This window comes from Emys orbicularis, chromosome 19 (assembly GCF_028017835.1).
Source record: "Emys orbicularis isolate rEmyOrb1 chromosome 19, rEmyOrb1.hap1, whole genome shotgun sequence".
In the NCBI taxonomy this organism is placed as follows: Eukaryota; Metazoa; Chordata; order Testudines; family Emydidae; genus Emys; species Emys orbicularis.
The window spans coordinates 23,877,480-24,000,475 of NC_088701.1; the positions used below are offsets into that span (position 1 = coordinate 23,877,480).

General features: G+C 64.4%; 4 protein-coding genes across 4 annotated transcripts; 2 read left to right on the forward strand and 2 right to left on the reverse strand.

Moving 5' to 3' along the window:
* The first annotated feature begins 6,706 nt into the window (after positions 1-6,706).
* On the forward strand, positions 6,707-20,137 carry NCKAP5L (NCK associated protein 5 like). The gene is made up of 11 exons (XM_065419758.1): positions 6,707-6,811; positions 7,557-7,625; positions 7,778-7,816; positions 8,808-8,927; positions 9,545-9,658; positions 11,009-13,620; positions 14,361-14,520; positions 14,619-14,697; positions 15,427-15,738; positions 16,182-16,324; positions 19,898-20,137. The coding sequence occupies exons 1-11, from the start codon at positions 6,707-6,709 to the stop codon at positions 20,135-20,137; spliced, it is 3,993 nt and encodes a 1,330-aa protein (XP_065275830.1).
* Positions 20,138-24,890: 4,753 nt separating this feature from the next.
* On the reverse strand, positions 24,891-34,602 carry TMBIM6 (transmembrane BAX inhibitor motif containing 6). Its single transcript, XM_065419793.1, has 10 exons — positions 34,531-34,602; positions 29,152-29,257; positions 28,712-28,820; positions 28,167-28,287; positions 27,792-27,840; positions 27,612-27,709; positions 27,447-27,526; positions 26,744-26,844; positions 26,483-26,555; positions 24,891-26,124 (listed from the first exon to the last, which is right to left on the reverse strand). The coding sequence occupies exons 2-10, from the start codon at positions 29,205-29,207 to the stop codon at positions 26,101-26,103; spliced, it is 711 nt and encodes a 236-aa protein (XP_065275865.1). The 5' UTR covers positions 29,208-29,257; positions 34,531-34,602; the 3' UTR covers positions 24,891-26,100.
* A 2,602-nt stretch (positions 34,603-37,204) lies between these two features.
* On the forward strand, positions 37,205-82,386 carry FMNL3 (formin like 3). Its single transcript, XM_065419270.1, has 26 exons — positions 37,205-37,348; positions 56,634-56,717; positions 57,052-57,132; positions 58,764-58,840; positions 63,597-63,680; positions 64,816-64,968; positions 67,809-67,917; positions 68,472-68,548; positions 69,081-69,174; positions 69,514-69,588; positions 70,617-70,727; positions 71,203-71,352; positions 71,864-71,965; positions 72,355-72,607; positions 72,690-72,758; positions 73,520-73,644; positions 74,291-74,493; positions 74,813-75,047; positions 77,846-77,914; positions 78,484-78,564; positions 78,818-78,947; positions 79,351-79,511; positions 80,560-80,661; positions 81,027-81,116; positions 81,878-82,001; positions 82,295-82,386. Exons 1-26 carry the CDS (start codon positions 37,205-37,207, stop codon positions 82,384-82,386), a joined length of 3,075 nt encoding a protein of 1,024 aa, XP_065275342.1.
* A 5,655-nt stretch (positions 82,387-88,041) lies between these two features.
* Positions 88,042-110,202, reverse strand: PRPF40B (pre-mRNA processing factor 40 homolog B). The gene is made up of 26 exons (XM_065419215.1): positions 110,185-110,202; positions 109,231-109,374; positions 108,456-108,524; positions 107,988-108,015; positions 107,647-107,672; positions 107,209-107,286; positions 106,380-106,490; positions 105,968-106,088; positions 105,091-105,115; positions 104,460-104,624; positions 103,250-103,367; positions 103,005-103,069; positions 102,510-102,674; positions 101,519-101,627; positions 97,179-97,329; positions 96,153-96,286; positions 93,665-93,803; positions 91,820-91,911; positions 91,193-91,309; positions 90,973-91,110; positions 89,865-89,960; positions 89,443-89,523; positions 89,050-89,152; positions 88,875-88,936; positions 88,635-88,754; positions 88,042-88,315 (listed from the first exon to the last, which is right to left on the reverse strand). Exons 1-26 carry the CDS (start codon positions 110,200-110,202, stop codon positions 88,223-88,225), a joined length of 2,568 nt encoding a protein of 855 aa, XP_065275287.1. The 3' UTR covers positions 88,042-88,222.
* Between the last annotated feature and the right edge of the window lie 12,794 nt (positions 110,203-122,996).

Genomic DNA, 122,996 nt, shown 5'->3' on the forward strand with positions numbered 1-122,996 from the left:
AGCGCTGGGGCAGCTCCCGCCCAGCCTGCCTCTGGCCTCCACTCCCGGCACCTGCCGCGGGAGCTGCAGATTTTCAAAGGTGCTCGGCTCCCCTTCAGGTACCCAACTGAGGGGGCACGTGCTTTTCCAGCGGGTAAACGGCACGGGAGGGGCCTGGTCTCCTGCCCCCTGCCCAGCCATGCACAGTGCAGTGCAAGGTGCAACATGCTGGCAAACTGGACCATGTCTGTTTTCATGGGACTCCTGGAGACTGCTCCGTTCAAGGGATGCCTCTGTTGGGCCTGGAGCGTTACCAGGGAAGGGGGAAATCCAGTTTTCTTGTCCCCGTCTCTGCGCTCTGTTCGCGTTCTGCATGTCACCCAGCCTGGCGCCGGTTTCGCTCGGCCTTGGAGTCCATTTCACTCCTGCACTTTGGGGGGAAGTTACCGGCTGTAGAAATGATCCCTTCTCGGCTTTCCCAAAACCTCCTTGCTAAGCAACGTTAAATCCAGGAAAAACAACAAGGAGTCCGGTGGCACCTTAAAGACAGATTTATTTGGGCATAAGCTTTCGTGAGTAAAAACCTCACTTCTTCGGATGCGCTCCCGCTCGTCCCCCGCTGAGCCGCCCCGTGACCTCGGGATGGGCACACGCAGGTGGGCGGGTTTCATGTTCCAAGAGACAAGGGAATAGGCTGGTGAGTCGAAGCCGGCGTCTTTCGCTCCTGCCTGGGTCCGAGCCGCGCAGGCCGGGGCTGGGGTGGGCACGAGAGAAGATGCTGAAGCGTTTCTGGTGGACAAGCCTAACACTGCAAGTCGTCCTGAAATCTGGTGTCTGAGTCAGATTCTGTCCTCGCTGGAACGCTTCTCTCCTTGCCCTTCGGCGGCGCGACCGAGCCTTTCCCATCCACCCTCTTGTCTCTTGGGAGTCGACTCCTGCCTTCGTTCCTCTGAGCAGCACCGCCAGGCCCTCCCACCTTGGCCTCCCTCCGGCTCAGGCCTGGAAGCTGCCATCTGCTGCTGGCTGGCCAGGGAGTGAGTCGCACGGTGGTGGCTGACATGGGACATCTCCAGCAACGGGAGCCAGTGTCTATAGGCAGGGCTGTAACAGACCCACAGCGCCTGTGGACGGGGGGCACGTGATGCCTGCTGCCCCGGGGGTTACCGGTACCATGAGCTGGGCACGCCCCTAGTTCACGGCCCAGTGCCAATTCCCTTCATGCAGACGGGCCCGAGAATGTAAATTCCTGGGGGCAGGGCCTGTCACTCACCCCGTGGCTGTGGAGCGCCCACCTGGCTCTAGGCACTACGGTGGGGGAGCTCCGGGTTTCTCCCCTGCGGCAGGGGGGTGGAGCTAGGGGGGAGGTGCCTGCCGGGGCTCAGAGCTTCAGTAGGAGTGGGGCTGACGTCCCGAGTCCCGGCAGGTGCGCCCAGCTCTCCAACGTCTGAAGATGATCTCACGCGGCTGGCTGGGAGGGTCAGTATGTTGGGTCACCCTGGCACTGTGGGATGCTACCAGTCCTGCTGCATGGGGCACTGGGGTGACCAGTGGCCTGACGTGTCCGGACCTACATCCAAGTTCTGTCCTGAGGCAGAAGCGGGAGTGGGGCACCCGTGCCGTCTCCGGGGACGTGCAGCAGTGCAAACCTGTCCTAACGCAAAACCAGCCTGATGAACTGAATCCAAAGCCCCTGCCCCAGGACACGGTCTCCTGCGCTCGGCTACGGGGCAGGCCGGAGCTGCGGGAGTCCCAGACACACACACAGGACCCAGGGCGCGATGCCAGGGAGGCAGATTCTGTTGCAGTCTTGTCTCTGGAGCCACTTGGCCAGCCAAGCCGAGAGCATCCCAGCCCTGGGCTGGCGCCCTGAGGTGGCATCTGCTCTGCCCTGCGGCTGTTATCACGGCGGCTGCTCTTCCTCTCCGTGCTGAAAAGGGACTGTCCCGTAAAACCCGGGCTGGGCATCAGGCCTACCCGCGGGGCCCTTTGTCCCCACGCTGGGCACGGCCAGGGCACTTCGGCCAGCCAGGGAGGGCACGCCGCTGGCTGAGGAAGCCGTGGGGGAACCGTGTTGGTCTGGTGCAGAGATCTGCTCCCTCCTCCCCCAGCCCCGTGGTGGCACCGCACAAAGCTGCTGTCTCTGGCTCCTCGGCCGGGCCAGGGCCTGGCAGGTTTCCATTGTCCCATCAGCCGGTGCTGGGCCGGGGGGGGGGGGCTCTGCTGGCTCGGCCCAGCCCCTGTGCAGGGGCCTGGGGCTCGGAAGGGGGGGTCTCAGCCCTGGCAGGACATCAGGCCCCTCTGAGGGGTCACAAGCTGGGCACCTGCAGTCACTCGGCCTGGTGGGAAAGATCGTCCTCCTTTGGGGCCGCACGGTCCCTGGGGAGATGGGGGGCTCTGGAGTGTGCTCCGGCCAGGGGCAGCTCCCATCCTCCGCCTCCCCATCTGAGCACTTGGCCCTAGGGGGCAGTTTGTGAGGGTCCCCCTCTCACTGATGATCCAAGAGGGGGCCCCTCCCTGCCATGGTCCAAGGGAGTTGGGCTGGGGGGGCAGTTTGGGAGGCTCTTCCCCCCCCCCCATGCTCCTAGTTCGGAGGGGTCCCCTTCCCCCCAGGCTTGGGGGTCCCAGGGGGGATCCCCCATCCCCAGGCTCCTGGGGGGCAGTCCCAGTTTGGGGGTTCCCAGGCCGGGTCCCCTTCCCCAGGCTGGGGGGTCCCAGTTTGGGGGGTCCCCCGTCCCCAGGCTCCTGGGGGGCAGTCCCAGTTTGCGGGTTCCCGGGCCGGGTCCCCTTCCCCAGGCTGGGGGTCCCAGTTTGGGGGGTCCCCCATCCCCAGGCTCCTGGGGGGCAGTCCCAGTTTGGGGGTTCCCAGGCCGGGTCCCCTTCCCCAGGCTTGGGGGTCCCAGGGGGGGTCCCCCATCCCCAGGCTCCTGGGGGGCAGTCCCAGTTTGGGGGGTCCCGGGCCGGGTCCCCTTCCCCAGGCTGGGGGGTCCCAGTTTGGGGGGTCCCCCGTCCCCAGGCTCCTGGGGGGCGGTCCCAGTTTGCGGGTTCCCGGGCCGGGTCCCCTTCCCCAGGCTGGGGGTCCCAGTTTGGGGGGTCCCCCATCCCCAGGCTCCTGGGGGGCAGTCCCAGTTTGGGGGTTCCCAGGCCGGGTCCCCTTCCCCAGGCTTGGGGGTCCCAGGGGGGGTCCCCCATCCCCAGGCTCCTGGGGGGCAGTCCCAGTTTGGGGGGTCCCGGGCCGGGTCCCCTTCCCCAGGCTGGGGGGTCCCAGTTTGGGGGGTCCCCCGTCCCCAGGCTCCTGGGGGGCGGTCCCAGTTTGCGGGTTCCCGGGCCGGGTCCCCTTCCCCAGGCTGGGGGGTCCCAGTTTGGGGGGTCCCCGTCCCCAGGCTCGTGGGGGGCGGTCCCGGTTTGGGGGGTCCCGGGCCGGGTCCCCTTCCCCAGGCTGGGGGGTCCCAGTTTGGGGGGTCCCCCGTCCCCAGGCTCCTGGGGGGCGGTCCCAGTTTGCGGGTTCCCGGGCCGGGTCCCCTTCCCCAGGCTGGGGGTCCCAGTTTGGGGGGTCCCCCATCCCCAGGCTCCTGGGGGGCAGTCCCAGTTTGGGGGTTCCCAGGCCGGGTCCCCTTCCCCAGGCTTGGGGGTCCCAGGGGGGGTCCCCCATCCCCAGGCTCCTGGGGGGCAGTCCCAGTTTGGGGGGTCCCGGGCCGGGTCCCCTTCCCCAGGCTGGGGGGTCCCAGTTTGGGGGGTCCCCCGTCCCCAGGCTCCTGGGGGGCGGTCCCAGTTTGCGGGTTCCCGGGCCGGGTCCCCTTCCCCAGGCTGGGGGGTCCCAGTTTGGGGGGTCCCCGTCCCCAGGCTCGTGGGGGGCGGTCCCGGTTTGGGGAATCCCGGGCTGGGTCCCCTTCCCCAGGCTCGGGGCGGGCGGGGGCCGGGCTCCTCCCCGGTAGCGGCGGGGAAGGCGGAGCCGCAGGCCCGGGGGAGCCGCCGAGGCTGGAGCAGCAGCAGCGCCGCCTCTTCCCCAACAATAGCGGGGCCGGCCCGGGAGCCGCCGCAGCGGGAGCAGCCGGGGCCGCGGCCGGGGCCGGGGGAGGATGCTGGGGAGCCGGCCCCGCAGCGCTGGGGGGCCCCGCACGGAGCAGCGGCCGCCGGGGGCCGCCCCACAGCCCGGCCCGGCCTGGGTGCGTGGGGGGGCGGCGGGGCCGGGGGATCGGGGGGGGCTGCCGGGGTGTGGGTTGGGGGGAGATATGGGGTGTCTGGGGGGCTGCTGTGGTGTGTGGGTTGGGGGAGATATGGGGTGTCTGGGGGGGTGCTGTGGTGTATGTGTTGGGGAGAGGTTTGGGGGAGATATGGTGTGTTTGGGGGGCTGATGTGGTGTGTGTGTTGGGGGGAGGTTTGGGGGAGATGTGGGGCTGCCAGGGTGTGAGTGTTGGGGTGAGGTGTGGGGGTGTCTGGCTTGTGGTGCCCACTGTTGTAAGCTCCCTGGGTGGGGGAACCTCGTGTTTACATGTGCCCAGACAAGGCCGGCTGTGGGGGTGACGGGGTTGGGGGCTGCTGGCTCTGGGGGGTTTGCTGGGGTCCCTGAGAGGAGGGTGCCGTGCCATGGGTGGGCCGGGGGTCTAGGTGGAAGGGACGTTGCGGCTGTGTCTAGGTGCGGGGGAATGTCACCCCCCCAGGGGAACATCTTTGCTGACGCCTGAAGCCAGCGATTCTGCCTCGCCCGGGGCCCCTCGCACGGGGCCACACCGCGGGGGGTGGGGGGTGGGATTCGTTGCAGGATCGAATCCCTGTTCCAGGCCCCTGCTCCTTTGCTCTCACCCCCACGATGCTGCTGTGAGGCCGGAGCCATCGGCGCTACCTGGCCATTCCCCTGCCCAGGCCCAGGCAGCCCTCGCCCCCGGGCGTCTCTATCGGCTGGGCCCAGCGCCCGCTGGGCGACTGGCACCGGTGCCGAGATGCGACGGTGCCGCTCTGGGCACAGGCCTGTCCGCAGCCCCCGGTGCTGGGAGCGGTGACGGGCCGTGTGTGTGCGAGACGGGCCAGCCGATGAAACTGGCGCAACTCCAGGGGCCTTTAGGAGAGGGTGGGGCAGGGGAGCTCTGGTGCCTTTCCTCTGAGCTCCTCCAGTCCCGGAGCCAGGCCTCACAACCTCCTGGGAACGAGGCTGCAGTGGGGGATAGGCAGCTGTTATTAGACGCACTGTACGCATGGGGAAACTGAGGCACGGTGATGCGACTGACACGGGAGAGTCTGGCAGTGATGGGAATGGAACCCAGGTGTCCTGGCTCCTGTTCCCCCCATGGCTCGATGGCCCTACCTCTGTGGCTAGCATGGAAGGCTCTCTGAGGAGGGTTCGCTCCCAGGCCTGTGTGGGCAAGGACCCTTCAGGTACCTCGGGGAGGCGATGCCCCTGGTCGGGTGCAGAGGACGGGGTTGGACGGCAAGGGGGAAGGGTAAATGCTACTCAAGTGCCTTCTGCTGGCTGCGCTTGGAGGAGCATTGGGCGCCAGGCTCTGTGCGGTGTCTGGTCCTGGGGCTGGAGAGAGGCCCAGGGAAGGAGGATGCAGACGGTGGGTTTGGTCCCTGGGTCAGGGGGCTGTTCTCAGGCTGGCCAAGGGGAAAGGCTGTTTGATTGGGGTGAAGGTGTGAACGCTTCCCCACGGTGGTGGGGTCTCCCCCAGCACCTCGCTTTCCCCCGAGTGATGGTTTCCTGGGGTTCTGTCCAGCTACGTTTCCCGTGGGGAGGCGATAGGTGGAGCCAGCTGCGGGAGGCGACTGGAGCTCCGGCGCCCGTCAGCTCGAGCACGCTGGGACTGGAGCACCCAGGATATGAGCTGCTGCCTGTGCCGGGGTGGAGAGAGCATCGGCTCCAGAGGCCTTCAAGGTCCAATTGGATCTGCAAGGACGTTCCTTTGTCAGAGTCTCTTCCCGGCAGCCTGCCCGGGGCTGGTGTTCTCGACCACGTGGGGATTTGGGGAGCCCCCCACCCCGGCGTTCCAGGCTCTTCGGTCTGGCCCCGTCACCCGTCTCTGTGTGGGGTCCTGGAGAGGCAGAGCTGGGGGCCAGTCTCATTGCTGGCTTTTATCCCCTTGCAGGTGAGCGGGCAGAGGTGACCAGGGAAGGCTGGAAGGTGCTGCTGGGTCTGGGCTCGGCCCCTGGAACGAGGTAAGGAGAGAGAGAACTCCCCCCTCCTTCGCACGTGCAGATGTACACACCCTCCTTTGCATGTGCACACCTGTGCACTCCCTCCTTTGCATGTGTGTGTGTACACACCCTCCTTTGCACGTGCGGGTGTACACACCCTCCTTTGCATGTGCATACCTGTGCACTCCCTCCTTCGCACGTGTGTGTACACACCCTCCTTCGCACGTGCAGGTGTACACACCCTCCTTTGCATGTGCACACCTGTGCACTCCCTCCTTTGCACGTGTGTGTGTACACACCCTCCTTCGCCTGCCTGTGTCCTGGAGTGACTCCCCCAGGCTCCTGCCTTCCCGCAGCGCAGACTCCCTTCTGGCCTGGACCAGACGCTCATCAGGGGAATCTGCTGGGGGCTGGGGTTGGTCCCAGAGGCGAGCCTGGTGCAGGGGCCTGGGGGAGGCTGCCCCAAGCGGGCCCATCCTGGGTGCTGGGAGAAGGAGCGGGCAGTGAGGGGGCTGCCCTGCAGCTCCCCCAAAGGGGCCGCACCACTGGGGGGTGCCTGGCCCCACACTCACTGGCTTCCCACTTTGTGCTGCAGGGCTCAATGTCGGAAGCTGTGGCTGAGGGCCGGGGAGACATGAAGCCAGAAGAGGGCGGCAGCGAGCCGGGAACGAGCCAGGAGCTGCTGCAGAGACTGCGGGAGCTGGAGGTGTGGAGCCCCCCAGGGCCGGCGCAACCCATTAGGCGACCGGGGCGCTACAATTTGGGGGGAGGTGACCGCGGCGGCATTTCGGGGCGGGACCTTCCGCCGCCTTGGGCATCAGAAAAGCTGGCGGCGCTCCTGGGGCCCCCACTTGGCTGTGTCCCTGGGGCCAGAGGGAGGGTCGCTGCCCCCCAGGAGCCCTGCATGGTGTCCGGGGAGGCCCAGCCCAGCAGCGCTCTCTCCCCAGCAGTGGGCGCTCTGTGCACATAGGACTCGCACGGGAAGGGGCGGCCCGGCTGTGAAGGCTGGGTCAGTGCTGGTGAGCTCTGAGCCGAGTGGCTTCCTCCTGTGGGGTTTGTTCCAAGGACAGCGCCTCCCTTCCCCTCGCAGCCGCGGTACAAGGCAACTTCCCAGAGCCCCGCAGCGGGGTGGCCTGGGGCAGAGAGGGGCCAGGGACTTGCCCAAAGTCATACAGTGAATCTGTGGCAGAGGAAATGACCCAGGAGTCCTGGCTCCCAGCCCTTCCCCCCCCTGCTCTAACCACTAGCCCTCACTCCCCTCCCAGAGCGGGGCACAGAACCCAGGAGTCCTGGCTCCCAGCCCCCCCTGCTCTAATCACCAGCCCCCACTCCCTTCCCAGAGCCGGGGAGAGAACCCAGGAGTCCGGCGCCCAGCTCTGGGGCGGGGTTTCCCCCATGGGTGGGCAGAGGAGCTGGGCCCTGACCTGTTGCTCTTTCCTTTTTTGGCCCAGGCAGAGAACTCGGCGCTGGCTCAGGCCAACGAGAACCAGAGGGAGACGTACGAGCGCTGCCTGGACGAGGTAACCTGCCCCTGGGGCCGCTAGCCCGGCCTGGCCTGGGCCCCCCCCGCGCTGGGCTGCTCCTGTGACCCGGTGCCCTGTCCGAGGGTGGGGGGGATCGTTTGCTGCTCCTACCCCCCCACCCGCTGTCACGTGACTGCTTTGTTTTCCAGGTTGCCAACCACGTGGTGCAGGCTCTGCTCAACCAGAAGGTGAGTGAGTGAGTACCAGCCCCCCCCCACCCCGGCCTCCCTCCTGGGGGAGCACAGCCCCCCCCCCCCCCGGGGCCTCCCTCCTGGGGGAGCACAGCCCCCCTCCCCCCAGCCTCCCTCCTGGGGATCACAGCCCCCTCCCCCCGGGGCCTCCCTCCTGGGGGAGCACAGCCCTCCCTCCCCCCAGCCTCCCTCCTGGGGATCACAGCCCTCCCCCCCCCCCCCCGGGATCACAGCCCCCCCCCGGGCCTCCCTCCTGGGGATCACAGCCCCCCCGCCCCGGCCTCCCTCCTGGGGGAGCACAGCCAACCTTCGCCCCCCAAGGGTGGACGTGAGCAGGGGTGGGGGATGGGCGTGGTGCCCGCGCTCTGCCCGCTGCGTGGCCGGGTGTCTTCCCTAGCCCAGCTGCACAGAACCCCGGAGTCCTGCCCCCCCCCCAACCACTGCACAGCACAGCACAGGCCCCCCCCTCCAGAGCTGGGACTGGAACCCAGGAGTCCTGCCCCCCCACCCCACTCAGCCCTCCCCTCCAGAGCTGGGAAAGAACCCCGGAGTCCTGCCCACCCCCCCACACAGCCCCCCCCTCCCCCCCGAGCTGGGACTGGAACCCCGGCGTCCACCCTTCACGTGCAGGGTGTAGCCCAGTTGTCGCTGGAGGCCTCGGTGCCTGGCTGTTGCTCTGTGGCGTGTGGGGGACACGGGGCCGCGTCTCAGCTCAGCCAGGCCCCGCGGGTGGGGCTTGGTGACTGGGGATCCTTGAGCCAGCCCCGCCTGGCCCGTGGCTGAGCCTTGGGGTGGGGTTGTGAGCCCAGCCCCTTTCCCGGGGCGGAGGAGAGGGCTAGAGGGGGACCCTGGCAGCCCCCTGCCTGGCTGTGTGGGTGGGGGCTGCACCCTATGGGGAGGGGGCCCAGCGCCTGGCTCTGAGTGCAGGGCCAAGCCCCACCCCCTGGGGGCGCTGGCACAGACTCTCTGCTTTGCCCCCGGCCGGCAGGACCTGCGCCAGGAGTGCCTCAAGCTGAAGAAGAGGGTCTTCGACCTGGAGCGGCAGAACCAGACCCTGAGCGACCTCTTCCAGCAGAAGGTGCAACTGACGACCGGCTCGCTGCCCCAGGTCCGGCCTCAGCCACCCCATCCCTCCCTCCCTCCCCGCCGCCCGGTCCAGCCTTGTCCGCCCCTCTCCCTCCCCGTCGCCCGGTCCAGCCTCGTCCGCCCACCCCCCCCCTCCCGTCACCCGGTCCAGCCTCGTCCGCCCCACTCCCTCCCCGTCGCCCGGTCCAGCCTCGTCCGCCCCCCTCCTTCCCCATTGTCCGGTCCAGCCTCGTCCGCCCCTCTCCCTCCCCGTCGCCCGGTCCAGCCTCAGCCACCCCCCTCTCCCTGGCCACCCCATTTGTTCCCCCACCCCCAGCCCCCTGTCCGCTGCTGAACTCTGCAGGCACCAAGAGATGAGCCCTTATGCACAGCAATAGCCGGGGTCATTACGAGAGACACTGAAACGCCCCGGGGCTCCCCCCCCCTGCCCCCCAGCGATGGCTCTTTGCCCCCTCTCAGCCGCAGCTGGGCCCCCCCTTGACTCCTCCTCGTCGCCTGATCTCCCCACGCCTCGGCCGGCTCCCCATGCGTTCCACAATCCCACTGCAATCTCCCGCCCGCGAGCCTTCTCCTCCGCAGCTCCCTCCTCTTCTGCTCCTGCGGCATCTCCGCCCCTCACTGCTCTGCTTTCGTCCCCAGCTGGCCCTGCACCCGGTGCCCGTGGTGTGCAGCCCCCCGGCCGGTCTCCAGTTGGGCTCGGTGGAGAAGCTGGCCCCCCCGCTGCCCCTGGGACGCTGCGCCCTGCCGAGGGAGGTATGTCCCATGCCCCCTTGGCTCCCCACCCAGCCAGGCTCCCCGCTGCTCTCGGCCCATAGACCAGGAGAGGGGTGTTGGGGGGCAGCTGCTGTCCTCGCCGGGCCTGAGCCCCCCGGGCAGAGACGTGGGTTCTGTTGCAGGACACTGAGATCAGTGGGGAGCTGCAGGGAGGGCTGGCAGGGGAATGGGGCTTGGGGTAGTGGCAGGACGGGCGCTGCCTGGGCAGGGCGAGTGGGGCCCTTGCAGGCATGTGGCTGCCCCAGACCTAGAGGCCCCTGCAGGAGCAGCCAAACCCTCCCCCCCTTTTGTTTCCCTGGAGCTGGGCCCAAGTGCAGCAGGGCCCTGGGAGCCAGGACTCCTGGGTTCTGTGCCGGGGGACCTCAGGCAGGTCGCATCCCCCTCAGTGCCTCGGTTTCCCCACCTGTGCACTGTGGGGGCAGGTGATCCTGGCTGGGCTGCTGAGTTGGGGCCGGGCTGGGGGGGCCCCATCGGATCGGGGGCTGCTCAGCCAGGCCCCTTGTGCCCTGGGGGGGGGTCTCCTGCCCACCCATGGCCTTGGGAAGGTGCAGAGACCTCGGCTTCCCAGGGCAGCGCTTTGGGCTGATGCTCAGTGGTGGCTCCTCCGGATCGGGGACAGGGGTCTGTCTTTGGGTCCCCAATGCCCCCCCCCAGGTTCAGGCTCCCCCCTGCTGCCCCCCACCCCCCGGGAGCAGAACCGAGGCTGGGCGCCCCCCACTGCACCTGGCCTGACAGAGCAACTCTGGTTCCCTCAGGGGAGGGTCTTGGCGCGGGGGCTGCTGAGGATGTGGGGAGGGGTGATCCCGTTAACAGGGGAGGGAGCAGGGCACATCCCCCCCCCCCCCCCCCCCAGCAGCATTGCCATGGTACGTGCCATGCTCCCATCCCAGCAGTGCCCAGGCTGCCCACTGCCAAGTGGGGAGGGGGGCTGGCGTATGTGGGTCACTCCTGTGAGGATCAAGCTCCCTCCATGGCTGGCCGTCCCCTTCCCCCCCGTCCCAGCCTGCAGCAGGGTGAGCCAGCCCTCTGCCCTTCCACAGCTCCCAGAGCAAAGGGGCTTCCCATCCCCCAACAACCTGGGCTCCCACTAGCCACCCCATCCCCACTGTCTGTCTGAGCCTTGGGACCGAGGGGGGCCCCAGAACCCTGTGTTCTAGGCCTGGGCCTACCCCTGTTGTCTGCCCCGGGAAGCAGCAAACGGCCACGGTGCGGCGTGCTCTGGCCGTGCCGCTGTCCGGGCTGGGGTCTGGATTATCGGGGGGCCTTGGCGTAGCTGGAAGCCGGGCCCGGGCCCGGGCATCTGACGGCCTCTCCTGCCCCTCTCCCCAGGTGGGGTACGGAGGGCTGCGGGCAGGCGGCCCCAGCTCTCAGTCCATGGAGGCGTTGTCTCCGTTCTTCAAGAAGAAAGCACAGATCCTGGAGGTGCTGCGGAAGCTGGAGGAGACGGACCCCCTGCTGTGCCCCCCACCCTGCCAGCTGTCTCCCTGGAGGGACCCCAGCCACTCCCCTGCTGAGCTTGGCTCCCACAAATCCCTAGCGGCCAGCCGGAGCCAGCCGGAGTCGCCGGTGAATGGGGAGGGGCCCCTGGCTGCCACCCATGAGCTGTGGCCGTCCTGCCTGCTGCGAGCACAGAATGGCCTGGAGGAGGTGCTGAAGTGGAAGGGTGAGGAGGGGGGGCCCCTGGAGGCCGAGGGGGGGCGCCCCCAGCTGCTCCCCCCACTGTGCTGCCAGCAGAAGAGCGAGGGCAGCTCCTCGTCCTCCTCCGACGAGACGGGGGAGCTGGGGGAGCTGGGACCTGTGGAGAAGGGCCCCCCGGGTGAGGCCCTGCTGAGCACCCTGGCTGAGAAGAAGCTGGACCTGGGCCTGCTGCTGGAGGAGACCGAGTGCTACCTGCAGCACTTCCTGAAGCAGGGCTGCCCGCTCAACGGGGAGCCAGCCGCTGCCTACCGGCTGGAGGGGCCCCCGGGGGCGCTGGGCCCCAAGCCAGGGGTGCTGGGCAAGGCCCTGAGCCGGGACATGCTCACCGGCCTCTCGGTCATGGGCAAGTACCAGCCCACGAAGCCAGCGTCAGGCCCAGCCCAGGGCAGCGCAGACAAGCCAGCTTTTGGCACAGCCGCCGGCGGCCAGGACCTGGGGCCCTCCCTGGAGCCGGCCCTGGAGCGCCAGGCCTACATCAGCGTCTGCCTCTCCGGAGACGAGCCCCCCGAGAAGAGTGCCAAGGGCTTCGGCCAGACCTTGGCTCAGGGCAAGCCCAAGCTGCAGCCGGGCCCCCCGTCCCCGGGCGGTGGGGCACTTCCCCTGCCCTCCCCCTCCAAGATGGTCAAGTTCCTGAAGATGCCCACGCCCGGGGAGAAGCCCCAGGGCCCCAACCCTCTGCGCCTGAGCCCCCAGCTCACCCGCAGCTCCAAGATCCCCTGCCGTAGCAACAGCTACGAGCCGTGCCCCTCGCCCGTGCTCAGCCGCAGGGCCTCCCCCGAGGGGCCCGCGGTGCCTGCCTGCCCCCTGCCCCCTGGGGCCGGCGGCCAGGCCTCCCCCAAGGCTGGCAGGCACCTGGCCCCCGGGCCGGCCGAGGCCGCTGTGCATGGCCCCCCAAAGCCCCACGACTACGAGAACGTCTCGGAGCTGTCGGTGGGCGGCCTGGCCTCCCCGCTGGAGCGGCCCAAGGGCTCCCGCTCCACCCCGTCGCGAGGCACCAGGCCAGACGCCCCCCACTGCCCGCCGGAGCTGTGCCCCTACGCCCCTGCCAAGGAGGGCCGGGAGCGGGGCGCTGAGTCCCCGCCGGCCGCCCGCAGGAGTGCTGGGGGCTCCGCCGGGCCCAGGAGGCCTGGGAACAGCGCTGGGAAGAAGCAGCTGGAGCCGGGACACCTGCCGTTTAAGGAGCGTCTCTCGGCGCTGGGGAAGCTGAAGGGGGCCGAGACCGGGGAGCGGAAGGAAGCGCCGGGCCCGGAGAAAAACGCCTGCCCTGGGAAGGCCAGGGCACCAGGCCGGCCCTGCGAGGAGGCGCTGGAGGCCAGGGCACAGCCTCGGCCGGGCGCGGGCGGCAGCCTCAAACACCAGGAGCAGTGCCACGGCGGGGAGCCGGCCGGGCGGTGCTACTCCTCTGGCTCGGTGGGCTCCCGGCTGGAGGCTGAGACCTGCTCCTCGAAGCACTATGCCGCCAAAGCCCGCCAGCCGGGGGCGCTGGGCGCAGTGGGGACCCCCCTGGGCCCCAGGAACCCCCCCAAAGCCCCTCCGGTGCTCCCGGCCAAGGGCGCCAAGAGCCCCCATGGGAGCCCCACCAAGCTGCCCTCCAAATCGCCCACCAAGGCGCCGGCCAAGGCTGGGGCTCCCCGCCCACCAGCAGAGGAGGCAAGGCCCGGTGGCCCCAAGCCGCCCCCCACACCGCCGCCTGGCGCGGGCCGCAAGCCCCCTGACTGTGCCAGGGCCCCGCCCCTGCCTGGCCAAGCTCTGCCCGCGGTCGGCCCCGCGCTGCACTCGGCCATCGAGGAGAAGGTGATGAAGGGCATCGAGGAGAACGTGCTGCGCCGCCAGGGCCAGGACAAGGGGCTGGCGGGCGAGGGGAAGCCGAAGAACTCCAGCGGCATCGCCAGCTGGTTCGGGCTGCGCCGGAGCAAGCTGCCCGCCCTGAGCCGGCGGCCCGAGGGGCTCCAGGCCAAGGAGGAGCGGAAGCAGTGGGGCGGGGCCGCCTCGCCGCTGCGCCGGGAGGGGAAGGTGGCGGCCTGCAAGCTGGAGGCAGAGAGCCTCAACATCTCCAAGCTGATGGAGAAGGCGGAGGACCTGCGCAAGGCGCTGGAGGCGGAGAAGGCCTACATCAACGGGCTGGCGCTGGAGAAGGGCCGGCCCCACGCCTGCGGCATCCTCATGGAGCAGACGCAGAACGAGCTCCAGGTCATGTACCAGGAGGTGACGGCCGAAAACTTCATGCAGCAGCTGCTGAACAGGTACTGGGCGGGGGGGAGGGTCTGCGGGGCGGGGGGGAGCGGCAGGGGGAGAGGACGCCAGCAGGGGTGGAAACAGAAGTGCATGTGCCTAGGCAGCGTTCTGCGGGCCAGGACTCCTGGGTTCTGTCCCTGGCTCTGGGAGGGGAGGGGGGTCCAGTGGTTAGAGCAGGGGAGAGTGGGGGCCAGGACTCCTGGGTCCTATTCCTGTCTCTGGGAGGGGAGTGGGGTCTAGTGGTTAGAGCAGAGGGGCTGGGATCCAGGACTCCTGGGTTCTCTTCCCAGCTCTGGGAGGGGAGTGGGGGCGAGTGGTAAGAGCAGGGGGCTGGGAGCCAGGACTCCTGGGTTCTCTTCCCAGCTCTGGGAGGGGAGTGGGGTCCAGTGGTTAGAGCAGGGGAGAGTGGGGGCTAGGACTCCTGGGTCCTATTCCTGTCTCTGGGAGGGGAGTGGGGTCTCATGGGATAGGGCAGGAAGAGGGGGGTCAGGGCTCCTGGCTCCAATTCCCAGCCTTGGCAGAGACTCCCTGAGCCCTCTCTGTGACTCAGTTTCTCCCTCTGTGAATGGGGATCACGCACCAAGCTCAGACGTGCTGAGTGTGAGGGAGGGGAGGGGTTTTCATTCAGGGCCAGTCCTGAGCCCAGACCAGGGAGAGCTGTGTACAGCCTGTAGGGAGGGGCTCTGGGGGTCCAGCCGTCTGTCCTGTCGGCCCCCCGGCGGCTGGACCCCCATCCTCATCTCTGCAGGGTGGACGGGAAGGAAGCCTATGAGAGCCGGCTGGAGCAGAAGAGGGAGCTCCGGGATTTCCAGAGGGTCTCGCATGACGCCAAAGACCCCAGGCTCTTCCGGCCCCCACGGAACGGCATCGTCGGCCACCTGCGGAGCTGTGAGGAGACCCCCGAGAAGGTGGGGAGCGCCCCATGGCTGGGCTCTGTGCCAGGCGGAGGGGAAGGGAACCCCGGGCGCCGTGTTTATCCGTCTCTCTCGTCTCCTTTCCTTTGAAGAGCCCAGACCCGAAACTCCGGGAGGAAATCCCATCGGACGACAGCCTGGCTGAGTCAGTGAACTCCCAGCACTTCACAGGTGAGCCCACAGGAGCCTGCCCAATGCCGCGAGCGGTCGCGGTTCCGATCTGTACCGAGCCCTGGAGCCTCCCAGCTCAGTGGCACAAACTCTGGGCTGGGCCAGGCTAGTTATCGGTGCAGACTGTGGCCGAGTGGGTGGTTTGGGAGGCAGGGGGTCTGGTGATCGGGAGTTTGGGGGTCTGGACTCCTGGGTTCCGTTCCCAACCCTGGGTGGGGGTGTGGCCTGCCAGTGGTGGGCGGGGCTTGGAGTCAGGAGGGGGCGTGGCAGTGGAGAGTTTGGGCTAGAGGGAGAACTCAGCCAGGGCCCCCCCCGACCTTGGGTAACTTGCCATGTGTTCGGGGGGGGGGGGGGGGGGTTGGCCAGCCGATGGTGGGTGGGTCTTGGAGTCAGGAGGGGGCGTGATGTGGTGGAGGTCTGGGGGGCAGGAGGGGGTGCGGGGCTAGGGGCCGGATTCAGCCAGGGACACCTGGTGACCTTGGGTAACTTGGCATGTGTTCTGTGGGATGTGTGGCCTGCTGGTGGTGGGCGGAGCTTGGAGTCAGGAGGAGGCGTGGCAGATGAGAGTGGGCGTGGCTAGAGACAGGACTCAGCGCAGGGCGGGGGTGACCTTGGCCATGTGTTCTGTGTGGGGTGAAGTGCTCTGAGATGGGCTGTGGGGAGGGACTCCAGGAGGCCCGTCTGGGCTCGCCCGGCCTGCTGACTCCACCCTGGCCTTGTTGCTCACAGCGTGTGGCTCCCTGACACGGACCCTGGACAGCGGCATCGGCACCTTCCCTCCCCCCGACTACTGCAGTGGGGCTCCCAGTAAAAACCTCCCCAAGCTGAAACCCAGCCTGGACCCGCTGCCCAGCCTCGCCCCGGGGCGGCCCCCCGGCGGCCCCAGAGTCCCCCGCAAGGCCCGCACACTGGAGAGGGAGGTGCCCAGCGCGGAGGACGTTCTGGCACCCGGCAAGCACCAAAGCATGCCCACGTTCCACGGAGTGCTGGCCAGCGTGGAGCCGCCCCCGAGCCTCCGCGGCCACGGAGTCTGCCCCGAAGGTCTGGACCCAGGCGAGCCGTGGGGTGGGGAGGGGGCTTACGCGGGGCCCAGCGAGCTGGGGGCGTGGGGGGGGACACACTCGCACCAGTAATGCTAATGGGGACCCACACTGGTTCCAGACACCCTGCTGGGACCTCCGGCCCCGCTGTTCACTCCTGGCTGCTCCAGGAAATGCCCTCGCCAGGCGACTCGCTCCCACCGATCTCCCTGCCCATGTGTCCCCCGCCCATTTCCCCTCTACCGGGGGGTTTAACCCCCCACCCCGCCCTGCGCTGAGCTGCCCACCAGGGGCCGGGGGTGCTAGGACAGGCCTGGAGCGACCCCAACCCTCCCCCAGTCCCCCTGCCCACGTTTGCAGCCATTGAGCCCTTCGCTTGGGGCTGGGTGAGGGATGGGGGGGTCGTCCTCTGCTAACTCCCCACTGCCTCCCTCCTGGCGCCAGACCCCCACCTGGAACCCGGCCGAGCGCGGCGAGTGCAGCAGAGCAAGAACTGGACCTTCCCCAACTCCAAGGCCTGCGGCGGCTCCGCGGACCCCTTCCTGTGCACGGCCCGGGACCTGGAGGGGCTGCACGGGCTGGCCGGGGTAAGGACCCCCCCGGGGCGGGGCGCTGGGAGCGGTAGTCCGAGGGTTGGTCGGCGCGGGCAGCCCTGGGCAGGCTGCTGGGAGCTGCGGGCACGGAGGGCCGGGCGGAGGGGCTGGCTGCTGGGGGCCGGGGTGGTGGAGGCACTTAACCTGGGCTGGGCTGCCAGGAGGAGCCGCGGATGTTCCCAGTGCCCTCACCCCCCCACGCCAGGCCCTAGGCCAGCCCCCGGGGCACTGGCACCCAGCCGAGCCCTGTTCCCCTCCCCCCTTCCCCACCCCCCAATGCCCGTCGGACGGGGCGGGGTCCGGGTCCATTCCCAGCCCCATTGCTGCCTGGTCCCGGGTTTCATAGATTCATAGATTCTAGGACTGGAAGGGACCTCGAGAGGTCATCGAGTCCAGTCCCCTGCCCGCATGGCAGGACCAAATACTATCTAGACCATCCCTGATAGACATTTATCTAACCTACTCTTAAATATCTCCAGAGATGGAGATTCCACAACCTCCCTAGGCAATTTATTCCAGTGTTTAACCACCCTGACAGTTAGGAACTTTTTCCTAATGTCCAACCTAGACCTCCCTTGCTGCAGTTTAAACCCATTGCTTCTTGTTCTATCCTCAGAGGCTAAGGTGAACAAGTTTTCTCCCTCCTCCTTATGACACCCTTTTAAATACCTGAAAACTGCTATCATGTCCCCTCTCAGTCTTCTCTTTTCCAAACTAAACAAACCCAATTCTTTCAGCCTTCCTTCATAGGTCATGTTCTCAAGACCTTTAATCATTCTTGTTGCTCTTCTCTGGACCCTCTCCAATTTCTCCACATCTTTCTTGAAATGCGGTGCCCAGAACTGGACACAATACTCCAGCTGAGGCCTAACCAGAGCAGAGTAGAGCGGAAGAATGACTTCTCGTGTCTTGCTCACAACACACCTGTTAATACATCCCAGAATCATGTTTGCTTTTTTTGCAACAGCATCACACTGTTGACTCATATTTAGCTTGTGGTCCACTATAACCCCTAGATCCCTTTCTGCCGTACTCCTTCCTAGACAGTCTCTTCCCATTCTGTATGTGTGAAACTGATTTTTTCTTCCTAAGTGGAGCACTTTGCATTTGTCTTTTTAAACTTCATCCTGTTTAACTCAGACCATTTCTCCAATTTGTCCAGATCATTTTGAATTATGACCCTCTCCTCCAAAGCAGTTGCAATCCCTCCCAGTTTGGTATCATCCGCACACTTAATAAGCGTACTTTCTATGCCAATATCTAAGTCGTTGATGAAGATATTGAACAGAGCCGGTCCCAAAACAGACCCCTGCGGTACCCCACTCGTTATGCCTTTCCAGCAGGATTGGGAACCATTAATAACAACTCTCTGAGTACGGTTATCCAGCCAGTTATGCACCCACCTTATAGTAGCCCCATCTAAATTGTATTTGCCTAGTTTATCGATAAGAATATCATGCGAGACCGTATCAAATGCCTTACTAAAGTCTAGGTATACCACATCCACAGCTTCTCCCTTATTCACAAGACTCGTTATCCTATCAAAAAAAGCTATCAGATTGGTTTGACATGATTTGTTCTTTACAAATCCATGCTGGCTGTTCCCTATCACCTTACCACCTTCCAAGTGTTTGCAGATGATTTCCTTAATTACTTGCTCCATTATCTTCCCTGGCACAGAAGTTAAACTAACTGGTCTGTAGTTTCCTGGGTTGTTTTTATTTCCCTTTTTATAGATGGGCACTATATTTGCCCTTTTCCAGTCTTCTGGAATCTCTCCCGTCTCCCATGATTTTCCAAAGATAATAGCTAGAGGCTCAGATACCTCCTCTATTAGCTCCTTGAGTATTCTAGGATGCATTTCATCAGGTCCTGGTGACTTGCAGGCATCTAACTTTTCTAAGTGATTTTTAACTTGTTCTTTTTTTATTTTATCTGCTAAACCTACCCCCTTCCCATTAGCATTCACTATGTTAGGCATTCCTTCAGACTTCTCGGTGAAGACCGAAACAAAGAAGTCATTAAGCATCTCTGCCATTTCCAAGTTTCCCGTTACTATTTCTCCCTCTTCACTAAGCAGTGGGCCTACCCTGTCTTTGGTCTTCCTCTTGCTTCTAATGTATTGATAAAAAGTTTGTGAGACCCAGTGTGGAAACCTCCCTGCCGCAGGGCAGAGCGGGCTGGGCTGCCATGGGGGGCGGGCTGGGCTGGGCTGCAATGGGGCGGGGGGGGCTGGACTGCGATGGGGGGTGGGGAATGGGGGGGCTGGGCTGCCATGGAGGGGGCATTGGGCTGCCATAGAGGGCGGGGGGGGGGGGCTGGGCTGCCATGGGAGGGGAGTAGGGGGGCTGGACTGCGATGGGGGCGAGAAGGGGGGCTAGGCTGCCATGGGGGGGAGAGGTGGGGGTCTGGGCTGCGATGGGAGGTGGGGAGAGGGGCTGGGCTGCCATGGGGGGGAGGAGTGGGGGCTGGGCTGCGATGGGAGGTGGGGAGAGGGGCTGGGCTGCCATGGGGGGCTGGCTGGGTGTGTTCATTGAGCTGCGCAGGGCTGGACGTAGCCAGGGCGCCCTGTGACCTCGTGCAGTGGCGCTGAGCGGTGCAGGGGGCGCCCAGCCACAGGCAGTATTTGGCCTCGATCCCGTCGGCGCCGGCGCCATGGGGGACGGAATTTCACTCCTGCTCCTCTCCTGAGAAAGGATCCAAAAGAAACTCACTGTGGGAGGCCCCTTGGCCCCACTGAGATGCAGCCACTTCTGGGGTGGAGGCGGCAGCAGCTGGCAGGGACGAGGGCTGGGGATTGGGCTCTTGGGCACGCTGCCCTGGGAGCAGCAGGGTCTGTGCGGAGCAGATGGCAGCTTGGCACACGTGCAGGGAGCTGCAGGGCCGTTTGGCGGCCAGCCAGGATTAACCAACGTGCACTCAGGGCCCTTGCACGGGGCCCCCAACGAGTGGGGGGGAACCCCAGACTCAGCGGCTCTGCGGCGCAACCCGCCCCCCCCCAGCCCCCATCATGCCAGGGGGCGGCTGCACCGTGTGAGTGCCGAGCATGCGGAGTGGGGCTGGGGCCAGGAGGAGCTGACCTAGCCCAGGGTGAGGGGTGAGAGGGGGACGGAGGGGCTGAGATGGGGGGCTGCAGTGAGCGGGAGGGATGTCGGGGCTGCTGGGATGTGTGGGTTGGTGGTTGGGGACTATGTGGGGTAGGGGGCATTCGGGGGTCTGTCTGGGTATTGGTCAGGGCGGGAGGGGACATTTGGGGGGCTGTGTGCAGGGTGGGATGGGAGGCGCACTGGGGCTGTGGGGTAGAAGGGTCATCCTGGGGTGTGTGTGGGGTGGGGGTACTTTGCTGTCCAGTTTACAGAAGGGGGGAACCCCAATTTCCGTACTGCCCGGGCCCCACAATTCTTCGATCCAGGCCTGTCTGCAGGCAGGGCCGTGCCGACGTGTAGGGACCCCCCAGCCGGCCGGGTTGTTCTGCTCCCGGTCCCTGAGCGGCGTCTGCCGGGGGGGGCTGAGCAGGACGCTGACCCCTGTCGCACGGATCTCTCACGCCCGTGTCTGTCCCTGCAGAGCTCCGCACGCAGCACCGCCGAGAGGAAAAGAGCCTCCTCAGATGGGCCCCGCCTGCCGCCCCCCTCCCCACCGGCATTCAGCGCCAGCCGGACGCCCAGTGCCTCTGACGTGGGCGAGGAAGGCAGCATGGAGCTGAAGTCCAGGGACACGGGGCAGGGCCAGCCGGGCCTGGAGAACTCGGAATCGCTCAGTGACTCGCTGTACGACAGTCTCTCCTCCTGCGGGAGCCAAGGTTAAAGGGTGCCCCTGGAGCCCCCCTTCGCGGGAGGAGGGATCAGCTGGTGCTGGAGGAGGAAGGCGCTGCCTGGGGCCCCCCTGTGCTTCCCCCGACCCCTCAGGAGCCCGGGGCGCTTGGCACTGGGGCTGTTCAGAGCCCATTGCTGGCACCGGGGGCCGCAGAATCCTGCCAAGGTGTCTCAAACCAAGCCTCCCCCCCCCCCCCCCCCAAACAGAGGAGCCACAGCTGGGGGCCACCACCACATCTTCCACCCCGGACTCCTTTCCAAGCGGGCCGGAGCAGCCGCCTCGCCCTGGACGCAGCCCCCAGTCATTGGGCAGGGCCTGGTGTCTCCTGCTGCCTGCCCCAGGCTCATCCCCAGAGGCTGCTGCAGCGTCGCAGGGCCTGTCTGCGCCGTCGTCTCAGCTCCGGGGACATCCGCATGGAGCCCTCCCCACGCGGGTCAGGAGTGGGTCACATGGGGATCGCCTGCCTGGATTGGACCAGGGGCCCCTCTAGTGCAGTCTCCAGCAGGGCCCGGACCCAGCGGCTGCCGAGGAAGGGGCAAGATGCCCTGCGGGGGGGAGGGGTCTCTCCTGCTGGCTAGGGCCTGGCCAGTCTGTACGGCAGGGGCCGCTTTGCCCTTCTCAGGTAACTGGATGGTCTCTTGTTCTTTCTGCATTGAATGTCCAGTCCCTTTTAACGCCTACACCTCAGTCTCTTGTGGCAGTGAGTTCCACAGGCTCGTTATGGGGAAGGGGGAGATTTCCTTCCTCTGATGCACCAGCTATGGGCCTGCGCTGGTGGGTGCAGCTGAGTGGAGTGAGTCGCTGCTGTAGAAACCAGGAGTGCTAAGGCCCCAGGTGTGAGTGGCTGGAGCGCAGGGGTTTCTAGCCAGCCCGAGTTACTGGAGTCACGTTCCCCTCTCAGCAGCACCCCTGGCTGTGCCCCCCGACTCCCCTGGCCCCTCAGTGCCAGGTTGGGGTCCCCCCACTCACTAGCCCAGCCCTGCCTGCTTCCCGGCGGGGCCGTTCCTCTCCACTGGTGCTGGGGGGCAGACCCCATGAGCTGACCCCAGCTGGGTCCCGGAGCTGCTCCCGCCCCTTGTCTTTTGTGTTTGGGTCGGGGTTGCCCTTGGCTCCCGGTCCCACTGCCTCCCCTGGCCGCGTGCCCCTCGCCTGGCTCTCTCCAATGGTGCTATGGCCGTGTACAGCCCCACTCCCCTTTCTCGCCTTCCGGTTGGGTTTTTTATTCAATGACGCCGCCCTCCCACTTTGTTTTATTTATATAAGTTATTGTGAATCCAGCTGTTTATTGTCTGCCTTGGTCTCCCTTCAAACTGCCAATAAAAGGTTAAGAGCGGGGCTGGATTCATGCGTGGTTCCCATCCCCTCCCTGCCCACCCACCAGCTGCTGGGGGTCAGGAACGGAGCCCTGCAGCTCCTGCCAGGGGGGGCAGGAGTCACTCCCCAGGGCGCGGTGCCAGCTGGGCTGGGTGCCGTTGCAGACGCCCGTGGAAGGGGCTGAGAGCAGCATACTCCTATGTGCCCTCCCGGGTTTCACAAGCCCCTGAGCAGCCCAGGGACGGGGGGGGGTTCAGTCCCACTGGCCCCCAGGCCTGCGTTCAAACCGGCACCCCGAAGGAGCCTGCTGGGGCCGCGTTTGTCGCCAGTGCATGGGGGGCCATGATGGACTCAGTGTGAATCTAACGGATCCCCTCTGCCCGCTCCAGACCTGGCGCCCACGGGGCATGTTGGGAGTCGGGCTGCCCCCCTTCGCCCCTGGGGGCTGGGCCCTTCCTCTTCAGAGCTGTGGGCGGGTGCCACGGATGCTGACTGGCCCCGGGGCTGCCCCCCACGTGCAGGGCAGGCGAGAAAGGGGGCATTGGGCCCAGTCTCGCCATGCAGACGTCGAAGGGCTGCTGCGGTGTCAGCGATTCCAGCCGTGGTACCGGAGTACGGGAGAGAGACGCCCCGAAGGGAGAGGATCTGGCACCAGCCCAGCGAACTGATAGACGGCTGTCCGGGGGCACTGCTCGCCCAGCACTGAAAGGCAGCCACCTCTGAGCGGGGTGCAGCGGCTGTTGGGCAGTGGAGCCGGGTCAGACGCCAGGCAGGCGGCGAAAGGGGAGAGCAGGTGCCAGTGGACACGGCTCAGTGGGTGAAGGCTGGAGCCGGTGTCAGCGGGGGTGCGGGTCAGGGGCATGACATGGGCTGGTCGCCGTGGGAGGGCAAATCACTGGGCCTCCGAGGGGCACAATTATAATCAACCACTGGTTGCCATGGTGGCCCTGCCTCGGCCGGGCCAGCCCCCTTTCTGCTTGGCCCCCTGGCAGCCTCGGGGGGGCTGACCCGGCCCATGCAGCCGTCCACAGGCAGCTCTCGGGGTGTCGGGAGGAGCTGAGGCCGCTGCCTCACAAGATCAGGCCCCACTTGTGAAGTCCCAGTCTGAGCAGGCCAGCTCCCGGCTTTTGCAGGGTGCAGGCTGGGTTTGGGGTTTGCCACAGGAGCAGGTACGCCTGGGGGGTGGGGGCCAGGCAGGGGGTGCGGGATCTGGGCTGTGGCTTGAGACTCCAGGCCCCGGTGCCCAGAGCCATTATCCTGGGCCGTGCTTGTGGGGCTCGGTTCCCCTCGGCGGCAGAGCAGGCGTGGGGTTGGATGGGGGGCGGGGGAGAAGGGCTCCCCGGTCAGGCTCTATTCGCATAGCCCGGGCCCCACTGCACTGGGCCCCGAGCACCCTGCGTCTCCCCTCTGCCCCACAGCGGTGCAGCCCCCCCCCAGGGGGTCACTGGCGTCCCAAGTGAAGAGTGGGACCGAGGGTGGAGGGCCCCGCACGGCCCAGGGAGCTGCTGGCTCAGGGGTCTGGACAGACGGATGAACAGCAGCGCCCCCCCCCCCCCTCCGCACTAGGGCTGTGGACGCAGGGTGAGGAGGGGGGCTGAGGGTGCCAGGGCCACCCCCCGTAGCTCCAGGCACAAACCTGCGGCACCCCCTTGTGCCAGCCTCACTGGTTGCAGGGCAGTTGCATCACTCGCCTCCCAGGGCCCCTCCCAGCCCGGGGAGGTGGTGGTGGGGGGGAATTTCTGATGTTCCTGATAAGCCCTTGGGGCCCCTCCCCCCAGTCAACCAGAGATGCCCCAGTTCCCCTCTGGAGTCTGGGGGGGGTCTCCCCAGAGGTGGCACAGCAGGATGGGGGCACGGGGTTGGGGCCAGCATTCGGGGCTGGCTCCCCTCCGGCACCAGGCCGGGCTATGGGCCGTGATGGGGGAAGGACATGCTGCCCCATCCCCACCAGCCCCCAGCCTGTGGGGAGGGGACAGGGTGCTCACTAGGCAGGGTTAGCAGCGAGGGCAGCATTTTCTGGCCCCTGTTCTTCCTGGGGGGACTGTGTACTAAGTGCCCCCCCCCCCCATGGCCCCAGCAGGGTTCCCTCCCAACTGCGATGCTACCAGCACAAGGCGGACGATGGGTCCCAGCACGGCCTGCGCGACGGGTGCGACAGGTGATGAGGTGCAGGCACCGTACGGTACGTGCGGGGAGCCTCCCTGCCCCTGGCCAGCCCCTTGGGGCGCAGCGGGGGAGCCTGGTGCCGAATGCGGAGCCCTGCCAGGGTGAGGGAGAAGGGAAGCCTGGAGCGCTGGGGCTTGGGCCTGGCTGAGCCAGACCCCAATGCCGTTTCCCCTCCCCACTCCAAGTCCTGGCCCTACTGCTCCCTCCCCTGGCCCCCTCCCCTCCTCTGGGCCTGGCTGGGAGCTGCCCAGAGGGTTAATTACTTGTCTAACGTGCTTTGTTGGGCAAAGGGCTCTTGGGGGGTGTAAAAAGCAAGCGCCAGGCTCCGCTTTAACTGTCCCTATCTGTAAACACCCTGAAATGCAGCTGCTTCTGGGGTGGTGGGAGTCACAGCAGCACGGTGTGGGCATGAAGACTAGGAGTTTAAGTCCAACAGGACAGGGAATTTTAGGGGAGAACAGGGCCAGAGCCCCCTCCTGGGTGAGGAGGGCCATGGGTTGTAGGTAGTGGCTAGGCCAGGATGGCTGCTCAATGCTGTCTCCCTCGCCGCTCTCACCCCCATGTGCTCCTCCGGGTACCAGTCCGTCTGCCCCAGCCTAAGAGTGCCCATGCTCCGGACCACCCCCCCCGGCCAGCTCCTGCCGGTGCTGGGGGGCCAGCCCGGCCCAGTCCCGTGGTGGGTGAGAATGCAGAGCAGGTTTGCTTGCCCAGTGGGAAGGGGAAAGAGGCTGACAGACCTCCAGCCAACTGTCTGCCTTGGGATCATCCTCAGGCCTGACCCGCAGCTGGGGCAGGCTGAGGGCTGGCTGTAGAGATCAGCTCCAGAGAACATAGAGATGGGGAGGGATTGGAGCTGGCCCTGGGTTCCCCGTCCCTTGTCTCAGCGGGGCACGCAGCGAGTGCAGCCCCCTACACTTCCTAGCCACGTCCCTGGTTATTCCCGAGACTCAACTGCCCCGTGCAGAGACCCCGCGGGGGGAGCTCTCCACAGCACGGGGGCGTTTCTAGGGCCGTCACTTCCGCATCTTTCCCTGCCCAACCTTAAGGCACGTTAGGCTGCCCTAAATATTCCCCTGGCTACTCAGAGGCAGGCTGGCCTTGTGCTCCGGCCACCGTGCTGGGATGTGACGGGTCCAGTTCCCAGCACGTGCGGCCGACCAGCTCTGTCTTAGACCCTTAGATCTTTGGGGCCTGGGGCGGCCTAGAGCCACTACCACCCAAGGCAGGCGTGTGACGACCCCCAAGAAGGAGCAGACAGCTTGGCTGTAAAGGTTAAAGTTTGAGGATTTTTATTTATTTTTTTGTACAAAGTAAGACTATGGAGATTTCATATTTCTGAATCAAAACACCTTTGTCTTCACAGTATGAGTTATATAACGCAGCCAGGGCTGTCAACTGATGAAACAGAAGATAATTACACTTGTTACAGTATTAAAACCTGTTAGACGTCTCTTTAAAAGTAGATTATTTCTTACATTGTGATTCTTGGCACTGGTTCTAGAGCGCGCGAGAGCGCGCGACTCCTTTATCCCGAGCAAGCAGAGGTGGAGTTTGGCCTCAGGGGAGAGGAAAAGGGCCCGTCAGCCAAGGAGAAACATGGAGCTTCAGAAAAACATCTGGGGTTCCCAGCTGGGGGATGAATCAGTAGCCTCGTGAGGGGGAGAGGGGAGACCGTCCATTGCAGAGCGAGGCGCTGGAGGCCAGGGGATGTTACATGAGAGCCCCGCAGACGGGCCATGTTACAGATGGAGCCTAGCCGGGAAGCTCCTCGGCCTGCTGCCTGGCTGGTCCCATGTGGGGGAGGTGAGCAATCTCTCTGCTGGGGCAGGGACAGCCGGGGGGGACTCGTTATGCAAACGGAAGGGTAGGCCCCTGGCAGGGCCAGCCAAAGCCCCCCATCCCCCGGAGCTGGAACCAAAGCGGATCCAGACATTGCCGGGCATGCAGCTCCCGGGAACAGGGGCCCCACTGCGGGCTAGAACCAGAGCGAACCCGGCCAGACACTCTGGCCCTGGCTGAATGAAAGGCCGGGGTGGGCAGCAGGGCTGCTGCAAGATGGAGGTGTCTGGGCTCTTAGGATCTGGGGGTGGCAGCTCTGTGCAGCCAGGCCCCTGGCCCTGCTCTCACTACTAGGGGTGAGATGCCTTGGAGGGGTGAGATGCCTTGGAAGGCCCCAAGCCCTGGAAAGGTTCGGCCAGTGGAGCTGGGGGGCGGGGGGGTGCCTGCGTGTGGCTGGCCCAGGCCTCCCCAGGAGCAAGCTGGGGGGCAGGAAGAGGAAACCAAACTCCAGGAGGAGGAGGAGCTGCTAATCAGCTGGTTTCTAATTAAAAAAAAAAGCTCAAACAAGAGAAAACAACCCACAAAATAGGAAAGCGAGTGGCTGCCTGTGGCTGGCAGAGCGCAGCCCCTTTAATGTGTCAGGGGCAGGAGATGAGGGGGATGGGGGCTCCACCCAACCGGCACCTGGCGTCGCTTCACTTCTCCTTCTTCTTCTTGTTCTGCAAGAGGAGAGGACGAGTCAGTGCCCCGGCCCGGCGCTCAGCCCGGCCTGCGGGTGGCTCGGATGCTCGGCAGCCCCTTCCAGGCGGGCAAAGTGGCCTCGGCTCCAGGGGAACCTGCCCGCCTGTGCCCTCACCAAGCCCTGCGCGACTCCACCCTAGCTCGTCTCCAGCGGGCTCCTGGAGGGATGGGGCCAGACGCTTGGCCCTGCGCAGCAGGCCTGGTGGGTGCTGGCTACTGCCCACCGCAGAGCCCCTGGCCCAGTCAATTCCTGGCCCATGTGCCTGCTGGGCTGAACTTGGCCAGTGTCCAGGGGGCCTCGCCGCAGGGCCCGGCCTGAGCCAGGCAGGGACTCACCTCGTTCATCCCCAGCAGCATCATGAGCTCCCGAAAGATGTTGATGAAATCCAGGAAGAGATCCACACAGTGCCTGGGGGGGGCAGAGACAGTCAGGGGGGCTCGGCCTGGCACAGGGCTCTCTGCCGCACTGCACCCCACATCCCCACTCACCAGCTGTAATCCCTGCCCCCACTCTGCCCCCCCACTCACCAGCTGTAATCCCTGCCCCCCCACTCACCAGCTGTAATCCCTGCCCCGCACTCTGCCCCCCCCACTCACCAGATGTAATCCTTGTCCCCGCTCTCCGCCTTCTCAATGATGAGCTGCGTGTCGAAGAGGACGAACCCACACATGACCATCAGCCCGAGGTACAGGTTAGCCTGGTGGGGAGGAGGGAGAGTCAGGGACGAGCCCCCGAGATGCCCCCCCCGTGTCTGTTCAGTGCAGTTCCCCCATGAGCAGCAGGGGCTGCCGTTCCTGCCCCCGTTACTCTCCTTCTGCGCCCCCCCTCCAGCTCAGAGACTTGGGCTATGGGTGAACCTGAGCCCGGCCCCTGCCAGCGCCCGGCCGCCCTGCGTCTGGCTGGGAGGGCCCAGGTCTCGCTTGCCCCGGGGATAAAGCAGACGCAGGAGGCGACGTTGCTGCCCCACAGCTGGCACGAGTTACCCGAACCAGCTCCAGCCTTGGGATGGGTGCCAGGCAAAGCAGGCTGGAAACATGACCCAGCAGTGGGAGTGATGAAGGCCTGATCCTGCAAGGGGCCCACCCACCTTTCCCAGGATCGGACCCTGTCTGCCCACACATGGCTCCGGACAGGTTCCGTCACCACGTGGCCCAGGCGGGATCAGGCCTGCCTCCGGGACCCGCTCCAGCTGCCGCTCCCACGACACCCGCCTGGCCCCCGTGTTGCTGGCTGCCGTTGCTGATTGTGGGGCGAGGGGAGGGGGGCGGCAGGACCCCAATGCAGGGGGGCGGGACTCACTGTGAACAGCCAAGTGGACCCCACGAAGACGTTGATCAAGGAGAAGAGCAGCATCAGGAAGAGGCCAGAGAGCAGGAAGCCTGCGAGAGAGACAGAGGCGTGAGCCCCCCTGGCTGGGTGGGGGACGCTGGGGTGGCCGGGGGGGGGGGCGGGGCCAGTTCTTACCTCCCAGGTACAGGAAGCTGCGGCGCCTGGCGTAGAGGGCGCTCAGTGAGAAGCAGCTGAAGATCACAGCGGTGCCCAGAAAGGCGGTGGGGATGATGCTGCAAGAAAGGAGAAGAGGTGAGAAGCGCCAGGACAGACATGGGCGCCCGGCCCGGCCACGCCACGCCGCACGCTGCCTACCTGGGGTTGATGGCGATGCACATTTCCAGGAGAGGACATAGGTTGGCTCCTGAAAGGACAAGGTGACACCCATCAGTGACAGCAGCCCTGCCCCCCCATCATCGGCAGCCAGAGGCCACCTCGGGCTCAGAGCTTCTTCCCTCAGGCAGGTGAGAAGGGCCCAGTGCTTAGTGCAGGGAACCCCACGGCCGGACGCCTGGGTCCGCCATGTGCCCAGCACTGGAGGAAGAGGCCCTCCGCCCCAGGGCGAGGGGCAGTTCAGCGACGGACAGGATGGTAAGTGCTGTGGGCCCAGGCTCCCCAGGGGAGGGGCCAGCAAGGGGAGAAGGGCCCCTTTGCCCAGGAGGTTTAGGGGCAAGCACCCCCCACACGTACCGGTCAGGAAGGCAAAGCCAGCCAGAATCCCCAGCCTCTTCTGCTCCGTCTCCCTGCTGTGGGGCGTGGCCATCAGCCAGATCAGCAGTGCCAGGGAGCCCAGGCCCGAGAGCAGGCTGAACTGTTGGACAGACAGACCCCGAGAAGTTGAGCCTGGTGCGGGGGCTGGGGGCAGATGCAGCACCAGCCAGGCCCATCGCAGGGAGCGCGTGGAAAGGGAGGGGGCTGCAGACATGGGACACCCCCATTCTTATCCCAGCCCGGGGCTGCTCTACCCACTGAATGCGATGGAGGGCAGCACCGACACGCCCGCCTGGGTGGGGAGAAGATGCAGGGGCTGGCAGGGCTCTGCCCTCAAGTGCTGGGCACTAGACAGGCATCTGCAGCACTCCCTGGTCAATGGCTGCAGCGAAGGCATTAGGACTGGGCACGGGTACCCACAGTGCCCGTTCGCCAGCACTCAGTCCGGGGGAAGGAGGTGCCCCCCGTAAGCCCATCCAGTGACAGCGCGGGGGATCGACGTGGCCACCGAGCATAGCCCTTACCCGGAGCAGATGGGTCACCACATTGATGTAGGCTCCGGTCGCTGCCACAAACATGCAGAGAGCAAAGCTGGCATAGACCCTCTTCAGGTGCTGCTGGGTGGAGGCAGAGCTGTGGGGCAGAAAGGAACGAGTCAGCGACCACCAGGTCTCAGAGCTGCCCCCCCGGCCCGGCCCACAGCTCCCCACATGGGTGCACTCAACTGATGGCCGAGCCAGAGAGAGAACCGCCCCTGGCACCGGATGGAGCAGAAACGCTGAGCTGGTGCCGCAGCGGAGGATCCCGAAGTGCTGCGCCCACGCCCCGGGATGGGGAATCTGAGGCAGAGCCAGGACCAGAACCCAGGAATCCCGGCTCCCAGGCCCCAGCCACAGACCCCACTCCGGCCCATTACTCTTTGCCCACGGGGATCAGGGCCCGGTGGAGCGAACCCCACACTCACATGTGGGAAAACTTGAAGAGCGCGTTGAAGTCAATGTTCCGATTGAACACGTCCATGGCGCTGGCAGGTGGGTGGGACGCACCCTTCACTTCGGGGACTGCACCAGCTGGAAGAGACAGGGCAGGGGGCGCACGTCAGTGGGGACCATGGCTGGACTCCGCTGCCAGAACCAGGTCCTCATGCCCGGCTCCCCCAGCTCATTCCAGAGACCTGCCTGGAGATCCCCACAGCTTGGGGGTCTGAGCATCCCGCTCTGTCCCAGCTGGCAGGGGGTGCCCACCCCATCCAACCCACTGGGAGGAAGTGACCTGGGAGTGAAGAAAGAAGGAAAAGAACCGTTCTTGGGAAGGGACCGTGCCCCCCCCCCCCCCCCCCCCCGAGCTGGCACCGCTGTGCTAAGACTGAGTGCCGGTGGCGTGCCCAGCACGGTCCAGGGGGACCAGCCCGTGCCACGTCTGCAGCCATCTGTCATCGCAGACCAGGACAGAGTGAGTGACACGACCTGGCTCTGAGCCCCTTCTCCTGGAGGGGTCAGGTCCTTTCACCGCCCCAGCCCCACGCCAGCTGGGACGAGATTTCTGACTCACCAGGGAGCTGCCTGGCAAGGGATCTCCTCCCCCAGCCACAGAGAAACGCGGCTTCGCTTCACCCCAGGCTAGCTCTCCTCTCGCCCACCCAGCTCTCTCGGCGTGGCTCCGGAGCTCTGCAGCTGTTGTGCAAACCTCTCTGAAGCTTCTGGCGTCTCATCCCCCCACCCGGGGCTCTGGGCCCAGCGTCTAGATGGTGCAATTATTGCAGGCTGTTGCAGGGCTAGTCACAGGCTCCCAGCGAGCCCGGCTCCCCGCGGATTTCCACTTGGCAGGCGAGAGCGGCTTGTTCAAGGCTTCCATTAGCGCCCCTAATGACGTCCCCAGGCGGGGCTGGCACCGGCGCTGGGTTCAGCCACCCGGGCAGGGAGCCTCCTTGCTCCCTGGCCCTACCTGGCTCCCTCCCACATTTGCCTGGTGCTGGGGGCTGCCACAAGGGAGTCAAATCCCAGCGAGAGCAGGTCTTTCTGGCGGGGGTTACTGCAGGAGCCCACTGTCCAGCGGGGGTGAAAGGGGCTGGGGGTGGGGGGGGGGAGCCGCGGGACTGGCTTGCAGCACGTTTAACGAGGCGAAAGCCCAGAGTGACGTGTGGAGCAGGAGCCAGCGTCCCAAGGACACGGAGCTCGGTCTGGCCACCCCTCTCCCGAGAGGGACCAGAGGATGCCTGATCCCTTTGCTGGGGCTGGTCCCCAGGACTGTCGCTGCCGGCAGGGCCTGATGCACAGCTGCTCTCCTGCCCAGGAAGTTGGCGGGTCCGTGGGACCCTCAGCCCGAGCCACCACCCGTTGTGGTCGCAGTGCAGCCAGAGGGGCGCAGGGCTGGAGAACATCGACTGCCTTGCGCTGTCGGGGGTCCCCCTCGGGGTGTCCACGTGCAGCTCGGCAGCACTGCTGGCCGGCCCAGAATGCCCAGGCCGGACGGGCGCGGGCGCCAAGGCAGAGGTCCCGATTTGGCAGCGTGTGCATGGAGAGCAGGAGCTCGGGAGCAGCCCCGGGGGGGGGGGTACCCAGCTCTCCTGCCACCAGGGCAAGGGCTGTCCTACAGCCGGGCTGGGGACTTCGGGCCATTTCAAGACATGGTGAAGGAGGAATCATCAGCCTGGAACAGAGCCAGCTCCTGCCACGGGCAAGAGCTACCAGCGCCTGCTTCCGAGAAAGCGGGGTGATCCCCTCAGCCCCCCACTTTCCAGCAGGGTAACCTCACTGAAACCCATCGGCCCTATGTGCATGCATGCATGCAGCCAGAGGAATCGCTTCTCCCGTGGCCTAGAACGCAGCCACCTCTGGGGTCTCGCAGCACCAGCCCCGGCAGGGAAGGAGGAACATGAATGGCCAGGACTCGGCTCCCAAGCGAGAGTTAGGGTAGGACACAGCGTTGACGCCCCAGCTGCAGTGAGTCAGTGCAAGGTTCCAAACGAGGTCGGCACCTGCAGGCGGGACTCACCCGCCCACTACTCCCGATGGGCATGGGCAGTAGGTGGCCGCACTGGCCCGCTCGGCTGGGGGTTTGTCAGCCTGAGCCCCCTGACCCCATTGGGGCAGAGGGACCTGGGACTGCAGATCCCCAGAGCCAGCGAGGGCAGCCGGGAGCCCTGCCTTTGGGCTCAGGACCTGGGAAAGTGAAAGAGAAAGAAGAAGAACCAGGAAACTCCCCACCCAGAGCACAGGAACAGTGCGTGAGCCTGCCGTGCTGAGTTCAGCTGCTCCCCCATGCGGAGCGACAGCCCAGCCCCGCGAAGCGCTGGATTGCAATGGCGAGACCCGAATTCACGCGGGTGTAACCGGGCTCCGGCTCCAGGCGCCGTTCTGAAAGCAGCGGGACACGCTGTCCAATCGCTAGTGGGGACCCCCCAGGGCGAGTCAGTAACCAGCCTGCCCAGGAGGAAGCCAAACCCAGGCTCATCAATAAATAACCAACCTGGCCGCCCCTGCAACCTTTACCCACCGAGCCCTGGCCTTGCGGTGCCTGCTCCGAGGAGAGCCTAAACCCCGGCTCGGAGAGCCGCCTGTGCTGCCCCCACGCGGGGGGGGGAGGGGAACACCTGCGCTAGGCAAGTCAGACACCCTCACGCTGGGACGGCAGGGAAGAACTGCTGGCACAGCCTCCCCTGTGACATCGCAGCCTCCCCTGTGACATCGCAGCCCTGTTTGGTCAGACCATTCCCATTCCCCAGGCACTTTATTCTGCCTCCTGCGGTAGCTGGCCTGCCCGAACAAGCTAGCCAGGCCCTGCCCGAAATCCTGCAGGGGGCCGGTGAGCCAAGGCCCCATTACTCCCTGGCAGTCACAGCTCTGGTGCTCCACACAGCCACAAAGGGGGCTGGCCCACGTCTTTTCCTTTTACACAGCCCTCCCCATCTCTCCCTGTCGGACTCCTCTGCTTCCTTCCCCCAGCTGTTCTCTGAATCGGAGCTGGGGAAAGTGGGTGCAGGGCTAGTCATGAGATGAACTGCCCCGCCCTAATCGCCAGAATCCAGCCCGCCCAACTGCATCCAGCCGGGTAGCATCAACTTTCCAGGGGCCTGGGCACCTAGACCCAGCTCTGCTATTGGCTCAGTCCCAGGTGCTCCTGAGAGCCCCTTTCAGACAGTCCTGCTTTGGGAGCGGGGTTAAATACCCTTTCAGAGGGGGGATCTGCTCCCCATTGGTTTGCATCTCCCTTGTTAACTGACCAAACAGGAGCCGGAGTTGAGGTGAACATGAGAGCTGCCAGACTGGGTCAGACCAATGGTCCATCTAGCCCACTCCCCTGTCGCCAGAGCTTCATGGGGAGAGAACAGAACGGCAATCGTGGAGTGAGTATTCCACAGCCGACTTCTAGTCGTCTGCGGTTCAGGGCTGCCCCAAGCATGGGGTTGCGTCCCTGACCAGCTTGGCTAATGGCCATTGATGGATCCATCCTCCATGAATTTACACCGTTTCTTTGAACTCAGTTATACTTCTGGCCATTGCAACATCCCCTGGCAATGAGTTCCGCAGGTTAGTTGTGCTTCCTCTTCTTTGTATTAAGCCTGCTGCCTATTAATTTAACCGGGTCACCCCTGACTTTTGTATCGTGGGAAGGGTAAATAACACTTTCTCCACACCACTGATTTTATAGATCACATGCCCCCCTGTGGTCTCTTTTTTAAGCTGAACAGCTCTAATCTTTTTAGTCTCCCCTTGGATGGAAGCCGTTCCATACCCTGGATCATCTTCGCTGCCCTCCTCTGAGCCTGTTCCAGTTCCAGTAGAGACCGTCTGAGATGGGACGACCAGAACTGGACCGTGTTCAAGGCATGGGTGCACCATGGATTTATACAGTGGAATATGATATTTGTCTGGTTTCTTCGCTCTCTTGCCTAACAGTTGCTAACATACTATTACCCTTTTTACTTGAGCTGCAGTTTATGGAGAATTATCCACAGTGACTCCAAGATCTCGTTCGTGGGTGGTAACAGCTCATTTAGACCCCATCATTGTATATGTATCTATGGGATTATTTTTTCCAATGTGCATTACTTTGCACTTATCAATGTTGAATTTCATCTGCTATTTTGTTGCCCCGTTACCCACTTTTGTGAGATCCCTCTAACTCCTCACAGTCTACTTTGGACTTGACTATCTTGAATAACTTTGGATTGTTCACAAACTTTGCCACTTCACTGATCACCCCCTTTTCCAGATCATTAATGAATATGTTGAACAGCACAGGTCCCAAGGCAGATCCTTGGGGGGGCTCTGCTGTTCACATCTCTCCAGTGTGAAAACTGACCATTTATTCCTATTGTTCGTTTCTTATCTTTCAAGCAGTTACTGACCCATGAGAGGACCTTCCCTCGTATCCCATGGCTACTTACATCCCTTAAGAGTCTATGGGCAAGAGGCCTTCTCAGGGTCCGTCTGAAACTCCAAATACGCTATTTTGACTGGATCACCCTTACCCACATGCTTGTCAACTCCCTCAAGGAACCCTAGTAGATTGGCGAGGCGCGATTTCCCGTTACAAAAGCCGTGGTCACTCTTTCCCCGGACAAACTGCCTGTCTGACAAAATTCTGTTCTTTACTCTGGTTTCTACCCAACGGGCTGGTACGGAAGTTGGGCTTCCTGGCCTGCAATCCCAGGATCCCCTCAAGGGCCCTGTGAAAACAGGGAGGCTACGGTAGCGCCCTGCCAGTCACCTGGCCCAGGGGGGTTACACCCCCCGCCCCCCCAGCAGTCCTGCCATGTCCTCTCCCGGGTGAGGCCCAGCTGCTCCTGACCCCTCCAGCGCCCCCGGTCCCTGCCCCACCCCGGCCGGGAGGCGAGTCTCTCCCAGCCCCGTGCGAACCCCTCGCGCCGCCCGCTCTGTCCGGGGCCCCGCCGCTTCCCGGTCTCCAGCAAGGGGCTGCCCGGGCCTTACAGCTTGTAACGCCCGCGCGGCGCCGAGCCCGCGAGCCGTGTCCCGTGCCGCTGGGCTGGGGAGGGTCAGAGAAGGGGGCGGGGCCAGGACGCCTGGATTCTCCGGGGGGGGGGGGGAGAACAGGCCTCGAGACCGGAAACAGGGCGGGAGGGGGCCGCCCCCCCTCGTTCCGTAGAGCCCGGGGGGGGGGGCGGGATGGGGGAGGGGCCGAGCCAGGCCGCCCCGTTCCGCAGAGCGCGGGGGGGGGGGGCTCGAGGGGGGGGCGGGATGGGGGAGGGGCCGAGACAGGCGGGGGGATCCACGACCCCCCCGTTCCGCAGAGCGATGGGGGGGCCGGTGGGGGGAGCTGGGCCTGACGGGAAGAGGGGGGGGACCAGGCCCGATGGGGGGGGGGGCTGGGCCGCTCTCACCTGTCGTCTCCGTCACCGCCGCGCTCTGGTCCGTACGTGTCTCCGGCCTCGATCTCCTGCCACCAGGCCACGCCCCCCGCCTCCGATTGGCTCGTCCAGCTAGGAGTCCCGCCTTCCTCCGCCGTTCATTGGGTGCCCTGGCCCCTCCCGGAACTCGCCGCCTCCCATTGGGTAGCGCTGGGAGGTTCAGTCGCCGCCGCTTCCCATAGGCTGGCGGCCGCGCCCCAGGCGCCGCCATTGGCCCCTCGAGAACCAAAACAGGCGTCATTGGCGCGCGTCCATTAGTGAGGCTCCTTCTCCGTGACCAATCATCGCCGTCCAATCAGCGGCTGCCCCACCCCCGCTGCCCTATTGGCCAGCGCCTCAGGGGCCCCCCAGAGGCCGGAGCGGGCGCTGCAGGCTCCGGCTGGGGAGCCCCCTGGCGGGGGTGGGGCGCAGGATGGGGGGAGGCAGCGCCCCCCCTCGGGGGAATGGTGCACCCGGTGCATTTCCGGCCCCCCCCCCAGTGTAGCTGGTCCATTGCCGGTTGCTGCCCCCCCCGGTCCGGAGTGGGGCCGGCTGCCCCCAGGTCTGGCCCACGCTGCATGGCCCCTGCACCCCCCTGCAGCGGGGCCAGGTGCCCGGGGCGGCGGGGCAGATTTCCCGTGTGGGGTATTGGCCGGGCTGGGGGCACAGGAGGCTGCGCTTGCAGCACAGCCCGAATGGGGGCGGGGGGCCGCTGGTGTGATCCCATTTTACAGCTGGGGGAGCTGAGGCCCAGAGGGGTTAATGGCCTGGAAAATTCCCCCTGGAAGGACAGGCCCAGGGTCTGTGACTGGAATACAGAGCTCCTGAGTCCCAGCCCAGTGCTTCCGCGCTCCATGGAGCCGGGCCCATGCTCGGAAGGGCCCCGGCTTGCACTGCGCCCCGAGACCCCGCCGGCTCCCCCCGCCCACCACTTGCTTCTCTCCGCCCGCCCACCGGCTGGGCAAGGGCTCCTCTGCGCTCCCTGGCCCCACCCCTTGCTCCTCTCAGCCCCCTGGCTGGACCCCAGGGCACCTCCGGCTACGGGCAGTCTCTGCTTCCCACCACCTGTGGGGCCTCACCTGTCTCCCCGGAGCTGAGCCGCCTGGGACTGGTGCAGAAGCCTGGCCAGTCTCAGCCGTGTGTGTGTGGGGGGGAACAGTGCGGAGGGCTTGGCGGGGCCCCTCCAGGCAAGTGCGTCTTGAGGACCCCGGCCAGGGCAGGCCCTGGCCTGGCTGATCGCGCCACTCCCGAGGGGCCGGGGTGATTCCCGGCCCTGGCCCTGGCTGCGCTGCCGGGCTGATGAGTAGGGCTGGGAGGCAGGGCTTGGGGGAGTGGGTCTGTGGGGAATCTGGGGGGGGTGCTGGTCTGTGAAGGGACAGGGAAGATCTGTGTGTGTTGGGGACTAGGGAGTGGGGGTTCTGTGGGGGTGCTGGGTAGTTGTGGTGGGGCTGTGGGCAGGGGGGCGCTGTGCATTTGTGGGTGGGTCGGAGGGGCTGGGCATAGTGGATCTGGGGGGCCTTTGGCCATAGGGAGTTGGGGGGGTGTTGGGCGGGGGGGGTGTTGGGCGGGGGGGGGGGCTGTGTGGCGCAGCACTGGCCCACCCCTGAGGGGAAGGGACACGCTGGCAGCATAGGGCCGGGCAGGCCACTGTGCGTCTGGCAACTGCCGGTTTGTAAACAGTGCCCTCGCGCTGGGCGGAGTGGGGCCGCCCCTGCCCTGCCCCCTTGCCTCTGGCTGGCCCCTCGCTCCGGGGAACCACCCCGCCGCGCCAGGCTCCATTGCCTCCATGTTTGCTGCCGGGCCCACAAAAGGTTAATCCGGCCCTGGCCCCTGCCCACGGTGCTCTGCAGCCCCCCCAGGTTATGGGGACCGCCTGGCTCCTGCTATGTCCGGAGAACTCTGTGCCCGGGTGGGAGTGTCTGTCCCTGCATGCCCCAGCAGGGGGCGGCCTCTCCCTTCCGAGCAGCCCCGGGGAGCGCGAGGGACCTCCCGGGTCTGGCAGCGGCTGGGTGAAAGGGGCCGGACGCCTGGGTTCGCGTCCCAGCTCGGGGGGGCGGGCGGTCTAGCAATAGTTGCGGGGAGGGGGCGGACTGGGAGTCAGGACTCCTGGGTTCTATGCCTGGCTCTCCCCCGGAGGTGCTGTGTGCCTTGGGACAAGCCCCGTTTCCCAGGCTGATGTTTGCTTGTAGCGCGCTTTGAGATCCCTGGCTGGGGGAGGGGGTAGCCCCATCTGGGCACAGAGTGAGATTAAGGGGCCATGGGGCCAGAGTGCCAGCACAGCGGTGGGGCGGTGAGGGCAGCACGTCTGGATAGGTGGTTATAGGAGGCGACACATCTGGGAAGGGGCAGGGCTAAGCGGTGGAGACATTTGTGTTGCGGGTTATGGGGGCAGCACATCTGGGCAATAGGGGGCTCTATAGGGCCACATCTGGGTGCTGGGGGGACAGCTGGGAGGAGGAGGTGGGGCAATAGGGGATAGTACATCTGGCCAGAGGTGGGGGCAGCACATCTGGGCGATGCGGGGCACATCTGCCCGGGGCGGTGCCGGGCGCTGAGTGGCTGCTGGGGCGCGGGGCGGTGCTGGGGGGCGGTGACGGGGAGGCAGCCGCGGCAGCCGGACGCGAAGGGCTGAGGCTCCCCCGCCGCCCCCCCGGTGCCTGGGCCGGGGATGGGGAACGTGGAGAGCGCGGACGGGGAGCTACTGCCCCGGAGCCCGGGCGGAGCCCCCCTGGGGGGGTCCGGGCTGCTGCCCGCGGGGAAGATGCCGATGCCGGAGCCCTGCGAGTTGGAGGAGAGGTTCGCCCTGGTGCTGGTAAGAGCGGGCTCCTGGACCCGCCCCCCCGGACCCCCCAGACTCCCATTTCTGTCCCCGGATCCCCCAAACCTACCCCAGATCCCCTCCCCCCAGACCGACTGCCCCCAAGCTCCTCCCCCGATCCTGGACCCTCCGTCCTCGGAGCGCCCCCCCCCGTTCTCCTCCCAAATGTCCCTAACTCTTCCCTCCCTTCTCCCTCCCCCCCTCAGCTGGATCCCAGCGTCCTGCCCCACCGGGTCCCCCCCCGTCTCTAGCTCCCACCCCCCTGGACAGCCCCATCCCCCCGTCCGGTCCCTGCGTCCCTATCTAGCCCCCCCCACCCCCGGACAGAGCCACCCCCCCTCCCTCATTTCTCCCACACCCCGCCGGGTTCCCCCACGTGTCCCGGGACCCTCCGCTGACGGGTTGCGCCTCTGCTGGGTTTTGTTTGCAGCGGTTTTGTGGGAGAGGCAGGAAAGGGGGCAGCCCCCAGGCTGGCTGCGCAGGGGGAGGGGGGAGCTCCTCTCCCCCCCCCGCCCTTTAGACAGGGGAGGTCACCAAGTAACAGCTTTGGGGGGGCACAGAACCCCCCCCCGGTTATTTGTGGGGTGTGTGTGGAGCATTTGGGGAAACTGATCTCAGCTTTGCAGTTCGGGGGGGGGCATCCCCCGGCTCCTTGGGGCAGGCGGGGGCGCTTCTGGCCTCAGGGTGGGGGGCTGGGGGCAGCAGGCCAAGCTGAGCAGGGTTTGCAGTTAGTAAGGTGGGAAAACAGCACGGGGTGGGGCATTGGCGACGAGCCCTGCGGTGGGGGGGGATCAGTGTGTTGGTGGCGGGGCTCGGTTTGTTGGTGGGGGGCAGGGCCCTGCGGTGGGCGGCTCGGTGCGTTGTTTAGGGGTAGGGCCCTGCCGTGGGGGCACTCGGTGCATTGTCGGGGGGCAGGGCCCTGCCGTGGGGGGGCTCGGTGCGTTGTTGGGGGAGGGATGTCCAGGATTCCCCCCCCCAAATGTTGGTGCCCCCACGTTACTCCCCTAGCTTGTCTTTTAAACGTGCTGGAGGAGGTATTTGGGGCCCTGGGTCGTGAAACGTGCTGGGGTCGTTCTCCCGGTGCTGGGTCCCCTGCCCTTGGGGTTCACCTCAGGGGAGTTCAGTGCAGGCACCCCATGGGGTTGGCCCTCCCAGGGCACCTCTGGCTCCAGCGGCCCCCAGGGGGGACTGGCTTTGGCTGTGGGGTGTGCGGAAGGAGGGAGGCGTCTTTGTTCTGAACACCTTGGCCCAGGCCTGTTGCTGCTGGAGGAGAATGGGGCCCCTGGCTCTCTCCTGGGTGCTTTGCCATCTGCCAGGGGCACAGAAGGTGGGTGCAGGCAGTGGGTGACGCCCATGGGGGTGCAGAAGCGGGCAGTGGCTGTCGCAGGCTGATGGCCAGGAGGAAACGCCTCTCTCCGAACCTGTGGGCGCTGGGCTCTGTCCGGAGCGTGGTAAACCCAGGGCGAGGTGTGTGTCCCCGTCTGGGTGTGCGGTGCAGGCCCCGAGCACCTGGCCCTGTGCCCCTGGGAGTCCGTCTGCTCCCGTGGAATGAAGGGCCAGGTCCTGCTCTAGGTGACGCTGGCGTAAGGGCAGAGTCACCCCCACTCCACAAGCTGGGGCCGAGTGGGAGCTGGAGCTGCTGTTCGCATTTCTGGTTTCTGTTCTGGGTAGCCAGGGGCTTTTCCCTCTGGGAGATCCCCTCTCCCCTCCCCTCGCAGTCTGCGCGCCCCTGGGGCAGAGCCTGGCGCTCGAGGAGCTCCCTGCGCACTGGCTCCTGACCCCGGTTTGCTGCACGGAGTTTTGGGCTGGGGCTTTTCGACCAGGGAAACTACCATGTCAAAAACTCCGCTGGCTGGGCGCCCGCTGTGAGCCACAGGAAGCCGGGACAGCGGCTGTGTGTGACAGTTCCCTGCGGCAAGGCAGCACTGCCCCTGGGGCCCAGCTCCCCCTGGCCCCGGGGGCCTCCCAAGGGACTTGGGTGCCCAGAGCCCATTCAACCGGCTCTTCCGACGCCGCTGGTGCCCACCTGGCTGTGGGCAGCTGGCAGTTCCCAGGCAAGCCACATGGTTTGCTGGGCAGTGTTGAGTGGGAACCGCCCGCTCACAGCTCAGTGCTGCCAGGACAGGGCAGTGCCCCGAGACCAGTCCCAATTGGCCGGGCGAGTAACAAAGACGTGGAGAGGGCTGTCGTTGGGAAGGGCTTCCTCCGGACTACTGGGCCCGGACAGGCCTTGGCTTTCCAATCTGTCCATGGCAAGCCACAAGCTGGGTGCAGCTTGGGCAGGCGTCCCCCCTGCGTGCATCCCCCGGGGGTCTGGCTGCCTCGGGACAGGCCTGCCAGTCCACCCTCTGGACAGGGCCAGCCCCATTGTTGGGAAGTGATGCCACGTCTATCTCCTGGTGCCCCCTGCCATTTGGGGCCAGTTCTCTGTGGGTGGAAATTCTCGTCGTCCAATGACTTCAGTCTATCTGGGGCCCTTTTCTGCCCTCATGGCTGCAATATCTGGGACCTTACAACCCTTGATGGGCATCTCCTCCCAGCCCCTGGAGGCAGGGCAGGGGGGCTGTTGTTCTGGTTTGTAGTGGGGAGACTGAGGCCAGGAGAGGCGAAGTGATGGACCCAAGGTCACCCGGAGAGCCAGTGGCAGAGCAGGGAGTTGGACTGGCTCTGCGGAGTCCCAGGCTTGTGCCCCCCCCCCCCCCCGGCAGGGTTTGACCCCGGACTGGTTTCCAGGGGGCGAGAGATTCCTGTTGTTTGCAGTGCGGGGGCGTGTGTGTGTGTGTCTCCATTGTTCTCAGCGGGAGCTGAGCAAGCGCCCATAGTGTGCAGGCGTGTGGATCCCAAAGCTTGGGAAACCTCCCTGAGAGGGTGCGTCCTGGGGGCTCTCACGGGTTCTCTATGGGTGTGGGGCACAGGCTGGGGGACTGGGGAAGCTGCCGTTCCTTGTTCCCTACCGCTCTTTGCCTGCTCGAGGTCCCAGCGCCTCCATGTGCCAGCAGCGCGCCCCCAAGGGGGAGACAGCTGGCCCGGAGGGGCTGGGCTCGTCACACGCCTCTGAGTCACCGCTCAGATCCCAGCCCTCCCCAGCACCTCCTGGGAAGCTGCCTTGGAACTGAGATGAGGCAGCAAATGTCACACCTTGCGTGGGGCATTGGGTTTGGTGCTCAGCCCTGAATGTGGGTATCCGGGCAGGGAACCACTGGGGTGCTGCTCACGTGCTTTGGGGCTTTGCCTGGCGCTCTGCGTCCTGGGGGGTGGAGCCCCTAGGGGGCTGGGTGCCTTTGGCCCGGTCAGTAGTGACCCTGACTTGGCGTAGCTGTACTGAACTAGTCCCATGGTGCAAAATAGCTCCTTCCCCTTCCCGTCGTCTTCACCGTGGTGTAACTGCCTCTGTGCTGGGGAGTTCCAGCCATCGCCTCTATTCCGGGACACACCTTGTGCAGAGCTGAGCTGGGGGGCTGTTTTGTGCGTCTGGGGCTGGTTGTGCAGTTCCTGGGACAGGCTGTGCCCTCCGCACCTGCCCCAGACCCCACGGGTGTTGGTGGGAGCCGGTCTGTAGGTGTCAGTGGACCGGGAAGAAGGGCAGTGGCAAACTGCAGCGGCTGGTGGACCTGCCAGTCGTCACTGGAAACGGAGGGATTTTTTAGTTTAAGGTGGGTGCTGGTAAAAAGCCTGTTTTACAAACAACCCCTTTCCCCTGGGGCTTTAATAATTACAACTCGCAGAACAGAAATCTCATTGATTTTTGTCACTTTTTTTCTGTTTTAAAACTTTTTAAAATTTTTTTTACTTTTAACTCCGCTCCACTGGTGTGAATAGATCCGTGCGTCGGTTCCCATCCGTGTCACGTTCATTCGCGCTCTCTCCGTCTCATGCACGAACATGACCGGTAGCGTGGGGCGGAGGGGCACCGCACGGGGGCTCAGGTTGCAATTTCCCGCTCAGACCCAGACTCCTTCGCTTCAGCTCCCTGGTTCTCAATCCTCAACTCCTCATCTGTAAAATGGGGTGAACCCCGTTACCAGCTGCGAGCTGGTCAGACACTATGTGAGAGAGGGAACTGCGGTAGAGTTTGGGGTGCAAAGGCCGTGGGGGGGGGGGGGTGGCATGTTTTGATCTAAGCAAAGGGCCAGACTCCCATGTGTTGTAAATCCAGGAGCGGTGCCAATTTACATATGATTGCAATTAACCCCAAATACCCCAAGACGGCGTCTGTTAATGGGAGGACACGGTTCCTTCAATAAATCCTGCAGTTTGGGCCCAGACTCGCTGACATTTCTGCCTCTTGCTTTGAAAGCGAATCTGATCCGCTGGGTCCAGCTGCTGCCCCATCTCTTGTTTTAGAATTGGGGCTTGGAGCAGCCAGGACGTCCGGCTGGAGATTCCAGCTTTCCCCGGCCTGGCCTTTGGCAGGCGGGCGCGTTTCCCACACAGCAGAGACACAATCGCTACGAGATGACGCAGCCTGTCTGTCCCCAATCCCTGGGGCACGTTGCACGCCGTACGTGGGGCAGGAAAAGGGAATGTGTCTCCCCACAGCGGCTGGCTCTGCCCTATGCTTGCCAGGTGGGAGAGGCCTTTGTGAAGATCAACGCTTGGAAAGGGCCCGTCTGGGAGAAACTTTATTTTGGCAGTGAGACTTTAATTCTTCCCATCTCTCCGAACCGGAAGCTGACGTTGAGAGGAAATGACCGCCCAAGCCTCCCGGCAAAGCCAGGAGCAGCAGGGATAGGCAGGGAGCTCTGCTCCCCCCTGCCCCTGTCCCCCGATGGGAATGTCAGGTTTTCACGGATGGAGAGACAAATGGTGTCACCTCTGTGGGCTCCGACGGGAGCTCTGTTGGCCCAGGGCTGGTGTTTCAGGAACGTTGCATCAGCGTTTGGTTACGGAGAAGCCTCGTCCAGGGAAAATACTTTGTTTGGGAAACATATTTCACGGAACCCGGGGGATCTCGCTGCGTCCGGGCTGCGGAGGGGAGAGGCTCTTTTTGCACATTTCTCATCCCAACGCTTGCGATGGGAGAAAGGGGCTTGGAGCCTGGACTCCTGGGTCCTTAAGGGGACTGGGACTAGAGTGGGAAAATGGGAGTTAGGACTCCTGGTCCTATTCCTGGCTGTGATACAGACGCACCCCTTCTGTGTGCCAAGCGGCTAGAGCGGGAGGGGACTGGGAGTCAGGCCTGTTCCAGCTCTGGGACGGGAGTGGAGTCTAGTGGTTGGAGTAGAGGGGGCTGGGAGCCCAGACTCCTGGGTTCCACTCTGAGCTCTGCCACGGATTGGCTGTGACTTTGGGCAAATCCCTGTCTCTCTCACGCTCTCTGCCTCAGTTTCCCTATCAGTACTATGAGGAGGATGAACATGGACATGAATGTTGAGACCTCTGGGTGAAACGGGCCCCAGAGACATATAAGATACGTTGCGTCCGAGTGGCCAGTTGCTGAGTTGAATGCGGCGTGGCACTGCTTAGCACCCAGGGTTAGCAGGGTGGGTGTTGAGGGAGAGGAACTTAAACGTCCTCCTGGCTGGAGATCGACTCACCCCCTGCTCACACTGAGGCCTGGCTAGAAGGGAGAAATGGGAACAGGCTTCTGGCTCTTGCCAGCGCAGGCTTGACCTTGATAATGCAGCTCTTGGGTGCCCCCAGCCTAGGACCTGCAGAAGCATGTCAGTATTATTAAGCGCATTACGGTAGTGCCCAGGGGTACCCATTGTACTGGGCACTGTCCATTGTTTATTAGGTGTATTACGGAAGCAGCCAGGCCCAGGTTGTCCCTTTGTGCCAGGTGCTGGACAGACTTAGAACAGGATCCTCCCCCCCACCTCCCGCACCCAAGAGCTGAAATCTGAGAACAAGGCACGAGACAGCAGGTGGATCCAGACGGACGAGGGACAGGGGAACATGAGGAAGCAGTGAGACACCCCTCAGTTAGCTGCGTTCCCCTAGCCAGGAGGTGTGGGGGAGAACCCGGGAAGGGAGCAGATTATGAGCAGAATGGGATGGCAGAGTCAAGAGCTGCTTGTTTTCTTGGGCGAGCCAGTTTGTGCCTCGGTTTCCCCATAAGGACGGTCCCCACTGCACAGCAGGGCTTGGGGGTGCCTAAGGGAGACCCATTTGAGAAGGCGCTAGCAGGGTGTTGGATGATCTCCTCCAAACCCAGTATCAGACTCTGCCTCAGTTTCCCCAGTGATGCAGGCTGGCAAGCCAGCTCCCCAGCCAGGGCAACCGTGCCGCTCCCACCAGGTGTCCATCCCTCCCCCCAGGGGTGCATTAATTCTTCCAACATAGTTCAGTGTTGACCAAGACAGGTAAAACAGGCCCTGCTGCCTGGCCTCTCCAGCCATTTCCCAGCAGCACAGCAGGTAGCCTGGCCAGGTCTCTCCCCCTCCAGGAGCTCCTTTGATGTCACCAGCTGGGAGGCCATTGATTAGTCATGGGGGTGGCGGGCTGAGCCCAGCTCCCCGGAAAGGGCCAGCCCCACCTGTGGCAGAGAGGGCAAAGTATCACTAAGCCGGGGCTGCTCTGAAGAGGCAAAACACCTCAGTTGTGTGTCCCGAGGGGTAAGTTCCCCGCACAGGTGACAGAGTCTGTCCCACAGCTGCAGATCCTGCAGTGCAGCGAGGGGTGAACTGGGGTCGTAGCCGTGCATGGCCATCCGCTGGAGCCCAAAGCTTGCTGCTGGAAATGCCATGAACTGGGTTGAGCGTGGACCCCGGAGCTCGCCGCGTGCACCAGCAAAGCAGCCTCGCTGCTCGGATCAGCTGCAGCAGCAGGTTATTACCTGGTCCGTCTTCTCTTCCTGGCTGGGCTCTTTGCGCCGTTTGGTCTCCTCTCCGCACGCTCGCCGCTCAGGGGGTAAATCCAGAGGGACTCCTCTGACTTCAGTGGAGTTGGGGCCAGTTTCTGATCTCAGGGTGACTGGTGGAAATCCAGTGTGACTGTTCACGCCAGTGGAGGTGCTCCGGGTTTACAATGGTGTAAGCGGAAACCAGAATTTGGCATAGCGGGGGCGGAGGGGTCAGGCGGACAAAGGGAGCACTAACCCCTGTGTGTCAGCGCCACCTGCTGTTTGCCCCACTCTAGCAATCCCCCGTCACACCAGGTCAAGCTCCGATGGGCACCGAGTGCTCGGTGCCGCCTGCTGGGTTAGAGGATTCTTGGATCCTCCCAACGATTATACACCGTTAGGCCAGAAGGGAGCGCTGTGATTGTCTAGTCTGGCCGCCTGTGTGGACGGGCCAGAGCACGGCCCTGGATTAATTCCCAGGGCAGATCGTCTAGAGAAGCAGCCAGGCTGGATTTAAAAGTTGCCAGAGATGGAGAATCCACCCCCACCCTCGGTAAATTGTTCCAGTGGTTAATTACCCTCCCTGTTCACAATTAGCGCCTTATTGCCGTCCAGCTTCAACGTCCGGCCCCAGGATCTTGTCCCTTTGTCTGCTGGACTGACCAGCCTTTACTGTCGCATTTCTTTTCCCCTCCTCGCTCCTCACAGACTGCGCCCAGTCACCCCGCAGCCTTCTCTTGGGTCCAAGGGACAGACCAAGCTCCTCGCGTTTCTCCGCATGTTTTCTAGCCCTTTCCTCCTTCTCATGGCTCCGATTTATTGACATCCTCCTTGAATTGTGGGCACCACGTTCTGTGAGCGGTCGCACCAAGGCCCGATACAGAGGCAACAGAACCTGCCTGACACCTGCTCCAGATTCCCCTGTTGATATGTCCCAGGATCACATTGGCTCTTTTGGCCCCAGCGATGCCCTGGGAGCTCCCAGAATCAGAGAAAATTCAGGTTGGAAGAGGCCCGAGAGGTCATCGAGTCCAACCCCTGCTCAAAGCAGGACCAACCCCTCATGTTCAGCTGATTATCCCCCTGACTTCCTAGGCATTTTCAGAGTCGCTGCTTGCCAGGGTAGAGTCCCCCGTCCTGTACGTTCGGCTGGTGTTCTGTGTTCCTGGGTGGATGACTTGAAGTTTGGCCATATTGGAATACACGTTGTTTGCTTGTGCCCAGTTTACCAAGCAAACCAGGCGGCTCTGTCTCGGTGACCCGTCCTCTTCATTATTCACCACCCGTCCCATCTTTGTGCCATCCGCAAATCTGATCAGTGAGGATTTTATGGTTTCTTCGAGCTCATTGATAAAAATGTTAACTAGCGGAGGGCCAAAAGCCGATCCAAGCAGAACTCTCTAGAGACTCAGCCCCTTGGGGATGGCTCCCCTTTGACAATTGCATTTTGAGATAGATCAGTTAGCCGGCTTTTAATCCATGTAATGTGTGCCGGGTTGGGTTTGTTCTGTTCTAGATTTCTAATAAAAAAGGTTATGTGATGCCAAGTCAAATGTCTTCCAGAAATCAAAGTCTAGTAAAGCAACACCATTGCATTTATCAGCCAAACTTGTAGCCTCATTTAAAAAATCAGGTCTGTTTTCCATAAACCCATGTTGACTGGCGTTAATGACATGACCGTGCTTTAATTGTTTATTAACTGAGTCCAATATCAGCCGCTCCATTATTTTGCCTGGCATTGATGTCAGGCAGACAGGTTTATAATTACCCAAGTCATCCTATTTTCCCTTGTTAAAATAAAGCTTTCTTCCAGTTTTCTGGGACTTCCCCAGTGTTCCAGGAGTTATTGAAAATGAACATTAATGATCCAGAGAGCTTTTGGCCAGCTCTTTTAAAATTCTTGGATGCAAGTTTTTTTGGCTCTACTGCTTTGAAAATGTTTAGCTTTAGTAGCTGCTGTTTAACGTAATCCTGAGTTACTGTGGGAATGGAAAGAGTGTCGGCGGCGGCGGCAGCATCATCATTGGATATGACAACGTCATCTGGCTTTTTCCCCAAACAGAGAAGAATGAGATTTGGAGAACTCGTCTGCCTTTTCTGCATGATTAGTGACCGTTCTGTCATTGCCATCCAGTCATGAACCAGTACCATTGTTAGGATTTCTTTTGTTCCTAATATACTCCTTATCTCCTTAACTCTGCTGTTCACAGAGTTCTCCATGTGTCCTTTTGTTTCCCTTGTCAATTTTCTATCATTCCTAGCTTCTAATTTATATTCATTGCTATCAGCTCCTCCTTTTTCCATGTGTTACCTATTGTGTCTATTCTGTTTATAGCTTCTTTCACTTCCCCTCTAAGGCAGGCTGGTTTTGTAACCAATGTAGCCTTCTTTCTTGCTTTGTGTTTTTCTGGGCGTCTAGCGAAATGTTCTTAAACAGTTCCCGGTTATCATTCACCTATACAGTCCTTCACCTGCCATAAACTGTCTTGTAAATCACTTTGCACTAAAACTGCCACTGGACTGGTGGTTAGAACACAAGACTGGGAGTCAGGATTCCCGGGTTCTGAACCTTAATGTGTGACCTTGGGTGAGTCCTTTCCTGTCTCTGTGCCTCAGTTTCCCCACCTGCGTAATGGGGAATAATGGTACTCACCTTTGTAAAGCGCTTTGAGTTCATTTGATGAAAAGGAAAGGGCAGCCTAGGAGCAGAATTGTTACGGATCTAATGATAATCCATCTGTTACCAATGGCAGAACTTCCCTCTGAAACGTGCTAAACCTCGGGTTCTTAGCCCCTGCGCGCCAGAGCCAGTGGCCTTTGTGAGTTATGAGATTGGGAGCAGTAGCTGAAATGTCTCCGAGTCACTTCGTGGTAAACTCGTCAGTCCCTGCGAGGGACGAAGTGCCTGGCTTTACCCAGCCCTGAAATGCAGCCACCTCTGGACGTGTTTCTCAGCACACAGCAACGCTGCACAACCGATTAGGGACAGACAGCGTCTAAGGGCCACTTTCAAGCTCCCATCCAAGTCCTTTGTCTGCTCTGCTCCGGCTTAGCTGGAGCTTGGCAGGATCCCATCGTGCGCTGCAGGACGCCTGCTGGCCCCCCAGCCCCTCCCCCTCAATCTGGCATATAAACCACCAGGCGTCCTGTCATGAATGTCCTGGATCTGCCACCCGCTTCCCTGGGCTTGTGGGGGAATGGGTGTAATTAGCGAGGGAATGTAGCAATCGAGGAGCCGCTGCAGAGTAATTATAGATCAGTGGGAATCCGTTCCAGGAGGCTGCAGGCTTGGAGTTGGCTTCGCTTGGCTCTGATGCTGATGAGTTTAGTCCCAGGCGGCCTGGTTAACTTTGATCCTGTTTACAGCTCAGCCTGGTGGGGAACAAAGCTGGCGTGAAAGGGACGGGCTTCGTTTGTACCTGGCATACAATTAAGCTCCTATTTTGAGGCCCAGGGTGCTGCCCTGTCCCTCCTGGCTCTAGGCATAGGAGAGCCTCAATGCAGAAGTGAGCGCTAGACTGGGTCCACCTCTCTGCCCGTTCCCCTCCCCGGCTCGGTGCAAATCACAGAGCGAGACTGTGAACTCGCACCGTGTGCAGACCTCTCCAAAGCGGGTATACATCGCTGCTGGGGCCCTGTCTGCATTAGGGACTGTCACGGAGTCCCCGGGCGATGCTCTGGAACTGCTCCCCACAAAGCCAGTCAGGACTTTGGGGAGCCTCCTCTCCCTCGGAGCAGACCGTCTTCAGGGCAAGAAGCTCACACGGCTTCACCTCCTGGGTCTCTCCTGGGAGCATTCAGCATATGCCCCTCCGTGCGCTTCCCACAGCAAGACCGCCCGGGCGGGGTCCTGGGGAAGCCAGAGGGTCCTGCACACACCCCCACTTCGCAGTCAGACGTGACTCTCAGCCAGCCAGTAAGACAGAGGTTTATTAGATGACAGGAACATGGTCTAAAACAGAGCTTGTAGGTACAGAGAACCGGATCCCTCGGCCGGTCCATCCTGGGTTCCCGCGAGCCAGACACCCCTGTCTGCCCTCACTCCCCGTCCCCAGCCAGCTCCAAACTGAAACCCGCTCCAGCCCCTCCTTCTCTGGGCTTTGTCTCTTTCCCGGGCCAGGAGGTCACCTGACCTCTTTGTTCTCCCACACCTTTAGCATCCCCTTGCAGGGGGGAAGGGCCTGGCCATTAGTTGCCAGGCGACAGAGGGTCGGTCAGAAACTGAGGCACCCACCCAGTATTCAGAGGAAACATTAAGAACAGTCCCACTTCGTCACAGGTTCACGTGCACCCAACAAGCGGCAGCAGCAAAACGCAGTAACACAGACGCGTTGCAACGGTCACCAGAGCTGGCCTTGCAGCATCTGCACCGGCTGCGTCACTGCCCCAGTCCCTGATGCCGCCGGGCCCTGACTGAGAACACAAGGGGCCGGCCACTGGAGACTCAGACTCGTCGTGTTATCCCTGGCCCCTCCGGGCTAGGCTTGGGGTGCCCGGACAAGGGCGGGTGCGGGGGACGCTCGTCCCCCCGACTGGATTTGCACACCGGAGGTTTAAGAAGCAAAACCTTGGTGCTGACTTGGAGCCCTTTAAAGCCCAGAGCAGAGCTTTGAGAAAGGACCTAGGAGTTTGGAGGCTCTGATCCGAAATAACCTGGAACCGCGGCGGGAGAGCTCAGTATGGAGCCGCCCGGCTGGCTTCTCGCCTGGGCCAAAAGCCTCCTGCCGGCAGTGCTGGGCCCTGGGGCTGATTCTGCTCTTGCGGATGTGGGGTCACTCAATGGAGCTTGGGGTGCCAGACCGGGGGCAGAATCCAGCCCTGTGTCTCTGGTTGCGCTTTCTAAGCGCGTCTTCCACGCGTGGGGAAAAACTGAACCCAACTGCTTTTTGATGGTTGGTTTTTTCAGAGGCGGGGGGACCGTAAAGAAACTGCACGATGCCCCGTGGGAGCGGCTCTGCCCTGGGAGCACAAGGGCAGGGGATCCCACGTTTCACACCGCTCAGCATTCGGGTATTGGGCTTTTCTTCCCCCCCGGCTGCTCTGCCTCTCCAAGTGCCTCACCCCCCCATGCGGCACCGCAGGGGCTAAGGCAGGCGCTTTCCAGACGCTGGGCTCTGCAGGGGAGGTGACTGGAGCTCTGTTAGGTGCCTAAACCAAGGGCCTGGTTTTCCGAGGGGCCGTGCCCCCTGCAGCGCCTGGGATGCTAGTGATAAGTAGCTAGTAGCTACTGACTTGGGGCTGGGATTTTCACATGTGCCTAATGGCCGGGTTGTTACAAGTATTTAGGCCCCTAGAACGGCCCTAAGAGACGGCATCAATCCCACAGCAAGTCCAGTGGTTTCTCTGCCCAGGAGTCCCTTGAGAACCGCCCGGGTGCCTAGCCTGGCTCTTGGGACAGGCGGTGAGTGGTGGGGATCCCTGCCTCTCATGGGGCGCTTGTCATCTGCTCGTCCCCCTTCGCCGACTCGTTAGCCGCGTTTTACACTCGAGGCACCTCAGACTGGAGAGTCCCGGGATCGGTCCCAGCTGGGAGCAAACTGCCGGGTCCCTGCCTCCCTGATCCAAACGGAGCCCCCGATTCCCCGCTCGAGCGAGCGGTCGGGGCTGGCCCTGGTGCCTGGCCTCTGCAGGCCGGAGCCGCCGGCCTGGATGGTGTTAAGGTGAAATCCCCCGGGAAGCGGCCATTGCCAAAGGGGAAAGAATAGAGAGGCGCCGCTGTCTGCTCTGGGGCTTTGAAGCTTGCTGCGGAGAAGTCTGCTGCCTCTTTCCTGTGCTCCCCTGAGAAGTAAACAGCCCCCGAGCAGGACGCAGGCAGGTTTGGCTTCTCGATGTGACTTAGGGAAGAAGAGCAAAGGGGCTGGGGGATGGATTTAACTCCTGGTCCTGACAGCCAGCTAAGCCCAGCTCCTGGCGTCAGCCGAGCTCAGGGGACGGAGCAGGGCTGGTTGGCGGGTGGAAAACACTCTCCTGCCTCCTTAGTTGTAGGTTTGCAGAACACGGACGCTGTAATTTGCGGTCGGGCTTGTTATAAAAATAAGAGTTGACCTGGAACTAGGGAGGGCGTGAGCCGAGTGCCTGAGCTGGGCCCAGCCAGGCTGGTTCTTTGCACGGTTTCGTTGCAGTGCTGTGGGTTGAATGCGTGCTCTTGGGCCAGCAGCTCTTTGGGCGTGTGGTGGAGAGGTCCGACAGGAGGGCGTGGGATGGTGACAAAGCGTTTCCAGGATTGTCCAGACCCGAGGAAGGACTTCGGCCCTTGCCTGTGCTGTGGGGGTTTGCACTAGTGTGGCGTGCAAACAAAGCTGTGGCTAGGGCACAAGAGTGAGCCAGGACGCCTGGGTTCCGTCCCGAGCTCTGCAGCAGACTCTCAGTATGAATCTGGAGCCAACATGAGAGAGGCCCATAAAACACTACAGGCTGCTGTTGTCGGCCCTATTTACCCCATCCCAGCAAGCGTCCTTGGACGGCGGCACATGCATACAGGACAGAAGGGACAGCTTTTCAATGCAAAGGGTAACTAACCTGTGGAACTCCCTGCTGAAGGATACCCCGCCTTCACGCTAACTGCTAGAACTCCACGTGTTCTTCTTATCGAGGCATCCGTCTGGTCCTCCTTGAACTCTCGGCCTCGGTGACACCCTGTGTCAGGGAGTTCCGCAGTCTAGCTCTGTGCTGTGGGAAGATGTTTCCTCGGTCCTGAATTTGCTGCCTTTTGGTGGCGTTGCTGGATGGTGGCTCTGTCTGCGGCACGGCCGGGCAGCAGCCCTGAAAGCATCTCCCAGGCCATGTGCTCAAGGGAAGCAAAAGTTCTGATTTCGTATAAGGAACCGCAGGTCATTTGGGATCCTCGGACAAGGCCCTCAGCTCCTTAGTGTCTGAACTCAGCGGCACTGATCCCCCTGTTTCTCCCAGTCCAGACCCCGTCAGTCCACGCTAAGTAACCCCCCTCCATCCTAGGTGCGCACACTTGTCTAATGTTTGCAGAGAGTTATTGTCATGGAAAACCCCAGCCCCCGGACCACGCAGCCTGGACATGTTTAGCTGTCTCGTCCTGCACTTACAAGTCATCGTTGTTTTTGCTAGTCTTTGTGCTCCCTCCAGCCCTCAAGTATCTTCCTGGCACTGGCTGTGCCTGGAAACCAGTGAGATCCTTCTGCTGCGCCTCTCCTCCAACACTGTATGCATTTAGCCTGTGGAACTCAGCTCCACAAGACGCGGTTGGAGGCCAAGATCTTAGCAGGGTTTATACAAAGGGATTCGACGTTTCTCCGGCTAACGAGACTAGCCAGGGTGATTAAAAATCAGCAAGAGTTGGAAGGGATGTGAACTGTTGTGCTTCAGCATCTAAGCCAGGCTCGAGCAGCGGGTGTCAGCAGGGGCGGTCCTGGGGCCGTCCGCCCCCAGCTGCCTCCTGCGGTGTTTCTTGCACTGTCCGAAACAGCTGATGCTGGCCACTGCTGGAGATGGGACGCTGGGCTGGCCAGACCAGGTCCTCTCCCAGCCCCCGGAGGTGGGAGTGATCAGCTAGCGGGGCCTGGGGCAGCGAGACCCGTGTTTGATCCGACCTCCCTGCGGTTTCCTGTCCAGGCCCAGGGCAAAGCCACGCTCCTAGGGGCACGAGCCACCACGCCGCCATCCCAGGCCGCTCTGCTCCGGCTGCCAGGCCCAAGCCCGAGGGGCGGGGAGGCCCGAGGAGCCTGGAAATGGCGGCTGGGCGTCACTGCCCCGGCGGGAGTGGCTGGGCAGTGAGATAAGATGCTTTCTCCTTCCTGCTGGGGGGCGAGGCGGGGGGGAGGGGGGGGCTGGAAGCCTGGATTGGCCGAAGGGGTCTCCTGAACTCTGGCTGGGATTGGTGGAGGCTTTGGAGCAGACTCACGAGGGAGACAAGCCAGGGCTGGACTTGGGCTGGCAGCAGCCGGGGCAGGCTGGGCCCAGCAGAGGAACCGCCCTGGGCTAAGCGCTGGCCAGCAGCCTCCTGCTACGGCCTGGGAGCTGCTGCCAGGCTGGGGCGGTGGAGTGGGGCTCTGGCACCGGAGCCCAGCGGCAGGGGTGATACGGGAGGCGCTGGGCAGGTGCCTGGGGCGGCCAATGAAGAGGGGGGCGGCACGTCCAGCCGTTCGGCGGCGGGGCCGTCACTCCCTCTCGGAGCGAAGGACCTGCCGCCGAATTGCCGCCTTGAGCTGGGCTTAAAAACCAGGCCGTTGTAAAGCCGCCAGCGAACGTCCAGTTGGGTGGGACCATTAGGGGCCTCGGGTGCCCGCCGTTCTCCGCACCCAGGAGGGACCAGCCCCAGGCCTGGCTGCCCAGGGAAGTGACACCGGTTTAACTGCAGTTGGTTTCTAAACGCTCGGGGAGCTGCGGAAAGCAGCCTCTCAAAGCAATATCGGAGCCAAACCACTGGTTTAAATTCACAGCGTGGGTTCAGTGGGCCTGACTCCTGACTCCATCACCTGACTCCTGGAGCTGGGGCTTTCAGGAACACCCCACACAGCCCAGGACTCATGGGGCCATCGCGAGAGTCGGGCCCCATTGGGCACATGTCCAGCTGAGCTTTGCCCCCCTCCGCTGGTCTGCCACATGCTCTGACCAGCGCCCTAGTGAGAATCTGTGGGGGTGGAGGGCTGGGCTTAGTGGGGTCATGCTGCCCCCACCTCCCTGCTCCCAATCATCCGCTCCTGTCACTTGGCTGTGACCCTGAACGCCGCTCAGCATCTCATGGGGCGAGGTTTGGGGCCGGGCAGGATCGGGCCCAGAGACAACAGCATGCTGCTGTGGGGGTGGGGGGGCTCTCTCCCGGGACCCCCTGAAAACAGCCAGTTCTGGCTGCTTCGCGAGGGAGCTGGGGGGAGCTGATCGAGCCACAGCAATATCCCGTTTCATCTGGCCATATGTCCAGCTTCCCCCAGCTCCTCCTCTGGGCTGAGCAAGGCTGTGGGCAGGGGCACGGATTGGAGGGGGGTGGGGGGAACGTGCCTTTGTGTTAAGGGGACGACCCATGAGTCAGTGGGAAAACCACCTTTCATCCTCTGGGTTAGAAATAAAGCCAGCCCCTTCCCCTCCCCTCCCCCCCCCCCCCTCCCCAGGACCCGGATCCAGGCCGGGGGAAAGTCAGCTGATGTTTTTAAAGTTTCCTTTTCTCCTCTCAGGCAGCCCAGTTTTGCACAATGCGGTTTCTGTCTCCGCTGACGGCACTCTGTCTCTCTGCAGCTGAACACAAGCCAAGATGAGCTCTATTATTTTTCGGTTTGGTTTTTGCTTTCCCTCCGCCCCGCGCTGCCTCTTGTTTCTGTGACGAGGCGATGCAGGGGGGCGGTGTGGAAAACTCCCCCGGTGCAGCCGCTGGCTGTTGTTCGAAAGGACAGAAGCCCTGGAGGGGGCCGGAGGAAGGAGCCTGCCTCACTCTCCTTCTCCCTTTCATGTTTCTCTGTCAATGGGGCACTCGGGGTGTGATCTTGCTGCTCCCCTGGCCTGGGTCCAAGCCCGCGTCCCCAGCTGTGCGGACGGGGTGGGAGGGAACGTGGCCCAGTGGTTAAAATGGTGGATTGGGAGCTGGGAGGCCTGGGTCTGCCACAGACTCCCTGGGTGATCTTGGTCCTGTCCCTCTGTGCTGGTCACGCGCTGGGCGGGGACGGAACAGGCTAGGCAGGGGGGCTCTGGATCCGGCCTGCTCCAGGTTCCTGGCTGGGATGGTCGCCAGCACCAGCCACCTCAGCGGCAGGTGCAGGAAACCGCAGACGGGGCGACCGGCAGCTCTTCCCAGCCTGGCTGGCTCATGCTGGGAAGCAGGAGGGTTCATAGCTCCTGGCTCGGCCTTGGCGTGGGTACGGCCCGGAGCCGCTGGGGACGGCCAGCGCTCGCAGTGGAGGAGGGAGCCCTGACAGGAACGGCCTGAGGCTGTCCCACGCGGCTTTTCTGGCAGAGATGGGGGCTGCCTGATAAACAATTCCCGTCAAACCTCCGGAGTGAGAGAAACTGACCCAGTCAGCGGGGGGAAATAGAGTCACGCCTGCCGCTCAAAGGAGAGATCCGGACACAGTCTCAGGGACCGTCACAGACGGGCTTTGCGGCCAAGATGGGGCATGACGTTCTGGTCTGTGCTGTTCTGGTTCTCATCCCCCTGCCCCTGGGTCGGTGGGCATCCCTGAGCGTGTCTGGGAAGATGTCCTGATCTGAACCCTACGGGCACCAGCTCCTCAGTGGCCTGAACTGACCCCGCAGTGTCTTGCGCCAGCCGGGGAGGTTTACGTAGTGCTGTGGCCGTTCAGCGCAGTTCCTAGAGAGACGGCGCCCAATTCCCAGGTGTCTGGCGGAGGACGGGAGAGAGAATCCGGCCCCTGGGCCCCCTGCGTGCGCGCTAAGGGCACTGCAAAGAGCTCTGCGCTCCAGGGAGCGGAGGGAGGACGAAGCAGAGGGGAGGCAGAATTTTCTTTCCCCAGCTGAGCGCCCTCCCCTCGGGCCGGGGCAGCCTCGAACAAGGGGCGCCAGCAACTGGCTTCTAGGACTAGGACTGGCCCACTGCCTGGGGGAGGATGTGGCCCCAAAGGCCTCGTGATGACACTCCGTATCCCAGCACCTTGGGCTGGCGTTTCCTGCAGGCTTGGATCAAGGGGGGGCCAAACCGGGACCTAGTTCAGGGGATGAAACCTCCCAGTCCGCTCTGCTGAGCGAGCGGGCGTGGAGCAGCCCAATACCGCCGGCCGACAGTCCTCGCTGGCGCTGGGAAGTGGTGGCAGCCCCTGGCTCCCCTCCTGTGCCCGCCCAGCGCAGCTCATCGCAGGAAGTGGCGGAGCGCGGCGCTTCGGCGGGAACCAGGCTGCGGTTAGCGCAGAGAGGAAGCTGGTGTAGACGGGAAGCGATGGGTCTGCGATACGGCGAGATTTCGTGCGACGGCAGTCACAGGAAGGAGGCCCAACGAGCCGCGCTGTGCAGTGAGCGTGGAACGCATCTCCCAGGCAAAGCCGCTCCAGTGCCAGGCCTGTGCCCAGCGAGTGGGGGGGCTAATCACTGCATGTAAACACCCCGGCAGTAAATGCAGGTGCCCTGCTTGCATGAGTGCTCGCAGCCGTGTCAGTGAACAACGCGTGAAGACACCACTGAAGATTCGGGTGTCAATGTACCTCGACTCCCGCTGATGCCTAGCCCTGGTGCTAGCCCCACCTCCGGGGCGTGGTGCAGGGGCTGAGCTGGGAGGAGAGTGTCGCTCATATTGAAACGAACAGTTCCAGCAGGGCTGAGGTGCCCAGCTGAGATCAGGGCCTGGAGCCAGTCTCTGCCCCGGGCCGCCTACAATCTAAGCAGGCAAGGCCGACGCAGGACGGGAGAGGCCCGAGGTCACAGCCAGGAGTAAACCTGTCTGGTGCCCAGGAGGCCAGGCGCCGCTGAGGGTGCAGCCAGCGGAGGGCAGTCGGGCATGGCCCAGGAATGCCGTGGGCCTCGTGGCCTCGCCAGCGCCGTGGCTGGGCGACCCCGAGACCAGAACAAAAGGACCATTGTGCGGCTGCCGCCGCCTTGAATTTCCAAGGAGGCCGGGATGCAGCCAGAGGCCCTGGGCCGCGGGATCTGGCAGGTCGTCTGCCCTCTGTTTGCCGATGGTGCAGCTCCGTGTGCAGGGGGGGCAGGACGCTGCCTGTCTCCGAACCCCTGCGGCAGGCGGGGCTGGCACAAGGGGCAGCGTGGGGGTCCTGGTGGGCTCATTCTCGTCTCGCCTGTGCTGAGGCGCTGCGTGTGCTAAAGCCATTAGGCGATGAAGTCATGTCTTAGTTCTGCGGTGCAATCCGAGCTCTGTCTCCCCCTCCCCCTCGGTGGTAACTAGCTTAAACCCCTCGCCCACCGCTAGCAACCAGGCCCTGACCTGCTTCCCCTCTGCTCCCTGACCCCAATGAGCAGGCCACGCTAGGGGGCAGGGCTCTCGCCCCAGCTCTGCCCCGGAGATGTGGGGTGCATGACAGGAGGCGAAGGGCGCTGGGCCAGACCCACAGGCGTCTCAGGGGCGTGGAGCTGATTTGCACCAGCTGAGGGTGTGGCCCCGCTTCAGGGTACCGGGGTAGCCGGAGCAGGACCCGGATATCTGTGCTGGCAGCACAAATTAGCAACATGGGACCTTCAGTGACCCCCGGTGATCAAGGCCTCCAGCCGTATGGATCAGCAGTGGCACGGCGCCCCCCATCTCCAGGTGGGCATGCTGCTGAGCCCCAGGGTAGGAACCCCCGCGTGCGCCGCCGGCCCGGCTTCATTTCAGTGCCTTCCAGATGTGCTTTGTCGGAGCTGGGCCGGGGTGGGCAGGGGCCTGGAGCTGGGCCGGGGGCTCGGGGGGGGAGGGGGGGTATTGGCTCCGCTCCCAGTCGGCAGTGTGTCTGCCTCGGTTCCCGCTCAGGCCTGCGGGAGTGAACAGGCCAGCCCTAGCCGGCAGCACCAGGGCCGGGGCATGTGACCCGAGGGGGAGGGGTCCAGCCGCCCGCAGCCCCCCCTCATGTCGCCTGTCATCTCTCCTCTTTGCAGAGCTCCATGAACCTCCCCCCCGACAAAGCCCGGCTCCTGCGCCAGTACGACAATGAGAAAAAATGGGACCTGATCTGCGACCAGGTACCGGGGCTGTAACGCCAGCCACGGCTCGGGGTCGGAGTGGGCAGAAGGCTGGGGGCGGGGGGCTTACCTGGGACAGCAGCGGGGGGCACTGGGGCTCCCTGGCCGGGGGCAGGGGAAAGGCCGGGTCCGCGCAGACACCACTCTGTGCTCAGGGCTGGCCACGGGAGCCGTCGGGGTGATCCAGGGCTGCGGCTAATGGGAGCAGCGAGTCAGAGCCGTGTGCGCCCCTTGCAGCTTTGGCTCCGTCCCAGCAGCTGATGCCCACGCCTCCTCCTCCAGGCCGCGACTTCTCCTCCTGACACCCGCAGTCATGCCCTTTCCTCCCCTCCAGGAGCGGTTCCAGGTGAAGAACCCTCCCCATACCTACATCCAGAAGCTGCAGACCTTCCTGGACCCCGGCGTGACTCGGAAGGTAAGGGGCTTGCATGGCAGCCGTGAGCTGGGGGGGGCTCACATGGCGGCCGTGAGCTGTGGCCATGGAGACCCTCCTCTTACAAATCCAAACCCGGGGGGCTTCGAGGGCGATGAAGCATTTGTGCCAGAGACGCCCGCGCTGGGGTCCTGGCTCCCAGCTCTGGCCCAGCAGCCGTGCGAGGCGTTTCTCAGAGCTCGAGGGTTTCCCAGCAGCGCAGGCTGAGAGCGGTGGCATCACGGGCACGTCGCACCGACGCTGAGCTCTGACCGCAGCTGTGCTCGTTGGACTCGCCCTGGGCGCCTGGTGAGCGCGGAGCGACCCTCTCCCTGGGCAGCGCCTCCTCCAGAACAAACCGTCTGTGGTTACAGAAATAACCCAGCCAAACCTTGCGATTACATCGAGAGCTGGCCCGCTCCAGGGGTCCTGAATTAGATCTTAGGACACAGGGTGGCATGAGCCAGAATTTCCAAGGAGCTCAGCTTCCAGTGAGAGTGTTGCTGGCTCTCCTGGATTTCCCAAAGCCCCAGCTCCTGGAGTCCTGTGAGGTTGGGGGAATCTCAGCTTTCATTTAAAACACAGGAAGTTTCTAGCTACTGGGGTTGCAGAGAGAAGCTCAGACATACGAACCAAAAGGCAAATCACAGAAAAACTCTGAGGTTTATTTAAAAAAAAAAAACTTTAACATTGATAAGCCAGTCTCTTGATTATTGGGGCGGGCTCGTGACCCTCGGACACCTGGGGTTGGTGATACGGCATTTAGGAATCAAAATAGGGGGACAGCTTTTCAAACCTTGGGCACCGAGTGCTTTGGAAAACCTCGTAGACTCTAAGGCCAGAAGGGAGCATCGTGATTAGCTAGTCTGAGCTCCTGCGTGTCGCAGGCCAAAGCACCTCCCCCCCCCACCCCCCCCGTAATAGACCCAGAACCTCTGGCTGAGTTACTGACGTCTTCACATCGCGGTTTAGAGACTTCGTGTTACAGAGAACCCACCATTTACACTAGTCTAAACCTGCAAGTGCCCCGTGCTACAGAGGAAGGCGAAAAACCCCCAGGGTCTCTGCCAATCTGACCCAGGGGAAAATTCCCTCCTGACCCCAAATATAGTGATCAGTTCGACCCTGAGCATGTGGGTGAGACCCACCAGCCAGACCCCTGGGAAAGAATTCTCTGTAGAACTCAGAGCCCTCCCCATCTAGTGTCCCATCACCGGCCATTGGAGATATTTGCTGCTAGCCGTCGCAGATCGGCTACGTGCCGTTGTAGGCAGCCCCATCATCCCGCCCCCTCCATCAGTGCCGCAGTGGGAGCTGCTGGGTGGGGTGGGGATCCGACCCCGTCCGTGGGTGGTAAGTCCCTGCAAACCCGGCCCGGAGAGCTCTGGAGAATCTGTCCCCACGTGACTAACTGGGTCCCCCTGTAAAACGGAGCTGTTTGATCTCTAGCTATTCGTCCTAGGCTGTATGGCAAACGCAGAACAGACGGTCCCAGCCCCAGAGAGCGCACGGGGCTGGCTCTGTTGCTGATGGGGCTGGTCTGGGCGGGGAGGTGGTTTCTGCCAGGGGTGGAGGGAGCTGGGCTCGGGTCCCGGGGCTGGTTGCTGTTCCTAACGGGGGGACTCTGTTGGCAGAAGTTCAGACGGAGGGTGCAGGAATCGACCAAAGTGCTGCGGGAGCTGGAGATCTCCCTGAGGACCAACCACATTGGGTAGGTGCCACTATCGCGAGGAGCAGCCGGGCTCGGTCTGGAGCTGGAGCCAGCAGAGCGGTGGGCTCGGCTCTGCTCAGTGCTCCGGATTCAGGCTCTGCATGGCCGGCTCCCCCCCTCGCTACAGCTCAAGCATTGTTCCATAGCGGCCAAGGCCCTTTTTGTCATGGCCCCCCCCGCTCCTCGAGCCAGGATGCCCCGGGCTGCCTGCTGGGGAATTCTCGCTGTGCCGTGTGGGATGGCAGCACCGCTCAGGTTTGGCCAACCCGCCCCTCCATCGCGAGGGACATGCCAGGCTGCTGCGCCACTCGGTTTGGGGGCCCTCTCAAATCGGGGGCCTGGGGCCAACCGCCCCTTTTGTCTCCCCCAGGTGGGCCTGATTGGGCCCAAGCCCCGTCTGCGGTGAGACTTCTTGGCTTTAGCAATCTGTGCTTGGAAGCTCGAGTGTTGTTCCCAACCCAGGGGGTATCCGCAAGGCCTTGCGTCTCGTGTAGACAAGGCCTGGCTCGAGAACCCACTGCTTCCTACGCAGCGCTGTGGCAAACCACTCCGCAAATCAATAAGCGTTTCCCCTGGTGCTGTCGATTTCCCTCGGAGGGAGGGAGGGCAACCGGTTGCTGCCTCATTGGCTGAAGCAGGACTAGCGGCAGCCTGGCGCGGGGGGTAGAGCACAGGGCTGGGAGCCAGGGGACCTGGGTCGGTTGCTGTGTCTGCCACTGGCTCGCTAGGGTAGGGTCTGGGTAATGGTTAGGGATAGGTCACTGCCCCACTCTGTGCCTCAGTTTCCCCCTCTCTAAAATGGGCAGAATTCTACTTCTCCTTCCTGTGCAAAGGGCTCCGAGCTCCCAGGTGAAAAGCACTCGCTGGGGGTGATTACAGGGGGCGGAGGAGGGCGCTGTGGAGCCTGGTGGGTTAAGTAGGTTATATTGGTGGGAAGGGAAGGGACTGGGGGGGGCGACCAGAGGCTGAAGCGATGAACAGGAATAAAAATGGAGCCCGGCTGCCCAAGCCAGACGCTCCCCAGCCCCGGTGTGCCAAGGGCGAGGGGGTTCGCTGGCTCGTGCCAGGGCTGGGGGTGAGCACAGGGAACGCTGGGACAGGTCCGGGCACATCATGTCTGTCGGACCAGAACCGGCTCCCACAGAGCAGTGGGGTGGGTGGGGTTAGAGGTCAGGGTCCCATGATGTATGCGCAGCGCTGGACACTGAGCAAGAGACGGACCCTGCTCCCAAAAGCTTTCAGTGTCAGGCTGGATGGGGAAACTGAGGCTCAGGGAAGGGACTAGACTGGCCCAAGGTCCCTCAGCTGGCCCGTGGCAGAGTGGGGATTCAAACCCAGGGCTCCCAGCACTGTGCCCTGACCCCATGTCCATAAGCCGGTCCCCTAGCTCTTTGAGGCTCAGTGGGGCCAACACATTGACGTACGTGCCGCAGGGAGGGGTGCAGGCAGTGACCCCGCAGGCTCGTCCGGCCCCGCGGCCTCGCTTCCCTTTGGCCTGGGCGGGCCGGGCTACAACGCTGCCGTCAGACGTCTTCCCCCCATGACCTCGCCCCGGCTGACGCCGCCCCTCGTGCGGTGGCCATGCAGGACGTTCCCAGGGCCGTGTCCGCTCAGCGGGTGCCGCGTCCCCACCCCTGCGGGCCCAGCTGCAGCTGGAGGGGAAATACCAGCTGGCACAGGAACCGGGATTGTTCCTGTCCTTGGCCAGGGCCGTGGGCTCGCAGCGGCCAGGCGCTCCTTCCAGCGGATGCTGAGGCCGGAGCTCACATCCTGCGCAGAGTCAGCAGGTCCCTGGCTGGGCGGGGCGGGGTGGGGGGAGATGGGAAACGGGGGCCACAGGGTGCTGGTGGGACCGTCACCGTGGGGATGAGGCTACGGGTCCCTCTGAACGCCCTGTCCCAGGTCCAGCTGAGCCCCCCCCGGTCACCCCCAATCGCTGGGCCATGGTCTTTAAACCTCCGGAGTCTAAACTCAGCCCAGGCACTTCACCTGGCTTGGGGTCCGCCGAGCACCTTCTCCAGAGAGCTCAGACCCCACAGTCCAACTGCCCAGTCCCCGAGACTGTGCTGACCCACCAGCCCCCCTACCCCAGAGCTTGGACACACCCTCTCCCGGCACTCATGTCAGGCCGTGCCCCGGGCCCACAGTTAACACTGCAAGGGCACGTGGTAGGTATAACACAGGACACGCAGAGACTTTTCACAGGATCCTAACACCATTGCTCGTTACTGAACAGCAGGAGAAATACAGAGAGCGAGACAAAAATAATAAACCCTGCCTCAGTTTCCCCAGCGCTCCAGAGCATTCTTTGGTCTGGGGTCATAGTCCTCTGGGGGCGTCCAGGGTCCTGCTCTGTTTCTCTTTCTCCAGGTCAGCTTGCTTTGACCTAGGCTGGTCCTCCTGCAGCTAAACCCGCCCCCCCCCCCCCCCCCCCGAGTGTCCCTGTCTCTTCCTCTGTGGCCCTGTGCGTCTTCCCTGAGCCACGCAGCCTCAGGGTTTTAAAGGCATCAGCACCCTGGGGTCTTTGTTCTGCTTTGGGGAGTTTCTGTTGAGGGGTTGGAGAAACCTGGATCTCCTGCTCTGGATTCCACACCGGCAGCAATTCGCACGTTGTCCAGTCTCTCCTCTCCCCTCCCCAGGACTCCTGCTTCAGGAGTTCTTGTCCCTTCCTTGGGAGCAGCGAGTGCTGGCCTCTGCCAGAGCCGGGATACCAGGCTAGCTGGGCCCCTGCTCTGAGCCCATCCGTTCCTGCGCTGTACATAGAGCAAGGGGGTTGGGTTCACCAGAGGTGCTGGAGTCCCCCACACAGGTGAACCGGGTCACCGTGGGCAGCAGGTGGAGAGCAGGAGCTGCCGTGGGGGTGGCAGAGAGGGGCCCAGTGGGGGGGGAGGAGGCTGCAGGAAGGTTTGATGCAGAAGGGAGGTCCAGACAGTCCCTGCGTGTGCACGCTCACACGTGCACAAACATCCGCACACACGTGGCCTCTCACGCACACACACGTGTGCACGCTCGCACACACACAAGCTGACACGTGCTACCGCCCAGCACATGCACCCACTCAGGGTCCACGTGGGGTCCCCTCCCCAGCCTGCAGCAGCGGCTGGGTTTGTCTTCGCCAGCCCAGGTGCCCTTTAACCCCCCGAGAGCCCTAAAATAGCAGCGCGGCCTCAGACAGGAAACGAGCCGGGGGCGAGGCGCTGGAGCGCAGACAGACAGGAAATGGGCGGGCTCGCCGGCCCCTCCCCCACAGGAGAAACGGCTCCAAGACAGCTCCGGGGTCTGACTCGTACCAGATCACACAGCCCCCGACACCGCGCTTTGGAAAATGTCACACCCCACCCCATATCACACGTGTGTGCATCCCCCAATCACACGTGTGTGCACCCCCCAATGTCACACTAATGCTTCCCCCATCACATGTGCATGCACCCCCCAATGTCACGTGCATGCGTGCCCCCCCAATCACACGTGTGCACCCCCAATCACGCATGTGTGCACCCCCAATATCACACGTGTGCACCCCCCAATATCACACGTGTGCACCCCCCAATATCACACGTGCGTGCACCCCCAATCACACGTGCGTGCACCCCATCACACGTGTGTGCACCCCCTCCCAATCACACATGTGTGCGTGCACCCCCCCATGACACACGTGTGCACGTCCCCACTAACTAACACACGGGCACGTGCCCTGATCGAATAACACGCGTGGATTCATCCGACTAACTAACATGCCTGTGCCCTGCCCCAGTAATGCACACGTGTGTGCCCCCAGCTGAATAACACACGTGCATGCCATGCCATGCCCTGCCCTGCCCGAAGAGCTGCCGCCCCTGCTCCCCACCAGGCAACGCACACGCGGACCGCGGGCACGGCCGGGACGGGTTCCCAGCATACAGCTCCTGGCGCAGGAACCCCTGAGCCGGGGGAGGAGAAATTGGCCTGCGAGCGTTTTGGGGGCACAGGGGTGGGAAGCCACTTTCCAGCACAACCCAGAGCGGAGCCGAAGGCTCTGGCCCTGCCAGATAACAGCCAGGCAGCTGGGGGTGCCTGGAGGGGCTGCAATCTACAGGCCGCAGCAGGTGCCTGTAGCAGGGTGGGCCGAGGGCGGCTTAACCCTGAATTCCTTGGCTCTGCCAGGTTCTCAGTCCGTGAGCGGAAACCGCCCCAGGACAAAGCTAACCAAGGGCCAGCTTTTCCCAGGGGCCTCGGCCCCTGCAGCTGCTGCTGCCCGCGGCTTTGTCTGAAAATCCAGCCGTAGGGTCCCTGCCTGCGTGTGGCCAGGAGTGACGGCTGGGGTCTGTGGCGTATCACCGGGGGGACGCGGAGAATCGGGGCCGGGGGACGGCCGCGCCTGCGTGGCCAGGTCATGCCGTCCCCCGGGCGGGAAGGACAAGGGGGCACAGGACCCCGAGCTCTGTTCTCTGGGCTCCGTGGCGTGCGCAGACCCGCTGACGTCAATGGGCCCTTTATTGTCATGGCGACGCTGTACTGTTACGGTGTTGATTTCCCCCTGGCTCTGGGGTGTGGGCTGGGTGTGATCACATCGTGTCAGTGGCCCCCGAGGTCCCCGCCCCAAGGACTCCTCCCTGCTAGGGTGTCCTGGCCTGGCACGGCGCCGCTGGCTTCTCGCCTGGTGGGGGGCTCCAGCCTGTGGCTGAAACTCGCCCGGGGCAGGGGGCCAGCCTGAGCGCTAGGCACCGCGTCCGCTCACCGGCCCCTGGGGTGACTCGCTGTCTGCTCCGCTCTGCAGGTGGGTTCGGGAGTTTCTCAATGACGAGAACAAAGGCCTGGACGTCCTGGTGGAGTATCTCTCCTTCGCGCAGTGTGCTGTGATGTAAGTCCCGTGTTTGCGGCGCCCGGGGGGCTCTTCGGGGGCAGCTGCGACTCCTCGTCCCCCTGGGCAGAGCGGGTGAGATCGGGGTTTGCAGGTGCCCCGTCAGCAATTGGCCTGTGACGGCCGTCAGACTGCTCAGGCAGGGTCTCTTGGACGATGCAGGGCCTGATGCCCCGGGGCTCCATTCTCCCTCCTCTTGGGAGCGTCCCCGACTGACTCAGAGCCAAGGGCCAACTGGCCCACGTGTTTCAGGGGAAGGCGTGAGACTCCCGCGGCCGGCAGAAGCGGGCTAATGTGCCCCCCCTGAAGGTGTCATCCTGACCCTAAGAGTTAGAGATTGGCCAGTGCCCTGAAGCAGGAGACTGAATCTTGCTACACTCCTGCCCTCAGCGACTTCCTGTGGCGGTGAGTTCCGCAGTCCAACAACGCCAGGTGTGAAAGAGCATTTCCTTTTACCGTTCTGCTGCTGCCCCTTTCGCACGTCCTCTTGTGCGTGTGTTCGAGGCAGGGGAGTGGGCGCTCCCGCTCTCCCTTCTCCGGGCCCTGGCTCCGGCGGCGAAGGGCAGGGTGGAATAGGGCCAAAGTGCTCTGCACCCAGCACCACTCGTTGCTAATATGGGGGCGAGGAGAGTCTCCATTGTCCTTGTGACCCTCTTGCCGCCCCACTGTTGGCCATTTTGGGCCCTGGCTGTGGGATTTCCCGCCCCCCTGTCATTTTAACACACTAACCCTGCCGGTGCACGTTGCCTTCATACGTGTGCCAGGGCAGGGCCGAGCTGGTCGCTCGTTGGGCGGAGAAGAGCGTTTGAACGGGGGCCGGGCTTTTCCGTGGCAGGCTCTGCGCCGGGCATACGAGGCCGTGATATTCCTGACACGCTGCCCTGCCTGCTGCTAGCCCTGGGGGTGGCTGGCTGCTCCGGGGAAGGTGTTTGAACGCAGGAGTCCCTGGAGGGGAAGCGAATTTCTGCCCTGGTGCTGGGGTGCTTGCTGCGAGCAGGAGTGCGCTCGGGCCGCTACGCCTGCCATGCAGCTTACGAGTCAGTGTGCGCTTGCAGCCCTCGCTAGCTGGCCCGGGCGGCCCTGCTCTGCCGCTTGCCATGAAGCCTCCGTGCGTGTGTCCCCCTCTCCCGCCCAGGTTTGATTTTGAGGGTCTGGAAAGCGGCGAGGACGGCGCGCTAGAAAAGCTGAAATCCTGGAGCAGATCCATCGAGGATCTGCAGCACCCCATAACCCTGTCTGCCCCCTTCACCAACAGCCTCGCCCGCTCTGCGCGCCAGTCCGCCCTACGGTACGTACCCCGCCCCTGCCCTATGGTATGTACCCCCTTGCCCTGCCCTATGGTACATACACACATACTCTCTGTGCCCTACGGTACATATACGCCCCGCCCCTGTCCTATGGTACATACACACATACCCTCTGTGCCCTACAGTACGTACCCCGCCCCCGCCCTACGGTACGTGTATGCCCCGCCCCCGCCCTACGGTATGTACCCCCTTGCCCTGCCCTATGGTACATACACACATACTCTCTGTGCCCTACAGTACGTACCCCACCCCCGCCCTACGGTACGTACCCCGCCCCCGCCCTACGGTATGTACCCCCTCGCCCTGCCCTATGGTACGTACACACACACCCTCTGTGCCCTACGGTACGTACCCCGCCCCCACCCTACGATATGTACCCCCTCGCCCTGCCCTATGGTACATACACTCATACCCTCTGTGCCCTACGGTATGTATCCCGCCCCCTCCCTACGGTACGTATACGCCCTGCCCCTGCCCTATGGTATGTACCCCCTTGCCCTGCCCTATGGTACGTACACACATACCCTCTGTGCCCTATGGTATGTACCCCCTCCCCTGCCCTATGGTACGTATCCCCTCGCCCTGCCCTATGGTACCTACACACACCCCCTCTGTGCCCTGCGGTATGTGACCCCTCCCCCAACTCTGCACTATGATACCCCCCCCATGGTACATACCCGCCTGCCTGGTACACCCCCCTCTGCTCTGCCCTATTGTACGTGCCCCCCCATGGTCCATGCTCCCCCCCACTCTGCATCTGCCTGCTCTGCTCTACGCTACGCACCCTCTGCGCCCCCCCCCGGGACATGTGCCCCCGTCTCGCTTCCCCAGGGCCGGACTGTCCCCTTCTCTGCTGCCAGTCCCATGTCCCGCCTCCGCCGGGGGGTCAGTAACGCGCCCTCCTCTCTCTGCTTCCAGGGCCCGTCTCCCTCTCGCTCTGCCTGCCCGTCTCTCTCTCTCTGTCCTCTGGCTGTGCGTGCCCCACTTCTCGCTGGGTAAGTACCCGCACGGCCTGCTGGGCACAAGCCCCTCCAGGGCTGCCACCACGCTCTGCGCCTTTCCGCTCTGCTCAGCTGCAGGGGCGTGGATGGGGCTGGGCGTGTGAGTGGATGTGTGTGTGTGGGGGGGGGGGAGGGTGGACATCACGTGGACGTGTGTAGATGAGTGTGTGTGCGCCCAGAGTGGACATGTGTGAGTGGGGGTGGACATCACGTGGATGGGTGTAAACGTGTGTGAGTGTGCGTGGAGTGGACGTGTGTGAGTGAATGTATGTGTGCGTGCATAGGGGTGGACATCGCGTGGATGGGTGTAGACGTGTGTGAGTGTGCGTAGAGTGGACGTGTGTGAGTGAATGTATGTGTGCGTGCATAGGGGTGGACATCGCGTGGATGGGTGTAGATGTGTGTGAGTGTGCATGGAGTGGACGTGTGTGAGTGGGGGTGGACATCACATGGATGGGTGTAGACATGTATGAGTGTGCTTGGAGTGGATGTGTGTGGGTGTGTGTGTGAGTGGGGATGGACATCACGTGGACAGGTGTAGACGTGTGTGCGTGTGAGTGAACGTGTACATCTTGGTGTTCAGTCACGTGTGTCGACGTGTGCATGCGTGTGTGCATCTGGCTGTTTGTACACGTGTGTCAATGTGTGCATCTGGGTGTTCGTACACGTGTGTGCATGCGCGTCTCTTTCTCTTCTCCCCCTTTGGTTTTTCCACCTACCGGCCCCCCAACTCTGCCTCCCTCTCCCTCTGCGCCCGCATCCATATTCCCTGCGGGATCCCCCTGCCCAGCGCGTCTCTCCCTCGCTCCCCGCCCCTCCAACGCCAGCAGACCTCTGTGCTCACCCCCCCCCCCCCCGCTCTGCCCTGTGGCCCCCCGTGTGTCCTGCCCCTCCACGGACCCCGCACTACCCTTGTGACCAGCAACTGCCCTCCCTGCTGCCCTGTCCCTCCCCGTCTGCGTGCCGTGCCCTGCATCGTCCCCTCTGACGGGGCTCCGGGCGCTTCCCTCGGGCCTGCTGCCCCCGTCAGTGCTGCCTGGAGATCGCCTGTTACCGCTCGGAGCAGAGCCGGGGCTGGGGGCTGTCAGCGGGGGGGGGGACACAGGTGAGGGTGTGGCCCAGTGGACAGGACGTTGCGCTGGGACTCAGGATACCGACCTGCTGCGTGACTTGGGCCGGTCCCTTCCCCTCCCCCACATCGAGACGGTGAGCTCCCTGGGTCTGGGGCAGGACAGGTGAGGCGCACGTCCCCTCGCGCTGGTAGGATCGGCTCCTCCGTGACTGCGTCTGAGCCGGGCAGCAAGGTGGGGTGGGTGTGGCCGGGAGCTGAAGGACACAGACTCCTCCCTGCCTGGCGTGGCCCGTGGGGCTCTGGCTCGCTGGCCACGTGGGCCCCGCCAGGCCGGGGGTGGGGCTGCAGCATTCGGATCCCAGCGCAGCAGGAGTGTGCCGCGTGCTCGGTGCCCGCAGCTGGGGAAGGGGACAGGGCCCGTTACTCCTCCTGCGCCCTCCAGGGCCGGGCCTGTGCAGACCCCTCGCCGTGCGCTCCGAGGAGCGTGCAAAGCGCTGGCTCGCCCTGTGCACGAGGGCCGAGGCTGGCACGAGGCGCAGGGCGTGGCGGGGCCGGTGCAGCTCCAGGGACTGGCAGAGGCGCTAGGGGAGGCGGGGCAGTGGCTCAGAGATGCTCGGTCGGGTTTCAGTCCCTGGATGCTGCCGGAGCCAGAGTCTCGGGAGCTAGCGTGCTCCGGGTGCCCGGCTCGGAGGTCGCCAGGCAGCCCCTTCCAGGGCTCGCTGACCGCAGGCTGCCATGTCTTTGGCAGCTGCAGCACCTTGCCCAGCAGGAAGGCGCTGAAGAACTCGCGGCTGGTGAGCCAGAAGGACGACGTCCACGTCTGCATCATGTGCCTGCGGGCCATCATGAACTACCAGGTACCCAGCACCTACCACCGACTCGGGGGCGATGGGAGGACATGGTGCTACTGCCCCTGCCGTCGGGCTGTGTCGAGCCCCTGGACCTGTCCCCGGGGAAGGGGCAGGAATCCCTGCAGGGGGGCAATGGGGCCACCTCCCCTCCTGACCCCCAATCGCTGCTGCTGCCCTGAAGCAGGAGGGTGCCTCGCCCTCCCAGACTCCGGCAACGTCTCCTGCGAGGCCCAGCTGTAGCAGCCGTTACGTAATTTCGGACTGGGCAGCAGGTAGGACCTGGGTTTGAGTTTCCCCTGGTGCAAAAAATGTGAACTTGGGGAATTTTATAGGAGAGAAAAAAATCGACACCTCTGAGCAAGCGGGGAGGGCATGGATGGCTGGTTAGAGCCCACGGGCTGCTCCGGATGAAACCCAGCACATCCTCCTGCAGCCCTGCCCTGAGCTGCTGGGAAGCAAAGGGGCTGTGTTGTGTGTGGGGGCTGTGTACCCCGGACCCCCGTTCCTGGCCATCCTGCTGTTGCTAACGCCCCGCTCTCTGCCTTTCCCTCCCTCCTCAGTACGGCTTCAACCTGGTGATGTCCCATCCCCACGCCGTTAACGAGATCGCGCTCAGCCTGAATAACAAGAACCCCAGGTAAGGCACTGGTGCCGCTCCCCTCCCCAGGCAGATCGGGGTCCCATTCCCAGCTGGGCTGACTCCCACCCTGCGTCCCCTCCCTGGTTCTCCACCGGGGACGAGACCCCTTCCTGGGCCTGTCTCGGTGAGGAGCTGAGCAGGGCCGGGCCGGGGGATAGCGTGGGGATTTTACAGACCGTAGCAGAAAGCTGTACACAACACAAGCTACAGAACCTTTCGCCTCCAGGCGGCCGGCTCCCTTCCAGCCCAGCTGGGTGGCCGGAGTGTGAAATGGGTCTCAGTCCAGGCCCCGTGGGACGGTGCCCGCAGCAGCTGGCAGACACTGGGCTCCCCGATCCCTGCCAGGCCAGGGTGGCGGGAACCTGGCACCGGCCTGGGCTCTCTGGGACTGTCACCCCAGCCTGGGAGTCCCCGGCGCAGACTCTGCCGCTGTCAGGCCGGCAGGATCCTGGCTGGGCTCCACCCCGGCAGGGCAGGGCAGGGCGTGTGGGTGGTGGCTGAGTCACTGAGCCCCTTGGTCGTCCCCTAGGACCAAGGCCCTGGTGCTGGAGCTGTTGGCGGCTGTCTGCCTGGTGAGGGGAGGCCATGAAATCATTCTCGCTGCCTTCGACAACTTCAAAGAGGTGAGCCCGGCCCTGCCACAAGGGGGCGCCGTTCCCCGCCCACACCCCAGGAGCCCCGGGGGCTGGGACGGGCCAGCTCGGAGCCTGGCTGTTGGGGATGGGCAGCCCCATCTCTAGGGGAGCCCAGGCGGCTGCAATGGGGCCAGGGGCTGCAGACAGCTCTGTCCAGCCCATTCCAGCAAAGAGCAGCTGCTCTGGGCTCCCAGGGTTAATCCGACCGAAGAGCAGACCGTGCCCCGATGCCGGGGGGATGGGCACAAGGGCCTAGGGAGAGCTGTGCGCGGACGGTGGGGCTGTCAGGGTGGGCCAGGCGGTAACCCGGCTGCGGGCGCCTTGCAGGTCTGCAAAGAGACGCACCGCTTTGAGAAGCTCATGGACTATTTCCGGAACGAGGACAGCAGCATCGATTTCATGGTGAGCAGTCGGGGGTAGCCCCGACCTGGGGAGAGCGGGGCCAGCGCTGCCCTCCCAGGGGGGCTCTAGTAAGTGCCTGGCAGCCGAGTCACTGGAGAACAGCTGCCCATGCAGGCAGGCCTGGATCCCGCCCCCATGACTCCTGCCCCGAAGGCCGGCTGGCTGGTGCATGGATCCCAGCTCCGTGACCCCTGTCCCCCGAAGGCCGGCTGGCTGGTGTATAGATCCCAGCCCCGTGACCCCCCCCACCCCGAAGGCCGGCTGGCTGGTGCATGGATCCCAGCTCCGTGACCCCCTGTCCCCCGAAGGCCGGCTGGCTGGTGTATAGATCCCAGCCCCGTGACCCCCCCCACCCCGAAGGCCGGTTGGCTGGTGCATGGATCCCAGCTCCGTGACCCCCTGTCCCCCGAAGGCCGGCTGGCTGGTGCATGGATCCCAGCCCCGTGACCCCCCCACCCCGAAGGCCGGCTGGTGTATAGATCCCAGCCCCGTGACCCCGTCCCCCGAAGACCGGTTGGCTGGTGCATGGATCCCAGACCCAGTGACACCCCCCCACCCTGAAGGCCGGCTGGCTGGTGCATGGATCCCAGACCCAGTGACACCCCCCCACCCCGAATGCCGGCTGGCTGGTGCATAGATCCCAGCCCGTGACCCCACCCCCCAAAGGCCGGCCAGCTGGTGCCTGGATCCCAGACCCAGTGACCCCCTGTCCCCCGAAGGCCGGCTGGTGTATAGATCCCAGCCCAGTGACCCCCCCCTCCCACCCCAAGGCCGGCTGGCTGGTGCATGGATCCCAGTGACCCCCCCAAGGCCGGCTGGCTAGTACCTGGATCCCAGCCCCGTGACCCCCTGTCCCCCAAAGGCCGGCTGATGTATAGATCCCAAACCCAGAGACCCCCCCTCCCCCCAGAGGCCGGCTGGCTGGTGCCTGGATCCCAGTGACCCCGCCGCCCCCCCAAGGCCAGCTGGCTGGTGTGGGTATCCTGCCCCCCCCCATTCCCTACGGTGACTCCCCCCCTCCCTTGCAGGTGGCCTGCATGCAGTTCATCAACATTGTGGTGCACTCGGTGGAGGACATGAATTTCCGGGTGCACCTGCAGTACGAATTCACCAAGCTAGGCCTGGAGGAGTTCCTGCAGGTAGAGCCGGGGAGCCCCGAGACCCCATCGCGGTAGCCTGAGGCCCCCCAGTAGCATGGAGGAGACGGAGACGTGGCCAGGCTGCAGCAGCCCCCCCCCGGGGCCCAGCACCGGCTGCTTCAGAGCGAGGCGCAATAGGCAGAGGTGGGGGGGATCTGCCCCCCAGGCCTGCCCTTGCCCCCAATAGGGTCCTTAGCCCCAGAGAGAGGGGAAGTGACTCCCCCAGGCTCACGCAGGGCAGCCGCCCTCCCTCTCCAGCCTCACCGGGCCTCAGTTTCCCTCTCTGTGACATGGGGGTGGGCGACAGCACAGGGGTGACGCGAGAGGCAAGCAGTGGCAGGGGAGCGTGCGCTGGGGAGAAGTGGGTGCTCTAAGCTGGCAGGCGGCCTGCCGAGGGGCCGGTGCCCCCCGGGGAAGGGAGGCGGGTGGGCGGAGGGTGTTCTGCTGCCCTGACACCAGGTTCCCCCCCCCGCAGAAGTCGCGGCACACGGAGAGCGAGAAGCTGCAGGTGCAGATCCAGGCCTACCTGGACAATGTCTTCGACGTTGGGGGGCTGCTGGAGGACGCGGAGACTAAGAATGTGGCGCTGGAGAAAGTGGAGGAGCTGGAGGAGCACGTCTCCCACGTAGGCACCTTGGCCTGTCTGTACCACGGGCTGGGTCCCCACCAGGCCATGCGGGGTCCTGCCCCACCCCAGCCTCTGCACCCCGCCAGGCCTGCGTGCTGTCTCCCACCGGGGGGGGGGGTGTGACTCCAATTCCCACGAGCCACCGGAGCAGCGTTCACGCCTGCGGATTGCCTGGGCGGATGGGTCTGGCTGGAACCGGCGCCGGGGTGTGGGGTGTGGGGTGCTCTCGGCCCTCACCCTCGAGGGGATTCTGCACAGGTTCTTCCCTGGGTGTCTGGGAACGTCAGACTTCCCCCAGGAGTCACGGGGGTGGGGGGCAGATTCCCAGGAGTTCTGCCATGGGGCGGAAGGGGGCTTCCCTTTCTGTTTGTGCTGGGGGTGGGGGGCCGTGTCCGAACCGGCTGCCCGTTGGGTCCTGGCAGAACCAGCAGCCGGCAGACAGGGTGTACGGCGGCTCCTAGCGGTGCCCGGTGCCCCCGGTAACAGCTGCCTCGTGCTCTTTCTGCAGTTGACGGAGAAGCTGCTGGATCTGGAGAACGAGAACGTGATGCGCGTGGCGGAGCTGGAGAAGCAGCTCTTGCAGCGGGAGAAGGAGCTGGAGCTGGTCAAGGTGTGGGGCAGGGATCGGGCCAGGGGAACGACTGAGCAGTTCAGCAATGGGGCCCTGAGTCTGTCGTCTGCCATGAGCCAAGGGTGCTCGCGTCCCAGCCCCGTTCCCAGCATGCCCCTGTCCACCTGCGGAGATGCCCAGCGGGCTGGGGGGCAGCGGGTCTCCCTGCCTGGGGGGCTAGGGGGAGCCTGCCTTGCTACTGGGCATGCTCTGTGGGAACATCCGTCGCCTCGGGCCACGTTCCCGGCCACGTGCCGAGCTCTGGGAGCCGGGGCTCTGGGGCTCTGTCCGCTGGGTGCAGTAGCGGCTCAGGCCCCCTCCGGACGTGGGGGCTGGGATCTGGCTTGGGGGGGGGATGCAGCCCTAACCGCCCCCGTCTGCCGGGACAGGAGACCTTCGAGAGCACGACGCAGCAGGTGCACACGCTGCGCAGGATCATCAAGGAGAAGGAGGCGGCTTTCCGGCGGCACTGTGGCTCCTGCCAGCCCGGGGAGCCGGGGAGCGACCTGCTGCCGCCCCTGGAGGGTGAAGGAGACGTCCCCGACTACGACATCTGCCTCCCGGCCTTGCCTCCTGTGGAGGCTGCCCCCCCGCCCCCACCTCCCCCACCCCCTGTGCCCCCGCCGGCCCCGCCACTGCCAGGTAAGCTCGGCCCGTGCCCTGGGATTGCTGCCCGGTGCCCCCGGAGGAGCCAGCACCTCATCCTGTCCCTCTCTCCCCACAGACAAGTGCCCCCCTGCCCCTCCGCTGCCTGGGGCCTCGCCCTCCGTCATCCTCACCGTGGGGTTGTCAGGTAGGAAGGGTCCCTGTTAGGGCCAGGAGTGCTGGTCCCGGGGCCAGTGGGGTGTGTGTGTCCCATGGGATAGGCGGGGGAGGTCTCCGGTGGGGCAGGTGGGGAGGATCTTCTGTAGGGTGGGGCGGGGTGTCCTATGGGGAAGGCGGGGAGGCGGAGGGAGATCTCGGGGTGGGGGGGAGGGGTGTCTCCCGGGAACTGCCCTTCGTGTTCAAGGCCTGGGCTGTGGTTGCGGGAAAATTTCCCTCCAAATTCCCACAGCTCAGCCCAGCCGCTGGGTTTGCAGCCAAGCAGCCTGGAAACCAGTCAGAGCCTTTGGGGTGCCCGCCCCCAGGATAGAGAGACCTGGAGGGCCCCAGGGGCTGCCCCTGCTGCTGCCTGATCTTTAGGCACCCCCTGCATCTGTCCCTGGGTCTCGCTGCGCTGCTCCGTTCAGCTGGTGGGTGCCCAGGTCTCTCTGGGGAGAGCTGGGGTTTTAGATACGTGGCCTGGCCCAGCGTGTGCTGACCCGGAGGGGCGGGGGGTGCAGGGACGTTGTAGGCTGGCTGCAGTGCATGCTGGGAAAGGGGCCGGGCTATAAAACAGGCGCTATTGTGGGAAGGTCCTTACAGCCCGGGGCTGTGGCCGGCTGCACCGGTGGGCTGGGGGCGTCGACCGAGGCCGTGCCCCTCTCTCCTGCCCTCTCTGCCCAGGCCGTGGGCTCCCTGTGGGCTCGCTGCGAGCGAGGCGGTTTCACACCCTCCCTGCCTCCTTGTCCCCAGCCATCCGGATAAAGAAACCCATCAAGACCAAGTTCCGCCTGCCCATCTTTAACTGGACGGCCCTGAAACCCAACCAGATCAGCGGCACCGTCTTCAGTGAGCTGGACGACGAGAGGATCCTGGAGGTGGGTGCAGGGCCGGGGGCCTCGTCCCGGTGGGAGGGGGAGTGGAGCTCACGGAGCTGAGGCGCAGGTGCTCCTGCCGGCCTGGGGGCAGCGGTGCGCTGGGGCTGGGGCTGGCTCAAGCAGTCCCTAGCGGGGGTCCCATCCGTGGGGCCCCCGACAATGGCGGTGGGTGATCCCTAGTGAGGGTCCCGTCCTGGGGTCCCCGGCGATGGCGGCGGGCAGTCCCTAGTGGGGGTCCTGTCCTAGGGCCCCTGGGGATAGCAGTGAGCAGTCCCTAGTGGGGGGTCCCGTTTGTGGGTCCGCCAGGGATGGCAGTGGGCAGTCCCTAGTGGGAGTCCCATCCCAGGGCCCCATGGGAATAGCAGTGGGCGGTCCCTAGTGGGTCCCATCCCAGGGACCCCGGGGATGGCAGTGAGCAGTCCCTAGCGGGGGGTCCCGTTTGTGGGTCCCCCGGGGATGGCAGTGAGCAGTCCCTAGCTGGGGTGCTGACCCCCATTCTGCGGGGATCCCCAGGGAGCTCCCGGGGCGGGGCCCCCCCAGGCCTAGCTGGCAGCTCGCGTGGCCGGTGTCCCGGTTCGGGTGCCCAGCCTGGCTGGGAGCCGTGGGGCAGGGCCTGCGGGGTGACGCTCTCTCCTCTCCCCGCCAGGACCTGGACCTGGACAAGTTCGAGGAGCTCTTCAAAACGAAAGCTCAGGGCCCGGCCGTGGAGCTGGTCTGCGCCAAGAGCAGGGCCTCGCACAAGGCGGCCAGCAAGGTGACGCTGCTGGAGGCCAACCGGGCCAAGAACCTCGCCATCACGCTGCGCAAGGCGGGCCGCAGCGCCGAGGAGATCTGCAGAGCCATCCACATGTAGGTGTCCCCAGGCGGGGCAGGGCGGGGCAGCCCCTACTCTGCGCCCCCAGCCGCAGGCTCGGCCTCTGGGAACGCGGGGGGCTGGAATCCCCTCCCCCGGCTCCAGTGGTTTGCAGGAGCCTCTGAGGCCGGGGGAGGGAGGGGCCCAGGCAGCGCCTCCAGCCTCAGGGGAGAACACGCGGCTTTGTAGCGGGTCCTGGGAGGGGAAATGGGAGGGCATCTCCCCTGACTGCCCCAGAGCTGCGCCCGGCCCTTGGGTGGCGGTGTGCGGGCGGCCCTGCTCCCCGCGCGCTGACGGGTCCCGCCTGGCCGGCAGGTTTGACCTGCAGACGCTGCCGGTGGACTTTGTGGAGTGCCTGATGCGGTTCCTGCCCACGGAGGCGGAGGTGAAGCTGCTGCGGCAGTATGAGAAGGAGCGCAAGCCGCTGGAGGAGCTGGCGGACGAGGACCGGTTCATGCTGCACTTCAGCAAGGTGGAGCGCCTGGCGCAGCGCATGGGCATCATGGCCTTCCTGGGCAACTTCCACGAGAACCTGCAGATGCTGACGCCGGTACGGGCCCCGCCCCCCACGCTGGAGCCGGCCCCTGGTCCTGGGCTTGCCACGAGCCCCCCCCAGAGCAGCCCGAGCCCCACACGCCCCCACGCTGGAGCCGGCCCCTGGTCCTGGGCTTGCCACGAGCCCCCCCAGAGCAGCCCGAGCCCCACACGCCCCCACGCTGGAGCCGGCCCCTGGCCCTGGGCTTGCCACGAGCCCCCCCCAGAGCAGCCCGAGCCCCACACGCCCCCACGCTGGAGCCGGCCCCTGGTCCTGGGCTTGCCACGAGCCCCCCCAGAGCAGCCCGAGCCCCACACGCCCCCACGCTGGAGCCGGCCCCTGGCCCTGGGCTTGCCACGAGCCCCCCCCAGAGCAGCCCGAGCCCCACACGCCCCCACGCTGGAGCCGGCCCCTGGCCCTGGGCTTGCCACGAGCCCCCCCCCAGAGCAGCCCGAGCCCCACACGCCCCCATGCTGGAGCCGACCCCTGGCCCTGGGCTTGCCACGAGCCCCCCCCAGAGCAGCCCGAGCCCCACACGCCCCCACGCTGGAGCCGGCCCCTGGCCCTGGGCTTGCCACGAGCCCCCCCCAGAGCAGCCCGAGCCCCACACGCCCCCACGCTGGAGCCGGCCCCTGGCCCTGGGCTTGCCACGAGCCCCCCCCAGAGCAGCCCGAGCCCCACACGCCCCCACGCTGGAGCCGGCCCCTGGCCCTGGGCTTGCCACGAGCCCCCCCCAGAGTAGCCCGAGCCCCACACGCCCCCACGCTGGAGCCGGCCCCTGGTCCTGGGCTTGCCACGAGCCCCCCCCAGAGCAGCCCGAGCCCCACACGCCCCCACGCTGGAGCCGGCCCCTGGCCCTGGGCTTGCCACGAGCCCCCCCCAGAGCAGCCCGAGCCCCACACGCCCCCCACGCTGGAGCCGGCCCCTGGCCCTGGGCTTGCCACGAGCCCCCCCCAGAGCAGCCCGAGCCCCACACGCCCCCCACGCTGGAGCCGGCCCCTGGCCCTGGGCTTGCCACGAGCCCCCCCCAGAGCAGCCCGAGCCCCACACGCCCCCACGCTGGAGCCGGCCCCTGGCCCTGGGCTTGCCACGAGCCCCCCCCAGAGCAGCCCGAGCCCCACACGCCCTCACGCTGGAGCCGGCCCCTGGTCCTGGGCTTGCCACGAGGCCCCCCCAGAGTAGCCCGAGCCCCACATGCCCCCACGCTGGAGCCGGCCCCTGGTCCTGGGCTTCCCACGAGGCCCCCCCAGAGCAGCCCGAGCCCCACACGCCCCCCACGCTGGAGCCGGCCCCTGGCCCTGGGCTTGCCACGAGCCCCCCCCAGAGCAGCCCGAGCCCCACACGCCCCCACGCTGGAGCCGGCCCCTGGCCCTGGGCTTGCCACGAGCCCCCCCCAGAGCAGCCCGAGCCCCACACGCCCCCACGCTGGAGCCGGCCCCTGGCCCTGGGCTTGCCACGAGCCCCCCCCAGAGCAGCCCGAGCCCCACACGCCCCCACGCTGGAGCCGGCCCCTGGCCCCGGGCTTGCCACGAGCCCCCCCCAGAGCAGCCCGAGCCCCACACGCCCCCACGCTGGAGCCGGCCCCTGGTCCCGGGCTTGCCACGAGCCCCCCCCAGAGCAGCCCGAGCCCCACACGCCCCCACGCTGGAGCCGGCCCCTGGTCCCGGGCTTGCCACAAGGCCCCCCCAGAGTAGCCCGAGCCCCACACGCCCCCACGCTGGAGCCGGCCCCTGGTCCTGGGCTTGCCACGAGCCCCCCCCAGAGCAGCCCGAGCCCCACACGCCCCCACGCTGGAGCCGGCCCCTGGCCCTGGGCTTGCCACGAGCCCCCCCCAGAGCAGCCCGAGCCCCACACGCCCCCCACGCTGGAGCCGGCCCCTGGTCCTGGGCTTGCCACGAGCCCCCCCCAGAGCAGCCCGAGCCCCACACGCCCCCCACGCTGGAGCCGGCCCCTGGCCCTGGGCTTGCCACGAGCCCCCCCCAGAGCAGCCCGAGCCCCACACGCCCCCACGCTGGAGCCGGCCCCTGGCCCTGGGCTTGCCACGAGCCCCCCCCAGAGCAGCCCGAGCCCCACACGCCCTCACGCTGGAGCCGGCCCCTGGTCCTGGGCTTGCCACGAGGCCCCCCCAGAGTAGCCCGAGCCCCACATGCCCCCACGCTGGAGCCGGCCCCTGGTCCTGGGCTTCCCACGAGGCCCCCCCAGAGTAGCCCGAGCCCCACACGCCCCCACGCTGGAGCCGGCCCCTGGCCCTAGAGCGGCCCGAGTACCATGCCCGGGACCCTGGCTGTGGGACCGAGGCTTCGACCCGCCAAGGCGAGGGGGGGGGGGGCCAGGGGCTGGGCTCGTCGGTTAAGCCCTTTTGTCTTCAGTGGGGCGATGCTGCGTCGGGCCATTGATGGCACCAGGTCCTGGGGGCCAGTTAAACTTCCGCTAGCTCCAGCCCCTGGGGTGCCCCTAAGGGCATGTGCTCCCCGCCAAAGACCGGGGTTGGGGGGTGGGGCTGGGCTGGGCACCACCCAAGGGCCTTTCAGCCTCCCAGCCCCCTCCACACACACACACACACACACACACACACACACACACACACACACACACACACACACACACACACACACACACACACACACACACACACACTGCACGTTTCCCTTGTCCTGTCTCACCCCGGGCCGGGGAGGGGGGACGCACACACCCCGGGCGGGGGAAGGGGGAGGGACGTACACACCTCGGGTGGGGGAAGGGGGACGGCCATTGCCGGCCCGGCTGTAGTGGACGTGACGCTCAGTGAGTTGGTCCCTCTCCTGCCCCTCCAGCAACTCAACGCCGTCATCGCTGCCTCGGCCTCCGTCAAGGCGTCTCAGAAGCTAAAGCACGTGCTGGAGGTGAGCGGGCGCGTGGCCGGCCCCGCTGTCTGCGGCAGGAGGGGGAGCCCGGGGCACTGGGATGTTCCTGGCGCTGGCCCGGGACTGCTCAGCGGGTAGAACAGGAGGCCGAGGTGTGGCTGCCGGGAGGTCCCTAGGGATTTAGGTTTCTCTCTGCAGCTAGGTGCTGCCCGACATGCCAGCTGCTCCTTGTCTGGGGGGGCGGCTGGTGGGAGCCCCAAGCAGGTGCTGGGGCTAGGACCTGGGCAGTGAGCTGGGTTAGGGGCCTGAGACTCGGTGGGAGCCCGGCTGGGTGACTGCAGCAGGGAAGGGAGCCGGGGGCTAGCCCCATTTTACAGACGGGGAAAGCGAGGCACAGTGGGCGACTCACTTGGCCTGCTGGGAAGAGAACCCGAGTCCTGGCTTCCCCGTCCTAGCTGTGACGCTTGAGGCCAGAGGCCGCTCTGGGCTGGGAGGTGGGAAGGGCCGCGGGCTCTGCTGGGGGGACACAGGGGTGCGTGGGCTGCCTGCAGGCTCTGGCTGGCGGCTGGTTTCGTGTCTCTGACCCTGCCCTGCGGGTCCCTCTGCAGATTATCCTGGCCCTGGGCAACTACATGAACAGCAGCAAACGCGGCTGCGTCTACGGTTTCAAGCTGCAGAGCCTGGACCTGGTAAGGAGCCTTCGGGCCGCTTGCGTGTCGAGGCTGCTGGCCGTGCACACGCACGGACGCCGGTGCACGCTGATCTGCGCACGCACCCTAGTGCGCGCACGCTTGGTACACAAGGTGAACGTTTGTGCAGCTACTTCCACCTGCGTATATTTGCACGTGTACACGCGCAGGTGCAAGCCAGCGAGGCCCGGTGCACCCCCCTGCCGCAGCCCTGACCCCCCCCCCTCGCTCTGCTCCCCTCCCCTCCCCGAAGCTGCTGGACACCAAGTCGACAGACCGGAAGCTGACGCTGCTGCACTTCATCGCGCTGACCGTGCGGGAGAAGTACCCGGACCTGGCCACCTTCTGGCAGGAGCTGCACTTCGTGGAGAAGGCAGCAGCAGGTAGAGCAGCTGCCCCTGCGCCCCCCCCCCCCCCATGGCTGGGGAGCTGCAGGGCTCCGTCCCTGGTCCCCGGAGCCAGCCCCACACGGCTCTCCAGCTCGCCCCGCTTCCCGCCGGCCTGGCCCGGCCCTTGCCGCCCCCACCAGGCCCAGGAACGCTCCAGCGGCTGAAGCTGCCATGGGCCAATCAAGGGGGACGTGTGGCTTTCCCGAGGGTTACATCTCTCCCTTCCCCCGGCCGCCGAGCCCTTCCCGTCCCTGCCTGAGGCCCCGTCAGAGCCGGGACCTTCGTCCGTCTGGGGGGCTGCCCCCCACCCTGCTGCGGATCCGTCCCCGGCCTGGGTCAGCAGCATGTCCCCGAGCGGGGTTCCCCTGTCTGACCCCCCCCGTCCCCCCCCCCGCAGTGTCCCTGGAGAACGTGCTGCTAGACGTGAAGGAGCTGGGGCGTGGCATGGACCTGATCCGGCGTGAGTGCAGCATTCACGACAACAGCGTCCTGCGTAGCTTCCTGGGCGCCAGCGAGGGCCGGCTGGAGAAGCTGCAGAAGGACGCCAAGACGGCGGAGGTGCGGGGGTGGGGCAGGCTGGGGGGCACCGGGGGCTGGCCCAATGCAGCAGGGTCTGTCTCGGGGGGGCAGGGGTGGGTCTCCTTTCCCTTGCAGGGGCTGGGATTGTAACGGGGCAGCCTATGGAGTGAGCAGCAGCCGCCCAGGCATGGGGTTCTGCCTCCGCCTCCGGCCCCCACAAGCACCCCGCGAGCTGAGGGCCCCTGGCTGAAGCAGGGCCCGGGGCGAGCAGCTTCTTGCGGCCCAGGCCTGTCGGTTGAGTTGTGGGACTCGCGGTGACTAAAAACCAGGTGCTAAGAAATGCTCTTGGTGCAGACCTGTGTGCCAGCGTGCAGCTGGGTGTGCACTGTGCACACGTGCTGTGCACCAGAACCGCGCGCACATCCAGCGTGCAGCTGGGTGTGCACTGTGCACACGCGCCGTGCATCAGAACCGCGCGCACATCCAGCGTGTAGCTGGGCGGGAGCTGTGCACACGTGCTGTACACCAGAAATGTGTGCACATCCAGCGTGCAGCTGGGCGGGAGCTGTGCACACGTGCTGTACACCAGAACTGCGTGCACATCCAGCGTGCAGCCGGGTGGGAGCTGTGCACACGCGCTGTGCACCAGAACCGCGTGCACATCCAGCGTGCAGCTGGGCGGGAGCTGTGCACACGTGCTGTACACCAGAAATGTGTGCACATCCAGCGTGCAGCTGGGCGGGAGCTGTGCACACGTGCTGTACACCAGAACTGCGTGCACATCCAGCGTGCAGCCGGGTGGGAGCTGTGCACACGCGCTGTGCACCAGAACCGCGTGCACATCCAGCGTGCAGCTGGGCGGGAGCTGTGCACACGTGCTGTACACCAGAACTGTGTGCACATCCAGCGTGCAGCCAGGCGGGAGCTGTGCACACGTGCTGTTCACCAGAACTGTGTGCATGTCCAACGTGGGGCCGGATGGTATTTTGCACGCCACCGCATTTGAAATTCTGGCCATCTGGCTGGCGTAGCGATGCACCTTGGGGGCTGGGGGACGCATGGAGTTTGCTAAGATCCTGTTTGGCAGGACGCCTACAACACGGTCGTGCGCTACTTCGGCGAGAGCCCCAAGACGATGCCCCCCTCCGTGTTCTTCCCCGTCTTCGTCCGCTTCATCCGCTCCTACAAGGTGAGTGGAGCCCCCTGCAGAGCCGGCACCCCGCCCCGCCCCCCCCGCTCTGCGCCCTGGGGCTGGGTTCAGGCCCCTTCCTGCCATTGTCCCACACGGGAAGCGGCTGCCCCGTCCGCTAGGGACACGGTCCCGGCACTTCCTGTGAGTGCTCGGGCGGCTGGATCTTGGCACCTCCCTAGCCGCCCTGCTGCTCCTGGACCCAGCCCGGCTGCCCTGCCCTGCCTTCCCTGCTACCCCATCCGCGGTGCCCTGCTGCCCTCTCCCTCTGCCTCCGCCCCCCAACGCTTCGGGCCCTGACTGACCTGGCCAGCAGGGCCGTGGTCTGGCTCTCTGCCCCACGTTAACCCCCGTTGTGCCGGCAGGATGCAGAGCAGGAGAACGAGCAGCGGAAGAAGCAGGAGGAGGTGCTGCGGGAGAAGATGCTGGCTCAGGAGGCCAAGAAGTTGGAGAAGGTAGGGAGGGGAGGTGCTGGTACGGGGGGGGGGCAGCCCGGAGCTGCCCCCCACCCCATCCCTATGGCACGTCACTCGTCGGCCGAGCCCAGCAGCACAGGGACAAAGCCGAAGGCCGGTCCCAGGAAAGGGTGTCATGGCTGCAGGGGGAATGGGGGGGGGGAAATCCATGAATTGTGCTCTCTTCCATGGGGGGGATGCAGGGACGGGACACATGCACCCACGGGTGCCGCTGCTCTGTCCTTGTCAGCGCTGCTCCCATCCTGCGTACCTGGAAGGGTGGGGGGTTGGGCGGGAGGAGGTTATGGGGGAGCAGGATGGATCTGCCTGGAGCAGTGGGGGGATTACAGGCGGGATCCGCCTTAGGGGGCGGGTACAAGCCGGGTGGGATCGGGGTGGGGTACAGGCCAGGCAGGATCAGCCCCGAGGGGTGGGGGGAACGGGCCGGGCGGGGGGAACAGGCTGGGCGGGATCAGGCTGGGATGGGGGGTACAGGCTGGGTGGGATCTGCCCCGGGGGGGGGGGGGGGATGGGGGTACAGGCTGGGCGGGATCAGGCCCCAGGGGGTGGGGGTACAGGCCAGGCGGGAGCCGTCTCGGGGGAGGGGATGGGGGTACAGGCCGGGCAGGATCAGGCCCCGGGGGGTGGTGGGTACAGGCTGGGTGGGATCAGGCCCCGGGGGGAAATGGGGGTACAGGCCGGGCGGGATCCGTCTCGGGGGAGGGGTGGGTCTCCTTCCCCCCAGCCCTTCACCCACCCAGTGCCCGTTGCAGAGGAACAAGTGGCAGCAGCAGGAGCTGATCGCGGAGCTGCGCCGGCGCCAGGCCAAGGAGCACCGGCCCGTCTACGAGGGCAAGGATGGGGCCATCGAGGACATCATCACAGGTAGGTGCCCCCACCGCCTCACCCCCCACGGGTGCGGGGGGAGGCCCAGAGGCAGCGCGGCCTAGTGGATGGGGTGCCGGGCCAGGACTCAGGACGCCTGGGTCCTGTTCCCGGTTCTGCCCCTGCCCTGCAGCGCCGCCCCCGAGGTGCTGCCAGCCGCCAGCCGGGGACGCCCGTGGCTCTGCCAGAGGCTCGCTGGGCCTCAGCCCCCGCTGGCTGCTCCCTGGGGTCGTGGGGACGGGATGGGTGCGGCCGTGCGGGCTTTGACGCGTGTCTCTGTCAAACGTCTGCAGTGCTGAAGAGCGTCCCCTTCACGGCCCGATCCGCCAAACGGGCCTCTAGGTTCTTCTGCGACCCGTCCCACCACGATGAGTCTAACTGTTAGCCCCGGGCGCTGTAATGCCCTGCCAAGGTATCGCCCCCCCGAGCCCTGCTCCCCGTGCATGGCCCCGGACGGAGCGTCCCGTCCTGCATGCACCAGCCCCTTCCCACTGTCACACCCCTGTGCTGACGGGCACCCGGCCTGGCACTGCATGGACCCCCCACCCCGCCCCCGGACCGAGCCCCCGGTCTGCATCCCCCCCATCGCCACGCCCCCTGCTGGATGCCCCTCCCACCCCACCTCCGGACAGAGCCCCCTGTCTGCATCCCCCCCCCCAAAGCCATGCCTCCTGCTGGATGCCCCTCCCACCCCGCCCCCGGACGGAGCCCCCTGTCTGCATCCCCCCCATCGCCATGCCCCCTGCTGGATGCCCCTCCCACACCGCCCCCGGACGGAGCCCCCTGTCTGCATCCCCCCCCCCAAAGCCACGCCCCCTGCTGGATGCCCCTCCCACCTGCCCCCGGACAGAGCCCCCTGTCTGCATCCCCCCCATCGCCACGCCCCCTGCTGGATGCCCCTCCCACACCACCCCCGGACCGATCCCCCTGTCTACATCCCCCCCATCGCCATGCCCCCTGCTGGATGCCCCTCCCACCTGCCCCCGGACGGAGCCCCCTGTCTGCATCCCCCCCATCGCCACGCCCCCTGCTGGATGCCCCTCCCACCTGCCCCCGGACGGAGCCCCCTGTCTGCATCCCCCCCCAAAGCCACGCCCCCTGCTGGATGCCCCTCCCACACCACCCCCGGACCGATCCCCCTGTCTGCATCCCCCCCATCGCCACGCCCCCTGCTGGATGCCCCTCCCACCTGCCCCCGGACGGAGCCCCCTGTCTGCATCCCCCCCCAAAGCCACGCCCCCTGCTGGATGCCCCTCCCACCTGCCCCCAGACGGAGCCCCCTGTCTGCATTCCCCCCCCAAAGCCACGCCCCCTGCTGGATGCCCCTCCCACCCCGCCCCCGGACGGAGTGCCCTGTCTGCATACCCCCCCTGACCGACAGGCACCCTGCTGGTGGGCACCCGGCCTGGCACTGCATGCATCCCCGTCCCGGAGCATGCGCCCCCGTGCTAACGCAGTAGAGTAGTTTACTAAATCTGCCCCCAAGGGGGCTTGGTGTCTGCATGGGGGGGATGTGCAGTGACGTGCCGGCTCGTTGCCCCAGTGCATGGAGCTGTGGGCACCGGCTGTGCATCAGGGGGAAGGTGCTCATACCGACGCTGGATGTGGGGGGCTGGGGGTGGGCTGCAGAATCCACCTGCCACTGCCCCCCTGTGGAGCGAGTTTGCTGGGTCTCAGCCCAGTTCACAGTACCTGGGCGAGGCCGGGCTGCCGCTGAGAGCGGTCGTGCCCCTCCCCCGTTCTGGGGGTGGGGGTGGGGTCGTGCTCTGTGGCGGGGGTGAAACGGGATCGCAGCCCTTAACAGGCCAGAGCAAGGAGGTCGAACCCCTAAGCCAGCCCTTCCCCCGCCCGAGGAAACGGCCACTCCCTCCCCTGCCCTTCAGGGCTTCCCAGCTCTGGAACGGGGCATGGTCCTGCCCATGCCGGAGGGGGAGGGGTGACTCCAACCTGCCAGCGGCTTGGCTCTGACCCCCCCCTTGTTTCTGTTCCTCCTCCTCCCCCCCCCCCATAGCAGCAAGAACAATCCGCCTCTAGCTCCCTGGCCAGGACAGAGGGTAAGGGACCCCCCCTCCCCCCGGCTCTAACCCGCTCTGCTGCGTCTGCCTAAATCAGCCCCGCGTGGCCACCGCTGCTGGGCGAAGGTCCCTGCGGCCTGGCTCGGTGCCCCACCCCAGGGTGCTGCCTGCGGCCGGAGCACAGAGGGTGCTGCATGAGCCGGGGGCTCTGCGGGGCTGATTTTCCCAGGCATGCAAAGCAGGTGTGGCGCCTCTGCTGGGCGGGGCTGGGGCTCGGGTGGGGTCACTGGTCTCACCAGCCTGGCGCAAACATGCGCCAAGGAGATGCTGCTGCAGGCTGGAAGGGGCGGGTGGCTGCCGTCACCCCCCAGAGCTGGGTGCCTCTCAGTAGCTGCCTGTGCACGGGCGCTCTGGCCTGCCCGTGGCCCCTGTGCCCCCTCCCTAACCCCCTCTCTCTCCCCTGCACAGACCTTCACTCCCGGCCGCTCCGACGGGCCAACGCCGCCAGCCGGAGCCTGGACCCATCCGTGGCTGGGCCTCTCCCCAGGGGCCTCTGCCCTGCCCCTCCTGCCCCCTGCCCTGACACCGCACTGAAGGACCAAAGGGACCTCGGGCGAGGCTGGCTCTGTGCCTTGGGAAGTGCCCTAGAGCGACAGTATTAGCGAGTCCTGCACCTCCGGGGCAAGGAAGGAGCCAGGCTCGCGGACGGGACCCGCCGGCACTCCACTTCGGCACTGCTGGGGCTGGCAGGACACTGGCGGATGCAGAAACCCCTGGTGCTCGGGCTCAAGTGGCCGTGACCCTGGATCTGGGGGCCCCCCCGGCCCTGTGTTTTGAGTCTTGGGGGGCAGGTTTAGACCGATTCCCCCCACACATACACATCCTGCTGGCGCTGTGGGCAGCAGGAGCCCCAGTGGGTCTCGAGCCACCGCAGCCCGGGTGGGGCTGGGCTGTTCCAACCTTTATCAGCTCCTGGCAGCAGCTGCAGCCAGCCCGCTCCCTGCCCTGCCTCGTTCCCAGCCACTCGGAAACGCTCCAGCCCACGGCAGCATAGGCAGCAGCTGGCCCGGGGGGGCGGCCCCTGGCCTGGAAGGGGCGCTGCAGGGTGCATGCTGGGGGAGCCGGCCCAGCCTGCGCCGCAGCGGTGGCTGTTTAAATACCCTTCGGCGGTGGCATTCTAGCATCAAAGCCAAACAGCTCCCGGCCGGGCGAGTGCCCCAGCCTTCCTCAGGCACAATGCCCCCTGGAAAGCCAAGGCCTGACCCCCAGCCTCACCTGGGGCTACACCAGCACCAGGCTCGGGGCCCCTTGCACCTCCCATGGGCTGATTTCCCATTGCTGGCCCTGTGCAGCACGTGGGGGGCGCCAGGGCTGGGTACGGCTGCCACTGGCCATGTGCTGGATCCAGTAATGCTGTGCCTGGGGCCTTTCCTAAACCCCAAAGCCTTCCTCCCTCTCTAGGCCAGCCCAGCCCGCTGTGTCCTCCCAGGGCAGCCTCCTACCACGCCCGGCTGCTGACCGGTGCCTCCTGCCCAGCAGCTCCATGGGGCAGATGTGGCCCAGCTGGGGTGGAGGCCAGGATCTTGGGTACCAGCTTCCACTGCAAGTTGGACCTGAATTATCTTCACCCCTGAAGCTGGAGTAACGCCATCCAAGCTAGGGCCTGAGCCACCACCGGCACCAGGGGTGGTCTCCCAACCCTGCCCCCCTGCTATCGAGCCGTGATGCCTCCTCCTTGCCGCGCCAGTCTGTAGCGCCTCAAAGCCAGGCCTTAAAGGTGGGCTGGGGCCTGGTTGTGACCTGCCCCCATTCTCAGCCAGGGCCTGCCCTGACAAACAGTGTTGTTCTCTTCTGTAGGGAAAAAGCCAGACCAAATACTAAGTGCAGTGGGCACTGATGTGCCCTCACGTGGCCTTCACACCTGTCTCCTTGTCAAAGCAACGGCTGTAATCACCCTTCTCGTGCGTTCTGCTCCGTGCCAACTCGCTGGGCTCTGCCATGCCTGGTGCCTCTCTGCTCTGACCTGGGCCTGGGCACCGCCCACCCCCAGGAGCGTCTCTTGGAGGAACTGATACTCCCCGGCCCACAGCCAGTGCAGGGCACAGGGCTTGCTGCATGTTGGTGGGACCCAGCAGTGAAAGGCCCCAGTGGGCCCTGATCCAGCCACCTGAACCAAACAAAATCTGTTGAGCATTTGGGGTGTGAAAGAAGTCTGTGATTTTGGGATGGGAACATGTCCCTGCAGTGGCAAACCAGTTTCAGCTCCAGCTTGGGGGGGGCATGTAAACACCCTGGCAGCAGCACTAGTGGGCCTTGGAGCACACATGCTGTGGCAGCCACTAAACCAAAGACGCTCGCCCCACTGTCACAGCCGTGGCACAAGGCCTCAGCCCTCACCCCGCCCTGCCTGGAAGAACTCCTAATCCGCGTGCTAGTCCTCTTCTGTGGCCAGCAGCATGGGAGGCCGTCCCGAACCCCATAAGGGAGCTGCGCTGGGAATCAGCCCCCCCCCCCCCACACACACACACCCCTTTCCCATCCTGGGCCCGGTTATTTTTCAGAGCAGACCAGCACTTTACCCCACACACTTCCTGTCTCACTCGCAGCCCTGGGCGTTGAGCTCCTGCCCCCCGTCGCCCGGGGCTGCACCAACACTATTGGAACGAAAGGGACCAAGGCCCAGGCCGTGGCTGCAGCGGGGCCGCTGCCTGCCCCATTGTTTACAGCGTCGCCGTGCCATTATCGCTCTGTAGCTAGGTGTGACTTTTTGTACATGTGAAATATACTGACTGTTGTATGCAGCCCGCTGTGCACCATTCCTAACGCCGGGAGACCCCCATGATCCACCCAGCTGCAGCCTGGGAAAGCCGGCCTGAGCCCGGCCCCAGGCTTGGGGCCTATGAGGGTTCTACTGAGATGCACTCAGCCTGCATTGATGCTGGGGATGCTTACCCAGCACTCCCACCCTTCCCTCACAACATGTGGGGGGGCAGCTAGAGACCTTCCTGTCCCAGCCATGATGGAAGCGGGGCAGGTTGGTCCCCCAGTGCCCAGGTGTGGCTGAAGGTGACTCACCCTGTGAGCCAAGCCCTGTGCACATGCGGGTGCAGCCAAGGCCACCGGGGAGGGCGTTTGTCTCTGGTTTGGGGCGAGAGCAAGGGAGTGTTTGGGGTTTTCTATACCCAGTGCCCTCTGTGCTCTGTACTGAGCCACTACGGCCCCAGGGCTGGAGACCACCAGAGTCGGCCTCCTGCCTCTTCTCAGGTGTCCGCTCCCCCCATGGCGGTTTGATCTCCCAGCTCCTTGGGGCTCCCGACGGCCTGGGGCTGAGCAGGCACCCGCTTGCCCACCCCAGCACCGACAGGCCGAGCCTGCCAGCTGCTCTCTGCCAGGGGAGGCTCCGTGTCAGCCCCCAACCCCAGGGGGCTCCGGCCCTGAACAGCCTCCAGGCTTGGAGCCGGCGCTCAACGACCCCATGCTGCAGGCAATGGGGTGAGCTGCCGCCAGGGGCTGACGGAGTTGGGGGGGGCTCAGCACCTCGCACTGGGCCAAGGGTGATGGGGGGGGGTGCAGCCCATTCCCTGTCACGACAGAGCCCACCCCCGTCAGCTCCTCGGGGGCTGGGCCACGCCAGGCTGGCCACGTGCAATGCAGTATGAGACGGCAGCCGCCAGGCCACATTTATAAATATTATTATTTAAAAAACCCCTTTAATTCCCAGAGTATGAGAGGCCCGAGGGTCCCGGCTACTCAGCAGCACACGCCCCCGCAGCCAACCCCGCAGGGAGCCCCAGGCGCCCATGATCCTCAGCGCCAGGGCCTGGGGGCATCCATGGAACCACGTGTGAGAGCCAGCTCCGAGCCGCATTCGCCCCAGGGCCCCACCATCCAAAGCGCTGCCGTCCTGGGGCCGGTCCTCTGAGCGCCGAGGGGCCGGCCAAGCGGAGGTGGTCACAGCAGCCCCGGGGGCGACGGGTCCTCGGGTGCAGGGGGGATCCACAGGGACGGGGGGAAGGAGTCCTGGGCGGAGCGGGGCACCCCCTCTCTGCTCTCTCGGGAGCCCCCAGTCCTGGGGCAGAGCAGAAGCCCCTCGCCCGCACCAAGCTGTCCGGAGCCTCTCCCCAGGCTGGGCAGGGGGTGGGGAGCTGAGGGGGCCCCACAGGGGCCCCAGGGAGCCCCAGCTCAGCGACAGTCCCGCAGACCTGGCTACTGATCGTCATCCAGCTGCTGCAGCAGCGTCCGACGCCGCTTCTCCAGCTCCCCCTCGCTCGGCTCACTGTCCGACGTGTCCCAGACGCTCTGCGTGGGGGCGGGGAGAGAGATCAGGGGGGCAGCCTGCCTGCCCCCCAGCTGGTGGCCCGCCCTCTTGCCTGCCCTGCAACCTGCCCCGCAACCTGCCCCACAGCTGGCGCCCCTTACCCCTACCTGCCCCACTGCCGGCGTCCTGCCCCACTGCCTGCCTTGCAACCTGCGCCACAGCCAGCATCCGACCCCCTGCCTGCCCCGCAGCCGCCATCCTGGCCCGCATCTGCCTCTAGTCCCTCCTACCCCCACCCCTGTCCTGCCCCCCTCTTGCCACCCAAAGCCAGCACTTCCACCTCCCCTACCCCCCACTTACCTTCTCCCTCTTGAGGCTGCGCTGGGGAGAGCGCCGTCGCCCCTCCGCCCGCTCCGGCTCCTTCTCCTTCCCCTTCCTGCCTTTCTCTTTCCCTCGCTCGCCCTCACTCTGGGGGCTGTTCTGTAACACAACGGCTGGGGCTCAGGTGGGCAAAGCTGAGACCGGGGGTGGGGGGGTGGGATTCCACCAGCACCCTCCCCGCCCCGGGCTTGGCACCTTCCCCTCCCCAGCTGCACTCACCGATTTGTGCCTCTTCTTCTTGCTTTTCTTCTTCTGCTTCCTGGACTTGCGGGAGCTGAGATCTGTGGGCAGAGGGGGCGTCATGCGGGCGCCGCCAAGGGGCCCAGCCGTGCCCGGGTGCCACGGGCCCAGTCCCTCCCCCTGCCCACCTGCCCAGGGTCGCCCCAGTGCCCACCTGAGTCGGGCGAGGAGGAGAGCTCTGAGCCGGACTCCGAGTGATTCCGCTTCTTCCTCTTCTGGGCCCGCTGGTGATGGGACTCCAGCTCCGACTCTGAGCCCTGGCGGGGCGGAGAGGGGAGGGGGTTAACACCGCCCAGGCTGGCCCCCCTCACCCCAGCAAACCCCTCTGAGCAGGACCTGATGGACCCGGAGCCCCTCAGGCCCTAAATCCCCTGCTCTCCCCCGCCCGTCCACCAGCACCAATGGGCATCTGCGCTGCTCAGGGCTCCAGGCCCAGCTCCGGCCCCCCTCCCTCAGGGCTGGCTCTGGGTGGCCCCAGCACACACAGGCCCAGGGCCTCGCCCTGCTTCCAGCTGCCCGGCCCCCCGGCCCTGGCCCCGGGTCTCACCGACTGCGAGCGCTTCCGATGGTGCTTCCTGCCTCTCTTGGCGTGTTTCTTGGCCTTGGCGTGGTAGTGCTGGCACTCGTTCTGCGGGGCACAGAGCCACAGCCCGTCAGGCCCCAGCCCCGCAGGCCCCAGGGGGCCAGGGCCACTCAGGGCACAGCGCGGTGGGAAGGAGACAGCGGGTAGCCCAAGAGCTGCCATCCCCTCCACATGGGACCCACAGCCTCCTGGGACACAGAGCCTCCCGCCCCCTCCACACAGGGCCCCAGAGCCCCCCCCCCCCCCCCCGGGCACAGCCCCACCCCCTCCACACAGGGCCCCAGAGCCCCCGCCCCCTCCACACAGGGCCCCGGACCCTCTTGCCACCCAGAGCACGGCCCTGTCGTCCCCCGCCCGGCTGGGGCCAGGCCCTGCCCCCTCCTCACCTCCACCACCTGGAGGAACTCCCTGAAGAGCCGGATCCGCTCTGACTCCAGCGTGATCTGCTCGAAGGCCAGGTCACTGACGAAGCGTTCCCGCACCTGCAGAGACAGGGAGCTGGGGGACAGCCGGCCCCTCCCCAGTGGCAAAGCCCACGGCACGGCACGGCCACCCCCTGCCCCACGGCACAGCCACCCCCTGCCCCATGGCACGGTAACCCCCTGCCCCATGACATGGCCACGGCCAGCCCCCCCGCCCACGGCACAGCCACCCCCTGCCCCACGGCACGGCCAGCCCCCCTGCCCACGGCACGGCCCCTGCCCTGGGGGCCAGAGCACACAGCGCGGGGGGGCGGGGGCTCCAGGCTGTCACCGTGCTCTCTAGGGGGCCTTGGGTGACTCCTTCAATCTCTAACCTCAGCCATCGAGCCAAAGATTGGCAGGAAGCTCCCTGAGTTTGCGGGGAGCGGGGAGGAGCCATGCACAGTAGATGGGGACAGCTCACACCAGTACTGCCCTGCAGGACAGCCTGGGGGGTGGGGAGGGGCCCGGCCTGGTAAGTGACACCCGGGTGAGGGGCTTGGCCTGGTGAGTGACACCAGGGTGAGGGGCTGGGCCCTGCAAGTGACACCCGGGTGAGGGGCTGGGGCCAGGGAGTGACACCCGGGTGAGGGGCTCGGCCTGGTGAGTGACACCAGGGTGAGGGGCTGGGCCCCGCAAGTGACACCCGGGTGAGGGGCTGGGCCCCGCAAGTGACACCCGGGTGAGGGGCTGGGGCCACAGAGTGACACCCGGGTGAGGGGCTGGGGCCAGGAAGTGACGCCGGGAAGAGGGGCCCCGGGGGTGGGGAGGGGCTGAGGCCGGGGAGTGACGCCGGGGTGAGGGGCCCCGGGGTGGGGAGGGGCTGGGCCCCGCGCGTGATGCCGGGGTGAGGGGCTCGGCCTGGCGGGTGACGCCGGGGTGAGGGGCTGGGGCCAGGGAGTGACGCCGGGGTGAGGGGCCCCGGGGTGGGGAGGGGCTGGGCCCTGCAAGTGACACCCAGGTGAGGGGCTCGGCCTGGCGGGTGATGTTGCCCAGGGGCCGGGCGCTGCAGGGGAGCGGGTCCCCCCAATACCTCGTCCCAGGAGGAGCCGGGCTCCAGGGGTGGGGCCGCCTGCTTCAGCATGCTCTTGAAGGCTGCTTCCCGGCGGCGCAGCTTGCGCACTTCCTCCTTCTCCCTCTCCCGCTCCCGCGCCTCAGCCTTCTCCAGCAGCTGTGGGGCAGACACAGAGGGGTTAACGCCACGGGGTGGGGGCCAGGCTTGGCCCCGCCCCACCCTGCCCCACCCCACCTACGCTGTTAAAGGTGAGCTTGATGTTGCCTGCATCCAGCGTGGCTGCCCTCTTGTCAAAGCTGATCACGTGGGCGAAGTCCTCAAAGGTCGTGTTCACCTCCACGCCGAAGCCACGATCCTGCCAGGACAGAGGCAGGGTCACCCGTGTCCCATCCCGTCCCCCAGGGCCAGCAGCGGCTGTGCCCAGAACAGGGCGAGGGCAGGAGGTCATGGGGGAGTCCCCATCCCCCTGCACATACAGTGTGGTACATGAAGAGGGTTCACTTCGCCCTAGCCCTGAAATGCAGCCATCTCTGGGGTGGGGCATGGCAGCTGTTTAGGACAGGATGCAAAGAACAGGCCCACATCCAGCGCGAAGCATGGGAGTTTCAGAGAGGCAGAATGAAATGAGCGGAGCTGGACTGCGGCCCGGATTAGCCTATGGCTTGGGGCGATGGCTTCACACTTCATCCGCAAGGTGAAGCGCACCTGCAGAGAGAACAGGAGCCTGGCAGGTGGGCGCGCGAGGCCGGGCAGAGGGGCCGGGCCATTCCAAGGCCCTCTCCACACAGCAGGACAGGCGGGGGCTGGGGCAGCTGGTCAGACAGGACCCCAAACCCCACGGGCAGAGGCAGCTGCACGCCCTCACCTTTAAGATGTCCTTGATGATCTTCTTCTCGTCATGGAAACGAGCCTTGAGATCCTCCACGTAGAATTTAAACAAGTCCAGGGGGGTGGAGCCTGAGCAGAGGGGGCGGCGTTACAGGCCCTGCCAGGACACCCAGCGTGGCACCAGGAGGGGGGCCGCCGGGCTCCAGAGAAGCCCCCAGCGCACTATGCTCCTTAATTAATACCCCGCCTCAGGCAGGCAGGTCATTGCACAGGGCAGTCACATCACGAGTGAGCAACAGAACCCAGGAGTCCTGGCTCCCAGCCCCTGCTCTAACCACTAGCCCCCACTCCCCTCCCAGAGCCGGGGAGAGAACCCAGGAGTCCTGGCTCCCAGCCCCTGCTCTAACCACTAGACACGACTCCCCTCCCAGAGCCGGGGAGAGAACCCAGGAGTCCTGGCTCCCAGCCCCTGCTCTAACCACTAGACACGACTCCCCTCCCAGAGCCGGGGAGAGAACCCAGGAGTCCTGGCTCCCAGCCCCTGCTCTAACCACTAGACACGACTCCCCTCCCAGAGCCGGGGAGAGAACCCAGGAGTCCTGGCTCCCAGCCCCTGCTCTAACCACTAGACACGACTCCCCTCCCAGAGCCAGGGAGAGAACCCAGGAGTCCTGGCTCCCAGCCCCTGCTCTAACCACTAGACACGACTCCCCTCCCAGAGCCGGGGAGAGAACCCAGGAGTCCTGGCTCCCAGCCCCTGCTCTAACCACTAGACACGACTCCCCTCCCAGAGCCGGGGAGAGAACCCAGGAGTCCTGGCTCCCAGCCCCTGCTCTAACCACTAGACACGACTCCCCTCCCAGAGCCGGGGCGAGCCCAGGAGTCCTGGCTCCCAGCCCCTGCTCTAACCACTAGACATGACTCCCCTCCCAGAGCCGGGGAGAGAACCCAGGAGTCCTGGCTCCCAGCCCCTGCTCTAACCACTAGACACGACTCCCCTCCCAGAGCCGGGGAGAGAACCCAGGAGTCCTGGCTCCCAGCCCCTGCTCTAACCACTAGACACGACTCCCCTCCCAGAGCCAGGGAGAGAACCCAGGAGTCCTGGCTCCCAGCCCCTGCTCTAACCACTAGACATGACTCCCCTCCCAGAGCCGGGGAGAGAACCCAGGAGTCCTGGCTCCCAGCCCCTGCTCTAACCACTAGACACGACTCCCCTCCCAGAGCCGGGGAGAGAACCCAGGAGTCCTGGCTCCCAGCCCCTGCTCTAACCACTAGACACGACTCCCCTCCCAGAGCCAGGGAGAGAACCCAGGAGTCCTGGCTCCCAGCCCCTGCTCTAACCACTAGACACGACTCCCCTCCCAGAGCCGGGGAGAGAACCCAGGAGTCCTGGCTCCCAGCCCCCTGCTCTTACCCCTAGTCTATTCTCCAGTCCCCTCGCTAAGCACTTGATGCAGCCTCGCTGGACACTGTCAGATGAGGCCCAGGAGGCGAGCGGCAGCTCACTAGGCCCCAACGGGGAGGTGCAGGAAGGGGACCCGGCCAGGGCGGGGATTGGAACCCAGGGACGCCCGGTGCTCAGACCCCTCAGCTCTGCCCCAGCATCACAGCCTCTGCCCCCTCGGGCAAGTCCCTTCTCCTCTCTGCGCTTTCCCGGCTGTAGTTCGGGAGAGGGGGGCGGGGCGACGCTACCCATCCCCCAGGAACCCACCCCACTGGGCCCCCCCGGCTCTACCCGGGAGCAGGAGTTCCCCCTCTTTTGGGCTCCTGCTGCAGTCACGGCTGGCCCTTTAACACGCCTCCCCCAGGGGCTCCACGCCAGGCTTCGGCTCTCCCCCATGGTCCCGCGCCCCCCGCCCCCCGCGGCTACGCCGCTCCTTACCGGGCTGGCCCAGCATGTTGGCAAAGCGGGCGTCGGCGCTCAGCGAGGGGTACAGCTCCATCCAGGTGGACATGGAGTGCAGCTGCCCCTTGTCGTGCAGCTCATCCAGAAAGGCCTGGGCAAGAAGCAGCCTGTTATTCTACGATAGAGCGAGAGAGAACTTGGAGATCAGCCCCTCCCCCGAACACACCTGCACCCCGGGGCACAGCAGAGCCCCGCCCCCCACGGCCCCTCCAAACAGCAGGGGGAACGGCACGGATCACACGACCCCTCTACTGTGAAACAGGTCATCAGAATGGCCATACTGGGTCCATCTAGCCCAGTGTCCTGTCTGCCGACAGTGGCCAATGCCAGGGGCCCCAGAGGGAGTGAACAGAGCAAGGAATCATCAAGTGATCCATCCCCTGTCGCCCACTCCCAGCTTCTGGCAAACAGGCCAGGGACACCATCCCTGCGCCCAGCCTGGCTAATAGCCATTGATGGTCCTGTCCTCCAGGAACTTATCTAGTTCTTTTATGAACCCTGTTATAGTCTTGGCCTTCACAACATCCTCTGGCAAGGAGTTCCACAGGTTGACTGTGCGTTGTGTGAAGAAATACTTCCTTTTGTTTGTTTTAAACCTGCTGCCCATTAATTTCATTTGGTGACCCCTAACTCATGTGTTAGGAGGAGGAGTAAATAACACTTCCTTATTCACTTTCTCCACACCAGTCATGATTGTATAGACCTCTATCATATCCCCCCTTAGCCGTCTCGTTTCCAAGCTGAAAAGCCCCAGTCTTATTAATCTCGCCTCATACGGAAGCCGTTCCATCCCCCTCATCATTTTTGTTGGCATTTTCTGAACCTTTTCCAATTCCAATTCTCTCTGTGGAGAGAGAGCCGGGCCACGGAGAGAGCGAGCCCTGGGCTACGGGCCGTCTGCACAGCCACAGAAAGAGGGAGTCAGGCCACGGCCCGTCTGCTGCGCCGCCATGGAGAGAGAACGAGCATTGGGCCACGGCCCGGCCGCGCCGCCACATGGGATCCTGCCCCAAACACAGAGCCAACTGCGGCATCAGCTGGGGACATGCTGGGTGGCTTTGCCTTAGGAAAAGGTCTTAAGTAGCTGCTGCCCCCTGCTGGCCACTCCCTGCATAGCAGGTCCAGGGCACCCAGGCTGGGGTAACAGCTGGATCCCCCCAGACGCTCTCCTGCAGAGAAGGTCACTCTGCCCGAAGGGGGTTCAGCTGCCCATGGCAGGGGCTCGCTGGCGGGCGGTTATCTGCGGGCAGCAGGGCTGGGTCACTGCAGGAATGTGGCGAATGAGGACAGGACAGGAGTCGAGAGGGAGGCTGGGACTGGTCTCTGGTTTACTGGGTTCTAGACCTGGGTTCTAGTCCTGCTCTCCGGCTGCCTAGGGAACCTTGGGCGAGGTGCCGGGTGGGCCCCAAGTGCTGCAGCCGGGCCCCTGTCGTGCAGACGCTCGCTGCGGAGGGGGCTGGCGCCGCAGTAAATCTGCCCCCTCGAGAGGTGGTAACTAGGACGAGGGACGAGTTCTCCAGCTGGCCTAGCGCTGCCTGCCCCAGGGGTCTGTTGGCCTAACTACGGCTTTTCCACCGCCCTGAGCCATGCAGCTAGGTCGGCCTACGCTGTATGTACAGACCTGAAGGGTAGAAGGGTCTGGGCTACAAAGCTCCCGGAGCCCCTCCCTAGGAGCAGAGGCAACGGCCCCCTGCTCGGCCCCCTGCTCGGCCCCTGCTGCCAGCATGCAGGTGGCCAGGTGCTCTGCGCGCTGCAGGGCACCCCCTGGCGGCTGCCTGGGGAATGAGATCTATGGGCCCCTTAGACCTGTGCGGGGATGCTCACGTCACCTTCCCTTAGTGCCCCAAGCTGGTGTTCACTCAGGCACAGGGAGGGGAGGGGACTGATCCGCCTCCGGCTGTAGCCACAATCCCAAACTCCCTCTGACTTCCAAGCTGCAGAACCGAGCCCTGAGCGACCCACCCAGCCTGGCGTGGAGTCGGGAACAGAACCCAGGCGTCCTGACTCCCAGCCCTGCCGTCCTGTGACACAGAACAGTCACGTCCTGCCGTCCTGCCCAGGCACCTGACCCCGTGGCCATCGCGGCCAGAGCCAGGGGGAAGGAGGACAGGAAGGGGAGAAGCTGCCCAAACCAGAACTGCTGGAACAACTACAGGAGGAAGCATTCCAGTGACCAGGGGCCAACCACGGAGCTCTTTAAACCCTGCGGATGTGCAATGACCAGTCCTGCCCTGGGCATGGAAGGGTTACGGCTAATAGTGACCAGACACCGAGCTCCCTCCAGATACACCCTCCCCCCAGCCCAGCACCCTGACCCCCTCCCGGCCAAGTCCTTGATGCCCCCCAAAGGGGCAGGCAGCCTCCAGCTAGACCTACAGGCCGCCCTGCTCTGCCGAGCCCAGACCAGAGCCGTCACCCCCCGCTAGGGCGTCACCACCTCTTCCAGACCCCAGGGCACGGATACCTGGAAAGCCTCTCTGTTCTTCCGCTGCTGGCGCCTCTCACGCAGCCTCGTCTTCTCCTTCTCCTCCTCCTCCTCCTTCTCCAGCGTGCGGATGTGCTCCTCGAAGCAGATCAGTGCATCCTCCTTGTCCATGTCTGCAAGAGGCGCGGGGAGGGGGGGTGAGCGGGGAGAGCTGGCACCGGGCGGGGTAGGGCAGGGTGGAGCTGGGAGAGCATGGGACCATGGAGGGGAGCCGGTGGGATACAATAACAACCCTTTGCCCCTCGTCTAGAGGGATGTCCCATGGTTACAGAGCAGGGGTAGAGCAAGGCCTCTGGTTCTAGCCCTGGCTCCGAGTGGGGAGGGGAGGGAGGTTCAGTGGGTTAGGGCTGGGGGCTGGGGCCAGGATTCCTGGGTTCTACCCCAGCTCTGAAAGGGGACCCAGTGGGTTAGAGCAGTGGGGCTAGGCACCAGGACTCCTGGGTTCTACCCCTGCCCCTAGAAGGGGAGGGGCCCAGTGAGTTACAACAGGCAGGTCTGGTGGCCAAGACTCCTGGGTTCTACCCCAGCTCTGGGTGGGCAGTGAGGTCTGGTGGGCTAGAGCAAGGGGTGGGGGAGGCTGGGCACCAGGGTTGCTGGGAGAGGGGAGAGGGGCAGACGGTGTAATGGTTAGACAATGGGGTGCAAAGTCCTGACTCTCAATCCCCTTGGAATGTACCATCTTGGGGAAACAGGTGGGGTTCTTGGACCACATCTGTTGGAAGGGGCCCCTGAGACTAGGGAGATGGGTGCAACCAGATAGCACCTTTCTGGGAGAAAGGGTGTGGCTGGCCTGTACCATTGATCTTGGGCTGTGGGGGGCAATATCTGGCCTGTACCATTTATCTTGGGGCAAGATGGGCATGGCTGGCCTGTACCATTTATCTTACGGTGGGGGCGGGGGGCAATGGCTGGCCTGTACCATTTATCTTAGGGGGGGCGGGGGGGGGCAATGGCTGGCCTGTACCATTTATCTTGGGGCGGGGGGAGGCGGGGGGCTGCCCTCACTCTGCAGGTCCTGGTCCTCGGCGAAGGTGGGGTTGTCCATCAGGTACTGCTGGGCCTCGGACCAGGTGGTCTGGAAGCTGACGTTGCTCATGCTGTCCAGGATGTTCTTCAGGGCCTGGATGTTCCGCTTGCGCAGCTGCTTGGCGTGTTCCTGCGTGGAGGAGACAGGCCGCGTCAGACGCCCCCGCCGCAGGGACCCAGCCCGGGACACATGGCGCCCCCCCGGCCCCCCGCCTGCTGCCACGGCCCCCCCGGCCCCCCTGCCCGCTGCCACGGCCCCACACGCCTCCCCGCCCGCTGCCACGGCCCCACACGCCCCCCCGCCTCCCATCCGCTGCCACGGCCCCCTGCCCGCTGCCACGGCCCCACACGCCTCCCCGCCCGCTGCCACGGCCCCCCCCGCCCGCTGCCACGGCCCCACACGCCCCCCCGCCTCCCATCCGCTGCCACGGCCCCCCGCCTGCTGCCACAGCCCCACCGCCTCCCATCAGCTGCCACGTCCCCCCCACCTCCCGCCCGCTGCCACGGTCCCACATGCCTCCCACGGCCTCCCACCCGCTGCCACGGCCTCCCTGACCCCCCGCCCGCTACCACGGCCCCACCACCTCCCATCCGCTGCCTCGGCCCCATTGGCCCCCCGCCCGCTGCCAAGGGCCCCCCCGCCTCCTGCCACGGCCCCCCCGGTACCCCGCCCGCTGCCACCGCCCCACACGCCTCCCCGCCCGCTGCCACGGCCCCACACGCCCCCCCGCCTCCCATCCGCTGCCACGGCCCCCTGCCCGCTGCCACGGCCCCACACGCCCCCCCGCCTCCCATCCGTTGCCACGGCCCCCCGCCTGCTGCCACAGCCCCATCGCCTCCCATCAGCTGCCACGTCCCCCCCACCTCCCGCCCGCTGCCACGGTCCCACATGCCTCCCACGGCCTCCCACCCGCTGCCACGGCCTCCCTGACCCCCCGCCCGCTACCACGGCCCCACCACCTCCCATCCGCTGCCTCGGCCCCATTGGCCCCCCGCCCGCTGCCAAGGCCCCCCCGGTACCCCGCCCGCTGCCATGGCCCCACATGCCTCCCGCCCGCTGCCACGGACCCACATGGCCTCCCGCCTGCTGCCTCGGCCCCACACGGCCTTCCCCGGAGCAGCCGCTACTGTGGTGCAAGCCGATAGTGCCAGTGGCCATGGCCCCCTCCCCCAGCAGGCGATGCTCCCCCTGAGCAGGGCCGGCCAGCAGCACTGCTCTCACCATCCGGGCCAGAGGCACGCCAGGCCCTGGGGGGCCATGAGGCGCTGAAAATGTGATTACAGGACTGTCTCATCTTACGCTGGGTTACGTTCCGCGGTCAGCGCGTAAAGCGAAAACCGCGTATAGTCAAAATTACATTGAGTTCAATGGCGGGTGCAATCGCCCGCACTACAGGTACAGTATTAAAATTGTTAATTTTTTCTTTTTGTTTTTGCCGACCGCGTCAAGCTGAAATCGCGCCTGTTAAATGTGCGTAAGATGCGACAGACCTGTACAGCCTAAAGCAAAGGAAATCTTGCTCCCCCTCCAGGGCTCTGTCCCCTTCGAAGCAGACCCCCCCACCCCGTCCATCGCACAGGCTGAGTGCCAGCAGCACACACACACTGGTTACTCTGACTCCATAGGAAACATAAGGGGGTGGGGAACATTTTGACTTTGAATAAGGGGTTCCCGACCTGAAAAGACTGAGAAATGCTGGCGAGCTGCGTAAGCCGGGCTGGAGAATCACGCCCCAGGACCCCTCATCCAGCCCAGAGCCGCGGTGGAGCCACAACATCCCATTTACAGACTCCCGATTGACCCCCTCATGCCTGGGTGAGCCGTTCGATGGTTAATTCCCCACAAAATTGTGCCATATTTCCAGTCTGCCCCAGCCCCTGGGTCTTGTTCTGCCTTCGTAGGAGCCCGGAGCTCTCAGACAGCTCCCCACGTACGTTCCTACTGTGACCATGTGACATTATGAGTGTAATATAATATCTCATTGGAAGATGACAGGGGCAGAAAGAGTTAATTAACTCACAGACTGACCTGACCCAGGGCCGAACTTTAGAGACTGGTTAGGAAGATCTGTAAATGAACAGAGCTTTGAAATGCAGCCGGCATTGTTAGAGGTAGAAGGGGAGATGTTTGCTCAGGGCTTATGATGTAAGCAAACAAGTCTTGTCTATTGCTATAGCTTTGATTCAAAGATCAAAAAAGGAATATTAACATTTAGGAAGACACTTGAGTGAAATAGTATTATTGTCTCTCTGTCTCTTTGAAGGTTGTGGTAACCTGTATCTGAACTGTTTAATGGATAAATTACCCTGTGCTAATTGCCAGGATGTTTGGAAGGAGAGTTAAGCCTATTGTTTTCTCAGGCCAAAAGGCTGCTGGAAATGTATAAGAACCCTGGGACATGATCCTTCTGCATCTCAGATCTGCTTTGGGTTTCAAGAAGGGGAAACCTTAAGCCATAAGGATTGAGATCCCCAGTCATTGACTGGAGTCACCCCGAATATAGGCATTGGACTATAACCTATGGACTATTTCTAAAAGGACTTTTGGCAACTACAAGCTCATCTCTGCTATGTATCTGAACCTCAAGAATTGAATTCCAGTCTGTCTGTATATTGATCTTTTAACCAACACTCTCTCTCTTTTCTTTTTTAATAAATTTTAGCTTAGTTAATAAGAATTGGCTGTAAGCGTGTGTTTTGGGTAAGATCTAAGTTATAATTGAACCTGGGTCTGGGGCTGATCCTTTGGGATTGGAAGAACCTTTTCTTTTATATGATGAGATAAGATTTTCAGTAATCATCATCATATCTGACAGGTGTGTCTGGATGGAGGCCTGAGGCTGGGCACTTTAAGGGAACTGCGTGGTTTGGACTCTGAATAACCAGTGAGGTACTATAGAAGATGTTTTGTGCTGGCTTGGTAAATCTATGTCTTGGAATATCCACCAGCGTTCGGGGTTTGTCTGCCCCGTTTTGTTTGCAGTTCACCCTGATTGAGTGACCTCAGCCGGCTCCCACGGGCAGCACCGTTACAAACCAAGTCACTGCTTAGCCTTCTCTGGGATCCACTAAGTTGACTGAGGGTCTTTGCTCTCTCACTGTCGGGCGGGTTTTCCACGTCTCTTCTTGCGACTCTTCTCTGAACCCGTCCCCATTTGTCAGCTCCCGTTGGGAAGTGCGGACACGGTATCCAGTCTCACCAGTGCTGCATCCAGAGGTGACACCATCTCCCTTCGTCTTCTTGCTCAGACATCCACCCATCACTTCGCTCTCTGAGCCAGAGCACCGCACACTCCTGCTCAACTGCTGCCCACATGGACCCAGTCCCCTTGGGTCAGTTTGCCAGGAGGCAGTGCCCGTCCTGCCAGCGTGACCTACCCTCCCGGCTCCTAGAGACGTGACCTTTGGCTGCATTAAACCACTGGACGTGCCCAGTTTACGACGCAGCCGATTACTCAGTTGAATCACTGGGTCCTGCTCCGCCCACTCAGCTGTCAGCTGTGAACGTTTCCTGTACAGATTTTATACACTCTCCCAGATCCCTGACAAAGCCACTGCATAGCCCTGGGCCCCGTAGGGGCATGACGAGAATTCCATTTACACTGGTGCCCTGGGATCGAGCCGCAAGCCAGTTTAGACGCCAATCAGTATATGCCACATGGGTTTTGTGCAGCATTCGTTTTTAATCAGGATGGAGTGTGATGGCAGGGCGCGCCGCACCAATGCCTGGCGGGGTCATACGGGCCCTACATCGTTATGGGACGGCCTGGGCTCCGTGCCGACGCCAGACGGGGTCACACGGGCCCTGACACCGTTATGGGACGGCCTGGGCTCCGTGCTGACGCCTGGCGGGGTCACACGGGCCCTACACCGTTATGGGACAGCATGGGCTCCGTACCGACGCCAGACGTGGTCACACGGGCCCTGACACCATTATGGGACGGCCTGGGCTCCGTGCCGACGCCTGGCGGGGTCACACGGGCCCTACACCGTTATGGGACGGCCTGGGCTCCGTGCCGACGCCAGACGGGGTCACACAGGCCCTACACCGTTATGGGACGGCCTGGGCTCCGTGCCGACGCCAGACGGGGTCACACGGGCCCTACACCGTTATGGGACGGCCTGGGCTCCGTGCCGACGCCAGACGGGGTCACACGGGCCCTGACACCGTTCTGGATTGTGACAGCCGAGCACTCTGCACTGACACCGGGCAGGTTCACACCGTTCTGGATTGTGACAGCCGAGCGCTCCGCACTGACTCCGGGCAGATTCACACTGGCCCATCACTGCCCTGCGCCACAGCTGGGACCCGCTGTTACCTTCTCCTTCTTGGCCAGGAAGAACAGCACGTCGTCGTAGATCTCCTTGCGGTCGCGCTCGGGGACCACAGCCCAAACCTCCTGCTCCCCGAACATCTGCTCAGCTTTCCTGGGAAGGGAACGGCCGGGGCAGGAAGTTACTGGGCCGGCTCCTCACTGCGCACCCGGGCCCAGCGAGGCCACACAGCGAGACACTTCTCCCCACGGGGACGGAGCCAGAGCGCGGCCAGCAGGTGGGCATACTGACAGGGCAGGGGGCGGCCTGGCTCCTGCGGGCTCAGGGGCAGAGGCGATGGAGACGCCTGGAGGGACTGACGCAGTCGGTGATTTCTGACGTTAACAGGGGCTCCTCCAGCTGCTTGTGAAACGGCCCCTCTGGGCCGGGGAGATGCCCCAGGGAGGGCTCCCCCACCTCCCCGGAGATTGCTTCCCTCAGTCATTTCCAGAACAGCCTCCCTGGGCCCCACCTGGCCAGTGACACTCACCTCCCCCATGCCATCTAACTGGGGACCCCGGAACCTGCTCTCAGCCCCACTCCCTCCCTCCCCACCCGCAGGCTAGCCGCAGACCCGCCACAGACCCAGCAGAACAGCCCACAACGGACTCGCACATCTCTACTGCCAGGGAAGGGTGATCTGTGGCTAAAGCAAGTGGCACCAGGACTCCTGGGTTCTCTCCTGGTTCTGAGAGGGGAGGGGGGCTGGTGGGTTGGGGGGGGGCTGGGAGCCAGGACTCCTGGGTTCTTTCTCTGGCTTGGGGAGGGGAGGCGCACAGGGGTTGGTTGGATCCTGAATGTTGTTAGCTGTCTGTGTGCATGCTTCCCTAACCTTCCACCTGCTCTGGGACCCTCTATCCAGCACCCCAAGGCCAGGTCCCATAAACACAGGGGTCCCCCTCAACAGGCAGGACGCGACACCCCTGCCTGGCTGCTCTCCCCACACGGCCTCCCAGCCCCTGCCTGGCCCCTCTCCCCCCTGGCGCCCGCCCACACCTGTAGCGGGTGATGGAGCTCATTCGCTCGTGCTGCTCCAGGAACCGCTGCAGCTCCTCCTTGGCCTCCTTGGCCCTCAGCCGAGCCTCCTCCTTCTCCTCCTTCTCCCGCTGGGCCTTGTAGGCATTGAAGGCCTGCTTCTTCTCACTCAGCTTGGGCAGGGCACTGGGCACAGACCGGACGGGCTAGGCTGGGTTAGAGGCCCTCACTGGCAGCTGCTGAGGGGCCAGCATCGAGGGCAGAAACGGAGGCGCTGGCTGGAGGGGGCTCCCTAGTACTTCAGCACCGGCCTCTCTCAGCAGTGGGCGCTGTGGGGAGTGGGGCTCCCGGGTACTCCACTCCCGGCCTCTGCCAGGGGGCGCTGTGGGGAGCGGGGCAGGAGCACTGGCTGGGGGGGGGGGGGGGTTACTCCCAGGTACTCCCTGCAGGGGTCTGCACTCCTGCACGCAGCCAGCGTGGAAGGGGGGCGGTGCGGGCGGTGGGGCTGGTCCCTACCTGTACCGCGGATCGTCCACGATCATCTTCATGGCCAGCTCCCACGAGGTGTTGGAGGGGACGCCCTGACACCAAATGCTGGGACTCAGCTGGGACCGTGCCAGCCCCAGCCTCCCTGGCCAGTCCCAGCCCCCCACAAACAGGACCCCCGCCCTGGCCAGCCCCAGCCCCCCGGCCAGCCCCAGCCCCCCGCAAACAGGCCCACTGCCCTAGCCAGCCCCCCGCCCTGGCTCTCTCCTCCATACCTTGTCCTTCAGCAGCTCCTTAAAGGCTAGCTTGGCCTCATCCTTGGTGCTCCAGCTGCAGGCGCACCTCTCCCCGGCCCCCCCCTCCTCCTCCTCCTCCCGCCGGCCGGGGTCGCCACTGCGCCGGGAACACAAACACACCGGGGTCATGGCATGAAACGCTGGGGGTTGCGCCCCAGGGAGCTGCAGGAGGAGCGGGGGAGGGGCACAGGCTGAGCTGGAGGGGGGCGTCCCGCTTGGCTCAGCAACACTCACTCCCCGACGGGGATCCCAGGGGAAGGACTGGGGGTCTCGTCGCTCCTCGGCAGGGGGGATCCCGGGAGAAGGACCGGGGGCTGTGTCGCTCCCCAGCAGTGGGGATCCCGGGGGAAGGGCCGGGGGCTGCGTCGCTCCCCGGCAGGGGGGATCCCGGGGGAAGGGCCGGGGGCCCCGTCGCTCCCCGGCAGGGGGGATCCCGGGGGAAGGGCCGGGGGCTGTGTTGCTCCCCGGCAGGGGGGATCCCGGGGGAAGGGCAGGGGGTGTCGTCGCTCCCCGGCAGGGGGGATCCCGGGGGAAGGGCCGGGGGTGCCGTCGCTCCCCGGCAGGGGGGATCCCGGGGGAAGGGCCGGGGGTGTTGTCGCTCCCCGGCAGGGGGGATCCCGGGGGAAGGGCTGGGGGTGCCGTCGCTCCCTGGCAGGGGGGATCCCGGGGGAAGGGCCGGGGGCTGTGTTGCTCCCCGGCAGGGGGGATCCCGGGGGAAGGGCCGGGGGCTTCGTCGCTCCCCGGCAGGGGGGATCCCGGGGGAAGGGCCGGGGGCGCCGTCGCTCCCCGACAGGGGAATCCCGGGGGAAGGGCCGGGGGCCCCGTTGCTCCCTGACAGGGGAATCCCGGGGGAAGGGCCGGGGGCCCCGTTGCTCCCCGACAGGGGGATCCCGGGGGAAGGGCCGGGGGCCTCGTCGCTCCCCGGCAGGGGGTGCATTCAGCTGGAATCATGTCTCCTGGTCGGTCACTGTTGTCTCTGTTCCACTCTCTGGAGCAGGGCCTGACACCACGGGGCCCAGCTCCTGCCCGGGGTATCCTGTGGAGCTGGGTGTGCCCGGCGTCCAGACGGGCCTGGCCACGGATGCTGGTGCTAACTGGCCCCCGGGCGTAGCGTCTGAGGAGAGCAAACGCCCCCGATACGTGGGGGGGGGGTCCCTGCTCGCAGCTCCCCAGCCCAGGTCACCGTCACCTGCTGGTCACTTCCTCCTGCTGCAGGGCTGCCTCCTCCGGGCCTTCGGCCAAGCTCCCCAGCACAGGCGTCTCCTGCTCCTCCCCACCCGCAGCCTCCGTGTCCGTGGTGGCAGCCGAGGACAGGCTGGGGCTAGAGGCGGCTGACGGCGTCTCCTGCTGCTTCCTGGAAGAGCAGAGAAGGCCGGAGCCTGGGTCTAGTGAGACACAGAGGGGAGGGGGACAGAGGGGCCCACGCAGAGCCCTGAGGGCCAGTCCCCTGGGCTCACGGCTCAGTGGGGCCCACCACCCATGAGGGGCAGGGTGGCCCCTGCAGGCCCGATGCCAGGGGGGTGGTCTCTGCTCTGCCCTCCCCATGTCACCCCAGCGAGGGAGGTACCTGCCCTCGAAACCCATGGCCTTCGGGAGGGCACCCCCCTCTCTGACTCCCAGGGGGCCCTGTTCCTGAGCGCACCTCCACCCCCGGCCCCCAGGGGCCCCCGTTCCTGAGGGCCCTGCTCCTGTGTCCCCCGGGGGGGTGTTCCTGAGGGCTCTGCCCCCCTCTGGCCCCCGGGGGCGCCGGCGCCCTGCTCTTACCGCCCTGGGTCAGAGCTAACGGGTCCAAGCCCCGGGGGCAGACGCCAGCCACTCACCCAGCCTCCTCCTCCTCGATGAGCGCTGCAAGGAGGGAAACAAAGAGCCCGGCCATTACTCGGTGCCCAGGGGGCGGCGCCCGGTGGCCAACGTGGGGACGTGTCACTGCAAGGAGCTCTGCCTCTGTGCCCGGCGGGTGCAAAGGGTTGAAGCTGTTCCCGGGGCAAAGCAGGGGGCCTGGGGCACGTGGCTGGTGCGATTGGCCAGCTAAGGCCTGGCTGCAACCGACCTGCTTCGACACAGGATCTGGCCAGGCACTGGGAGCCCCAGGGGCTGAGCCTAATGCCAGGCGTCGGGCAGGGCCGCGAGGGCGCAGCAGGGCGAGGGCCGGAGAGGTGCCGGAGGCTGGGCTAAGGGCTGGGCTCTGAGACACAGGCTCCCCGGGACCAAGAGACAGGAGCAGACTGAGAATGGCAGATCCACAGCAGCCGGCTGGTGGAGCCCGGCACTGCCCAGCCTCAACTCCGGCTTCTCCTCTGCCTCCCCGGGCCGCGCCCAGGACAGGGGGGGGCTGGGCCCTGCTGGCTAACAACAGGCTGCTGGGGGTGCAGCGGGTCCCTGAGATCTCGGAGCAGGAGTCTAGTGCAGTGGGACTCCTGGGCAGAGCTCAGGGGAGATGCAGGAGGGCTGGAGCCCGGAAGCCCAGGCTCGGAGGCCTGCCCTCATGGCAGGGGTGATCACTGGGGGGTCTGGGACCGCTCACAGGCTGGGGCACAGAGACCCAGGGGGCACTGGCTGCACTCCCAGCCCGGCCCACGGGGGGGGTTACCCTGCAGCCCAGACAGAAGCATCAGCCTGGGGCACGGGGGCGTCTGCCGATGCTCCCGAGGGTGTTTTGCCCTGGTCCCCAGCTCCCTGGGCTGCCGCCCCCTTTACCCTCCAGCTCGTCGAGGTCCCGGGGCTTGGTCCAGCGCGACTCCTTGCTCTGGGAGTTGTAGTAGTAGGACTTGCCCGTGTCCGACTTGTACTCCCTCCAGGGACACTGGGAGAGCAGCAGCTGCGGAGGGAGGAGCAGGGCAACATGAGCCACCGGCCCATGCCAATGGAGGGCACTGACAATACCGGTGCTTAGAATGGAGGCAGGACTCGTGGGGAGCAGGCCAGTGGGTCACAAGAGCTGAGGTCTAAATCCTCATGTTATATTCTGCCTCCCTAATCTACTCCTGGACGCACACGCACATTTCCAGCGGCCCTCTAGCACTGCTGTGCAGCTGTCACTCAGCTGCTGCGCCCCACCCCAGAGGTGGCTGCATCTCAGTGCTGGGTGAAGGGCTCTGAAGGAACTCACCTCTGCTTTGGACTTCAGCTCATCCGGCTTCTCCCAGGTGGACTGCTTGGAGTTGCAGTTGTAGTAGTAAATGCGCCCGTCCGGGGCCCTGTGCTCACTCCACGGGGGCTTCTGGGCACCACAAGCAAGAGCAGGGTCAGGAAGGTCCAACCAGCCCCCCCCAGTCCTACCCCCAGCTGCCCTCCCCAGGCCACACAGCCCCAGGGCCATGCAGCCCATCAGGGCCCCTGCCCCAGCCTCCTCCCTGTACAGCAATGGGCCTGCTCCTGCTCCCACCGCAACCAGCAGCAAAACTCCAGATGACGCCAGTTGGGTCAGGATTGGGCCCGCCGAGCCACTCTCCGGGGTGGTGGAAATGCTGGTGTAACTCACCCCACTGGAGTAAGGGGCAGGTGGCAACGTGCCATGACCTCCCCATGGTGCTCAGTGGGGAGCGGCGCCCCCTGCTGGCAGGATCAGGCCCTTGGGGCCTGTTTGGCTTTTCCTGGTCCTTGTCCCCAGTTCCTCCCCAGGGGTTAAACTGGGATCTGGCTGGGAGCTAGGGTGACCAGACAGCAAGTGTGAAAAATTGGGACAGGGGGTGGGGGTAATAGGAGCCCATATAAAAAAAAGCCCCAAATATCGGGACTGTCCCTATAAAATCGGGACATCTGGTCACCCTACTGGGAGCACATACACTGGAACACCGGAATGGGGCGGGGGGGCAGGGGGCCAGAGCCCCCCACTTTTAGGGTGCTTCTGCCATTCCTGACACACACCCGACCGGTGAGGGCTGCATCACTGGCCAGCCACCCCCCCAGAGCCACGGAGAAGGGACGGGACATGCTACCTTGCGGGGGGCGTCCTGCATGGGGGAGCCGCTGCCCATCAGGCTCTGCTGGACGGGGGCCACCATGGGATTCGGGAGCTGGTGGGCATAAGAGTGACAAGAATCAACTCCTCTTCTGAGCTCTGCCAGTGCCCCTCAATCCCGACCCACAGCCATCTGCTACCCCAGCCCTGCCCCCCCAGCTCTGACGGTGCCCCTCAATCTCGACCCCCAGCCCCCTGATAGCCCAGCCCTGCCCTCCAGCTCTGCCGATGCCCCTCAACCCGACCACAGCCCCCTGCTACCCCAGCCCTGCCCCCGCAGCTCTGCCCGTGCCCCTCAATCCCGACCCACAGCCCCCTGCTATTCACGGGGGTTAAGAGGCTGGGATGAACGCTCCTTAGCGATGGGGGGAGCCTGTGCAGCAGCGTTGCTGGGGGGGGAGGGGGGGCTACTCACCGTGGGTGCTGGCTGGGCCGGAGCAGCTGAAAAACAAGAGCCGGATGTTACTGGGATGGTCGGGGGCTGTCAGGTCCTGCACTCAGAGTGGGGGTTACAGATCCCCAAGAGAGACCGGCAGGGCTGGGCACCCAGCATCATGCACAGGATCGGGCCCCCTCAGGATTGGGCGTGACTCCCAGGTGCTCCCCTGGGATGCAGCAATGTTTCACCCTCCTCCCTGAGCCGCCGGGGGCAGCAGAAACTCCAGACAGCTCCCCCCTCCCCTGCTAGGATGGACCGGCCCCCCTCTCGTCAGCTCCCCTATGGACCACCCCCCTGCGATGGACCCTGGGACTCACCGCCAATTGGGTCTGTCCCAGGAGCCGCCTGCCAAAAGAGAAACGGGGCCATGAGCCGCGGGGGCTGCGGCTCGGACCCGACCCGTCACCAGACTCCCCCGCCCAGGGCCCCCTGAATCCCTCTACAAACGCCCATGGGAGCTCAGAGCCAGCCCCATCTGCGAGGGGGAAACTGAGGCACGAGGCCAGCCACTGACTGTTCCAATGCTGCAGCGAGCAAGTCAGGAGCAGAACTGGAAAAAGAACCCAGGAGTCCTGGCGCCCCGCCCTCACCCCAGGGTGGCACCTCATTTTAATGCTGAGCTCTGCTCTGGAAACAGGGATTGGGCAGTGGGGCCCCCGTGGAGAGGGGCAGGACAAGGGCATGGAGACCCCTCTACGTTCCACCCCCAAGTCAGCCTGGGCAGCCCCTGCCGCCGGGCCTGGGCATGGCTGGCTGGACAAAGGGGAGGTTACAGGGCTGCTCACCACACCAGGACCAGCTGGCACCCCCGGCATCAGCATCCCCGGCATCATGGGAGGCACCATGGGTGGCATCTAGGGGACAGAAAGGTGGCACGTCAGCCGGCAGGCACGGGGCCAACGGAGCCGGGGAAACGGCCGGAGCCTCCGGTTCAGAACCCCGCTCTGAGATCCCCGCCCACGTCCATGGAACACCAGCAGCATGGCTCCGATCACAGGATCGGGGCCAGAGGGACACGGGGGATGAGGCCACAGAACCTACGTCTGCGTGGGGCTTTTCCCAACATCTTTGTCATCGAGGTTTAACAGAAAACTTTTGGCTGCAGAGAGCCCTGGCCCAGCCAGCCCTTGCCAGAGCCCAGCTAGTTACGCTACTCAGTCACTTCCCCCACTTCTTTCAGCCTGGGAGAGGGACTGACCTGCAGCCACAGGCCCATGAGACCAGAGCTGGGAGAGAACCCAGGAGTCCTGGCTCCCAGCCTCCTCCACTCTACCCCACCAGACCCCACTCCCCTCCCAGAGCTGGGAGAGAACCCAGGAGTCCTGGCTCCCAGCTTCCCCGGCTCTACCCCACCAGACCCCACTCCCCTCCCAGAGCTGGGATAGAACCTAGGAGTCCTGGCTCCCAATCCCCCCCCGCCCCGCAACCAACCAGACCCTGCTTCCCAGATGATGGGTCCCAGGCGTGCGATCCATGGTCCTGCACTGACATTCCACCCCGAGTGGAGGCTCAAGGGGGGCCCTGGATTCAGACAGAGAGAGACGAAGGGAGTGGCTTTACCTGTCCTATGGGTGGGGGCCCTGCCATGGGTGGAAGCAGAGGCGGCATCATGCCAGGGGGCATGGGGGGCATCGCTGGCGGTCTCTGCCCGATAGGAGGGAGTCCCATGGGGGGGAAGGGAGGGGGGATTCCAGGAGGAGGCATCTAGGAGCAAGAAGAGACAGGCTGCATGATGCGGCTCAGCCCGGCCCCAGGGCAGCCCCCTACTGAAGGGACTGGCCCTGGCCAGCCAGGGATTCCCCCACCACTGCAGCTACTCGGGCAGACGCCTGGCGCCAGCCACTGGCGCAGCTCGCTCAGGGTGTCTCCTTGTCACCACCGCAGCACGTCCGCACGGGGGCTTCGCACCACCGCAGCTCCCCTCGCCTGCCAATGCGGCACAAACTGCTCCATCTGAGCTCACGGGGAGCAATGAGGGTGCGCACGCACACATACACACACACACACACACACACAAGACATGTATACACACACATATGCACACACGTGCACATGTGCGCACACTCGTGTGCACACACACATATACACATGCACATGTATGCGCGCACACACGCACGCACACACATATACACACACCCACACGTATACACACATGCATACACATACACGTGCACACGCACGCACACACACACGTATACACACGTGCATACACATATACGTGCACATGCACACGTGCACATGCACACACGCACGCACACACACATGTACGCACACACATACACGTGCACATGCACACGTGCGCATGCACACGCACACACACATGTATGCACACACACGTATACACACATGCATACACATACACGTGCACATGCGCACACACACACAGCCAGTGTACTGAACTTTGCACAGTCATCCCACACGGCCAGGCCAGCAACTCCCGCTTTGTGCCGCTCTCTGGGACGGCTGGGTCATGCTGGTTTGGTTAGTAAGCGGTGCTGGGTTCAGGTAACTTACGAAGGGTGGAGGCATCATCGGGGGGGCGGTGGGAAACGGGGCCGGCTGCCCTGCAGGGCCGCTGCTGGAGTCCGGAGCCGACTGTCAACAGCAAGAAAAGAAATGCAGGAAACAGCTGGTAAGAAAGGATGGTCTTGTGGTGAGAGCAGAGGGGGCTGGGAGTCAGGACTCCTGGGTTCCATGCCCAGCCCTGACTGGAGTGCTGTGCAGTATCTTACATAGGGGCTCCTCGTGCAGACACTAAATCGTATCTTATTTTAATTAAAATAGACACCGGAAAACAAGTGAAGCAAAGGACAGCGAAGCACAGACTAAAGAGAAGCCGCATCTTCCCCGAGATGGATGGACAGAGGCTGTGTATGGGGATGGATGGATAGACAGACAGAAGATGAGTATGGGGACGGATGGATAGATAGAAGGTGCATATGGAATGAAAAGATAGTTGGACAGAGGGTGTGTATGGGATGGATAGATAGAGTGTATGGGGATGGATGGATGGATGGATAGAGGGTGTGTATGGGGATAGAGGGTGCGTATGGAGATGGACGAATGGATGGATAGAGGGTGCGTATGGGGACGGATGGATAGATGGATGGATGGATAGAGGGTGCGTATGGGGATGGACGAATGGAGGGATAGAGGGTGCGTATGGGGATGGAGGAATAGAGGGTGCGTATGGAGACGGACGAATGGAGGGATAGAGGGTGCGTATGGGGACGGAGGGATAGAGGGTGCGTATGGAGATGGACGAATGGATGGATAGAGGGTGCGTATGGTGATGGATGGATAGAGGGTGCGAATGGGGATGGATGGATAGAGGGTGCATATGGGGATGGATGGATAGAGGGTGCGTATGGGGATGGACGAATGGATGGATAGAGGGTGCGTATGGGGACGGCGGGATAGAGGGTGCGTATGGGGACGGATCAATCTTTATTTTCAGAGCACCGTGCTCCCCGGCAGAGCCTGGTCCGGGGCTCCCTGGGCTGAGGATGATCCAGGCGCGTAATTGCTGACAGCCCCTGTGTGTAACGAGTTGGGTGTCTCAGCTCTCACTGGGCAGGTGTCACATTGTGACCCCTCTCCCCTCGGCCACAAATGGCTGCTGTGGGCTCCTCACTGGCGAGGCCCAGGGATGAGTGGGCTGCTCCTTCTGGGCATGGGTGGGGGACCCCAGGGCAGGCTGAGGCCAGGTGTGGGGGGGGGGAGACCCCAGGGCAGGCTGAGGCCCGTGGGGCAGGGCCCGGCAAGGGACCCCAGGGCAGGCTGAGGCCAGGTGGGGCGGGGGGGAGACCCCAGGGCCGGCTGAGGCCCATGGGGCAGGGCCTGGCGGGGGACCCCAGGGCAGGCCGAGGCCTGCCCCAAGCCTGGCAGGTGCAGACCCAGGGGCAGCGTGTGGTGTCCACTGCTCCTGGGCAGGGAGAAGCCCCAGTCCGGGAGCACCGCCCCCAGCTGCCAGCCCTGGGGGGGACGCTGTGCTGGGTGGGGCTGTGCCCGGGGGGGGGGACAGTGCCGGGGGGGGATCTCAGCCCAGGCTGGGGGGACAGTGCCGGGGGGGGAGCTCAGCCCGGGCTGGGCAGTGCCGGGGGGGTTCCGAGGGGGGGGCTCAGCCCGCGCCGGGGGGGCAGTGCCGGGGGGGCAGTGCCGGGGGGGGGGGGCTCAGCCCGCGCCGGGGGGGCAGTGCCGGGGGGGTTCCGGGGGGGCAGTGCCGGGGGGGGGCTCATCCCGTGCCGGGGGGGCAGTGCCGGGGGGGCAGTGCCGGGGGGGGCTCAGCCCGCGCCGGGGGGGCAGTGCCGGGGGGGCAGTGCCGGGGGGGGGCTCAGCCCGCGCCGGGAGGGGTTCCGGGGGGGACTCATCCCGTGCCGGGGGAGGCAGTGCCGAGGGGGGGCAGTGCCGGGGGAGTTCCGAGGGGGGGGCTCAGCCCGCGCCGGGGGGGGGTTCCGGGGGGGACTCATCCCGTGCCGGGGGAGGCAGTGCCGGGGGGGCAGTGCCGGGGGGGGGGCTCAGCCCGCGCCGGGGGGGGTTCCGGGGGGGACTCATCCCGTGCCGGGGGAGGCAGTGCCGGGGGGGCAGTGCCGGGGGGGGGGCTCAGCCCGCGCCGGGGGGGGTTCCGGGGGGGACTCATCCCGTGCCGGGGGAGGCAGTGCCGAGGGGGGGCAGTGCCGGGGGAGTTCCGAGGGGGGGGCTCAGCCCGCGCCGGGGGGGGCGGTTCCGGGGGGGGGGGGCTCAGCCCGCGCGGCGCGGGACACAAAGCGGGACGTTACCATGCCGGAGCCGCTGTCAGCTGGGCCCGCGCGCCCACCCGGCAGTAAGCGGCGCTGCCATTGGCGGGCCGGGCGGGGGGCGGGGCGAGGGTGGCACCCCTTCGCTGCCGGGCCGGGCCTGCGAGCCCCGCCCCCCGGCCCGGACTCCTGGGTTCTCTCCCTGGCTCTGAGGGGGCAGTGGGGGCTAGGGGTTAGAGCGGGGGGGGGCTAGGAGCCCGGACTCCTGGGTTCTCTCCCTGGCTCGGGGGGGGGGGCAGTGGGGGCTAGTGGTTAGAGCAGGGCGGGGGGGGGGGGGGCGGGCTAGGAGCCCGGACTCCTGGGTTCTCTCCCTGTTGTGCCCCTGACCCGGTGCCTGTCCCAGGGCAGATTCCCATCCTTCCCTCCTGCATGTCTCCAGCGCCCCCCTGGCCTGTGTCAGGTGGATCCCGCCAGCTCTTGGCCCTGCCGCGCTGGGATGCCACGGGCCCCTCCACCGCCCTGGGGCCACGAGGGCTTTTCAGAGCCCCCCAGCTGCAGAGCCCTTCTCGCCACCTCGCTGGGGGGCAGCCGAGAAATCCAGCTCCTTTAAGGCCCTAAACTGCCAGCAGGTGGCACCCGAATCTCTTCGGAGAGAGCCAGGGCCAGGGACCGGGCAGCAGGGCCGGCTTTAGGCCAATTCCACCAATTCCCCCGAATCGGGCCCCGCGCCTAAGAGGGCCCCGCGCCCAGTGCCAGGGCCGCCCAGAGTGGGGGGCAAGTGGCAGAGAATCCCTTCCCTGGCTAGAGGCGCCTTTTTAATTTTGACTCACCCGGCGGTGCTCCGGGTCTTTGGCGGCACTTTGGCGGCGGGTACTTCAGTGCCGCCGAAGACCCGGAGCAAGTGAAGGACCTGCCGCCAAAGACTAGGAGCGCGGCCCGGTGAGTACAAGCCCCATGTGGTTTTTTTACATGGGTTTTTTTAGTCATCCCTGCCGGGGCCCCGTCAAAACTGTTTGAATCGGGCCCCGCACTTCCTAAAGCCGGCCCTGCCGGACATCCCGGCCAGGGCAGAGCAGCAGACAGGGCCGGAGGGGTCAGCTCTTGCAGACAAAAGCCCCTGGACCTCCCCCTGCCCCTCAGTTCCTTCCCCAGTGCCCATCCACCCCTGCAGGCCCCATTAGCTTCCCCCTGCTTGGCACAGCCAGCGCCCCTGTCCCAGCCCGTCTGCCCCTGGAGCTCTGTGCACCTGATGCCCCCACTGCTGATGAGCACCAAAGACACATGATGAGGGACCCCTTGATAAAGCGCAGACAGCTCCCAGGCTCTGCAGCGGGCACAGAACTGGCCATACTTGTGAAAGTCACAGAAAAGGGAACTAACCCCCCCCCCCAGACTATAAAGCTTATGGGTGGCACCGGGGCCAAAACTCCCCTCAGAGCTTCCTCTGGCCCAATTGGAGGTACGAAAATAGACACCCAGCATCCGATTCTCCTCCCATTCCTACCAGTCAGCCTCCACTGACTCCCACAGAGCCACTGGATTCAGCAAGACCAGCGTGGCCGGGTACTTCCCACCATGTCTAGGAGGCTAGTCCTAAACCCACCCTCCACAGCCCCAAATCCCTAAAACAGCGAAGGCCCCAGCATGAAGGCCCCAGATAGCCAGCCCAGGACCCGATCCTGCAGCCACTGCCACTGATTTAATGCAACTATTCAGAGTAGTCCCTGTGTGAAGATAGCAACAGAGAGTCCTGTGGCACCTTTAAGATTGACAGATGTATTGGAGCATAAGCTTTCATGGGTGAATGCCCACTTCGTCGGATCCGAAGAAGTGGGCATTCACCCACGAAAGCTTATGCTCCAATACATCTGTTAGTCTTAAAGGTGCCACAGGACTCTCTGTTGCTTTTTACAAATCCAGACTAACACGGCTACCCCTCTGATACTTGATGTGTGAAGATAGATAGATAGATAGATAGATAGATAGATAGATAGATAGATAGATAGATAGATAGATAGATAGATGGGGTGGATGGGGATAGATAGATAGATAGATAGATAGATAGATAGAGGGGGTGGGTGGGGATAGATAGATAGATAGATAGAGGGTATGTGGGGATAGCTAGATAGATAGATAGATAGATAGATAGATAGATAGATGTGTATGAGAGAGCATGCTGGGGTGTAGGAGAGAGAGCCAGGGGTATATGAGGATGGACAGATTCTCCCCACTCTGTGGGTGTGTGAATTAGGGGGCAGCCAAGTTCACTGGTCGTGCTGGAGCAGAGGTCCAGGAGTCAGGACTCCTGGGTTCTCTTCCTTTCTCTGCTACTAAGTGGCTGCCTGACCTTAGGCAAGTGTCTGCACCTCCATTCCCCCATCTGGGAAATGGGGTGTGATGAAGTGGGAATGTTCTTAATGTTTTCTCTAAATACCGTGTGGGTGCCTCGGTTTCCCCTATGCATGTCTTAAGTATCTAGATGGTGGGATAAGGGTGTGTGATTGTTGCAGAGCCCGAGAGGGCAGGGGTGTGCAAGCGTCTGCACAGAGAATGGCCGACACCCTGTCTCCTGGCAACTGATGGCCTGGGCCCCTCCCTTGCAAAGGTGCCAACTGAAGGTGTTGAAGAACAAAGAGATCAGGTGACCTCCTGGCCCGGGAAAGAGACTAAGGCAGAGGAGGGGCTGGAGAGTTTTCAGTTTGGAGTGGGCTGGGGAAATGGAGGGGAGGCCAGACAGACCTCCTGGCCTCCTCTGGCCCCCCAAGATGGACCTGACTGAGGGGGTCCTGTGGTCTGTACCTGCAAGCCCTGTCTTGGACTGTGTTCCTGTCGTCTAAATAAACCTTTTGTGTTACTGGCTAGCTGAGAGTCACGGCGAATCGCAGGAAGCCAGGGGTGCAGGGCCTGGTCTCCCCCAAACTCTGTGACATGGGGCTAGCAGAACTTCCCCACCGTTACATGGTCTGAGGCCTTGTGCTCCATCCAGACTGGCCACTGAGCCTCCCCTCCGGCTGCCCCAGACCAGCACCGTTGCTTGCACTCCTCCCGAGCCCCACCCCTCCCTTCGCAGGCTGGCCAAGCACTTTACAGCCACTCCCAGCTTGGTGGGGAACAGAGAGACACGGTGACCTCCCAGCAAGCGGGGGCTAGCATCACGGAGCTACGCCGATGGTACAGCAGCCCAGAGATGCTGCCTGCCAGGGTGACGGTGGCTTAGTCCCTGTGGTACGTGTGGCTACCGGGAGGAGGCTGGGGGCGGGTTACGGCCCGCGGTGTGTGCAGAAATGAAAGGCCCTGCTCCCCAGTGCACTCGGGTCACTGTGACCCAGCAGGGCTGCACGGCTCCCTCAGGGCACAGAGCTGGAGCGTCCACACACAGCCCACCACTAACCCAGTTCTAACCCTGGGCGCTGCCCCGTGGCAGAAACCAGGTCTGGTGATTTAGTGGTACTGAGGCCAAGAGGGGCTGGAGGAGCAGCCAATATTGACACATCGCAGCGTGCAAAGAAATACATCAGGCCCTGCCCCCGCTCCCATGACTGGCCGCTGGAGTCACTGGGACGGACTCCTGGTGGGAGGGGCAAGGCCAGGAGGGGGCCTTCTCCTCTGGGAAAGACCTAACCCTGCGGCTCAGCTGGGGCCAGAGTCTGTCAATCCACCATCCGTCCTTTGGAGTCAGTGGAGTCACTTCACTATTACACTGGCATCACTTGAGACAAGCCGGTCCTGAGCCCACTGCAGGGGGGTGACTCTGGATTACCCCCCGGGGAGCTGAGATCAGAATCCATTTCTCTCGTCACCTGGGCTGGATCCAGCCAATGTAGATGCACAGCCTGGCTGGCCATCCTGCACTCGGTGTCTGGTGGGTTTCAGAGCCGGGAGCAGCGCACTGGAGCCCTGCAGAGAAAGCTCCCTGCACGCATCAGAGTCCAGCTTCTCCGCGGCCCCCTTCCTGGCACTGGCTTTGTGGGTCACAGCCCCTAAGACGGGTTTTGGCAGGAAGGCATTAAAACAGCAGAGGATTATTTTCCAGCATTTCCATGTGATCATGTTTAGAGCCGCTGCTTTAAGACTTCGCCATCAGGCACTTAGGAATGGGACTGGAGCCAGATTGTGATCTTGGTTCCCCCTGCGGTGCTGTAAACTGGCGTGGCTCCATTGAGCTCAGCCCCCCTGTGTTGGTGGCGCACAGCCCTCCCCTCTGCGTGCTGGAACAATCCACTGGTCTGCGCTGGCCAAAGGACTGTCCCACCCCAGCTCTGCAGGGCTTAACCCCCGAGCCAGGGACGTGTGTGGCTCTCAGTGCTGGGCTGGGCCCTGTCTGACTCCCTGCCAGGAAACCGCGGCAGGCCGTGGTCAAGCGTGTCCGAGTGAAGTCACCTGCTAACGGCTGGGACCACTGACTGCCTAGCACAGAACGTACCTTCTCCGCAGAGCCCAGTCCCAGTGCGGAGGGAAAGAGCAGGTTGTTCTGGAGCCATGAGCTGCAGCTGGCGCTCTGCTTGATGACACCCTGCGCTCCCACAGCGCTGCCCCTGCAAGGATCTCAAAGCACACTGCAAACAGCCGGGAGTCAGCCCCTGCAGTGCCTCTGGGAGTGCCAGTATTACCCCCATTTCACAGGGGGGGAAACAGAGAGACAGAGGGGAAGCCACTTACCAAGATCTCACAGATCCAGAAATAGAACCCCGGAGTCCTGGCTCCCAGCCCCCCTGCTCTCACCAGTCCACCCCAGTCCCCTCCTAGAGTCGGGGATAGAACCCAGGAGTCCTGACCCCCAGTTTGCTGCTTTAACTACTAGATACATATCTTCCCTAGCAGGACAGTGCCTCTGCCTTTGGGGCCCAATCCTGGTAAGTGACAAGCATTCAGCTCCTGCCCTGCCAGAATCAGGCCTTTAAAAGGGACAGGATTTGTGTGGCAGGCATAGTTAAGTTCCCCATGTTTAACGGGCAGAGATTTAAGCATCTGCTCCAGCCAGGAGCTAACAGCCAGAGAAATATCCTCGGGGATTGACGGGGCAGGGGGCCTCTTTATCTCTGCTTCTTATGTACGCAATAAAAGTAAAGCCCTGTCCAGCATCTTTGCAATACCCGGGACCACGTGTATTATAAAACTGATTACAGACTCCAGCACTGTTATTGGCTGTAGCGGAGAGATGTATTAAGGCGAGTTATCTGCCCTGCCAGAGGTAGGATTTCTGCTAAGTAGAAAGTAACACACTAATACACTGGATATTTCAACAAGAGTCCTGGCAAGCTCAGCCCAGCCTTCACGCTGGCACGTTAACGAACCCAAACCTCACAGGCAGCCCAGCAGGCCGGTCAGGGCTGTTAGCTCTGTTCTGTACACAGGGATGAAACAGACGCGCAGGAGGATTAAGTGACATGACCACGGTCAGCCCAGAAATAGACTCATGACTCTATGGTTTGCGCACAAGGCGATCCAGGCTTCCCTATGGATGATGCTTCATGACGGCTCCCAGCAGAAGCCAATCATAACTAGGTCACTTTTCACTCAGGGACCATTTTCCCCAGACTAATCCCTTGAAACAACAGGGGAGTTGAAATCAGAAGTACTGGGATTAGCTCCCAGCTCCTGCCTGAAGCATCAGCTGCTTTCTGGAGGAATCAGGGAGGTGAGTTCATTGCCCGTTATTCTCCTGACCTCAGCCACTCATCTGTCCTTACAGCACCAGGTCCGTGGAGCAGGGCCCATCCCTCTTAAGAGCACAGTTGCAGATAAATCATAACCACCGATGAAAATGTAGGGTAGCGGTCAGAGCACAGGGCTGGGAGGGAGTCAGGGCTCCTGGCTGTCACACTAGCTCGGAGTTTTAGGCCAAGCTGTGTAATGGCCCTATGGACACTGAGCTGCCCCACATCTATGCAGCACTTTGAGATCCCCAAACATCTTGGAGGGCAGGGGGAGGTGAAAATGGATCCTGAATCCTTGAATTTCCAGCTGCTAATTCACAGATCCCATGCCAGATGGGACCATTGTGATCCTCCACCAGGCTGACCCGCACAGCACAGCCAGAGACCTGCCCCATAGTAATCCCTAGAGTCCAGCTTGTAGAAAAACATCCTGGCTGGATTTGAAAATGGTCAGTGATGGAGAATCTGCCCCGGGCCCTGGGAAATGCCATCAATGGTTAATTACTCTCAATGTGAAACATGCCCACCCTATGTCCAGTCTGAATGTGTCTCGCTTCCACTTCCAGCCACTGGCTCGGGTTCGACCTTCCTCTGCTAGACTGAAGAGCCCCGATGAAATATTTGTTCCCCAGGCAAATACTTACAGACTGAGAGCAAGTCACCCCTGAGCGCTTTGTTAAGCGAAACAGACACAGCTAGCTGAGCCCATCGCTATAAAGCACGTTTTCAAATCCTTTCATCAATCTCGTAACTCGTCTCTGAACCCGGGGACTTTATCAACGTCCTTCTTGAACTCCCAGAACTCCCGCCGCAGGTACAATAACCTCTCTGCTCCTACTTGAGAGTCCCCGGTTGATGCACCCCAGGGTCGCATTCACTCTTTGGGCCACAGCGTTGCACTGGGAGCTCATGGTCAGTGGATTATCCGCCACGGCCTCCACATCTTGTTCAGAGTCTCGGCTTCCCAGGATAGTCCCTCATCCGGCAAGTCCAGCCTGCGTTCTCTGCTCCCAGACAAAGGATGTGACCATTTCCAGCTAGTAATGACCAACCCCATTCTCAGGAGTCTTTTTGTTCCTAATTTATTTTAAAAACTCCTTATTGTCCTTAACTCTGCTGGCCATAGAGTTCACCTTCTGTCCTTTGGCTTATCAATTTTCTACAATTCCTAACTTGTGATTTTTAATCATTACTATCAACTTCCCCTTTCTTCCATTTGATTTTAGATCTACAGAGTATATATAGTTGCCTTCACTTCCCCTCTGACCCACCGTGGTGTTTTAACCAGCACACCCTACTTCCTCACGTGTGGCTTTGGGGGAATCCCTAAGGTGTTCTTAAATGATTCCCAATGATCTTTCATTTTTTTCTGATGACATTCTTCCTCCCAGCTGATTTGGCTCATCCTTGTTTTCAGCTTTGTGAAACTGGCCCTTTGAAAGCACCAGGTCTGGACTTTTCTCTGATTGCACAAAGCACCTCTGACTCTTGGGATGTGGGAGAGTCACACGGATGAACTGGATCGGGACCCATCGCTAAACTGGAGTCACTGTCCCCATGAGCCACCTCGCTTCGCGGTTACCTGCCCCCTTCCTCTCCGCTTTGCCCCGGAGCGCTCTGGGGCAGATCTGAGCCCGTCTCGCCGGCACTCCCGCGACGCGACCCCTCCGCCCCCCGGGTGATTTCACGCTGAAAATGAAATCGGAACCGAAGTTCGTTTCCATGTAGTTTAATACCGATTTGGAACGGAACAGCGGAGGGAGGAAAACCACCTCGGGGCCCCAGCAGAACCGTTCACACTCCCTGGGCCGCGGCCGCCGGTCCCGGATCCGCAGCCCCCTCGCTCTCCCGTGCTAGGCGAGCGCAGCAGCAAATCTCGGGGGGTTCCCAGCTCCGGCTGCGGTTTGGCTTTATCCGTGGCCAGGACAAACAGGCTCTGCCCGGAGCAGGAGCAGCCCCAGACCCCGGTTCAGGCTCCAGCCCGTGTGAACGGTCACCCAGCGAGGGGCCCCGCCTCGCCTCGCCCGGCAGCGGCTCGGAAAGCGCCCAGCGAGCTCCGCAGACGGACATCCCGGGGCCCGCTTCAGACCAGGGCGCTCGCCCCCGCTAGCGCTGGGGGCCCGGCCGAGCAGGGAGGGGAGAAAAAGGGGGGGGGTCCCGTTACGCTCGGCACGTGCCGCCGGGCGCGGGGCTCCAGGCTCCAGCAGGGGCCGGGCGGGTCCCCTCCCCTAGGTGCCCATCCCCGCTTCCAGCTCCTTGGCGGGGCTCCGCTCCTTCCCTGCCTGGCCGACCAGGCTCCCCGACTTGAGCAGCAGGTTGCAGCCCAGGAAGAAGACGCCGAAGAGGACGGTGAGGCAGAGGACGCAGAGCACCGCGATCTGCACCAGCTGCGCCAGGTAGCGGCTCCTCTCCGCGCCCCCGCTCCCCAGAGCGCAGCAGGCGCCCAGGAGCGCGTCCAGCGTCGGGGCGGCGGCCCGCGGGGGGCGGCTGGGGCTCGGGGCGCTGCTGGTCATTGCTCGGCTGCTGGGGCAGGAGAGGGGCTCCCGGGCGGGGCTCTGGCAAAGCGCCCCCCGCTGCCGGCTCAGCCAGTCCTCGCAGACCCAGTCCCGGTCCCGGTGCAGATCCCCCAGGAGCTTGCGGCGCCGTCAGCCGCAGAAGTGCCGGTGGAACGGGATTGTGCGGGGCAGTGACGGGCCCGGGCGGGGCGGGCTTCAGTGATGTCAGGAAACGAGTCTTCCTCCAGCCCCATGGGCAGAACAGCTCCTCCCTGCAGCGGAAATCCGACTCCCTGCACCCCCAGATCCCCGGGGAACCCCTCCCCCCGGGGAAACAGCCCCCCATGCTCCTCCAGGAACCAGACACCCTGCACCCCCATATCCCGGGGGAAACCCCTCCCCCCGGGGAACAGCCCCCCATGCTCCTCCTGGGAACCAGACACCCTGCACCCCCATATCCCTGGGGAACCCCCTGGGGAAACAGGCCCCCCTCCTCCTGGGAACCAGACACCCTGCACCCCCGTATCCCTGGGGAACCCCCTGGGGAAACAGCCCCCCCTCCTCCTGGGAACCAGACACCCTGCACCCCCATATCCCTGGGAAACTCCCCCAGGGAAACAGCCCCCCCATGCTCCTCCTGGGAACCAGACACCCTGCACCTCCAGATCCCTGGGGAAACCCCTCTCCCTTGGGGAACAGCCTCCAGAGGCCCAGATTTCACCCTCAGCAGCTACTCCTGCTCCTAAAGATCATGACACGGGCTCCTAGTCTGTTTATACTGCCCCTACCCCAACGGGCCCCTGCTCAACCAGGCACTACAGTAACAAACCAGGTAAATACGACTCAGGTCCATCCTGGATCGGGGCCTGAACGACCAACCCCCCCTTGCCACCTTCATGCCAACCGTTGTGCTGTTCCGGTCCATGCGTCCCCCCAGACCAGAGGTGGGAAGTTTCGCTCCTTTCGGAGGCAGATGAGTGGAGCCAGAGGAGGGAGGAAGTGATTACGGCTGTTTCTTTTTGCATACAGGTAGCCGAAATGTGGCTGAACTGGAGTGAGTGGACCTTGGCCAACCACTGAGCTTCAAGCAGAAATGTTTTAAGAGAAAACTTTTCAGCCATGATTTAAGTTTGGCTTTGATGCGACGCTCCCCTGCGGGGCAGCTGTCAGCAGACACCGTTGTGTAGCTTGGACTCACCCCCCGCACCCGCAGAACAACTCCCCACCGGAGAATTTTTCATCAGTCAGTTTGTTAATCCTCCTACCCTGACCCAATCTCCTCTCCCTGCCGCAGCATCAGCTGGACCGAGCTCCCTTCACTTCCTACCCTGCGTATTAGCTAGCAGGGCTGGGCGCTTCCAACAGCTGCTGCGGCGAGGCCCAGCGTGGCTGCCACTAGCTGAAGTAGCCTCCATGTTGCTGCTAAAGGGCAGATCCTCAGCTGAAATTCCCCAAGTGCCACAGTGCCTAGACTCGGCCCGCTTCCTCCCCCAGCATCGCTGAACTCCTGGCGCTTACTTCCACGGCTCAGACACCGCGACTTCATGACCCACCTGCATGCCACTTAGACCCCTCACAAAGCAGCAACTGTTTACTGGGCTACGAAATCGCATCTCAACGCCGTGTGGTGTTTGACTAGCCCACTGCTGCTCGCTGAAGTCCATCCGCTAGTACTGCTGTATTAACGTCCTTGCCTCGTGGTCTCCCTTTACCCTGTGCAGTGAATCAGTCCTTCCCTACAGGTCTCACCCTGCATTCCTGCTCCCCGTCAGGCTCTAGGGTTACATGGCTGAGTTGCTCCTCTGAACGAGTGCTAGGAACTTACTTGGAAGCTATTTTCTTCCAGGAGTCTCCTAGGCTTGTGCTATTTAGCTGGAACAATGTTCTTGTCCTTTTCAGGGGCTATTCGCTCCGACAGAAGGTTCGTGCTGGTGAAAGGTGCCCACTGGCCCCTCGGGAGACAAGAGCTCCTAGGCACAGAACTGGCCCAAGCCGCCAGCAGAGAAGAATTTAAAGCCCAAATTCTCAGCAGCAGCCACCGAGACGGGAGGCTTCACTTTTCTGTCCAATTTCTCCTACAGGTGCTGAGCTCCCTAGCGGGGCTCCTACGGCAGCCACTGCTAGGCTCTGCGTCCTTTGAGTCGCACGGCCAGGGCTGCGGGAGTGGGATTTAAACATCCTCCAGGAGCTGACCTGAGATTTGACAGCAGGCTGATGAGCCACCGTGGCTGGTTACCACCTGGGGACGACCAGCGCAGGCAGGAGCCGAACCTGCGGTGTGGACGCAAGAGGCACCGTATCCTAACTGTGGCTGGCCAAGCAGAGGAACGTGGGAAATCTGTTTCGCTGTCAGGAACGATCTGGCCCAGGCAAGGGCTGGAAGCACAGGCGTGGGGAAAGGGCCAGACTTCTCAAGGCTTGGGCCCAGGACTCTTTAG

What these genes read in the sequence shown, in the direction of transcription:
- NCKAP5L (XM_065419758.1), top strand. Translation starts at nt 6,707, where the DNA reads ATGTCGGAAGCTGTGGCTGAGGGCCGGGGAGACATGAAGCCAGAAGAG. An exon ending in ACGAGCGCTGCCTGGACGAG is followed by an intron (nt 7,626 to 7,777) that starts GTAACCTGCCCC and finishes TTTGTTTTCCAG; the next exon opens with GTTGCCAACCACGTGGTGCA. An exon ending in AGGCTCTGCTCAACCAGAAG is followed by an intron (nt 7,817 to 8,807) that starts GTGAGTGAGTGA and finishes CCCGGCCGGCAG; the next exon opens with GACCTGCGCCAGGAGTGCCT.
- PRPF40B (XM_065419215.1), bottom strand. An exon ending in GTGGACGATCCGCGGTACAG is followed by an intron (nt 102,675 to 103,004) that starts GTAGGGACCAGC and finishes GTCTGTGCCCAG; the next exon opens with TGCCCTGCCCAAGCTGAGTG. An exon ending in TCAAGCTCACCTTTAACAGC is followed by an intron (nt 91,111 to 91,192) that starts GTAGGTGGGGTG and finishes TCTGCCCCACAG; the next exon opens with CTGCTGGAGAAGGCTGAGGC.
- TMBIM6 (XM_065419793.1), bottom strand. Translation starts at nt 29,207, where the DNA reads ATGGACGTGTTCAATCGGAACATTGACTTCAACGCGCTCTTCAAGTTT. An exon ending in TGGCTTTGCCTTCCTGACCG is followed by an intron (nt 27,841 to 28,166) that starts GTACGTGTGGGG and finishes TTGTCCTTTCAG; the next exon opens with GAGCCAACCTATGTCCTCTC. An exon ending in TGCATCGCCATCAACCCCAG is followed by an intron (nt 27,710 to 27,791) that starts GTAGGCAGCGTG and finishes CCTTTCTTGCAG; the next exon opens with CATCATCCCCACCGCCTTTC.
- FMNL3 (XM_065419270.1), top strand. Translation starts at nt 37,205, where the DNA reads ATGGGGAACGTGGAGAGCGCGGACGGGGAGCTACTGCCCCGGAGCCCG. An exon ending in ACCTGCAGATGCTGACGCCG is followed by an intron (nt 75,048 to 77,845) that starts GTACGGGCCCCG and finishes CTGCCCCTCCAG; the next exon opens with CAACTCAACGCCGTCATCGC. An exon ending in CATCGAGGACATCATCACAG is followed by an intron (nt 82,002 to 82,294) that starts GTAGGTGCCCCC and finishes AAACGTCTGCAG; the next exon opens with TGCTGAAGAGCGTCCCCTTC.